Source organism: Molossus molossus, unplaced genomic scaffold (assembly GCF_014108415.1).
Source record: "Molossus molossus isolate mMolMol1 unplaced genomic scaffold, mMolMol1.p scaffold_m16_p_8, whole genome shotgun sequence".
NCBI classification, from domain to species: Eukaryota; Metazoa; Chordata; class Mammalia; order Chiroptera; family Molossidae; genus Molossus; species Molossus molossus.
In genome coordinates, this window is record NW_023425402.1 from 20,154,638 (window position 1) to 20,280,703 (window position 126,066).

At 36.6% G+C, this 126,066-nt stretch overlaps 1 protein-coding gene and 1 pseudogene across 1 annotated transcript; one reads left to right on the top strand and one right to left on the bottom strand.

The window, feature by feature from the left end:
- Positions 1–1,479: 1,479 nt before the first annotated feature.
- LOC118621396 (cysteine-rich secretory protein 1-like) lies at positions 1,480–75,638 on the bottom strand. The gene is made up of 8 exons (XM_036248708.1): positions 75,571–75,638; positions 75,340–75,472; positions 28,504–28,632; positions 26,422–26,512; positions 21,503–21,651; positions 7,734–7,831; positions 5,141–5,229; positions 1,480–1,607 (listed from the first exon to the last, which is right to left on the bottom strand). Exons 1-8 carry the CDS (start codon positions 75,636–75,638, stop codon positions 1,480–1,482), a joined length of 885 nt encoding a protein of 294 aa, XP_036104601.1.
- An 11,588-nt stretch (positions 75,639–87,226) lies between these two features.
- Positions 87,227–87,932, top strand: LOC118621397 (annotated as a pseudogene).
- Positions 87,933–126,066: the final 38,134 nt, after the last annotated feature.

Consider the following 126,066-nt stretch of genomic DNA (forward strand, 5'->3'; position numbering starts at 1 on the left):
ATGCTGTCCCAACTGCTTAAGCCTTGAGCACATTTGAAACTCCATAGTGACCCCAAATGTAGGCTAGTTGTCAGTCTGCACATCTTGGATCATTCTCCATAAATTTTCATAGAACCTGGGTTTTACAGTAGAGCTCTTTTAAATGAAAATTGGGGGTGGCATCAATCCTAAGTCATTCAGTTTCCCTTCCCTCAAGTTTCCCTATAATTGGATCCATTTTTGTGCCTATTTACTCTCTACTAGGAAGCCAACAACCTAATCAGATTTCTGTCCTCAGTGATGCTCTGTACTATCTTTGCTTCACAGGTCTTCTAGACACCCATTAGTATATGTACACACACACACACGTACACACACACACACACACACACACACCTGTTTTCAATGCAACAGTGCTTTAGGGCCCCTTCCCCCTGACAATGACCCTGGAACATACCATGACATTTTATTCTATAATTAGTGTGCTGTTGTGATCACAAACATTCCTGATAAACTGTGGTCATGGGGCTGATGCTGGGAAGCATGCAAAAAGATGTGCTATCATTTGTGTCACGTTTCCTTGGAGATATTTAGCATATGAAGCTTACTTGGGGTCCCACAAACAATTCTCATTCTTAAAGTAAAACTTGGGTTCTACTTCCTCTTTCTTATATGTGTTATGAAAAAAAATCTAGGGAATTTTCTTTTATGTAAACTTTCAGAAAGGAAGAGCACATGTATGGGGGGAAAATCTTGAAACTGAAAACAAAATACCAGGTACTGGGCTCTCTAGGTAGCCAAACCCTTCACCTATTTGATGTTCAGATTCACTAATATTTACATCTTTATTTGAAATGAGGGAGACAATATCCTCTATACTTCATGCATTATGCCTTGTATGTAATCAGTGGTGAATCCACGTTTTGTTAAATTAAGGACTCCCAGGTTTTTTTCCTGATGTACATATGTGTATAGTTACATCAATGAAACATTAAGACACTTAAACCACATGCAAATAAGCAATAATTACCTTGCCGTTAATGAGACTGGATTCTTTGTTTGCTTTGCGTATTGTTTTAATAATTGATTGAAATAGAAGTAAAGTGAAGAAGTGAAGAATTAGTAGCTCATGTTTAGTTTTGCGGGGAAGACACCCACCAGGCTGGCTGGAGACGTAAGAAAGCAGGGAAAGGAGTTAAACAGAGAACGAGGGACCCGGTTATGCCATCCAGCTGAATTTTGTCAACCTAAGAACTCTAAGTCATGTGATTTGAATATGGGGCAGGTGTTCAACTGGACCTTGCACTTCAGGAGCAAGGAGGTTAAAACAATGTTACTTCAAGAGGTAGCAGATGCTCGTGTATGATTATTAAAATTAGGATCTCAAGTATAGTTAAAACCAAATGAAATTCAGAAAAAGTCACTGAAGCAAAGTAAGGTAAAAGATACCATGCAGCAGATATTTTCCCAAGAGCATATGATGATTGTAAATAACAAAGGTTATAGTATCTCAGTCTTACAAAAACAACTGGCTTTGCATTGCAGTTGAACTGATAATTGGCTGCATCCAGGAACTTTCGTTTGTATCTTACAGTCAGTGTATTCATCATAGAAGAGGCAGGGGTTAGCTGAAAAGAAAAAAGCATGTTTACTCATCAGCTCAAAAACTTATAGTCAGTGAGGAAAGATATCACCTTCTTAAAGACATAGACATACGATTTATTAACAAAAGGCAATTAATTATGATTATCATGATTAGAATGAAAAACAGGTAATTAGTTAAATGAGGTAAGTTATTAAAGAAAAAAGGTGAAAGTCTGGTATGATATTAAACAAGTTTCTTTAATCACATTTTTTTTTTCTGGTAAGACATATCTAAGCAGATTGGAAATGAATCATCTTTATCAATTAGAATGTCATTTTGAAATCATCATCATAAAGTATACATAATGACGTGATAAATGTTTTCTTTATTCATTGTAGTCTGCTTATAAAATGCTCTACCATTTAACAGGTTAGACATTGCTTTGGATTATTAAAATTAATGTACAGCTTTATATGCTAGGGTTTATTTCGGGGCTCTCAATTCTATTCCATTGGCTCATGTCTGTCTTTACACTGATTACTATAGCTTTGTAGTAAGCTTTGAAATCAGAAAGTGTAAGTTATCTAGCATTTTTTAAAGAAAAAAATTGATACATAGCCAATGTAAGAATTGTATAAAATCCACACATATAATAGCAAAATTTCTCAAATAATCTCTTTACCGAGAGGTTTTCTTAAATAACAATACCTCGGTCTCTATCCTATGAACAGGCACATACATACATCAGTATTACTTTGAGTAAGTTATCCATCATCATCCCACTATCTTTCGCTATGCAGTATTTTAGAGAAATATGATGTGATGCATTTCTTTTCTTTTTATGTAACATGTGTTTTTCTTTGACTTCTCTAAATTATTTTCATTATACTTTTTTCTCTTATTCTTTACTCTCCCTAGTTTTACTGAGGTATGATTGATATATAACATTGCATTAGTTTCAGGTGTGCTATACAATAATATGATGTATATATATACTTTGAAATGACTACCAATTAGTTTAGTTAACATTCATAACCTTACATAGTTATACTTTTTTTCTTTTGATGAGAACTTTTAGGATGTACTCCTTCAACAACTTTCAAATATACAATACAATATTTTTAACTACAGACAAAATGCTATACATTATATCACCAGAACTTATTCTTCCTGTAAGTGGAAATTTGTACCTTTTGATCACCTTAACTCATTCTTCACCCAACCTCATAGCCTCTGAAAACCACATACAAATGAGGTAGTATAGTATTTATGTTTCTCTGTCTGACTCATGCCACTTAACATGTTCATACAAATGGCAGGTTTACTATTTTTGTGGCCAATTAGTATATCACATTTTCTTTATCCATTTTTCTGTCAATAGACAGGTTGTTTCCACAACCTAGCTATTGATAATAACAATGAACATGAGGGTGTAGATATCTTTTTGAATTGTTGCTTGCAGTTTCTTTGGATAAATAACTAGAAGCAGAATTGTTAAGACATATGATAGTTTCATTTTCAAATTTTTTAAAATATTTTTTCTTTATTGATTTTAGAGAGAAGAAGTGAGAGGGAGAGAGAGAGAGAAACTTCGATGAGAGAGATTGATGGGCTGCCTCCTGCATGCCCCCCACGGGGGATCTGGCACACAACTTGGGCATGTGCCCTGACCGGGAATTGAACTGGTCACTTCTTGGTGCATGAGTTGATGCTCAACCACTGAGCCACACCAGCCAGACTCATTTTTGATTTTAATACTTTTAAGAATGCCCATACCATTTGCCATAATGACTGCACCAATTTACGTCCCCTTTTACAGTGTACAAAGGTTCCCTTTTCCCCACATCCTCTCCAACACTTGTTATCTCTTGTCTTTTTTTGTAATAACCATTCTAACAGGCATGAGGTAACAATTCATGGTGGTTTTGATTTGCATTTCTGTGATGATCAGTGATGTTCAGTGTCTTTCTATGCGCCTAATAGGAGAGAATGTCCGAGGGTCAAGGGCAGTCATTTTCTTTGGAAAATGTTCTAGTTCCTCTGCTCATATTTAAATAATTTTTTTTCTATTGAGTTGCATGAATTCTTTATATATTTTGAATATTTGGATAATAATCCCAAATCAGATACATGATTTGTAAAGCTGCCTTTTCATTTCATTGACGGCTTTCTTGGCGGTGCAGAGCTCTTAGTTTGATGTGGTCCCACTTGTTTATTTTTGCTTCTGTTGCCTTTGCTTTTGGTATCAAATTTAGAAAGTCATTGCCAAGGCCACTCTCAAAGATATTGCCTTCATGACGTCTTCTAGGAGTTTTATGGTTTCATGTTTCATATTCAAGTCTTTAATCTATACTGAGTTAATTTTGTAGATGGTATAAGATAGTGGTCCTGTTCCATTCTTTGGCAGGTGACTGTCTAGTTTTTCCAACACCATTTATTGAAGAGACTATCCTTTCCCCTTGTAAATATACTTGGCTCCTTTGATGTAAATTAATTGACTACTTATGCATTGGTTTATTTCTGGGCTCTCTCTTCTGTCCCATTGACCTATGTGTCAGTTTTTATGAAAATTCCTTACTGTTTTGATGACTAAATTTTGCAATATAGTTTGAAATCAGGAGTGTGATACTTTCAGCTTTATTTTTTCCCCTCAAGATTGCTTTGACTATTTGAGGTCTTTTGTGGTTTCATACAAATTTTAAGATAGATAGTTCTTTTTCTGTGAAAAATGCCAATGGAATTTTGATAGGGATAGCATTAAGTCTATAGATAGCTTTGGGTAATGTGTACATTTTAATAATATTAATTCTTACAACTCGTGAGTATATATTTTCATTTACTTGAGTCTTCTTCAATTTTTTTCATCAATGTATTATAATTTTCAATATATAGATCTACTTTCTTGCTTAAATTTATTCTTAGGTATTTTATTCTTTTTGAGGTAATGGTGACTGTGATTGTTTTTAATTTTTTTCGATAGTTTTTTTCTGGTTTGTGTATATAAATGCAACTGAATTTTATACATTGATTTTGTATCCTGAAGCTTTACTGAATTTAATAATGAATTCCAGCAGATTTTGGTAGAGTTGTTAAAATTTTCTACATACAATATCATCTCATCTGCAACTAAAAATGTTTTACTTCTTTATGCCATTGTAAGGTCAGACAGGTTGGGAAATTATGGAGCATTAACAAATCTGAGAATACTGGTAATCTGAAAACAATATGTATAATTTAAGGGCTGTAATAAGAGAGCCCCAAATTTTTTTATAGAGCCTAGAAAATTTTATACTCATGTTAATATTTTATTTAGGGTGTCCCTCTTAGAGTCTTTAAATTTTAAGACAGATACTTGACTTTATATCTAGACATTCTAAGGTCCATTCCAATATATTTAATCAATGGTCTTGATCACTCTGGGGAGAAGAAAGAAAAATCAAATAATGTCGATCTTTCCTGTTAAAAGATTGAGATGAAAGTTACAGAAAAGTGCTATAGTATCACATGCCTGACTTAAAAGACACATGGCTCCCAAATCAACAGTCAACATTAAACAAATTGAGATGTAAAACTTACTACAAAGTTTATTGTCACAGTTTTGTGGACATTCTTTACATGGATTTCCTAGCCTATAAGGTTTATTCCTCAATTCAGGATCATTTCCCCTAAAAAAAAAAGAAAGAAAGAAAGAAAGAAAGAAAAAGAAAGAAGTTGTTTAATAAAATTGATGTTTAGAAAATACATATTAAATAGACTCACTATTTACAATCAACTGTAAAAACAATTTTTTTTAGAGAGAGGGAGAGAGAGAGACAGAAACATTGAAGAGAGAGAACATTTATTGGCTGACCCCTGCATGCCCCCCACTGGGGATCAGGCTCACATCCTGGGCTTGTGCTCTGACCAGGAATCGAACTGGCAACCTCTTGGTGTATTGGTTGATGCTCAACACTGAGCCACACCGGCCGGGCTTTAAAAACAATTTTTGAAAACCACTAGGAAATAACAAGGGTAATCTTTAAGATGAGTTTAATATTTCTAGACTTAAAATGATGATCATTTATCTTTTTAAATGTACAGCAGTGAACTCTGGTGTCCTACGAATATTTTGAAGCAGTTTGCACCCTTTGGACAATCCAGTCCTATGTGGCAGAATGGCTTTAGAGCCATTTACAATAAGACATTTTTTTTATACCCATAAGAACTTGATAAACAGTCACGTAAATACATGGTTTTTAATAATGGTAAGATAAATTTTAAGTGAGTGGAGATGTTCTAATTTTATCTTGCACTATGTCATAAGAAACTTGATACATGTTAGTGTCATTTATAGAAACACATGAAGTATACAAAATAAAAGTACACCAGCATGGCTCAGTCTAAAGACCTGGAGGAGAGTGAGTAGGTAAGGACTTTCCAGTTCTGAGATAGTTGGAAATTTCAGAGCAGACATGCTTACTTGCAGATATCTAAGAAAACAATGTGGATTATAGTTGATTCGTACTTGATATCACTTAACAACTAAAGTTCTTTCTGGCTGAAAGGACATTCTATCTAATATTTTTTTTTCTCTGTGGTATTTGAATTTTGAAAATGCTTACCTTATAAAAATTTATTTCTTAGTTCTGTAAGGGATTCTGTCAGATACATGGCAAAATCTTTTGCCTAGAAAATTATTTTACCACAACTCCATACATTGCTTTTTTTTTTTTAATTTTCAGAAATTCACCACGGACCACCAACCTCTCAAGGATTTAGCACAATTCATGTCATAAATGCAAGCAGATATGACTTTTTTCATCATTAATTACATAGATAAAATCACAACAAATATTAACTGCTAAAATTAAGACATAATAAGACTAGAAATAACTCATATGGTGCTAGTATGTGAATATGTTATATAAATGGAATCTACAGTGACTTTAGAAACCACATGTAAAGTGTAAAGGTGTAGCATATGATCAGATAAATCTCTTTTCATTGATTCACATTGAATATCTTGCACTGTGTTACACACATGGGAGACCACGGTAAAAAAACCATGAGGACAAAGGGGCATACCTCTCCTTCACTGAAGCAATCAGATTATTTCTTCCAGGAATTGGTACTCTAATTGTTGATAATATGTACATCTTATTTCTAAAGAAAATACATATACCAATAGTTACACTAAAAAGCTAAATACAAGACCATTTGGCTATTTCTGTTTATTGTTTTGTTATCGTTAATCCTTTCCCGAGGATATTTTTCCACTGATTTTTCATCATTGATGTACAAGAATGCCGTCGATTTCTTGACGTTAATTTTGTATCCTGCTACTTTGCCAAATTCATTTATTAAGTCTAATAGATTTTTGATGGAGTCTTTAGGGTTTTCTATGTACAATATCATGTCATCTGCAAATAATGACAGTTTCACTTCCTCCTTTCCAATTTGGATCCCTTTTATTTTTTCTTCATGTCTGATTGCTGTGGCTAAGACTGCCAGTACAATGTTAAATAAGAGTGGTGAAAGTGGACATCCCTGTCTTGTTCCTGTTCTTAATGAAAATGTTTTTAGTTTCTGTCCATTGAGTATGATGTTGGCTGTAGGTCTTTCATATATGGGCTTTATTATGTCGTCCACTGATTTTTATAGAGAGTGGAGGGAGGGAGGGGAAAAGAGAGAGAAAGAAACATTGATGTGAGAGAGACAAATCAATTGGTGGCCTCTTGCACAAACAGAGATCGAAACTGCAACCCAGGTACGTGTCCTTGACCAGAAATTTAACATGCTCCAACTTCTGAGTCAAACTGGCCAGGGATTTTCTGTTTATTCTTGATACTCCACTGCATTTCTTCCCTTGCATTATAGAAGTACTCTACATTGCTGAAGAAAATTTTCCTGTTTTTTGCTTAAGCTAGCTCAATAACACATAGCAAGACTGGTTGTAACATTTCTGAATTTAAATATTCTGTTAGTGATATATAGATTTATTTAGAAAAATATGTAAAAAAGAGTGTGTGTGTATTGTTTTAGGTAATGGCTACATGACCTTTTATCTCTAAAATTCTGCTTAACTGAAATTCAATATTTATTTAGTTTTTATTTTATGTTTGAGAAAATAGAATAGGGGAAGGAGTTATATTTCTAAAATCTATGTGAACCCAAGCTGTATAATACATACTCATGACAATAGTGACAAACATAGAAATATTGAGGTAACTTTCTTTTGCAGCATGGTGATGCACCACAGCCAATGAGGTAAGAAGTAGCCCAAACAACCTGTAAATTTAAAGAGATTATTTTGTTAATAATTTGATATTTTGATAAATGATTATTATATGATTATTATTATTTATGATTGAAAATAAACACCTCTGCTAAATGGATACTTTGAGCATAGCTTATTAGGAAGTCATAAAAACAGAAAGATCCCATGTGTCTAGTTAACACACATATATGCACACTCAGTGGCCATCATTGACCCTGGTTCATTCTCTTCTTCTTCCCAAATCTACATGGAAAATCAGATAACATGATGAAGGTGGCTTGGTGATTATATAAAAATCAATGTATGGAAGAAACTTTACTTAAGCATCAGAGAACAGGCACAGTGGAGTGTAATGAGTTGGCAAAATGGCTCAGGTTGAAATTCTATTTCTAACACTTCCTGGTGGGATGGTATCTACCATATTATAGTTTTGTAGGACAATGTAAAAAATATATCTTTTTCTATAGAGATAAACAAATTTGACAAAATGTGAAAAATTTATGAGTCTAAGTAGGAAGAGTATTTATTATGTCTTTAATGAAACCCTTTTGTGGGGTTAAGTGCTTTTAAATAAAAAGCTGGTCAAGAGGGTGATGGCAGAAAGATGTTGTATTAGGAAGTTCCAAGCCCTTATTTTCTTATGGATATATTAAAAATAACTACTAGCTCATGGCTAAAATAACTTTATAGAAGCTGTAGAAAGCTATCAAAGATTTGTGGCAACCAAATGAACACCTAGTCAAGAAAAAGCCACAATCATTAAGGTAAAAAATTAAAATGAGTTTTTACTCTCCCTTGACATATTGCCTCTCTGAACAGCATGGTTGGAAAAAAATGGTTTAGATTTTTTTCCTCACTTGGACTGGAGGAAGTAATAAAGGAGCTTATTTGTAGCGTTCCAACCTCCTCTATGCTTCCCCAAAAGATATTCTTTATTTTATTTATTTTTTTCATTATTTAGAGCTCAGATGGTAAACAGTGGCATACTTCAGATCTCAGGCTAGGAAAAGCCACAGGAAACAGTATGCCTAGCCCATTACAGCTAAAAAGGGACTGCAAACCCCTTGATACCTGGGACAAGGGACCATGCATAATGAAATATATAGAACATTTAAAGTGCCAAGAAGAAGGTAGGATGAGAAATTGTGGGAAATTAAGACATTTAAAAACAACTATGCATTTGGGGGAATTAAAAAAAATAAATAATCAAAGATATAGTCTCAGGCATGATACATGCTCAGAAAAATAACATAAGATGACTTCTAAGTTTTACCCTGATCTGATCTTCAGTCTCTGCTAATCAATTTAATCAAGGTCTTTCCTACCAGTCAGCAAAGACTGGGAGAAGTTGCTCTTTTGGTTCAAATGTCCTGTTGTCAACAACAACAAAAAAGCACAAAGTATATAAAGAAACAGAAAAATGTGCCCCATTAAAAGAAACACCAGAAATCATCCCTGAGTATATACAACATTAGACATACTTTACATAGATTTTGAAACAACTATCTTAAATATGCTTAAAGAGCTAAAAAAGAAGAAAAAAAAACACAAAACAAAACAACAACAACAAAACACACACACACATACAAGAAACTAAAGTAAATCAGGGAAACAATATCAAAATAAGACTGTCAACAAAAAATGCAAAGTTTTTTTTTTTAAAGAATTGAAGAAATTCTAGAGTTACAAATACAATAAATTCAAAAATTTAGTAGAGGTGATCAGTAATAGATTTGAACAGGTGGAAGAAAGCATCAACCAACTATAAAACAGCTCATTTGAAATGATCATATCTGACTAGCAAAAAGAAAAAAGAATAAGAAAACTCAACAGAGTCTAGGGAATTTGTGCAACATCATAAAGTAAACAAATATGTACATTTTGGGAGTGCAACAAGAAGAATATAGAATAAAAGGAATAGAGAGATTATTTAAAGAAATTATTGTTTAAGATTTTCCAAATTTGAGGAAAGAAATGGATGTACAAATCCCAGAAGCTCAATGATCTCCAAGTAGAATACAACCAATACTAAGATATATTATATTCAAACTGTCAAAAACTAAAGACTAAGAGAGAATCTTGGAAGCAGAAAAAATTATAGTGATTCATCATGTACAAGAATCTCCAATAAGATAACTAGAGGGTTTCTCAGCAGAAAACTAGCAATATAGAAGACAGTGGTATATTTAAAGTTCTAAAAAAAAAAAAAAGTGAACCAAAAAATTATATGTTTTGCAAAAACTGTCAGTCAATATGAGGGAGATATTAAGATATTCTGAGCAAAATAAAATCTGATGGAGTTCCTTGCCACTGGATCTGCCTCACAAAAAATTCTGAAGGGAATCCTTCAAGTGAATAAATAAAAAGTAACTAGACAGTAACTTGAAGACAAATGGAAATATAATGATCTACAGTAAGGTAGATACATGGTCAAATATAAAAACCAAGATCATCAAAATATTATTTTGTAGTGCAATTTTATAGAATTTAAAAGATAAATGCATACAAATAATAATAAATTTATCTTAATAGCTGTGCAGTTACATAATGGGGTGCTGAAGCTGTATTTGAGTAGTTTTCGTATGCAACTGCTTACTAGTTTAAAACAGATTATTATAATTTTAGAATATTGCATATAATTCACATTGTAATCAAATAGAAAATATATATATGTGTGTGTGTATATATCATATAACAAAAGGGAATCAATATGTGCCACTATAAAAAGTCCATTAAAAAAACAACAAAAAAGGTGGTAATGGAGAAAATGAGGGACAAAAAAGCAGAAAACAGTTTCCAAAATGATAAAAGTAAGAAATAAACAAAACAGTCCAGCCAATAACTATAGAATCTACTTTTTGTCAAGTATACATGGGAAAAATCTCCAGGATAGACTATATGTTAGGCTACAAAACGAGTCTTAATACATTTAAAGTTTGAAGTTTAACGAAGTATCTTTTCTTATCATAAAGGAATGAAACTAAAAATCAAAAGCTGAAAGAAAACTAGAAAATTTGCAAATACGTAAATATTAAAAGAGCACATTTTATTTATTTATTTATTTATAATGAAACATCTTTTTATTTATTTTTTATTTAATTAACTTATTTGTTTTTGTTACAGATGTTTCTCCTTTCCCCCCCCACTGATTACCCCCTCCCCCCCCCCCCCCCCGTCCCCAGCTTTATTGTCCATATCCATTGTAAAAGAACACATCTTTAAAATGGGTAAGAAATGACATGGAGAATTAGAAAATGTCTTAAGAAAAGAATTAAAATTCAACATACTAAAATTTAAGATTAAAGCAGCCAAAATAGTCCTAAGGGAGATTCATAGCTATACATGATTATATTAGAAATAAAATGTCAAATCAATCATCTACAATTTTACTTTAAGAAACTACAAAAACCCCCACAAAGCTAGTAGAAGGAAATATGAGTATAGAGTAAAATAAAGAATAGAAAAACAAATAAATAAAACAAAAAGTAGGTTCTTCAAAGAGATCAATATCATTGATAAATTATCTAAATTAACTATGAAAAAAGAGAATAATCAAATAAATTATATAATAAATATCAGAGTAAAGATAAAATAAAAACGAGAAAAACAATAGAGAAAATTAATGTAACTAAAAGGTGATTCTTCAAAAAGAGCAACTGCAATGAAAAAAATTTTGGACAAAAAAAAGAAAAGCTCTGCTTCTGATGGTTTCACTGGTGAATTATACCAAATATTTAAAGAATAACTAATACCAATAATTTTTTTTAATCCTCACCCAAGAATATTTTTTTATTTATCTTCAGGTAGAGTGGGAGGGAGGGGGAGTGGGAAAAAGAGGGAGAAAGGAAGAACCATCGACATGAGAGAGACACATCAACTATTTGCCTCCTGCATGACCCCAACCAAGGCTGGGGATGAACCACAACCGAGTTGCATGCCCCTGACCAGAACTGAACCCAGGACTCATTGGTTTGCAGGCCAACACTCAAACCACTGAGCCAAACTGGCCAGGGCAATACCAATAATTGTTAAAAGTCATCTAAAGTTTTCAAGATGAGAAAGAACTTTTTAACAACTATTATGAGGCCAGCATTATTTGAATGCTGGAGACAGACACAGACACTACAAAATCAATCAATCAATCAATCAGTAAATAGATAATTAAAAAAAAAACTAGAGACCAATATTTCATATGAACAGGGATGTAAAACTCCTCAACAAATTAAATTCATAAGCACATAAGCAGTATACACTATGAGCAAATAGGATTTATTCCTGCAAAGAATGGTTTAACACATCAAAATCAATCAATGCAGACCACCACATTAACATAATGATGAAAAAAAAAATTACATCAATTGAAACAAATAAAAAGCAATTTATGAAATTCAACAGCCTCTCATGATAAAATAATGTTCAACAAACTAGTGATGAAAAACTATTACAACACAGTAAAAACCCTATATGTACATCTCTGTTAACATCATAATAATAAAGAAGGAATTATTTTTCTAAGATCAACAAATTCTATGAAACATAGTGCTGAAAATTCTAGCCAGAGCTACTAGATAAGAAAAATAATATATATCATTCATTATAGAAATAAAACAGTGAAGTGATCTCTGTTCATAGATGACATAATCTTAGGTAGAAAACTCTAAGAATACCACAGAAATATTTTAGAATTTATAAACAAATTCAGCAAATCTGCAGAGTACAAAATTAGCACACGGAAATCAATTGTGTTTCTACCACTTGTAGTCAACAATTCGAAAAAAAATTAAGAAAACAATTTTATTTAAAATAGCATCAAAACAAGATCAATGGACCTTTAGCCAGACTCATCAAGGAACAAAAAGAGAGGTCCCAAATAAACAAAATCAGAAATTAAAGAGGATAATTAACAGCTGGCACCACAGAAATATAAAGGGTCATTGAAACATAACATGAACAATTATACACCAACAAATAGGACAATCTAGGCAAAATGGACAAATTTCTAGAAACACACAGTCTCCTAAAACTGAACCAGGAAGAGATAGAAAACTTGAACAGACCAATAACAACAAAGGAAATTGAAGATGTAATTAAGAAACTCCCAGCAAATGAAAGCCCAGGCCCATATGGCTTCACAGGACACTTTTACTAAACATTCAAAGAATATCTAATACCCATTATTCTGAAACTATTCCAGGAAATCCAAGAAGACAGGAGACTTCTAATCTCATTTTATGAGGCCGGCATACTGCTAATTTCAAAACTGGATACAGACAGTACAAAGGAAGATAACTACAGACCAATATCACTGATGAATACAGATGTCAAAATTCTTAACAAAATATTAGCAAATCGGATCCAGCAATACATAAAAAAAAATTATCCGCCATGACCAAGTAGGATTCATTCCAGGGATGCAACGATGGTATGATATTCACAAATCAATAAATGTGATACACCACATAAGCAAAAGGAAAGATAAAAACCATATAATCATATCAATAGATGCTGAAAATACATTTGACATGATCCAGCACCCATTTCTGATAAAAATGCTCAGCAATGTGGGAATAGAGGGATGATATCTCAACATAATAAAGTCCATATATGAAAAACCTACAGCCAACATCATACACATTGGGCAAAAACTATAAACATTTTCCTTAAGAACAGGAACAAGATAGGGGTGCCCACTTTCACCACTTTTATTTAACATAGTACTGGAAGTCTCTGCCACAGCAATCAGACATGAAGAAAAAATAAAAAGGGATCCAAATTGGAAAGAAGGAAGTGAAACTGTCATCATTTGCGGATGACATGATATTGTACATAGAAAACCCTAAACACTCCATCAAAAATCTGCTAGACTTAGTAAATGAATTTGGCAAAGTAGCAGGGTACAAAATTAACATCAAGAAATCAATGGTATTATACACCAACAATGAACTCACAGAAAGAGAAACAAACAAACAAACAAACAAAAAAAACAATCCCATTTACCACTGCAGCAAAAAAAAATTAAGATACCTAGGAATAAACTTCACCAAAAAGTAAAGTATCTCTTCATGGAAAACTACTAGCCGGTTTGGTTCAGTGGTTAGAGTGTCGGCCTATGGTCCAGAGAGACCTGGGTTTGGTTTCTGCTAAGGGCGCATACCTCGGTTGCAGTCTGTCTCTGGCCCTGGTTGGATCATGCAGGTGGCAGCCATTCATTGTGTCCCTTTCACGTCAATGTTTCTCTCTTTCTCTCTCCCTCCCACTCTATCTGAACAGAAAAATGGAAACATGTCTTCGGGTGAGGATAAAACAAACAAACAAAAAAAACACCAACAATATACTTCACAGAACTAGAACAAATACTCCAAAAGTTTATATGGAACCAAAAGGCCCCAAATAGCCACAGCAATCTTGAAAAAGAAGAACAAAGTTAGAGAGATCACATTATTAGATATCAGGTTATACTAAAAAGATACTGTAATCAAAACAGCCTGGTACTGGCACAAGAATAGGGACATAGATCAATGGAACAAAATAGAAAATCCAGAGATTAACCCAAGACAATATGCTCAATTAATATTTGACAAAGGTGGCAAGAGCATACAGTGGAGTCAAGACAGCCTCTTTAATAAATGGTGTTGGGAAAATTGGACAACTACATGCAAAAAAATGAAGCTAGACCTTCAACTTACACAATATATAAGCATAAACTCAAAATAGATAAAAGACTTAAATGTGACTCATGATTCCATAAAAATCTTAGAAGGAAATCGGCCGACAAAATTTTAGACATCATACGCTGCAGAATTTTTATTGATACATTACCTAAGGAAACAGAAACAAAGGAAAAAATGAACTCATGGGACTACATCAAACTAAAAAGCTTCTGCACAGAAAAAGAAACAACCATCAACATGGAAAAGGAACACACTTTATGCGAGAGCATAATTACCAATGATACATCAGATAAAGGGTTAATTTCCAAAATATATAGAGTACTCACACAACTCAACACAAGAAAGACAAAGAACTCGGGCAGAGGACCTAAAGAGATACCTCTCCAAACAGGACATACAAATGGCCAAGAAACATATGAAAAAATGCTCAATATTACTAATCATCAGAGAAATGCAAATTAGAACAATTATGAGGTATCACTTCACAACTGTCAGAATGGCCACCATCAACAAATCATCAAACAACAAGTGCTTGTGGAGAGTGTTGAGAAAAGGGGACCCTAGTACACTGCTGATGAGAATGCAGACTGGTGCAGCCACTATGGAAAACACTATGTTGTTACATCAAAAAATTAAGAATTGAACTGCCATTTGACCCAGTGATCCCACGTCTAGGAATATATCCTAAGAAGCTTGAAACACCAGTCATAAAGAATATATGTACCCCTATGTTCATAGCAGTACTATTTACAATAGCTAACATCTAGAAAGAGCCCAAGTGTCCATCAGTAGATGAGTGGATAAAAAAGCCGTGGTACATGTACACAATGGAGTACTATGCAGCTGTAAGAAAGAAAGATCTTTTATGCTTTGAGACAACATGGAGGGACCTGGAAAGTATTATCCTGAGCAAAACAAGCCAAGCAGAGAGAGACAAACATTACATGATCTCACTTATTTCTGAAATATAATGAACCAAACAAATTGATAAACAAAATAGACCCAGAGTCATAGAAGTGGGGTACAAACGGACATTCCTCAGAAGAGGGCGGGGAAAGGATAAACCACAGAAATTATATGCATGACCAACGGACATAGACAAGAAAGCTGGGGATGGGGTGGGAGGGGATAAGGAGGAGGAAGTCAATGGGGGTGGGGGGGTGGAGAAACATCTATAACAAAAATAAATAAATAAATAAAATGGCATCAAAAATATAAAATGCTTACAGGGGTGTGCAAAAGTAGGTTAATAATAATAAATAATACAACGATTAATAAAGAATACAAAAATAAACTGTGCTTTGTGTATTCACAACTGTAGACTTCCTTTTGCCAACCCCAGCAGAAATAAACCTAAGTAAGTGAAAAGTTTGTACACTGAGAACTAGAAAACATAGCTGGTAGCTATTAAAGAAAACCCAAATAATGGGAAAGCTATCCAATGTTCATGGGCTGGTGGACCTCATATTTTTAACAGACATTGAGGATATTAATCTAAGCATTCTACAGATTAAATGCAATGCCTAACAGAATCTCAGTACATTTTTTTCCACAAATAAAACAATTTTAAAATTTGTGTGGAACCTCAAGGGACCCCAAATAGGCAAAAAATCTTCAAAAAGCAGAACAAAGTTGGAGATCATACACTTTCTGATTCCAAACCTTACTGCAAAGCTACAGTAATAAAACTATGGTTCTGACATAATCATAGACATATAAATCTGTGAAATAGGATAGAGAGCCTAGAAATAAACCCTTACATACATGGTTGAATGATTTTCAACAAGGGTGATAAGACCATTCAATGGGGAAAGAAAAGCCTTACTACAAATAATGGTGGGGATACAAATATCCACATGGAAACAGATAAAGTTAGACCCTACCTTACACCATATAAAAATGAACTCAAAATGGATCAAATACCTAAATATAAGAGTGGAAACCATAAAGGTCTTAGAAGATAACATAAAGGAAACACTTCATGATATGGAATTTGGCAATAATATCTCAATATGGCACCAAAAGCACAGGGAAGACGAGAGAGAGAGAGAGAGAGAGAGAGAGAGAGAGAGAGAGAGAGAGAGAGAGAGATTGGACTTCATTAAAATTCAAAACTTTTGTGCATAAATAGGACACTATCATTAGAGTAAAAAGACAATTCATGCAATAGAAATTTATATTTGCAAATCATATACCTGATAAAGTGTAGATGTCTAACAACTAGACAACAAACAAAAACAACTTGATAAATAATAAACAAAGAACTTGAATAGATATTCCCCCAAAGAAGATATACAAATGGGTGATAAACACATGAAAAAGTGCTCAACATCACTAAACATTAGATAAATGCAAAGTAATACCACAACAAAATACCACTTCACACTTAATGTATTTTGTATAATATATAAAACAAATAAAAAGTAGCACTAACAAAAACAAAACATAAAATATATTAAAAATGTGTTATGTTACATATTAAATGTGTCCTCTCAAAATTTGTATTCTGAAGATTAGAGATCGCGGTGGGCAGGACCAGAGGGAGGGTGAGTGTGTGAGAGAGTGTGAGTAGATGCGAAGCTGGACGACCAAACCCCTGCAGTGCAGACTCAGAGCAGAAGGTTCCTGTGCTGTGGACAGGAGCCGCGGCTACCACAGTAAGCAGCCCTTCGGGCTCTTCTCCCTGCCCCATGGGGAAGTCCCACCATTTTGGAAGATCCTGGATCTTCCCTGGGAGGAGGCAGTAGGAGCTGCTGGGCCCCAGCAACCTGAGCCCACCAGCACACCTGGTACCATCGGACCAGTGGACACTCTGTGTCAACACAGACCAGTGCACAGTAGTAGAGATCCCAAGGTGCCAGGAGCAGAAGCCTTGGACAGCCCGAGCCCAACACCATCCACCATAGTAGCAGCCCAATCAGAGTCCAGATATACCCCCAGCAACAGAGGCTGGGGAGCAGAAATCCATTCCCAGGCAACAGAAGCACAGACCAGCAGCAGAGACCCATGCCCAAAATAACAGCAAAAGCTGAGCAGGAGTTGAGCCCCACAAGGCAGCAGCACTCCCCAGCCACTAGCAGCGGGACCTGGGGCTCCACAGAGGCCTGTGCTGTCCAGTAGCTCACAAGTATAGTGGGAAGCCCAAGCCCAAGAGAGACTGGTGCGATCCAGCTGCCCGCCCGCGGGAACTGCAGAGAGCTGGGGCACCAGAGAGGCCTGTGAAACCCAGCAGGGACTGTGATATCCAGTTACCCTCGGGACCTGTGCTGTGCTGAAGCACCAGAGAGTCCTGTGCCACCCAGCAGGGACTGCCAGATCTAGTTACCCATGGGACCTGTGGGGTGCTGAGGCCTGTGCGACACAGCAGTGCACAAGACAGGCATAGAGGATGTGAAAAAGGAGGAGGAGTGAATAGAAACCATACAGACAATCTCCCAGGACCAAATGGGAATTACAACTAAAATAAAGACAAATCTTAAAAAAAAAAGCAACTGAAAAGCAGCAGGACAGGACCATATAACCAGGGATACTGGTAGGATCTGTGGAGGCACAAGAGGGTGGTGGGCTGGGAGCCCACTGACAGCAGCAGTCTTAGCTGTGAGCAGTGCTCTTGGGGAATAAAGACCAAGCCCGCTCCACTGTCCAGAGAACCAGGACAGAGCACTAAAATAGCCACCACCACTCACCTGGGGGCTACAGCAGAGGGAGGGCAGACTGGGCTGGAACTCTGTGGGGAAACCCAGTATTTGGAGGGCACTGAAAGTTTTTGCTGAGTTTCAGCCATAAAGGACAGTGGACAGTGTACCCCTTTCCTGAGCTGTGGGGAAGAGTAGCAGCTCCCCCTCCCTCAGAGATTTAGCCATTCCAAGGTGAAGCAAAGAAATGAAAATTGAGGCCTATTAACAACCAGCATCTATCCCACCCTCTGGAAATCCTCTTAGGCAGAGCACCAGGGTTACATTCGAAGGCACTGAGTAACTGAGACTACTAGCCAACAGGAAAAAGCGAGAGAATAACTGAACCTTTACTGGGCTTGCAAATCTACCCAGGAAGGTAAGAATTGACAGTGGTGTTTAACATGGGCCCATCCAGGACCACCCAAACCCAGTAGAGGGAGCCACAAACAGCAGAACACCAACACCCACAGGGAAAATTTGCCAGGCTCCAAAACCCACTGAGATAGCCAAAATGGTGAGACAAAGAAACAAATCCCAAATAAAAGAGCAAGAGAACTTTATCAAAGATAAGATCAGGGGAATGCAGCTAAGCAAATTATCAGAGGTAGAGTTCAGAGCCATGATCCTAAGAAAGCTCATCAGCATGAGAAAGGACATCAGCACCATGAGTAAAGATATAGAAACACTGAAAACCAACCAAGTGGAAATGAAGAATGACATAGCAGAAATTAAGACCACATTGGAAGGAATAAACAGCAGAGTAGAGGAAGCTGAGGACCAGATCAGTGAATTAGAAGACATGGTAGAAAAAATGAACTAATCAGAAAAACAAAAGGAAAAATAATTAAAAAACAGAAAGATAGCTTGAGAGAACTGTTGGACAACTGGAAACTTAATAACATTTGCATCATAGGAGTCCCCAAAGAGGAAAAAAATGGGCAATGTTTAGAGAATATATTTGAAGAAATAATGACAGAAAACTTTCCTAACTTGGTGAAGGAAGAAGGCATTCAAGTTCAAGAAGCACAGAGAGCCCCAAGTAAGAAGAACCCAAACAGGCCCACACCAAGACACATAGTAATTAAAAAAGTGGATAAATATAAAAGTGGATAAAAAAGTTGTGGTACATATACACAATGGAGTACTATGCAGCTGTAAGAAAGAAAGATCTCTTATCCTTTGAGACAACATGGAGGGACCTGGAAAGTATTATCCTAAGCAAAACAAGCCAAGCAGAGAAAGACAAATATCACATGATCTCACTTATTTGTGGAATATAATGAACATAACAGTCTGAGTAATGGGGTAGTCCCAGAGACGTGGAAGTGGGGTACAGACTGACAATCTTCTGAAGAGGGGGTAGGGGGAGAGATAAACCACAGAACTTATATGCATGTATGTATGAAGAATGGACATGGACAACAAAGGTGGGGACAGGGTGTGTAGAGAGGGGGAGGGGGAATCAGTGGGAGAAAAAGGAGAAATATCTGTAACAAAGTAAATAAATTGTATTCTGAAGCTATAAATCAGAAGTGTATGTCTATTTGGAAAAGTTTCTAAGGGATTAATTTAGGTTAAATAAAGGTCATAAAGTTAGGGCCATGATATAATAGGATTAGTGACCTGAAAACGGCACCAGGGTGCACCTTTCCCCCTCCAGGTGTGCACAAAAGAAAACCATGGTGCAACACAGCGAGAAGATGGCTGTATATAAGCCATGGAGAGAGCTCTCACAGAAACTGACTATTCTGCAGGTGTTCCCAGACTTGTAGCCTCTAGAACTGTGAGAAAATAAATTTATGTTGTTTAATCCACCCAGCCTGTGATATGGTGTAATGGTAGCCCAAGCAGACCAACACAGTGTGGATGTGAACAAATTTGAAATTTCATTGCTGTTGGGAATATAAGAATTGTACAGATGCTGTGGAAGACCGTATGCCAGTTCTCCAACTAATTAAACATAGAATTACCATATGATTCAACAATTCTACATGTGGGTATATACCCAAAATAATTGAAAGCAAGATATGAACTGATATTTGTGCACCGATGTTTATAGCAACATCATTCTCAATAGCCAAAAATGGGAAACAACCTAATTATATATTAATGGATGAATGGATAAACAACAGGTGGTATATACAAACAATAAAATATTGTTTTAGCCTTAAAAAGGAGTAACATTTCAACACATGCTACAATATGAACATGGATTGAGGATATTATGCTAAGTGAAATAAAGCAGACATAAAAAAGATATGTATTGTATGATTTCAACTATATCAGTCATCGAAAGTAGTCAAATTCAAAGAGACAGAAAGTAGACTGGTGGTTGCCAGAGAATGGGGAAAGGGAGAAAGAGAAAGTTTTTGTATTATGGGTACTAAGTTTTCGTTTGGGAAGATGAAAAGTGCTGGAGATGGATGGTGGTGATATTTGTACAACAATGTGAATATAGTTAATGTCAGTAAACATTAATGGCACACAATTTAAAAATGGTAAAAAAATACAATTTTTATAATACATATGCATATTACAGTGATACCTCGGTTCTCGAACATAATTCGTTCCAGGAGGACGGTCAAGAACCAAATTGTCCGAGAACCGAAGCAATGAAACCCAATAGGAAATAATGGAAACTGGATTAATTCGTTCCAAGCCCCAGAAAATGCCTATTTACTGGCCTAATTTGTATATAATATGTAGAAAAACATAAGTCTCAACAAGAAATAAAAGTGTACAGTATGTCTAAGGGTTAAATTCAGTGTAAAGCGTGACTCTCTCCACAAAGCGTGACTCTCTCCACAAAGCGTGACTCTCTCTCTGCACTCACACTGATGACGCAAGCAAGGCACACTGGGCCGAATGAACGCCATTCGGCTCAACTCGGCTCATCTCGGAAGTTCGAGTTCCAAATATTTGTTCGGATTCCAAGACAAAAGTTTCTCGAATCTCCTGGTCGAATACCGATTTGGTCGAAAGTCAAGGCGTTCGAGAACTGAGGTATCACTGTATTTTACCACAGTAAAAATAAATTATATTATGGTACAATTATTTTCATTTTTTGCAAATATAATCTATAAATTACATCGATATATTATGATTTTTTTACTTCCCAGAAAATCAAATATGTAAAGAAGGAAACATCCTCTCTCAGCCAACTATTAAGGGAATTATATTTCCTTGTGTTGAAAATGATAAGAGGAACTCAGTGACTTGAGTATAAGTTTTCAAAAAGTGGGTAGAATGATTTCTCTTGGTTCTCAGTCACCTATTTTTCTCACATGGTCCTGGTTGCTTAAGCAATGTGTATATTTCTCATTTCACAAGTTACCTGAGTGTAATTCCTAACTCTTCTTTCTTGATGTGCTGGTGCCCACTTGCCATACTTAAAATGTTTAGACTCATTGTACCAGGATCCAATTACTTGTGACCATGAGATAGGGTAAGGTGTCAAATATGTATTTTCTCCACAAAAAGTATCTGAAAGGAGGAAAAAGGGCTGAGTCATATTCTAAAATTTTGAAAATGCTTTATAAGAATGGTGTTCTTGTTTTTACTTTATAAATGATTTACTGGCCATCCAAGCAATGTCTTTTTTGTTTGTTTGTTTATGAATTTTTATTTATTTTTTTGTTACAGATATTTTACCTTTTTACCCCATTGGCACCCCCCACCCCACCCCACCTCCGCCCCGTCCCCGGCTTAGTTGTCCATGTCCATTGGTCATGCATACATGCATATAAGTTCTGTGGTTTATCTCTTCCCACACCCCACCCCCCATCCCCTCTTCTGAGGGATGTCAGTCTGTGCCCTACTTCCATGTATCTGGGTCTACTGTATTCCTCAGACTGTTATGTTCATTATATTCCGTATATAAGTGAGATCATGTGGTATTTGTCTTTTTCTGCTTGGCTTCTTTCACTTAGGATAATACTTTCCAGGTTCCTCCATGTCGTCTCAAAGGATAAGAGATCTTTCTTTCTTACTGCTGCATAGTACTCCATTGTGTATATGTACCACAGCTTTTTGATCCATTCGTCTACTGGTGGACACTTGGGCTGTTTCCAGATCTTAGCTATTGTAAATAGTGTTGCTATGAACATGGGGGTACATATATTCTTCCTGATTGGTGTTTCAGGCTTCTTAGGGTATATTCCCAGCAGTGGAATCACTGGGTCAAATGGAAGTTCAATTTTTAATTTTTTGAGGTAGCACCATATTGTTTTCCATAGCGGCTGCACCAGTCTGCATTTCCACCAGCAGTGCACTAGAGTCCTCTTTTCTCCACACCCTCGCCAACACTTGTTGTTTGATGATTTGTTGATGGCGGCCATTCTGACAGGTGTGAGGTGATACCTCATTGTTGTTTTAATTTGCATCTCTCTGATGATCAGTGATGTTGAGCATTTCTTCATATGTCTTTTGGCCATTTGTATGTCCTGTTTGGAGAGGTGTCTATTCAGCTCCTCTGCCCATTTTTTTAATTGGGTTCTTTGTCTTCCTTTTATGGGGTTGTATGAGCACTCTATATATATTGGAAATTAACCCCTTATCTGATACATCATTGGCAATGATGTTCTCCCATACAGTGGGTTGCCTTTCCATTTTGATGATTGTTTCTTTTGCTGTGCAGAAGCTTTTTAGTTTAATGTAGTCCCATGTGTTCATTTTCTCCTTTATTTCTGTTGCCTTAGGTGATGTATCAGTGAAAATTCTGCTCCGTATGATATCTGAAATTTTGTTGCCTACATTTTCTTCTAGAATTTTTATGGATTCACGGGTCACATTTAAGTCTTTTATTCATTTTGAGTTTATTTTTGTGTATGGTGTAAGTTGATGGTCTAGTTTCATTTTTTTTGCATGTAGCTGTCCAATTTTCCCAACACCATTTATTAAAGAGGCTGTCTTTACTCCACTGTATGCTCTTGCCACCTTTGTCAAATATTAATTGAGCGTATTGCCTTGGGTCCATTTCTGGGTTTTCAGTTCTGTTCCACTGGTCTATATGCCTGTTCTTGTGCCAATACCAGGCTGTTTTGGTTACGGTCGCTTTGTAGTATAACCTGATATCTGGTATTGTGATCCCACCTACTTTGTTGGTCTTTTTCAAGATTGCTGTGGCTATTTGGGGTCTTTTTTGGTTCCATATGAACTTTTGAAGTATTTGTTCTAGTTCTATGAAATATGTCGTTGGTATTTTGATAGGGATTGCATTGAATCTATAGATTGCTTTGGGTAGTATGGACATTTTAATTATGTTAATTCTTCCAATCCATGAACAGGGTATGTGCTTCCACTTTTTTATATCTTCCTCTATTTCTTTTTTCAATGACCTGTAGTTTTCTGCAAATAGGTCCTTTACTTCTTTGGTTAAGTTTATTCCTAGGTATCGTAATTTTTTTGGCGCGATGGTAAATGGGATTGTTTTTTCAGTTTCTCTTTCTGTGAGTTCATCATTGGTGTACAAGAATGCCGTCGATTTCTTGACGTTAATTTTGTATCCTGCTACTTTGCCAAATTCATTTATTAAGTCTAATAGATTTTTGATGGAGTCTTTAGGGTTTTCTATGTACAATATCATGTCATCTGCAAATAATGACAGTTTCACTTCCTCCTTTCCAATTTGGATCCCTTTTATTTTTTCTTCATGTCTGATTGCTGTGGCTAAGACTTCCAGTACAATGTTAAATAAGAGTGGCGAAAGTGGACATCCCTGTCTTGTTCCTGTTCTTAATGGAAATGTTTTTAGTTTCTGTCCATTGAGTATGATGTTGGCTGTAGGTCTTTCATATATGGCCTTTATTATGTCGAGATATAATCCCTCTATTCCTACATTGCTGAGCATTTTTATCAGAAATGGATGCTGGATTTTGTCAAATGCTTTTTCAGTATCTATTGATATGATCATGTGGTTTTTATTCTTCATTTTGTTTATGTGGTGTATCACGTTTATTGATTTGCGAATATTGTACCAGCCTTGCATCCCTGGAATGGATCCCACTTGGTCATGGTGAATAATTTTTTTGGATCCTATTTGCTAATATTTTGTTCAGGATTTTGGCGTCTATGTTCATCAGGGATATTGGCCTGTAGTTTTCTTTCTTCGTAGTGTCTTTTTCTGGTTTTGGACTTAGAATGATGCTGGCCTCATAGAACGTGTTTGGAAGTCTTCCTTCTTCTTGAATTTTTTGAAATAGTTTGAGGAGAATGGGTGTTAGTTCTTTTTTGAATGTTCGGTAAAACTTCCCCGTGAAGCCATCTGGGCCTGGGCTTTTGTTTGCTGGGAGAGTCTTGATTACCTCTTCAATTTCCTTAGTTGTTATTGGTCTGTTCAAGTTTTCTATCTCTTCTGGGAATAGTTTTGGGAGACCCTGTGTTTCTAGAAATTTGTCTATTTCGCTTAGATTGTCGAATTTATTGCCATATAGTTGTTCGTAGTAGTTGTTAGCGATCTTTTGTATTTCCGTGGTGTTGGTTGTTACTTCTCCTCTTTCATTTCTGATTTTGTGTATTTGGATTCTCTCTCTTTGTTTCTTGTTGAGTCTAGCTAAGGGTCCATCAATCTTGTTTATCTTTTCGAAAAACCAGCTCTTTGTTTCATTGATCCTTTGAATTGTTTTTTTGGTCTCTATTTCATTTATTTCTGCTCTGATCTTTACTATTTCCTTCCTTCTACTTGCTCTGGGGTTTTCTTTTTGTTTGCTTTCTAATTCTTTAAGTTGTGAGGTTAGACAGTCAATTAGAAATTTTTCTTGTTTTTTGAGGTAGGCCTGGAGTGCTATGAACTTCCCTCTCAGAACTGCTTTCGCTGCATCCCATAGATTTTGTGGTGTTGTGTGTTCATTTTCATTGGTTTCCAGGAAGTTTTTAATTTCTTCCTTGATCTCCTCGGTGACCCATTCATTGTTTAATAACATGCTATTTAGCCTCCATGTGTTGAAATGTCTTTGCATGTTCTTGTTGCAATTGATTTCTAGTTTCATGCCATTGTGATCTGAGAAGATGCTTGATATGATTTCAATCTTCTTGAACTTGTAGAGATTTAGTTTGTGTCCTATCATGTGGTCTATCTTTGAGAATGTCCCATGTGCACTTGAGAAGAATGTGTATTCTGTAGTTTTGGGGTGTAATTCTTTGTAGATATCTATTAAATCCATTTGGTCTAGTGCTTCATTTAGAGTCTCTGTTTCCTTGCTAATTTTTTGTCTAGAGGATCTATCCAGTGCTGTCGATGGGTGTTGAAGTCCCCTGCTATGATTGTACCAAGCAATGTCTTATCAGAGGAAGCAAACGCAATTGCATCTCTACCAGCAATTTTTTTCTCTTTGATGAATAAACTTCTGGTGCTCAGGTTTGGTGAGTTGACAGTCCGAGATGATGTGCATAGCTTGGAAATCAAATCAAACAACATTTCATTCTCTGTCACCTCCAATCTGATGGAGAAGGGTGAAATCAGTCAGACCAGACTGTGAGTTGTAACAGGGACCATGGTTTGAAAACAGCCACATGGAGGTATTACTTGTGTAGGGTCTTTAAAATAAACATTTATTCATTCAATCATCCCACTTGTGATGTGAGCTCTTAATAAAGCATAGTATTCAGGAGTGATCTGCATTTCTCTAGGAAAAGGAAGACTCACATTGCACATTTACTGCTCAACAACATTTGGCAAAGATGCCCAATAATCTATAAATATGGAGGTTTTATTAGTATTTTTGAAATATTTCATAATAAACAAATATCTCATAAATATTATTAATTTCTACTTTAGTAGAGAGTAGTATTGGATTTCCTGGAAACTAACAATGATCCACCTATTATATATGCCATGAGATGGAGTAATTTTTGAGCATCTACAATTGTTCTTCTGGGAAGCTCAGTAGAGTTGCATATAGCTTCTCAACTGTTCTAATGTTCCAAAGTTAAGGTATGGTGATACTGTAGGTAGCTGAAATAATTACATAGAGTGGAAATCTTCTAGCTATCCAGTTGTCCATACAATCATCACTGTATTACTCAACTATTCTGTAACACTGAGAGTTTTGATTCTTTCCTTCTAATAATTAGAATCTGGAATTTGAAACATTGAATATCCAAATTAAAAAATAATAATAATAACAATGAAACAGTATAGTGGGCCACAATTCACTGTCATTTATGATAGAATGACTTAAATTACCTTTTCCAGGTTACTTAACAATCTTTGAGAACTTATGAGCACAGAGATGAGTCATATAGTCATATACCTACTTTTAATTCGCCTCTGAAATGCATTGCTCTCGCCTTCCTCACAGAACTTGGACAATTCTCTGGCATTTGCTGCAGCATCTTCTTCCCAACTCTACAGTGGAAGAGTAAAATCCAAACACATGACCTCAGACTCTCCGTAATAAGTCTCCAGTTTAATGTTTTAAGAATTCAAGGCTAGAAATATCCCAAATTTAAGTAATTTAAGATAATTTAAATAATTTTATCATTTAAAATAATCTAGTTGAAGGAGGAAGACAAAACTTGTAAGACATTGTTTTGGCCTTTATACTAACAAAATAGAAATTTGGCAAGAAACTTCAGGTGTAGCTTCTCTCTCAGAAGTAATAAAGAGGTTAAGTAAATACTTCCAGTAAAACATAGCAGGGTTAGTAATCCCTCAATCACTTATTAGTACATATTATTTAATCTTTTGGAATCTCAGTTTCTTTTTTTCCCTTTATTGATTTTAGAGAGAGAGGAAAGGAGAGGGACAGGGAGAGAGATAGAAACATCAATGAGAGAGAATATCTATTGGCTGCCTCCTGCGTGCCCCCCAGTGAGGTTTGGGCCCACAACCTGGGCATGTGCCGGGAATTGAACCGGCGACCTCTTTATGCATGGGTCAACGCTCAACTCCTGAGCCACATTGGCCAGGCTCAGTTTCTTCCTCTGTAAAATGTAACCCATAATTCATACTCAATAGTTTGTTCAAAAATTTTAATTTAATTCATGCAACACGATTGTGATAAGATAAATCTTATGCTACATGTTCAATAAATAAATGATGGCTGTGATTACATCTCCATATAAAATCATGAACAATATAAAAAATTATAGCGAATACTATACGCCAGGATCTGTTACCAATTTCTGTATGTATATTCTCTGGTTGTTTATATACATATTGTCATGCACTCCCCAAGTCCCTTTCTGAACTGAAGCACTTATTTCCCCTTAAACTGGGAGTCCTGCCCACAGACATCTCTACAACTGCCTGTCTTCTCTACAGTTGTTCTTATCCATGAGCATAATCCCTTCCTTGGGAAGCCCACATCCAATAGTTAGTGCATGTGGGAACTGTAGATGCCAGGCCACCTCCCTGTACCTCAGGACAACTCAGAAGGGTTGTCCTAGTTGTAAAGTTTCCCATGTGATTAGCTGAGGCCACTGATGGGACTGCATCACAATCCGACTCCTCCATACACCCAATGCTGCTTCTCTATCTCCCTCCATAGGTAGGTGCAAATCTGGAGATTGTTCCCCAGTAAACACCCTGCATGCTATTTCTATCTCAGAGTCAGTTTATCTTATTTTGTAAAGTACCTATAATATTCATTACATAGAGTCTGTTGTGCAGACCTCTTTAAGGAAGCCCTATAGGACCTTACCTCTGATTTATGTTGATAAGACACTCGGTTTCTGTGATACATCCCTGATTAAAGTCACAAGTGAGTATATGTGGTTATTGAACCAAAGCTATGAATTCTGGCTTTAACAAATGGTTCTATTTAACCAGCTCCTAACACAATATACAAACAGAAAATAGATTTGTCAATATTTGTTTTCTTGGCTTAGAATCTGGACTTCTTGATTCTTAGTAGAGTGCCTTCAGCTCTGGGTTGCTGCCCAGGGAAGACAGCTAGGAAAGGCTTCAGTGAGTTCTTAAGTGAAGTTAGCTATACTGATGACACTGGCAGCATCTGCGTCAGCTGGGAACTTGGGTGGTCTCCAGCCCAGACCTCCCAGCAGGGTCTTGGAGAGTGGGGCCCAGGAACCTGAGCTGTGCCGAGTTCTTCGGGTGAATCTTCAGCACACTCAGGTTTGAGGAGCACTGTCCTAGGGTGCATTATGGGTGAAGCCAGGCTGCCTGAGTCTGAATTGCTGCCCTGTCATTTATCAACTGTATGATTTGGGGAAATTTACCTACCTCCTCTGGGCCTCTGTTTCTTTTTCTGCTAGGCCGTAGGTTTGCTTGTGAAGACCAATTTTTAGCATATTGAAAGTAAATAGAACGTAATGAAAATTAAATAAACGCCATTGCTATTCTTGTCATCATTGTTATTGCTGTTTAATTAATCTTACCATTTTCAGCATGTTGCCGGCTGTTGGTTGTACTTTTCTCCTGAGGGCGTTGTGTAAATTAACAATTTCACTTTGGACAGTTAAATGATCAGTACGGACAGATTCATATGAAACTCTATCTAGAGGTTCCTGTTACCAGAAAAGTATTAATTAGTCTTATTTCATTTAAGTGGAATCTATGCACAATATACAGACCTATACACAATTTTAATTTATAGTTTATATTGAATAAATAATGATAAACAGCATTTTAAAATTTGTTGTCACAATGTATTAGTTTCCGTTTCTACAGGGCTGGTTGTCTACAGAATAGTACAATCATCTGCGATGGGGTTTTTTGAAATTTATATTTGGTACTTTGGACCACGTTGAAGCAGTTGTTATTGGGCAATATGAACCTCAATAGGATATGTCTTGGTAGTATTCCTTAACTGACTGACTTGACTTCCTTGGCTCATTCCCCACCACACCTCCAAGCAATCTCTTTACTTCCCAGATAAAACATTTACTCTTGATTCTTCTTTAAATGTATGTGTCTGGGACAACCTCGTGTAAGAGATTCACTATTGAATGTAAAGACTCAAGTGTCTTTAACTCAGATTTTATATATGTGTCTTATTCATATGAGAAAACATTAGTATTTTCATCTGTAAGTATAAAATATGATTCAAATCAGCTACAATCTAGAACTTGTGACTTTTTATAAATCTATTTACCTTTTATCTAAAACTCACTAAGAAGAAAAATAAATGTCCTTAATATTTTAGGTTATCATTAATTGCAATAAAGAGCAGCTTCTTTTCTGGATTTGTAATATATCACACATACTTCATATCCTTAAAAAAGTGGCTAAATATATCACATGTACTTCATATCCTTAAAAAAAATAAAAGGTATGATTTGAGCGATATCTATTTATTCCTCAACTACCACAGGACTATCAATATATTTTTTTTAATTTTTTTTATTAATTTATTTTTGTTACAGATGTTTCTCCTCCCCCTCCATTGACACCCTTCTCCCGATCCCCGCCTTCCCTGTCCACAGTATTGTTGTCTATGTCCGTTGGTTATGCACACATGCTTATAAGTTCTGTGGTTTATCTCTTCCCTCCCTCTAACCCCTCTTCTGAAGTTTGTTAGTTTGTACCCTACTTCTATGTCTCTGGGTCTATTTTATTTAACAGTGTGTGTTGTTCATTATATTCCACAAATAAGTGAGATCATGTGATATTTGTCTTTCTCTGATCCGATTGTTTCACTTAGCACAATACTCTCCTTTTCATCTCAAAGGATAAGGAATCTTTCTTTCTTACAGCTGCATAGTTTTCCATTGTGTATATGTACCACAGCTTTTTTATCCACTCTTCTATTGATGGACACTTGTGCTGTTTCCAGATCTTAGCTATTGTAAATAGTGCTGCTATGAACTTAGAGGTACATAGAGTCTTTCTGATTGGTGTTTCAGGCTTCTTAGGGTATATTCCCAGAAGAGGGTCAAATGGAAGTTCAATTTTTAACTTATTGAGGTAATACCATAGGGTTTTCCATAGTGGCTGCATCATTCTGCATTCCCACCAGCAGTGTACCAGAGCCCCTTTTCTCCACACCCTCCGCCAGCACTTGTTGTTTGATGATTTTTTTGATGGCAGCCATTCTGACAGGTGTGGGGTGATACCTCATTGTTGTTTTAATTTGCAGCTCTCTGATAATTAGTGATGGTGAACATTTTTTCAAATGTCTCTTAGCCATTTGTATGTCCTGTTTGGAGAGGTGTCTCTTTAGGACTTCTGCCCATTTTTTAATTGTGTTCTATGCTCTTGCCACCTTTGTCAAATGTTAATTGAGCGTATTATCTTGAGTCAATCTCTGGGTTCTCTGTTCTGTTCTATTATTCTATATGCCTTTTCTTGTGCCAGTAGCAGGCTGTTTTGATTACAGTGTCTTTGTAGTATAACCTGATATCAGGTATTGTGATCCCTCCTACTTTGTTTTTCTTTTTCAAGATTGCTATGACTATTCAGGGTCTTTTTAGTTTCATATAAACTTTTGGATTATTTGTTCTAGTTCTGTAAAATATGTTGTTGGTATTTTGGTGAGTATTGCATTGAATCTATAGATTGCTTTGGGTAATATGGACATTTTAATGATTTTAATTCTTCTAATCCATGAACAAGGTATATGCTTCCACTTTTTTTATATATTTCTCTATTTCTTTTTTTCAATGTCCTGTAGTTTTCTGTGAAGAGGTCCTTTACTTCATTGGTTAAGTTTATTCCTAGATATCTTAATTTTTATGCCACAATAATAAATGGGATTTTTTTTTATTTTCTCTTCCTGTGAGTTCATAATTGGTGTATAAGAATACCATCAATTTCTTTCTTTTTTTATTTCTTTAGTTTTTATGTTTTCTTATTTTTAATTATTTACTTACTTTTGTTATAGATGTTTCTCCTTTTCCCCCCACTAATGCCCCACTCCCCCTCCCTACACTGTCCCCAGCTTTGTTGTCCACATTCATTGTTCATGCATACATGCATATAAGTTCTGTGGTTTATCTCTCCCCTACCACCTCCTCTTCTGGGGATTGTCAGTCTGTAGATTAGTAAACATTCATGAAATCATCACCACCCTCAAGACCATAAACATATCCACTACCTCTTAAAGTTTTTTTCCACTCCCTTTATTATAATTCTTGTTATTATTTTGTGTATGTTGTAGAAACCCTGAACATAAGATCTGTCCTCTTGGTAAATTTTAAACCAGATATCCACATGTGAAAGTAGTAAACCAGACCTTTAGTTTGCACCACACATAAATAACAACTCAAAGTGGATTAAAGGCTTAAATGTAAGACCTAAAATCATAAAAGTCCTGGACAAAAATACAGGTAAAAAGTTTCTATTGGTCTTAGCAAGCACAGAAAATAAAAGCAAAAACAGACAAATGGGATTAAGTAAAACTAAAAAAGCTTCTGCACAGCAAAGGTAACATTATAATGAAAAGGCAATTTACAGAATGGGAGAAAATATTTCAAACCATATATTTCATAAGAGGTTAATTTCTAAAAATATCAGAGACTCATACAATCCAATAGTAAAAACAAAGCAAATAACTCCATTAAAAACTACTTCATTAAAAATCTTCAAACATTTTTTTTGTCTTAATTTTTTCCATTGACATTTCTTCTTGATGATGTTGCCTGATGTTATCTCGGAATAAATAAATAAAACTCTTGATTTATCTCACTTCCCCATTCAATCGTTGTTCTTGCTTTCTACCTACCTTTTTATCAAAGTTCCTGGAAAGATCACCAGCACTGGTTGTCTATAATTTCCTCCTCTCTAAGTAATATAGTATTACATTTACCCTCTCCTCATTTATTCTATTTAGCCAGTGGGTTTATACTAAGGGTGATATACCCTTTCCCCAACTTCCCTCTTTTCCCATCAGGCATTGGACAATGTCTATAGAAATTTTTGGTTGTTTTGACTGGATGAGGGAGAGCACTCTGCCATGTGGTGGATGGAGGTTAGTGATTATGCTAAACATTCTACAAGGCCCCAAACAGCCCCAAGTCACTAACAAACTCAAATTATAAATTCAATATATTCTTTAAATATCTTCATCCTATTTCATCTATTGGCAGCTAACTCCTTTGATCTGTCACTGTTTGAAACAGTTTTTTCATAGAGTAAGGGGGGACACGTTCTCTTCACCTTTCTCCTACCTATCATACTTCTCTTCCTTCACTTGGACTGACTGTGGCTACAGCCTGACCTTCTGCTGGCCTGGGAATTAGCACCTGCCCTATAGCTCTACTTTCTCCCTCTCATTCCCCTATCAGTCTTTCAGAGCTTATTCTCCAGTGATCGACCACAGTAAACATTTTAAAATACAGACACAATGAAGTTACTTTCCTGTTAAAAGTCTTCAACAATTTATGTCTTAGAAAGAACTAGCCTATGAAGACCTTGATGACTTCTCCACCTCTTTTTAAGACATGCTCCCCTCCTTTACTCTGCTTTAGTCTCAGTGATTTTATTTTAGTTATTCCAATGTGCTTGTTTCCATACTGCATCAGAATATTTGCCTAAACCTGTCCCTTTGTTAGTATGCCCTTTCAGTTGCTCTACTAAGTCCCGTTAATTTACCCTTTAGAGCTGAGGCCTTCCATGTCCTAATCACCAGAGAAGTCACTAATTACCTCCAACAAGTTCAAATCTAATTACTTGAATGCAACTTCCTATACTTTTTATTCAAAGTCCTTATTCTGTAACATTTACCAGAATAAGTAACTTTATATTGCAGTAAAACTTTAAATTGCAGTAAAAAAAAAAAAAGTATTTCTGTCCAATTAGACGTCTAGTATCCCAGTGAACTCAAACATTGAAGTTTAAAATACATTCGAGCCTGATGATCAGTTTATTTGCTTTCTGTCTGGAGTTTAAAAAATGAAGGTATCAAACACTGGTTCTGTTTGTTTGTTTTGGAGACAGATAGAAACAGCTTATTGTTTACTTTAACTGGGATTTGTGTGTTTGGAGCTCAATTTGTCTTATATTCATATTTTCATTTAAATTCCTAAATCCTTAATTTTCTAAGCAAACTGTCTATAAAATTGCATGCAAATGTTTCAATGATTATCATCCACCTGTGGACTGGAGACATGATGTTTCATCAGTCCTTCAACCCTTTGATATTTTACCTTTGTATTCTTGGTCAGTATTGGATCAGGCTCTTGTTCTACCTACCTCCTTTTTGACCTGGACTTTTATCTGTGATACTGATTCTTTCATTCACATGGCAACCTGGGCCAGGCTGTCTTGCAGAACTTAAGTGGCCTAGACCAGCTTAGTATTAACTAGGTCTTAAAGGCAAATGTAGCTTTCTCACTGTGTGCTTCAGCTTAGCTTTTCCTTACTGTGATGTGTGAATACCCTCCCTCCACATTGGGGGAGTGAAAATGGGCAGAAGATCAGAGGGAAGGAAGGAGAAGTCTTTGAGACTCTAATTCCAGCTTACTGGAGGATTCTTGGGTTTTGGAAACAGCTCCCCCTGGTTTCTCTTTGGGGAAAGTGTGTGAGTTACATGATCTAAGCCAACACCTCAATAGTCTAATGCATATGGGTTTTCTTTTGTCTATAATATTAAGTGTCTTACTTATCTGACTTATCTAGCATATGAAAATATAAAAATCATTTTTCTATACCAAAACCACTTGACTTTAGCTCACAATAAAAATATCTTGGGTAACATTAAAAAATGAAATATTTTCTTTATATCATTGAAATATTTAGAGGTACATATTAGTGGGTGAACACAACATGTTTAGGACTTCTTCATTATTATACAATAGAGTTTTTTGTTCCTGTTTCTGATTGTTGAGGTTCTTGTTTTTAGTAAGTAGTGAGATTCAGGCCTTATATATTCACTCCATTGCTAATAGCTCCTTACACCTCTCCTTGTTGTTGACGCGATCATTTTATATTTAATTTTGATGTGTTAAAATTTTGTTACAGTTACAAATCAGATAGCTCAGTTGGATATTGATGGAATACTTACCTTTTCTGAGTAAACAGAACTGTATTTTTTTTCCCATTTAGTCATGAAAATTACATGGATAAATTATAAATAAGTAATTCTTGCCCTCCATTCTCAGCTTTTTAAAAATTATCCAGAGGGACTATAATAAAATAGGCACAGGACCATGGAACTAAACTACTTAGATTTAATTTTAGGCTTTTACACATCATAGTTGTTTGACCTTGCCTACATGACTTAACCTTTCTCTGTAATATAGGATTAAGAGTAGTACTCACCTAATAGGGTTATGATGAGAAGCAGGTGAGTAATAGGCATAGCATAGTGCCTGTAACAAAGGGGGTCTGCTACAGAGTTAGCTCTTATTTTTTCCAGAAAATAATTATGAAATATACAAACCTGACATAATACTTTTACAATCAAAACAGGCAGAAAGCCAGTAGCAGCAGCCAACAACAAGAAGGGTTTCATTGTTATCCCTGGAAAGAAAAGTAACATAATTTTAGATTGTTGTCAACTCCTGAGATAAAGTTTTGTAATAAGAAATTTTTTAAACCACTTCACAGATATTTGCATATTCTGCAAAAAGAAACCAGCAAGATATGTTAGTCATTAGGATCGAGGGAGAAAGGCAGAACTGTGATTGGAAGAAAAATAAATTTACTGTCTTAATACCTGGAACTGTTGAATATGTTGCATTATGTAACAAAAGAGAATTAAGATAGCAGATGGAATTCTAATTGTTGATCAGCTGACTTTAAAATAGGAAGATTATCCTGGATTATCTATGTGAGTTCAATGTAATCACAAAGGTACGTAAAGGTGGAAGAAGGAGGCAATGTCAGCAACGAATCATGAGGAAGACTTGATCAGCCAATGCTGACTTTGAAAACGAGGAAGGGACCAACACCAAAGAATAAGGGCCACCTCTAGAAGCAGGTAAAGGAATAGGCATGGATTCTCCCCTGGACTCTCCCTGTTGAATCTTGTTTTTAGCCCAGTGAGACCCTTTGGATCTCTGACCCCCAGAACTGTATGATAATACATTTGTGTTGTTTTATGACACTAAGTTTATAGTGATTTGTTATTGTAGTGACAGGAAACTAATATAAAAAACACAAAAGGATTAGATTTGAATTCTCTATTGCCTTTAGAAAAGAGGTATGATCTCAGTACTGTTATGCACATGATTTAGAAATATTCTGTAACATCTGATTATTTGGCTAAGAATGGTTGTCACTGGGAGTCAGGAAAATCAGAGTGAATATGCCCTCTCCTTTACTTCTATTCGATAGAGGTTGCCTTAGGATATTAACACATATAGCGTATTAAATTTGGTTGGCACCTTTTCTTCACAATCTGCCAAGTTTATTTCTGAATCAATCCTGCTAAGTGATAAGCAAAAAAGGCTAATGGTTTGGCTCTCATTTTAAAGAAAACTTTGGAAGAACAGATTAAGTGATTTATGCAGAATAGTGTGCATGATGTGATTTGTCATTGATCTCAAATTCCCCTTCCCATGGCCCAACACATTTGCTGTCAGGGGAGTTCTGTAAATTAAACCAGGGAGTGTGCACATGAAAACAATCTCCCCTTTAATGCTCTTCAGTGACCTTTTCCTCCCCTCCCCTTCCCTCCCCTCCCCTCCCCTCCCCTCCCCTTCCCTTCCTCCTCCAAAATGTCACATGCCCTCAAACCCCAAGATTTATAGTAATATAGTGACATAGGTGATGAAATAGCCATTTGTTCTATTACTTAACCCTCAAGAAAACCAATAAACCACATAATTATTTCCCTGAGTTAATTGAAGAAAAAAATAAAATAAAAAAATACCAACTTAAATATAGTAGCTTGATGTACATATATACACACATTAGTATTTGTTATCTCATTATTTTTAATTATATAAAATTACAAATACATATATACACACTTATATATGGATTCGCTGAAGTATTATTATTTAGGTTGGGCCCCATTTTGAGGCTGTCTATAACTTCTGTTCTATTTTCTGAGGGAAAATTTGGGGGGATGGTGTGTACGCTCATTATCTTAATTGTGATGATGTTTTTATGGGGTTATACTAACATGTAGCTTAATTATATCTCAAAAAGGCTGTTGCAAAAGATTTAAGATATGCCAACAAAATTACTTGTTTCACATCAATTAAACCATTGGCATTGACAATTTAGAATTTGTCTTAAATCCTTTTTCTCTTATGTAAAAATTCAGTACTTAGAGTGATGCATAAACCCATAATTTCTATAAAATATAATTTGCTATTTTCCCCAGAATTTCTGTCATGCTTATATATTTATTATGAGCATTATTTTAATCATTTGAATGACTTATAACTTACTTAAAATATTTTGCCTAAAGTTTGACTTTAGGTTATTAATAATTTTCTCTATAAGAAATGTTATGAATACATTGTTCACGTAAGGTTCAAATATCTACCTGGAGCAACTGGGTCAAAAAAAGAAAATAAATGTTACTACTTGGGCATCAGTAGCACATTCAGCATTTTAGAATAAGGATTGAATTAGGTAGTTATGAAAGTACCACCATTGGCTCAGAACTATGATGAAAGCACAGGTGTTGGCTTTTGTGAGAATCCTCAGACAGATTTGGAAGGTGGGGCTGGCTGGTGGAGAACGGCAGACCATAGGCAGAGATTTGGGCAAACAGCAAATCCTGCGAAAGTAACGAATGTGCGAACATAGAGATCAGAATTGGAGAGCATGATCTAGAGGTTGAATAGAGGTTGTGGGGGTGGAAAAATAAGTGGACCCAAGGTAGAGATTCTGGGGACCCAGTCAGAGGCTTATTTACCAGACAATTAGGACAGGATTTATTCCAGGGCCTGGACCAGGGCCACGCCTCCAGAACAGTCTACATGACTCTCCATTACCTGGAAGACTGCAAATCTAGGGACTAGGTAGGTCATTTTAACCTAAAAATTATAGGTTTTGAGGTAGAGGAGGCAGCTTTTCTTTGTTTCTTTTCTTTAACTTTTATTTCTTGACTTGAGAGAGAGGGGAAAGGAAGGTGGGGAGAGAGAAAGAGAAAGAGAAACATCAATCTGCTGCTCCACTTACCTGTGCATTCATAGGCTGACCCTTGCATGTGCCCTGACTGGAGATGGAGGCCACAACCTTGGAGCATCAAGACGATGTTCTGACCAAGTGAGCTACTCGGCCAGGGTCAAAGGCAGCTTTTCTGAACTGAAGTATTACAGAAGCAGCAGAGGTATCACCTCATTGACTTTAGCATCAATCCCTACTTACACTTATTTTATAGCCAAAACTCAAAGTATTTTCAGATAACAATACCAGAAACTTGACGCATTATTTAAATTTATTTTCCTTCCATGTCTGTTTCAGATATTTATTTATTTATTTATTTATCTATCTATTTTTTGTATATGCCCCTAGTGGGAACCGAACCCAGGACTCTCTAGTCCGCAGGCCGACACTCCAACCGCTGAGCCAAATGGTCAGGGTTCAGATTGCATTTTTATTAATATACAAACAGAACATGGATATTTGCAAGTTATATTTAGTAGAAGAAAAGATCAAAAAGGAGAGAATAAAACTGAGGACAACTGAGTACTGCCCTCTGGCATGCCCATAGTTATGCATTTTGATCTATTCAAGGGTTCGATCATGAATGTTTCAGAAAGCACATACAGAAAGAACAGTCCCTTCCTTGTCTTAGCCAAATAATTCATAAAAATGGACACTACAAGGAATATTCCGTCAATCGTTTTATCTTCTTTGCCTCAATGAATTTGTCAATTTAAAAAGTTACTAAGGTCTAATTTACATTTAGTAAAGTACATAAATATTAAGTGTACAGATTGATAACTTTGTAAAGATGTATATACCTGTGTAACTACCACCAAAAACAATATATGTAGTAGTTTCAGCAGCTAAGAAGATCCCTGTTTGCCCTTTCCAGTCAGTAACTCTCAAGAGTAAACACCATTTCGATTTCTATAACCATGGGTTAGTTTTACTTCATATAAATAAAAAAATCTGTTTTTAGTATTTAATCTCCTTCACTTGATACTAGACCTATAATACTCATCCACGTTGCATGTAAAGTTTATTTTTGTTATACATACAATATAACTTACTTACCCATTCTATTATTGAATATTTTCTTTTCAGTTTAGAATTATTGTGAATAAACTTTTATGGACATTTTATGCATATGTTTTTTTGCACATATTATTATTCACCTGTAAAATTTTTTTTTTTTTGCCTTTATTGATTTTAGAGAGAAAGGAAAGGAGAGGGAGAGAGAGATAGAAACATCAATGAGAGAGAAAATCGATTGGCCACCTCCTGCATGTCCCATAACCTAGGCATGTGCCCTGATCGGGAATTAAATGGGATTTGGTCCATAACCTAGACATGTGCCCTGATCAGGAATTAAATGGTGACCTCATGGTACATGGGTCAACACTCAACCACTGAGCCATACCGGCTGAGCTATTATTCACCTTTTAAAAATATATATCCAGAATAGAGAAAAAAATGGCGGTGGAGTGAATGGAAGCTACACAGATCATCTCCCAGGACCAAACTGGAATTACAGCAAAAATAAAGACAAATCATCAGGAAGGAGCAACCTAAAGGCAGCTTGGAGGATCACATAACCAGGGACACTGACTCAATCCTGGTAGGCTTGCGAGGACGCGAGAGGGGGCTGGGAGCCCACGGTCAGCAGCGGCCTGGGCTGGGGCCAGCGGACTCTGCTGGAAGCTGCGTCCTATGCTGGGTCCTGTGGCCTTGGCTGAGACCAGCGGCTGCCTCCGTTGGGTCCTGAGACCTTGGCTGGATGCTACACCCTCAGATGGGTGCAGCGGCATCGGCTGGGTGCTACACCCTCGGCAGGTGCTGCAGCAGCCTCCAGCGCCCTTAGCTGGGAGCAGCACGCTCAGGTTAAAGTCCCAGGTGGCTTCACAATGCAGAGCCCGGATAGAGGCTAAATTGGCAGCAGCCACACATCTTGGGCTCCGGTAAAGGGAAGGCAGACTGGACTGGAACTGTGTGGGGACACTCGGGATTCTGAGGGTGCTCAGAGATTGTACTAAGTGCAGCCACGCAGGACTGTGGTCATCTTACTCCTTCCCAGGGCCCTGGGGAGAGGCTGCAGCCCCTGCCTTGGAGATTCAACCCCACCCGGTGGACATTGACATGCTAATTGAGGCCCATTAACAACCAGAATCTGCCCCACCCTCGGGAAATCCTCTTACAATGAGCACCTGAGGGAGTTTTTCATGCAACTCACAAACCAAGCTTCTTCAGGGACCACTACCAATAGCCTCCAGGCAAAAAAAGCTAGAGGATATCTACCATTCCCTGGGTTAGCAACTCTAACCAGGAAAGTTAAGACTTGACAGTGGGGTTTAAAGTGGGTCCTCCCTGCCTCATCCAAACACAGGAGAGAGAGCCACAAACAGCAGAACACCAACACCCACAGGGAAAATTTGGCAGACTCCAAAGCCCACTGTGATAGCCAAAATGGTGAAGAACAGAAACAAAAGCCAAATGAAAGAACAAGAGACCTCTACTGAAGATGAGATAAATGAGGTGCAGTTAAGCAAGTTAACAGAACTAGAATTCAGAGCCATGATCTTGAAGAAGCTCAACAGCATGTGCAAGGACATGGAGATGCTGAAAATGAGCCAATTGGAAATTAAAAACCACCAAGAAGAGATAAAAAATGATATATCAGAAATGAAAATCACATTGGAAGGTCTAAAAAGCAGAGTAAAGGAAGCTGAGGACCGGATCAGTGATTTAGAAGACAGGGTAGAAAAAAATCAACCAATCAGAAAACCAAAAGGAAAAATGGATCAAAAAACAGGAAGACAGCTTAAGAGAACTGTGGGACAACTGGAAACGTAATAATATTCGCATCATAGGAGTCCCCAAAGAAGAAGATGAGCAAGGGTTAGAGAATATATTCAAAGAAATGGTGACAGAAAATTTTCCTAAGTTGGTGAAGGAAGAAGGCATTCAAGTTCAAGAAGCACAGAGAGTCCTAAGTAAGAAGAACCCAAACAGGCCCACACCAAGACACATAGTAATCAAACTGCCAAAAATTAAAGACAAAGAGAGAATCCTAAAAGCAGCAAGAGATAAGCAACAGGTTACCTACAAAGGAAACCCCTTAAGGCTCTCAGCTGACTTCTCACAAGAAACACTACAGGCCAGAAGGGAATGGCATGAAGTAATCAAGGTCATGAAAAACAAGGATCTGAATCCAAGACTACTTTACCCAGCAAGGCTATCATTCAAAATAGAAGGTAAAATAAAGAGCTTCCCAGGAAAAAAAAAAAAAGGCTAAGGGAATACATTAGCACCAAACCAGCCCTCCAAGAAATGTTAAAAGGACTGCTATAATTAGCAGGAGAAATGGGAAGAAAAATAGAACCACACTAAACAAAAATGGCAATAAATAAGTACATATCAATAATCACCTTAAAGATAAATGGATTGAATGCTCCCATAAAAAGACACAGAGTAGTTGATTGGATAAGAAAGCATGACTCATCTATATGTTGTTTATAAGAGACCCACCTCACAACAAAAGACTCACATAGGTTGTAAGAGAAGGGATTAAAAAAATCTTCCAAGCAAACAGAAAGGAAAAAAAAGCTGGGGTAGCAATACTCATATCTGATAAAATATATTTCAAAATGTAGGCCATAACTAGAGACAAAGAAAACCACTACATAATATTGAAATGATCTATCCAACAGAAAGATAGAACCTTGATAAACATATATGCACCCAATATAGGAGCACCAAAATATATTAAAAATCTTCTGGAGGACTTCAAAGGAGAAATCAATAGCAATACAATCATAGCAGGGGATTTCAACACCATGCTGACATCACTGGATAGATCTTCGAGACAAAAAATTAGCAAGGAAACAGACTTTAATTGAAGCACTAGACCAAATGGATTTAATAGTTATCTACAGAGAAGTACACCACAAAACTACAGAATTCACATTCTTCTGAAGAGTACATGGGACATTCTAAAAGATAGACCACATGTTAGGGTACAAACTAAGTCTCTACAGGTTCAGGAAGACTGAAATCATATCAAGCATCTTCTCAGATCACAATGGCATGAAACTAGAAATCAATTGCAAGAAAAACATAAAAAGACAGTTGAACACATGAACGCTAAATAGCATGTTATTAAACAATGAATAGGTTACCAAGGAGATCAAGGAAGAAATTCAAAACTTCTTGGAAACCATTGAAAATGAACACACAACAACACAAAATCTATGGGATGCAGCGAAAGCAGTTCTGAGAGGGAAGTTCATAGCACTACAGGCCTACCTCAAGAAGCAAGAAAAATTTCTAACAGAATATGTAACCTCACAACTTAAAAACCTAGAAAGCAAACAAAAAGAACCCCAGAGAAAATAGAAGGAAGAAAATACTAAAGATCAGAGCAGAAATAAATGACATAGAGACCAAAAAAACAATTCAAAGGATCAGTGAAACAAAGAGCTGGTTCTTTGAAAAGATAAACAAGATTGATGGACCCTTAGCTAGAGTCACCATGAAACAAAGAGAGAGAACCCAAATACACAAAATCAGAAATGAAAGAGGAGATATAATAACTGACACCACAGAAATACAACAGATTGTTCACAAATATTATGAACAATTATATGGCAACAAATTCAACAATCTAAGCAAAATGGACAAATTTCTAGAAACACATAGTCTCCCAAAACTGGACCGGGAAGAGATAGAAAACTTGAACAGACCAATATCAACAGAAGAAATTGAAGATGTAATCAAGACTCTCCCAGCAAACAAAAGCCCAGGCCCGGATGGCTTCACGGGGGAGTTTTACCGAACATTCAAAGAAGAACTAACACCCATTCTCCAAAACTATTTCAAAAAATTCAAGAAGAAGGAAGACTTCCAAACTCATGTGATGAAGCCAGCATAATTCTAATTCCAAAACCAGAAATAGACACTAAAAAGAAAGAAAACTACAGGCCCATATCCCTGATGAACATAGATGCTAGAATCCTGAACAAAATACTAGCAAATCAGATTTAGCAATACACCAAAAAAATTATCCACCATGACCAAGTCGTCTTCATCCCAGGGATACAAGGCTCGTACAATATTCGCACATCAATAAAGTGATACAACACATAAATAAAATGAAGAATAAAAACCACATGATCATATCAATAGATGCCAAATAAGCCTTTCAGAAAATCCTACATCCATTTCTGATAAAAACGCTCAGCAATGTGGGAAATGAAGGATCATATCTAGACATAATAAAGACCATATATGAAAGACCTACAGCCAACATCATACTCAATGGGCAAAAACTAAAAGCATTCCCCTTAAGAACAGGAACAAGGAAAGGATACCCACTTTCACCACTCTTATTTAACATAGAACTGGAAGTCTTAGCCACAGCAATCAGACAGGAAGAAAAAACAAAAGGAATCCAAATTGTAAAGGAGGAAGTGAAACTGTCATTATTTGCAGATGACATGATCCTATATGTAGAAAACCCCAAAGACTCCATCAAAAATTTACTAGACTTAATAAATTAATTTGTAAAAGTAGCAGGATACAAAATTAACATCACAAAATCGATGGCATTTTTATACACCAATGATGAACTCACAGAAAGAGAAACTAAGAAAACAATCCCATTTAGCATTGTGGCAAAAAAATTAAGATACCTAGGAATAAACTTAACCAAAGAAATAAAGGACCTATTCGCAGGAAACTACAGGTCATTGAAAAAAGATATAAAAAAGTAAAGCACATACCCTGTTCATGGATTGGAAGAATTAATATCATTAAAATGTCCATACTACCCAAAGCAATTTATACATTCAATACAATCCCCATCAAAATACCAAGGGCATACTTCACAGAATTAGAACAGTACTTCAAAAGTTCAGATGGAACCATGAATAGCCACAGCAATCTTGAAAAAGAAGAACAAAGTTGGAGGGATCACATTACAAGATTTCAGGTTATACTACAAAGCCACTGTAATCAAAGCAGCCTGGCATGAGAACAGGCATATATACCAGTGGAACAGAACAGAGAACCCACAAATGGACCCAAGGCAATATGTCAATTCATATTTGACAAAGGTGGCAAGAGCATACAGTGGAGTAAGTACAGCCTCTTTAATAAATGGTGCTGGGAAAATTGGACAGCTACATACAAAAAAATGAAACCAGACCATCAAATTATACCCTACACAAGAATAAACTCAAAATGGATAAAAGACTTCAATGTGACTCATGAATCCATAAAAATCCTAGAAGAAACTATAGGCAACAAAATTTCAGATATCATACACAGCAGAATTTTCACTGATACATCACCTAAGGCAATAGAAACAAAGGAGAAAATGAACACATGGGACTACATCAAACTCAAAAGCTTCTGCACAGCGAAAGATACAATCACCAAAACGGAAAGGCTACCCACTGTATGGGAGAGCATAATTGCCAATGATAGATCAGATAAGGGGTTAATTTCCAATATATAGAGAGTGCTCATACAGCTCAACAAAAGGAAGACAAAGAACCCAATTAAAAAATGGGCAGAGGAACTAAATAGACACCTCTCCAAACATGACATACAAATGGCTAAACGACATATGAAGAAATGCTCAACATCACTAATCATCAGAGAGATGGAAATTAAAACAACAATGACGTATCACCTCACACCTGTCAGAATGGCTGCCATCAACATATCATCAAACAACAAGTGTTGGCGAGGTTGTGGAGAAAAGAGGACTCTAGTACACTGCTGGTGGGAATGCAGACTGGTGCAGCCACTGTGGAAAACAATATGGTGTTACCTCAAAAAATTAACAGTTTTACTGCCATTCGACCCAGTGATCCCACTTCTAGGAATATACCCTAAGAAGCCTGAAACACCAATCAGAAACAATATATGTACCCCCATGTTTGTAGCGGCACTATTTACAATAGCTAAGATCTGGAAACAGCCCAAGTGTCCTTCAGTGGATGAATGGATAAAAAAGCGGTGGTACATATACACAATGGAGAACTTTGCAGCTGTAAGAAAGAAAGAGCTCTTATCCTTTGAGACTACATGTAGGGACCTGGAAAGTATCATCCTAAGTGAAACCAGCCAAACAGAGGAAGACAAGTATCCTATGATCTCACTTATTTGTGGAATATAATGAACATAACAGTCTGAGGAATGGGGTAGTCCCAGAGACGTGGAAGTGGCGTACAGACTGACAATCCCCAGAAGAGGGGGTGGTGGGGGAGAGATAAACCACAGACCTTATATGCATGTATGCATGAATAATGGGCATGGACAACAAAGCTGGGGACAGGGCAGGGAGTGGGGGCGAGGGGGGAATCAGTGAGGGGAAAGGAGAAACATCTGTAACAAAAATTAATTAATAAAATTAAATAAATAAAAATAAATAAAATCCAGAATATAAAAAAATAAAATAAAATAAAATATGCACATTTATTTTTTCTTATTAAACATATCATACATGTACACACATGTATACGTATGTAGACATATGTGCATATATATTCAAGTCCAATCTTATGAAATTGCTTATTGTAGGCCATACTGGCACTAAAAATTTGGCAATTTTATGTACTTGAACTTACAAATAAATGAGAGATAATAGAAAAAAAAAAAAATATATATATATATATATATATATTTCCAAGAGTAAAATCATTGGGTCATATGATATACATATCATATACAGTAGGTAATGTCCAATATTTTTCCAAATTAGTTATAAAATTTTATCTATTTTTTTACTAGTTTCATATCCTCACCCATATGTAGTATTTTCAGTCTTTTAAAAAAGTTTTATACATTATGTTTGTGTAAAAGTATATATCACAGCTTTTAATTTATATTTGTATAATGACTAATGATATTGAATATATTTCTGTATGTTTAGCAGCTACTCTGTTACCATCTTTGGTGAAGTCTGTCAAATCTTTTGCTCACTGTTGTAATTAGGTTGACTGCTTTTTATTGGTTTGTAGGAATTCTCTATATGTCCTTGATATGAAGGATTTATCACCCTGGCCGGTTTGGCTCAGCGGTTAGAGCATTGGCCTGCGGTCCTGAGAGACCCGGGTTCGGTTCCCACTAAGGGCGCGTACCTCGGTTGCAGTTTGTCCCCGGACCTGGTCGGTCGTGCGGGTGGCAGCCACTCGATGTGTTCCTTTCACATTGATGTTTCTCTCTCTGTTCCTCTCTCTCCCCCCCCACTCTACCTGAACAAAAAATGGAAAAAAAAAAAAAAAAAGATATGAAGGATTTATCGAATGTATATACTGCAAATATCTTCTCTTAGTCTGTGGCTTATTTTTTTAACTCTCTTAATTGTACTTTTGTTAAACAGAAGTTTTTAATGTCAATGGGTCTAGTTTAACTTTATGGTTAATGCTTATGGTGTGTGTGTGTGTGAGCGCCTGTGTGTCCCTCCCATTTAAGAATTTCCAGTCATCCAAAGTCATGACTCAAGAAGTTATTTTCTCCTAGAAACTTGATTCGACACTGATGAAATATTGAAAATGAACAAAGCTGGATGACTTATACTATCAGTTATCAAGACTTATTACAACGCTGTAGAAATTAAGACAGAGTAGTTGTGGTACAAGTATAGATAAACTAACAAATGTGAAACAATGGAATACAGAAATAGATCCCATATACAGCTACTTGGTTTATGACGATCCATGAAGTGCTGGCAATTCCTCCAGGTAAAATGTGAAAATAATCTGCCTTCAGTTATAAAAAAGACAGGGCCACTGCTTGTTTGAGTATGAGTCTGGTTGTTTTGTCATATAGTGAATGAAATAAAAGATACCTACCTTGTTATTTCGAGATCTGTATAACTACATGTTAAACTGCCAAGCTACAAGAAATTTATGAGAATGAGCTGAATAAGTAATATTACTTTATATTCATATTGTATGTCTAAGTTTATAAATACCTTTATTAAAAGCATGGAAAAGCTAACATTTATATTATAATCGATAGTGTTAAGAGAAGACTTCACAGATCTCTAATTTAACACTATAATGATGCTGTTCGTCGTGTCTCATTAATCTCATTTTTAAAATAAGTACATTCACACTCAAAGACATGATATAACTTACCCAGGCTGAGAACCAGCTATATGGTATACAGTATGCTCTTCCTTTGAAACACTCCACGGGAAAGATTTGCTCTGTGGGGAAGGCAATGCAGAGAAAGTGCTTCTAAGAGATGCAGGAATTTATAGCAAAGGACATGAAAGCAGAATAATCAGAACAAATCCAGATCTTGTGGAGATTACAAATCATGATTGTGGGTGCATTGACATTTTGTAATCCAGGCAACATCTTCAAAGGACCTCACTGTCTTAAATGTCCACAATGCCCACATTTGGAACAAGCTGTGAAGGTCAGCTGCATGATTCAGTGGAGCGACCATCAAATAGCAAAAACTCTGAAAGGGAAAGTGACCCCCATGGCCCCGAGGAGAGAGGCAACTTACCAGCTTTATTACATGCAGGCAGGCATTCATTCAATAACTATCTATTACAGTGTTAATATGAAACATGCTTTCTTCTAGAGATATACTAAATGCTAAATAGTAAACTACTAAATACTACTGATGCCATTTATGATTTTAAAAAAATAGGACTTTAGGATTTTTAAAGTAAAGAAGGACATTGTCACCCAGACAGAAATCATACGTGAGAGTAGAAAAATCACTTCAGAACCAGGTATATTCAATTGTTTTTTACCTATTTTATTATTCTGAAAACTTGGCAAATATCTGTATATAAGTGCATTGCTATTCATATTGAAGTTTCTATCTACTTGGCTGGTTTGTATCTTTTCCTTTTTCTTTTTTTCCATTATGAGTAATGCTTTTGCTCTTTGGAAAAAAGAAGGCATTATTATTTACTGAAAAATTTTTTTCTTCAGATCTTTCCTGAATATCTACAAGGAAACAAAACAAAACGAGGTAAAAAGTGTGTAGCCATGAGTTATTTTGTGTTGTGTGTTGAAGTGGGGGGGTATAAAATAAAAAATAACAGAAAGATTGGAAGCTCTTGAGATGAAGTATTCTAGTCTTGCCAAGGGATTCTTAATGAATGCCTGGGGAAAAGCCTGGGAGATAGGAGTACTCCATGTCATTGGAAAATTGCTCACCGATAGCTGTAAGAATTTTGTTATTGTTGGAGGAAGAAGGTATTCAGCTGGAAGCATGCCAAAACTTATTTATAAACTATTTAAAATTTTGCACAAAGAGAATTTTGCATGATCTCTGAAGGAAAACTCACAAATTACTGAGAAACTTATTTTTCCTTCCATACTGTAAAAAGAAAGCTGGAACAGAATTCTGTTACTTCATCAAACCAACACAGTTTATATATTGGAAATGTATGATTTGTCAGTTATGCCACACTGCTGTTTATCAAGAAGAGTGTTGATTCAACACCAAGTCAAGTGTTTGTAGAAACTTAATTGCTTTGGTTTTATCTGTTGGTCCTGTCAATTCCTGGCATTGCTCTACCCAACACAATTCTGTCTGTATTTATATCATTGATGTCTTCTTATAGAGTTGCTATCCAGCCTCAAATATGTTTTTTTTTTTTTTAAATTGGGAAGTGTTAGAAAGCAAAGAATAACTTGATTTGCATGTGAGCCCCAAGCATGAATGCCAGTTGGCTGCTTCTGCTCACCTCTCTCTTATTTTCATACATTGTTCTTTTTATGTTTAACCTTCTTAGCATAGTAAGAAATTATCTGCAATGGCTTTTTTTTCTTTCTCCTTCTAAAACCAAAAACCAAGACACATTGGTCTAACATATGATATAACAACATGATAGAATATTTTTGATTGGAACTATCCCAGAAAACCCTTGGGTGATAGCTGAAGAATAATATGCTCATAAGCATATCATATTTGCTAAAATATATGCATGCAAAATAAAACTGAAGCAGGAGAGTAAGAAGCCAGGAAAATTCCTTGGCTAGTGAAACAGATAGTTGATTCAGACTAGCCTCATCCAGCACCCTGACTCACCTGCCTTCTTCTCCCCTACAAGACCACTCCCTTAAGCATTAAATCCTCAGGATAATGAGGTTCTGAGCAGCATCAAATAATCTTAGGAACAAAGCCTAGGGGTTCATTATTCACAGAGACAGTTTTGGTCAAACTAGAGATAACATCTAGGCCTCAGTTGTGTTTTAGCTCTAGGCCCAGAAAAGCAGCAAAACCAGGTGAAATGATGCCGTGGCTGACCTCAGGACCAGATGCAATGACCCTCCCTACCCTAACACCAATCAATCAGGAGAGACCAGAACGCTCATTTGGATGAATCAACATATTAAAGGACACACCTGCAAAACTGATGAATATTCTATTGAGATCCTCCCCTGAGACCTCCTCTAAAATGCTTGCTTTTAGAGAACAGATAATAGTCCTTAAGACAAAGGACCCAGTGCACCCTCTTTCTCTCTAGAGCATGCCCGAAACTTCTGTCTTCAGGTGTGTATCATTGCTTTCTTTCTCCTAAACTCTAAGGGTCCCCATGAGACTTGCAACTAGGGGAGCAGAAGGCAATGGTAGCTCATCCTGGGCTAACCCCATGAAGCTGTCACCAAGAGCCCCCCCATCCTTTTTTTTTGGTCTCTGTAACTTGTTTCCTGAGGCCTCACAGTCTAGCTGGCTCTCTTTGTCTACTTGTGACTTTCTTAATCTAAAGCCAAGGCAGCTCTCCCAGCAGCCTGCTCAGATATGCCCTTCGAGTGTACTTTTATTTTGCATGCTAAGTAAACTTCTTGTGCTAGAGTTCTTGGCTCTGTGTTCTTTCTTTGCCAAACTCAAGAACTGAGAGCCGACATTGCCTCTAACAAGACCTTAAAAAAATAAATTATTTTACTAGAGGTTGGCTACCAAAAGTTTTACAAAACACAAATACACAAACACCATAAAAGAAGAAACCAGCCCTGGCCAGTATGGGTCAGCAGTTAGAGTATTGGCCCTCAGTCCGAAGGATCACGGGTTTGATTCTGGGTCAAGGGCATGTACCTGGGTTGCAGGTTCTATTCCCAGCCCATGTTGGGGTCCTTTGGGAGGCGGCAAATCAATGTGTCTTTCTCACATCCATGTATTTCTCTCTCTCTCTCTCTCTCCTCTCTCCTTTCCACTCTATCTGAAGAAAGAAGAGGAAGACAACATCTCTGTGTTGCAAGGCCTGGGAAGGAGGCGGCAAATCCATGTGCCTTTCTCACATCCATGTATTTCTCTCTCTCTCTCTCTCTCTCTCTCTCTCTCTCTCTCTCTCTCTCTCTCCTTTCCACTCTATCTGAAGAAAGAAGAGGAAGACAACGTCTCTGTGTTGCAAGGCCTGGGAAACTCTGAACATGCCTGAAAGCTGGGGCCTACCCACCTAAAAATTCTCTAGACTCTCTGAAATTCAAACATCTGTCACGCACAGAATAAAGTCCAAGTAACTTTTTGCACTTGAATTCTAAGAAACCCGAACATCACAGCCCTTTGAACATTTTTCTCTTCTTGTCTTATAATTTATAGCTTTTCCTTTCTCCCCCTTTAGGTTGTTCATTGGTTTAATAATTAAATTGGGATAAGTCACATTCAACGGAGAAAAATAAAATTCACACCTATAGGAGCCTGATAAAAATCTGAGACTCATAGGTAGTCAGGTAGTGTGGCTTTTATATCATCCAGAGCTGAAGAGAAGGAATAGGGATCTGGGCCTTCAAATGAGGGAAAGGTGATTCACAGGAGGATGAGAAGAGCAGATATTAGTAAAGAGATGTTTGTCCTGCCATGCAGATTAGTCTTTCTGGTATAAAAATGATCTCTGGCATTAGTTTTCTTTCTGGTACAGGCTCCCCCATCTAAACTTTTTTAGGCAGTTAAGGGAAAAGCACAAATCTTTCCCTGAGTCTGCTGGGTCTTAATTGCCTTCTGCTCAAAACAATCCACATGCCAAATTGGCACATTTGGGGGAGTATATCCTGCTCCCCCTTACTTCCATAATCTGGAAACAATGTCATTGCACACTCTTATATTTAATTTTGTTTTAGTCTTTACTTCTTGTAATAAATTATACCAAAGCTTGCTGGGTTAAAACAATAAATATGACCTCACAATTTCTGTGGGTTGGGAATTTGAGATGGTTTAGACTGAGCGGCTTTGGCTTATAATTTCTAATGGATTGTCACTGAAGGCAATGATCCTAGCTATAGGCCCTTATCTCTCTAATTGGCTTAACTGCTTCCAAATCAACTCATTCTTAGGACTGCAAATTGGTTCTGTTTGCTGGTTGGGACCCACAGGAATGCTTGAAAGTTCTTACAACAGAGCCGTTATTTACCAACCCATGAGTGATATACTAGAAATTACAGGACTTTGCTTGGCCGGTGTGGATCAGTGGTTGAGCATCCACCCATTCACTAAGAGGTGGCTGGTTCTATTCCGGGTCAGGGCACATGCCCAGGTTGTGGGTCTAATCCCCAGTTGGGGCATGCAGGAGGTTGGCCAATCGAAGTTCTCTCTCATCAATGTTTCTATCTCTCTCTTCCTCTCACTTTCTCTCTCTCTAAAACAAATATAGAATTTTTTTTAAATTTTTCAATATATTAAAAAAAAGGAATTATAGGACCTTTTATCTCAAAAATTGGGAAGTCACACACAATAGTATTCTGTTGGTCAAGAGACTAGCCATGATAAAATTAAGAAGGCAGTTAGACAAGGGCATACATAACAAGAGACGAGGATTGTTGGAGCCACCATGAAGGTCACTGTCATAACCTTCTAACCCCAATTTCCTTTTAACTCTATATCTACTTTTTTCTAAATCTAACTTAAAGATTTGTCATTTCTGTTTTTAGGAAGATATTCATAGGAAGCTGAAAATACAAAAATAGTATGCCCCTTCTTCTCAAAAGTTAAAGCACTTAAACATCAAGCCTAAAATATAAATGGAAAAGGAAGAACAGATAAATAAAGTGTACCTATATCTATCCCCCCCAAAGTTCCTAACCAATGTCAAGTGCCATAATCATATGAATCTTTCTAAAATATTTCTGTACAGATTTAGATTAGTTAATTTGGAGTTTGTATCAGTCAGGGGCCAACAGGAAACAGATGGCACCTCAAGTTGAGTAAAAAAGACAGTTTAATAAAGAGAGTTTCCAAAGGTGTAGATAGGATGTGACAAGAAAAAAAAAAATCTGAGCTGTCTAAATTAAATTGTAGCTGGCCAGAGAGTGACAGAAAGATGACACCGTTGTAAGTAACTAGTTATTAATAATAAGAAAGAAGCAAGGGAAAGCCAGACATTATAGGCATGTTCCCTGCAGGACACTGGGGGAAGGAGAATGGACAAAAGAAAGATAGATGCATACCCAGTAAAATTGGCACAACTAGGAAATATGCTTGCCCATCAATCACACCTAGGGACAGAGAATGGTTGGCCACAGTGGGCGTGGCCACTGCAAGAGCTCAAAGACTTGGAATACACAATCCCCTGAACAAAGGAGCTCCCTCTCTTACCCATTTGCTTCTCTTGAATTCTTGTTGCTTGGGGCACGATCTCTTGGTTCTCTTGCATTTGTCCTACACACAAAGGCTAATGGACTGCAGCTAGCCTGATGCTCAGTTGGACCATGCACCATATGGAAAAAAAAAAAAAAAAACTCTGGACACTGGCTCTGACTTTAGCTCTGCTGAAGCCCCAGCTGCACTTCTTCTATGACTGGACTCAGGAAATGAGACTTTGGAAACACAGGTGTGTAATTCCATGAACATAAAGCTTTCTCCCATTCTACCATATCTCATCCTCCCAAGAAGGCCTCAGGAAATGCTTACTCCAGTGGTACCCCAAAACTCAACTCCCATTAGCAATGAGGGGGGAATAAGGCATGCTCTCCTCCATTAACAAAGAGACAAGAGTAATTAACCAGTTAATAACTGTGATCCAACTAAGATGATTACTCACATTTTGTAATGTATGTTGGAACTTTGAATCAACTTCCAGGCAGCTATCTAAAAAGAAGCAGTGTAACACCAGATACCACCCATCCTGCCTATGCATAATTACCAGTCTGTGCCTATAGTCAATCAAAAGTAGCAAAGATTTCATCCTTATGGATTGTGCACCTGTCCTAGAACTATCCCTGCTTCACCTTTTCCCACCCATGCCCCTATCTGTAGCCAATGTACATTTTTTTAAACAACTTACATCTTTCTTCCTCAAAACGTAATGTATAAGAGAGCCAATCAACTCCAGGAGGGTAGACATGTCTTCCCCATCCAGTCCTGCTGAGGATGGCTCAGACTGCTTCTAGGATCTGGTCCCAGCATGTGGATGAATAAACCCATTCTTTCAGAAAAGTTTTCCCCAAGGAAAGCTTTTGCTTAACATGTTTAAAGAAACCACTATGGACAATGTAGTAAGCAGTAATAATAAGTAAATTGATCACACCCAACCTGAATGAATGAGGGGAGGGGAAGTTTTTAGAAGCTGGACCATGAGAGAGAGCTGTGTGGGACAAGCTGCTTCATGTGAGTCGTAGCTTAGGGTATAGGAACACAGGCAGCTCATGGAACTGTTTCAGAGAGAGAAGAGGAAATAAATACCCCTGACCTTGGCCAAACCCAACCTGAAGCCAAGATCAAGAAAAGCTATTGATAAAGACAATTATGCATATACATGTGTTTGAATTTATCAGCTTCTGTTCCTTTGAATCTGGCAATACTTCCTGGCCTTCAGTTATAAATGGAATTGTTTTCTGCTTCCAATCAATTCCCCAATTTCCCAGTTGTTCAGAGTGTTTCCAGTTATCTGAAATCAACTGAGTTCATTAAAAAAAAAAAAAAAAAAAAAAAAAAGATTTCTAACATTGAACATTGGCATTTGCCTTAAGAAACTATATAAATTTTAGCTCTAGCATTATTCAGAATTGCCATGTTCATTGTTCAATAACTACTAGAAGTGTTGTGTCAGAAAAGTTCAAACCGTACACAACCTAAAAAACAGTAATAACATTTGATTTTAAATATAAATGTCAGAATATAAACTTCCAGATTTTTGTTTTTGTTTTCCTTGCACTTTATTTTATTTATTTATTTGTAGTTTTGCACATTTTTTACTAATTAATTAATCTATTTTTCTTACAGATGTTTCTCCATTTTCCCCCACTAATTCCCCCCTCCCTCTTCCACCCCGCCCTGTCCCAAGCTTTGTTATCCATGACCTTTGTACATGCACACATGCATATAAGTTCTGTGGTTTATGTCTCCTCCACCACCCCCTATTCTGGGGATTGCCAGTCTGTACCCCACTTCCACATCTCTGGTGCTACCCCACTCCTCAGACTGTTATATTCATTATATTTCACTAATAAGTGAGGTCATATGATACTTGTCTTTTTCTGTTTGGCTTGTTTCGCTTAGGATAATGCTTTCCAGGTCCCTACATGTCATCTCACATGTCATTTCTGAAAGATCAGAAATCTTTCTTTCTTACAGCTGTGAAGTTCTCCATTGTGTATATGTACCACTGCTTTTTTATCCATTCGTCTACTGATGGACACTTGAGCTGTTTCCAGATCTTAGCTATTGTAAATAGTGCTGCTATGAACATGGGGGTACATATATTCTTCCTGATTGGTGTTTCAGGCTTCTTAGGGTATATTCCCAGCAGTGGGATCACTGGGTCAAATGGAAGTTCAATTTTTAATTTTTTGAGGTAGCACCATATTGTTTTCCATAGCGGCTGCACCAGTCTGCATTTCCACCAGCAGTGTATTAGAGTCCCCTTTTCTCCACACCCTCGCCATCACTTGTTGTTTGATGATTTGTTGATGGCGGCCATTCTGACAGGTGTGAGGTGATACCTCATTGTTGTTTTAATTTGCATCTCTCTGATGATTAGTGATGTTGAGCATTTCTTCATATGGCTTTTGGCCATTTGTATGTCCTGTTTGGAGAGGTGTCTATTCAGCTCCTCTGCCCATTTTTTAATTGGGTTCTTTGTCTTCCTTTTGTTGAGTTGTAGGAGTACTCTATATATATTGGAAATTAACCCCTTATCTGATACATCATTGGCAATGATGTTCTTTCATACAGTGGGTTGCCTTTCCATTTTGATGATTGTTTCTTTTGCTGTGCAGAAGCTTTTTAGTTTAATGTAGTCCCATGTGTTCATTTTCTCCTTTATTTCTGTTGCCTTAGGTGATGTATCAGTGAAAATTCTGCTCCATATGATGTCCGAAATTTTGTTGCCTACATTTTCTTCTAGAATTTTTAAGGATTCACGGGTCACATTTAAGTCTTTTATCCATTTCAAGTTTATTTTTGTGTATGGTGTAAGTTGATAGTCTAGTTTCATTTTTTTGCATGTAGCTGTCCAATTTTCCCAACACCATTTATTAAAGAGGCTGTCTTTACTCCACTGTATGCTCTTGCCACCTTTGTCAAATATTAATTGAGCGTATTGCTTTGGGTCCCTTTCTGGGTTTTCAGTTCTGTTCCACTGGTCTATATGCCTGTTCTTGTGCCAGTACCAGGCTGTTTTAATTACAGTCGCTTTGTAGTATAACCTGATATCTGGTATTGTGATCCCACCTACTTTGTTCTTCTTTTTCAAGATTGCTGTGGCTATTCGGGGTCTCTTTTGGTTCCATATGAACTTTTGAAGTATTTGTTCTAATTCTATGAAGTATGCCCTTGGTATTTTGATGGGGATTGCATTGAATCTATAGATTGCTTTGGGTAGTATGGACATTTTAATGATGTTAATTCTTCCAATCCATGAACAGGGTATGTGCTTCCACTTTTTTATATCTTCCTCTATTTCTTTTTTCAATGACCTGTAGTTTTCTGCAAATAGGTCCTTTACTTCTTTGGTTAAGTTTATTCCTAGGTATCATAATTTTTTTGGCGCGATGGTAAATGGGATTGTTTTCTTAGTTTCTCTTTCTGTGAGTTCATCATTGGTGTACAAGAATGCCGTCGATTTTGTGACGTTAATTTTGTATGCTGCTACTTTGCCAAATTTATTTATTAAGTCTAATAGATTTTTGATGGAGTCTTTAGGGTTTTCTATGTACAATATCATGTCATCTGCAAATAATGACAGTTTCACTTCCTCCTTTCCAATTTGGATCCCTTTTATTTTTTCTTCATGTCTGATTGCTGTGGCTAAGACTTCCAGTACAATGTTAAATAAGAGTGGCGAAAGTGGACATCCCTGTCTTGTTCCTGTTCTTAATGGAAATGTTTTTAGTTTCTGTCCATTGAGTATGATGTTGGCTGTAGGTCTTTCATATATGACCTTTATTATGTCGAGATATGATCCCTCTATTCCTACATTCCTGAGCATTTTTATCAGAAATGGATGCTGGATTTTGTCGAATGCTTTTTCAGCATCTATTGATATGATCATGTGGTTTTTATTCTTCATTTTGTTTATGTGGTATATCACGTTTATTGATTTGCGAATATTGTACCAGCCTTGCATCCCTGGAATGGATCCCACTTGGTCATGGTGAATAATATTTTTGATGTATTTCTGGATCCGATTTGCTAATATTTTGTTCAGGATTTTGGCGTCTATGTTCATCAGGGATATTGGCCTGTAGTTTTCTTTCTTCGTAGTGTCTTTTTCTGGTTTTGGACTTAGAATGATTCTGGCCTCATAGAACGTGTTTGGAAGTCTTCCTTCTTCTTGAATTTTTTTAAATAGTTTGAGGAGAATGGGTGTTAGTTCTTTTTTGAATGTTCGGTAAAACTTCCCCGTGAAGCCATCTGGGCCGGGCTTTTGTTTGCTGGGAGAGTCTTGATTACCTCTTCAATTTCCTTAGTTGTTATTGGTCTGTTCAAGTTTTCTATCTCTTCTGGGAATAGTTTTGGGAGATCCTGTGTTTCTAGAAATTTGTCCATTTCGCTTAGATTGTCAAATTTGTGGCCATATAGTTGTTCGTAGTAGTTGTTAACGATCTTTTGTATTTCCGTGGTGTTGGTTGTTAATTCACCTCTTTCATTTCTGATTTTGTGTATTTTGGTTCTCTCACTTTGTTTCTTGGTGAGTCTAGCTAAGGGTCCATCAATCTTGTTTATCTTTTCGAAAAACCAGCTCTTTGTTTCATTGATCCTTTGAATTGTTTTTTTGGTCTCTATGTCATTTATCTCTGCTCTGATCTTTACTATTTCCTTCCTTCTACTTGCTCTGGGGTTTTCTTTTTGTTTGCTTTCTAATTCTTTAAGTTGTGAGGTTAGATAGTCAATTAGAAATTTTTCTTGTTTTTTGAGGTAGGCCTGTAGTGCTATGAACTTCCCTCTCAGAACTGCTTTCGCTGCATCCCATAGATTTTGTGTTGTTGTGTGTTCATTTTCATTGGTTTCCAGGAAGTTTTTGATTTCTTCCTTGATCTCCTCGGTGACCCATTCATTGTTTAATAACATGCTATTTAGCCTCCATGTGTTGAAATGTCTTTGCATGTTCTTGTTGCATTGATTTCTAGTTTCATGCCATTGTGATCTGAGAAGATGCTTGATATGATTTCAATCTTCGTGAACTTGTAGAGATTTAGTTTGTGTCCTATCATGTGGTCTATCTTTGAGAATGTCCCATGTGCACTTGAGAAGAAAGTATATTCTGTAGTTTTGGGGTGTAATGGTATGTAGATATCTATTAAATCCATTTGGTCTAGTGCTTCATTTAGAGTCTCTGTTTCCTTGCTAATTTTTTGCCTAGAGGATCTATCCAGTGCTGTCAACGGGGTGTTGAAGTCCCCTGCTATGATTGTATTGTTGTCGATTTCTCCTTGGAAGTCCTCCAGAAGATTTTTAATATATTTTGGTGCTCCTATATTGGGTGCATATATGTTTATCAAGGTTATATCTTCCTGTTGGATAGATCCTTTCAATATTATGTAGTGGCCGTCTTTGTCTCTAGTTATGGTCTTCATTTTGAAATCTATTTTGTCAGATATGAGAATAGCTACCCCAGCTTTTTTTTGCTTTCTATTTGCTTGGAAAAATTTTTTCCATCCCTTCACTTTCAACCTATGTGAGTCTTTTGTTGAGAGGTGGGTCTCTTGTAAACAACATATAGATGAGTCATGCTTTCTTATCCAATCAGCTACTCTGTGTCTTTTTATGGGCGCATTCAATCCATTTACGTTTAAGGTGATTATTGATATGTACTTATTTATTGCCATTTTTGTTTAGTGTGGTTCTATTTTTCTTCCCATTTCTACTGCTAATTACAGCAGTCCTTTTAACATTTCTTGCAGTGCTGGTTTGGTGCTAATGTATTTCCTTAGCCTTTTTTTGTCTGATCTTCTATTTTGAATGATAGCCTTGCTGGGTAGAGTAGTCTTGGATTCAGATTCTTGTTTTTCATGACTGATTACTTCATGCCATTCTCTTGTGGCCTGTAGTGTTTCTTGTGAGAAATCAGCTGAGAGCCTTATGGGGTTCCCTTTGTAGGTAACCTGTTGCTTATCTCTTGCTGCTTTTAGGATTCTCTCTTTGTCTTTAATTTGTGGCATTTTAATTACTATGTGTCTTGGTGTTGGCCTGTTTGGGTTCTTCTTACTTGGGACTCTCTGTGCTTCTTGAACTTGAATGCCTTCTTCCTTCACCAAATTAGGGAAGTTTTCTCTCACTATTTTTTGAATATATTCTCTATCCCTTGCTCATTTTCTTCTTCTTCGGGGACTCCTATGATGCGAATATTATTACGTTTTCAGTTGTCCCATAGTTCTCTTAAGGTGTCTTCCTGTTTTTTAATAGTTCTTTCCTTTTGTTTTTCTGATTGGTTGATTTTTTCTACCCTGTCTTCTAATTCACTGATCCGGTCCTCAGCTTCCTCTATTCTGCTTTTTAAACCTTCCAGTGTGTTTTTCATTTCTGATATATCATTTTTTATCTCTTCTTGTTGGTTTTTAATTTCCAACTGGCTTATTTTCAGTGTCTCTATGTGCTTACTCATGCTGTTTAGCTTCCTCAAGATCATGGCTCTGAATTGTAGCTCTGTTAACATGCCTAATTGCTCCACATTGATCTCATCTTCGGTGGAGGTGTCTTGCTCTTTCATTTGGCTTCTGTTTCTGTGTTTCACCATTTTGGCTATCACTGTGGGCTTTGGAGCCTGTCAAGTTTTCCCTGTGGGTGTTGGTGTTCTACTGTTTGTGGCTCCCTCTCCTGGGTTTAGATGAGCGAGGGAGGACCCACGTTAAACACCACTGTCAAGTCTTACTTTCCTGGTTAAAGTTGCCAGCCCAGGAAAGGTACTGTTATCCTCTAGGTTTTTGCCTGGAGGCTAGCAGTCTAGGTTACTTGATGAGTTTTGGGTTGTCAGGTGATTGAAAAGCTCCCTCAGGTGCTTAGCACAAGGGGATTTCCTGAGGGTGGGGCAGATTCTGGTTGTTAATGAGCCTCAATTATCACTTCAATGGCCCACAGGGTGGGGTTGGATCTCCGAGGGAGGGGCTGCTGCCTCTCCCCAGAGCCCTTGGATGGAGCAATGTGGCCACCGTCCTGTGTGGCTGCACTCAGCCAAAGCTCTGAGCACCCTCCAGATCCCGAGTGTCCCCACACAGTTCCAGTCCAGTCTGCCCTCCCTCTGCCGGAGCCCAAGGTGAGTGGCTGTGGCTGTTTCAGCCTCTGTCCCGCTCTGCGCTGTGGAGCCGCCTGGGGGTGTGACCCGTGGGAGCTGCTCCCAGCTAAGGCGGCTGCCGAGCTGCCAACCGTGGGCTCCCAGCCCCAGTCTCGCGCATTCGCAAGCTTACCCGGATGGAGTCAGTGTCCCTCGTTATATGGTCCTCCAAGCTGTTTTTCTGCTGCTTTTTCCAGTCGATTTGTCTGTGTTCTAGTTGTAATTCCAGTTTGGTTCCGGGAGATGGTCTGTGTAGCTCCGTTCACTCCGCAGCCATTTTTTCCTCTCCATATTGTTTTCTATAGGGTCTGCACCAGTCTGCATTCCCACCAGCAGTGTATTAGAGTTCCCTTTTCTCCACACCCTCGGCAGCACTTTTTGTTTGATGATTTGTTGATAGTGGCTATTCTGACAGGTGTGAGGTGATACCTCATTATTGTTTTAATTTGCATCTCTCTGATGATTAGTGATGATGAGCATTTCTTCATATGTCGTTTACCCATTTGTATGTCATGTTTGGAGAGGTGTCTATTTAGTTCCTCTGCCCATTTTTTAATTGGGTTCTTTGTCTTCCTTTTGTTGAGTTGTATGAACACTCTCTATATATTGGAAATTAACCCCTTATCTGATCTATCATTGCAAATTATGCTCTCCCATACAGTGGGTTGCCTTTCCATTTTGATGATTGTATATTTTGCTGTGCAGAAGTTTTGAGTTTGATGTAGTCTCATGTGTTCATTTTTCCCTTTGTTTCTGTTGCCTTAGATGACATATCAGTGAAAATTCTGCTACTTATGATGTCCGAAATTTTGTTGCCTACAGTTTCTTCTAGGATTTTTATGCATTCATGAGTCACATTCAAGTCTTTTATCCATTTTGAGTTTATTCTTGTGTAGGGTGTAAGTTGATGGTCTAGTTTCATTTTTCTGCATGTAGCTGTCCAATTTTCCCAACACCATTTTTTAAGGACGCTGTCTTTACTCCACTGTATGCTCTTGCCACCTTTGTCAAATATTAATTGAACATATTGCCGTGGGTCCATTTCTGGGTTCTCTGTTCTGTTCCACTGGTCTATATTCCTGTTCTTGTGCCATTACCAGGCTGTTTTGATTACAGTGGCTTTGTAGTATAACCTGAAATCTGGTAATGTGATCCCTCCAACTTTGTTCTTCTTTTTCAAGATTGCTGTGGCTTTTCAAGGTCTTTTTTGGTTCCATATGTACTTTTGAAGTATTTGTTCTAGTTCTATGAAGTATGTCGTTTGTATTTTGATGGGGATTGCATTGAATCTATAGATTGCTTTGGGTAATATGAACATTTTAATGATGTTAATTTTTCCAATCCATGAACAGGGTATGTTCTTCCTCTTTTTTATATCTTCCTCTCTTTGTTTTTTCAATGCCCTGTAGTTTTCTGCATATAGGTTCTTTATTTCTTTGGTTAAGTTGATTCCTAGGTATCTTATTTTTTTTTCCCCGATGGTAAATGGGATTGTTTTTTTTAGTTTCTCTTTCTGTGAGTTCATCATTGGTGTATAAGGATGACATCGATTTCTCAATGTTAATTTTGTATCCTGCTACTATGCCCAATTCATTTATTAAGTTTAATAAATTTTTGATGGAGTATTTGGGGTTTTCTATATATAGTATCATGTCATCTGTGAATAATGACAGTGTCACTTTCTCCTTTCCAATTTGGATCTCTTTTATTTTTTCTTCATGTCTGATTGCTGTGGCTAAGACTTCCAATACTATGTTAAATAAGAGTAATGAAAGTGGGCATCCTTGTCTTGTTTCTATTCTTAATGGAAATGCTTTTAATTTTTCCCATTGAGTATGATGTTGGCTGTATGTGTTTGCACTTTAACTTAAATCTGAGCCCTTTCTGAACTTAACTCTTGCCTTTTTGGTCTTCACAGAATTATTTAGGACAAAATCAGTCTAGTCTTATTGTCAAGTTTTTGGCCCAGTAGCCTCTGATAGGCAATATGTCTAGTGATTCTTCCTGATCCTGAAATTCCAAGCAGGTAGGAGGCAGAGATGCCAAATGAACAAGAGAGAGTCCTATGATACTGAATTTGTAACAATCTCACAATTATTCTCTCCAGAGTGGAATGTTTATCGACAATACCAGTGAAGAATCGTTACCTTGGATAAATTTGAGAGCCATTTTCATACAGACCACAATCGGAAAGACAGTGTTTTCATGCTTTCACTTCAAAATCATTCTCATCATAATGGCCTGGACAAAAACTTCAATCAATAATCAAAATCAATAATAAGACCACGGATTCCTACTAATCTGGTTATACAAATAATGATGCCCTGGTCGGTTTGGCTCAGAGATTAGAGTGTCGGCCTGCGGTCCAGAGAGACCCGGGTTCTGTTCCCGCTAAGGGCACGTACCTCGGTTGTTGTTTGTCCCCAGCCCTGGTTGGTTGGTCATGCGGGTGGCAGCTACTCTATGTCTCCCTTTCATGTCGATGTTTCTCTCTCTCTCTCTCTTACTCTCCTTCCTACTCTATCTGAACAAATAATGGAAAAATATCCTCCGGTGAGGATAAGAAAACAAAACAAAACAAAACAAATAATGAGAAGTGTGCCTGTATCTGCCAGGGTATGCTACATATTATGGAAACACATTTTTTAAAACCAACATAATTAAGGAGGAAATCTAGAATGCTGCCTTAGCCTCTCACAAAGAGCACATTTTAATTTTACCTATTCTGGATCATGGTGTTTGCCCACCTTCTTGTCTGCTAAGGTAAAGTTTTTCTCTTCTAATATCAGAGGTGAAAAAAAATTTCTTTAAATTTACTTTTAAATCTTTCTTAACTCGCTTAGAAAAAAATGGCAATATTCTTGGGAAGTAGGTGCTCTTATTATATCTATTCTACAGACCATAGGCTGTGGCTCTGAGAAGTAATTTAAATAAAAATCTCAGAGTTAGGAAGTGGCAGAACCAGAACCCAGACCCTTAAGCTTCAGAGTCTAGGTTTTTAAACACCACTCTCTAGCACTCCATATGGTTGTAAAACAGATAAATACAGTAAACAAAAACAAAACACCATTTTTTTCTTACATATTTTCAGTAAATGTGTCACTTCTAGTTAATTTGTAAATTGGTCACCAAGACCATGCAATGGTCTCAATCACAACATGAGCAGACAAGGGAGGCCTTTTGCATAGAGGGATGAGTCTGTGGTAAAAGCCAGGTGAAGTAAAGTGGGGCATTGGTATCGCAACTCGATATTGCTCGTTGTGTTAGATGTGCCTACGTTAATGAGATGTATAGGAAAACAAGCCACTGAAGTGTTTAGTATAATTTATGGTCAGGAAAACATAGCAAGCAACTTCCACTCGTCACATATTTGGATTAGGTTAACGATTAAGGTTCTCTGCAGCAGGGAGCCTCCTGCTCTCAGTTCTTTGTTGGATACCCCTATATCATCTTGATATTCTCATAACTGTGCTTATACCTGCCCTCACATAAAGCAAGAAACGTCACTGTTTTGAATTGTGTGTTTGGAGAGGCAAGGTTGATGCATCTATTTTGAGCTAAGAATATTAAAATAACCCTGTCAAAATGTACAGAAAATATTTTTGAAAGTGTCTATAACTCTTATTATGATTAGTATGGGACTTCTTATTTATCTTATTTTTTTATCCTCACCCAAGGACATTTTTCCATTTTTTTGTTCAGGTAGTGTGGGAGGGAGAGAGAGAGAGAGAGAAACATCAACGTGAAAGGGACACATCGAGTGGTTGCCACCCACATGACCAACCAGGGCCAGGGACAAACTGTAACCGAGGTACACGCCCTTAGCAGGAACCGAACCCGGGTCTCTCTGGACCGCAGGCCGACGCTCTAACCACTGAGCCAAACTGGCCAGGGCAGGGACTTCTTATTTTTCTTGTTGATTTCTGCAGTTAATTTGACTGAGCCTGTTTTATTTAAATTGTTTCTTTTATGCATAATGTGTGTATATATTGTATGTTATAAATTTAGTTGTGATTTTTCAGTGCAATCTATGACTAAAAAAATGCGAATCATAAGGAGACCTCATTATAATGTCCATTATATGCTGACTTTAACAAGATTTACATACCTGGAAAGCTTATAAAAAGCAGAGGTATTAATCTATCATTATTTTTTTAATATTTTTTCTTTATTGATTTTAGAGAGAGGAAAGGTAAGAGAGGGAGAGATAGAAACATCGGTGAAAGAGAACATCGATTGGCTGCCTCTTGCATGCCCCCCACTGGGGATCAGGCCCACAACCTGGACATGTGCCCTGACCGGGAATTGAACTGGTGACCTCTTGGTGCATGGGTCAATGCTCAGCCACGGAGCCACATTGGCCGGGCAATCCATCATTATTTTTTAATGGAGTACAATGCCTTAAAACAAGAATATAAATCATAAGTATATAGTTTAGCTAGTTACCAAATTAATGGGTTGAATGGTAGCCTCAGAAAGGTGTGTCCACATTCTAATCCCTGGAACTGCGACTGTCACCTTATTTAGAAAAAAGGCTCTTTGTAAATGGAATTAAGTTAATAATTCAAAATTATCATCCTAAAGTATCCAGGTGGGCCTTAAATCCAGTGACAGTTTCTTACAAGAGATAGAGGAGGAGAGGACATAGACAGAGACAAGGCCATGTAAAGTCACAGAAAGAGATTGGAGTCATGCAGCCACATGCCAGGAACACAAGATCCAGGTGGAACAGCGGAGGAAGGATTCTCTCCTAGAGCCTCCAGAGAACAGGTGGCCCTGCTGACACCTTGATTTCAGATTCCGGCCACTAGAACTTGGAGGGAAAAACTCTCTGTTGTTGTAAGCTACCCACTTTATGGTAATTTGTTATGGAAGACCTAGAAATCACAATGCCACATAACCATCCAGGTCAAGAAGTAGAATATTACCAGCACATAAGAAGCCCTTGTTGTGCTTCCTCAAGTCTTACCTCCTCCCTGAAGGTAACTGTTTCCCTAACAGCATAGATTATTTGTGAATGCTTTTGAGTTCTATATAAAGTCATTCAATATTTATTTTTATGCCTGATTTGTTTTGGCTCATTGTTATTTTCATCACATTTTTTTTTTATATACTGCTATGTATACTTGTATGCTATTAATTTTCATTTTTGAGTAGTAACCCATTTTCTACACAGTTTACCTATTTAACTGTGGATGATAATTTTTATTAGTTTTTGGATACATCTTAGGATACATATGCATATTTTCCTTATGGGTATAGAAATTATGTCTGCTGGGTCACATTCAACTTCAGTTTAATTTCAGCTTCTAGAACTCACGCCTACTATACATATTTTTCACTGCTGCCGCCCACCTGCAGGCAACCTAGAAGGATCTTCAAACTAGACTGTTATAGTAAGGAGTTTCTCTTTTGTTCCAAAGACAATGTATCTATTTGTTTATGACTGTCAAGTTGAGAAATAAATCTCCACAGTACCTACTGCTTAACCTGAGAAGAGGCCAAGAAGATCTGACTGCCATTCTCAAAGGTGACATTGTGGTCACCCCCATCTAATACCCCTGAGGGCTAGACTTGGGCATGCAAGCAGAGCTCCTCATGACCTCCTTCCATCTAGTCCAAATTCTGTTTCAGCCCCTCTCCCTTCTTTTGGAAATAATTTGGTAAGATTTTTTCACAGTATAGACTCTATAGCAGTGGTTCTCAATCTTCCTAATGCCGCGACCCTTTAATACAGTTCCTCATGTTGTGGTGACCTCCCAACCATAAAATTATTTTTGTTGCTATTTCATAAACGTAATTTTGCTACGGTCATGTCTTGGGCGACCCCTGTGAAAGGGTTGTTTGACCCCCAAAGGGGTCGCGACCCACAGGTTGAGAACCGCTGCTCTACAGGGTTAGAGTTAGAAATTGTTATATTTTTTAGAAAAGCTAAAGGACTGCGTTCATCACATTGGCTCAGAGGTTAGAGTGTTAAACCTCAGACCAAAGGGTCTCAGGTGTGATTCCCAGTTAAGGGCACATACCTGGATTGCAGGTTCAGTCCTCTGCTCCATGTGGAGGAGGGGCAAGCAATTAATGTTTCTCTCTCTCTATCTCTCTCTCGCCCCCTCTTTTTCTGTCTTCTACTCTATTTAAAAATCAATGGAAAAATATCCTCGGGTGAGGATTAACACAACTAAAGAACTTATTAATATGAATAACATCTAATTATCATGTTTTAGAAGATATCCCTTTATTAAATAAAATATTGATAATCTGAGAAGGACTCTACTATTGGGCACAGGCTTTTAACATAATTTGATTGTGTTATGCATTCATATTCCAAATTTTTTATAAACTTAAATACATGTGTTTCTTAGAATACTCTGTATGCTACTGACCTGGATGGCCTTACAGTTCGACAAAATTTTAGAAAGACAGATTCCTGACAACAGGCCCTGGCCTCACTTTTAGTAGAACATTTGCTTTAGAAAACTTGCAATTGTAAATTCTTTCTCTGCCTCCTTGAAATGTAGACTTTCTGTAACCTAGGAATGTCTTGTTTAATAACTTTGAAACTATCCTTTGTACTGTAACCATCGAGAAAAATAGAGCTCTTGTTTCCCCAGTGCTGTGGGAGGACCGGAGCCTAATTTCAACCAACAACAGTTAGTGAAAACAGATGTGCCACTCACATTGACAACCTACCTCGCATTCTCCAGTATTTTTCCATTCACTCACTTCCCAGCATTTAAAAATTCTTCTGCTTTTTATTTCAAGAGTTGAGTTCAACATCTCTTCCCTCCTGCAATAGAGTTTTGACCCTTGTTGCCATAGCCTAAGTTTTCCCACCTAGTTTTTAGCAAGTACTAGACAAAATTTTTCTTTTACCTTGCTCCCATTACTGTTTCTTTACCTCATTGGTTCCCTTTCATCCTCTATATTCCAGATCAGATGTTGTGAGCATCCATTTGAGGAGACGGAGGGATGGATTAAGGTGAACTCCAGAATGCCCCTGTTCACCCTCAGCACTGGGCTACCTCCGAATGCAAAGTGCCACCATCTTCCTAGGGAGTAGAGCCCGCCCCCCCAACTTCAGACTCAGCTGCAATCTGGGTAGAGAAATAAATCTATTACATTCAGCATTCAGAGGAGGCTTGAATTGTCAGAGTAAGAAAAAAAAAACAAGAAGGATAAAGGCTACAACTCTATGTTCAGGGTGTAATAGAGAGCAAGTAGAAGAAATCCTTAAAATGGTGACCGGAAAAGGATGCAGGTCACTTAGATAATCAGGAAAAAGAAAGAGAGACAGAAATTAGGAAACGTTGAACAACTTAAAAAATGCAAAAAGAAACAAACAAAAATTATTAAGTCTCCACTGAGTATCCTGTGAGCTTTGTACATTCTTGGTTCACGACACATTTATTTGGATGAGAATGTGGGCTCTCTGGTGTCTGTCAGTGAATCTTTTCCTCTGGATGTATAATCAGAGAAATTAACTCACCAAACTGGAGGCACTATAAAAACATAATCCCTTGTACTTCCCAAATCAGCCTTCATCAACTGTGAAAAATGGAGAGGCTGTCCTATATGGACTATTAGCATTGGTTTGGTACTTCAAGATCTTAAAATCTAGAACCTAAATGAAAGTATGGCCTTTAACTTGCAGAAAAGAGTGAGTTAGAAGCAAAGAGCTAGTGACTTATTTTAAGTATTTGGTTTCCTTCCTTTAGGAAGAACATTAGAAAATCCTGAAATAAATCTCTTAAGTGTTGTATCAATAGTAGCAATATTTGTGAGAATACTTGATACATTGCCATTTCCTACACACTTACTAAAATTAAAAATAAATAGATAAAATAAGTGTATTGTATTCTCATTACTATAATTTCTCCTATATATTGTTATTATCATCTGAACACCACGTACCCTTATAATTGCATTTGTGAAGCTCTGTTTTCTGCTGTGGCAAATAAGACTGAGTTCCCTTTGAATTTAAGAAATCATTAATCGCATGAAATTTTTAAGTGTGAGACAAAGGGGATTTTTAAAGCAAGTCCTGTAGATGTTCCACAAAGGGCTTCCCTCACTCAGAAAGGAGTGACCCAGGAATTCCTCTGTTCAGGAGCAGAGTAGCACGTGCTGTAACTTCAGCAGTGCCGAGCAGTACAGATGGCAGACCGAGACTGCCAGGCAGAGGGTGCCGATGCCAGAACAGCAGCTGCTGGGAGTCATGGCCCAGCAGATGGTGCAACGTCATAGGTCATGGCAGCCATCAGCAGTGAGAAGTGTAAGTTCACCTTAGGAGACTCCGGACCAGCTGTCCTGAACCTGGTACAAAATGAAACATTACTTGCAATGATCATTTGGTGTGCACTGGTGTTGAGTGTGAGATAATGATAACCACTGATTATTGATCAGAAGTATGCCTCTATAAAAATACAGTCATGGATATCATATTTTCAGTAATCTGATTAAGTAAAGCAAATATTACTAGCTGCATGTATACTTACAGGCATAAGAAGGAGACCTAATATTTGCACTGGGAATTATTGATGTTTTTCAAGTACTAACTAAATTACATAATTTATTAATCCTTATAGCTAGTTTTCCTTAAGCTTTGAAAATGTCAGATGTATAAGAAACACATAGGATGATGGCTGTAAAGTACATATTCTTGGGGGGAGGGGGGTTCTTTCCTAAAATGCTTAACTCATAAATTCTAAGAGTAAAGCCCTAAATCTGTAACTAACAGGCTTCTTCAGGGACGTGCATGCACTCTAAAATTAGAGTCCTTACCTTAAGGACATTTGGAGAAATTTTTTAAAAAAGTAAAGTCTGTGTGAATAAGTATCATCGCAAAGGGAAGAAATGACATACTGGTCATCTGTATATGGGAATTCAAGTGGGATACTTATGACTTCATATAAGGCTAGATCCAGACGCTCAGATACTTTTGCAGGTCTGCTTGTCTCTGCTGGGCTTCTCCCTGCAGAGTATGGAGTTTGACTTTCTAAACAACCTCTTTACTCACTCCTGAAAATGACTCTATTCTTGCTTGGGTGGATTCTCATCCTGGAAAACAACAGTCCCCAGGTCTGCCATGGGAATTAGCTGCAAGTGTAATGACTGGGGAGATAAGTAAAGATGGATCATGTGAGAACTGAATACAGCTTGATTTAACTCTAGCTAGAATAAAATGAGGAGTAGGCAGAAAAAAATCAACAGAGATTGTTACTCAGACCCCCGTTTTTTATTTTTGTGAGTCTGGTTGCCTAGGTGCACTGGCTCAAAGAAATGCATGAGCAAGGATTTGGCAGTACTAGAGAGAAAAATAGTGCAATGCCAAATTGGCCCACACGGAGGCCAATATAGAAGCTAAGGCTCAAGACCTGACTTCCTGATGGAGTGTAGGTTACAGATTACATAGAGCAAATCTCAAGACACCCTGGGTTCGTGTGTTGAGTCCTGCTGGGAGCTGACTAGTTGGAGGTGCAGTAAAGGTAATAATAAGTCATTTCTCAGGTCTTGGGGATAGTTCTGAGGTGTGGTCTAATGGAAAGTATCCAGGAGGTTGTTTCACCTTAAAGCTCAGGAGTTGAAACATAATTTAAATCAAGATGATATCTTTAGCCTGCCAGAGGCAAGGACCTTGTGACAGGTCCCGGCTACTGATTTCTGCTGCCTCTGAGGAGTTGCAGGATATCTGGGGAAAAGGTTAGGTCTCTGAGGGAGAGAGAGAAAAATTTTAGATGAATTTACAACTAAATTGAATCAAAATCATAGGGGCCCTCTGTTTCAAGAATAAGTCAAAATATTCATTGCTAAAAAAAATTGAACCTTAATCTCGAGGAAATAAAAATAAATGGAAAGATTTACTTAAGCAATTGGCAGTCTTAGATTGTCATTTTAGAAAGATCACCTTTATCCACCCTCTTATTCTTAGGTACAAATATTGTTCAAAGGGCCCCTGACATCTTAACGATGAAATCTTAACAATAAAACTCCTGTCACACCTCCATCTTTCTTCCTAAAAAATTATTATTTTTTTCTTTATTGTTGTTAGAAAGAGAGAGGAAGGGAGAGAGAGATAGAGATAGAAACATTGATGAGAGAGAAAATTAATTGGCCGCCTCCTGCATGCCCCCCCAGAGGGGATCAAGCCCCAAACCAGATCATGTACCCTGACTGGGAATTGAACCAGTGACCTCTTGGTCATGGGTTGACATTCAGCCACTGAGCCACACCAGCCACCGGGCAAAATACATTTATTTATTTATTTTAATTGACAAAGGGATAAAAAAATAAGTGTTTTCTAAGAAAAATTATTATAGAACCCAAAATCTATAATTTTGTAATGTTTTATTTTTGGACAAAAATATACAACTAAACCGTCCACATTTAGAAAGAAGAACCAAGGAAAGAATGCTGTTAGTGTAAGGACGTCTATCTGTGTGCCATGCTGGGTGACTTGATTATACCTGATTCTCGGTAACATGAACATGCCCCACCTTAAAACTGATTTCCCCTGTGTCCTGACCAAACTAACAGGAGGTCAAAGATGAAAAGATGTGAAACAATCTGTGGGTTTGTAATGATATAAGAAAAACAGCTCTCTATTATTGAGTGTTTATAATATTTTAAGAGCTTAGCATGTAATATATCACTTCACTCCTACTATAATCCTACAGAGAGGTACTAAGTCATTCTCCTTTTTCAGATGAAGGTATCTGAGATGGTAAGATATTAGACAACCTGGCCAAGGTCATATAAGAAGTAAGTTGTAAAGACAGGACTTGAATGTTTTTCTGTATGATCTCAAGACATATTATTCTAATCACTATGTCCATCATGCCAGTAACAAAAAAATGCATCCTCAATTTCTTAATTTAGAAAATGGATATAATACTATTTCATAGGATGGCTGAGAATATTAAATGAAACACAAACAGCCCTGGCTGGTTTGACCAGTGGTTAGAGCATTGGCCTGCGGTCCAGAGAGACCTGGGTTCGGTTTTCGCTAAGTGCACGTACCTCGGTTACAGTTTGTCCCCGGCCCTGGTTGGGTCGTGAGGATGGCAACCACTCGATGTGTCCTTTTCATGTCAATGTTTCTCTCTCTCTCCCTCTCACTCTATCTGAACAAAGGATGGAAAAATGTCCTCAGGTGAGGATTAAAAAAAGAGAAAAAAACACAAACATAAAATGACTAAGGCAATATTTAAGCTCCTCACCTGCAACATGTGAGTTCTTGAATCACTGTGGCTTTGGAAGAAACAACTGAAGCTTGCTCATTAGTTTGTTCATAGTCTTAGGCCAAAAAATTAATCATGTCATGTTTGTTCACAGTTTAATGGTTGAAGATGTTTATATCCCCACTAACTTCAGTGGGGACAGAGAAGTATGGGAGAGCAGCTGGAATATTTGGTGAGCACTATTGTTATGCAATTATTTATAACCAACAAAATCATGTTTTCATTTCAAAAAAGGATTGTCATGATATAAATCTTAATTTTGCCTCAAATATAATTATATCAATATTTAAGTTGAGGGGGGAAATTCATCCTAATTTTCAGAAACTTTAAGCTATATACAATCACTCAGCTGGTGTGTCTCAGTGGTTGAGCATTGACCCATGCACTAAGAGATCTACAGTTCAATTCCCAGTCAGGACACAGGCCCAGTCAGGACACAGGCCCAGGTTGGGGGCAAGCAGGAGGCGGCTGATCGATGTTCTCTCTCATTGATGTTTCTATCTCTCTTTCCCTTCCTCTCTTTCTAAAATCAATAAAGAAAACAAACATTTAAGCGATATACAATCTACTTTAGTTTTTATAAAATTTTCACTTCTAAATGGTCCTCAAATCACAAATTTTAAAGAGGTAATTCTGACATGTTTATGTCTTTATGTTTACAGTAGTTGTAAATTACTCAGCTTTACACATAACAAAGGAGATTTTATATTCACGGCTGTAAATCTGAAAAACTGAACTGGTCAAATTACAGTGGGAAATGTTATGCTTTCTTTTCTCTTTATGAAACAGGTTTTAGGCATATTATGACTCATAATTAGCAAAATGCCACCAGAATCTTCTTTAAAAAAGGTGGCGGGGATCTAAATGAAGAATAGCAAAGGAGTCACTTTTTATTTGTAATATTAACTATGAACTTTCTACATAACACAGTCATACCTGAGAACATTTTTCTCTTGCCTCTTATTAGTGTTGTAACTCTGATCTTTTCTTTTATTTTGATTTCTATGAGCGCATTATAAAATCATGGTTAAGCCTGGCTGGTGTGGCTCAGTGGATTGAGCGATAGCTCAGGGACTGAGAGGTCCTGGTTCGATTCCCAGTCATGGCACATGCCTGGTTGCAGGCTTGATCCACAGTAGGGGGCATGCAGGAGGCAGCCGATCAATGTATTTTTTTCACATCAATGTTTCTCTCTCTCTCTCTCTAAAACAAACAAACAAAAATAAAAAAAATATATATTAAAAATCCTTTTAAATAAAATAAAATCATGGTTAATAGTTTACAAATATGTTATCAACATGTTTAAGAATTCATTTTGCCAACAAATTTTCTTGCTTCATTACTTTATATATAATAACTGTAACTAAGGAAACCATTTTAATTAAAAATTCTTATAGGAAGAAACTTATTTTTCTGGCAGTGTCCATGAATCCCTTGCAGATACGCCAAATATAAATCACAAGAGTGTGCTATTTGTCATGATATTAGCCCAGAATGGGTTATTGTCAGGATCTAGCAAATGTGAGGTGATGATACAGTGGCAGATTATGTTCCCAACGAGACTTGGCAGTCCTTTGAGTAATAGAAGCCAAGGCATGTTAACTTTGACTTAGGCTAGACTAGCATCCTAAATTTTTTTCCCCTCATTTGCACATAAGCAGTAAAGGCTTCTGTTGTCTTTTAAGCCAATGACTGTATAATGCTAAAGGTAAATAACCAAAGTAGTAGGTGATGTTTAACATCTGTGTTATGTGTAACTGCCTCTTCAGGGAATTTATAGACACAGAGGAGATTTGATGAGGTGTTTATTTTAGCCAGACTGACATTCAACTCGAGATTTTAATAATCCCTTTGTTATAAGAGGTATGAGTAGGTCAGATTCTTGGCACTGGGAGTCAGGGAACAATATCTTTAGACAATGAATTTTCTAAGACTGGCATGGGAGAATGAATGGTCTTTACCGGCATGGAATTATATTCTTGGGGTTGTAATGTCTCAGTTCCTTTAACCCAGTCCTGGAAGACATGCAGCTGTGGGTTCAGTAGAACTAGAACAGAGGCAGCGTCCACAATGTCCGTTCCATGATGAAACCAGGTCCAGATCAGCATCTGTCTAGATTCAGTCCATTAATCCATTGTGTGGAGTCCACACGACTGTGAACCACATAGGCGAATGCAGGAGAACACTCCCTCAGCAATAGGAATCCCAAGAGGGCAGGAGGGCAGAGAGAGAGAGAGAGAGAGAGAGAAAACACTTTCGTTTGTCTGGGAGATTAAATATTCAGGTTTCTCAAGCTTGCAGTGGCCATGCCTATCTGGCCACTGACTTGCTTCCAGGTGTGACAGACAGGTAGTCACCTACCCACATCATTCAAACCTTACTGAACATGCGTCTAAACTGCCTTTGTCCAGTCCCTTCCCCCATCCGTTAGTGGGGAACAGACCTGGAGTATTAACTGTTGTCTTTCTGACAAAAGCTGTACAAATCGCATGCCTATTTTATCTAGTCTTCCTTTTACTTCTTTCCTGTTGAGTAATAACCAGATTATTGCAACGGCATCACCCTTATTCCTAGATGATCTGTATTACTATCATGACCAGTTGACCTAGAATTTGTTTGTACTTATTTTCTGCTTATAGACATATTAATATGCCCATTTACTGTAAGGGAACTAATTCTAAAATACCTTTTTTAAAATATATATTTTTCTATTCATGCAAAATGAATTCGATTCACCATTTAAATAATTCATTAATTTGCTCTTAATCTACTAATATTTAATGAGTTGACACTCCCAAAATGACATTATAGATTTATTTTAAAGAAAGCTACAAAGCAAAAACAACAACAACAAAAAAAAAAACTTACGTGACTTTTGTTCTTTTGGTAATCAACCAAGCTTTTTCTATTTCAAGGAGTTTTCTCAGCTACCAGCTTTCTAACATGCTTTTTACTTTATAGGTAACTCAAAATATATGTTTACCATGTATAAACTTAGCTGGTAAGATGGAGAGACTCATTATTTCCCCTTTTGTGATAAGGGCCTGTCTGTATGAGTATACCTACAAAATAAAGACTTTATTCTACAGACTTAAGTATGTAACAGTTTTGCAAAATATTTTGTGAGCAAAGTATATATTCAGAATACCTCAATGCCTGAACTTTGAAGGGAATAGAGAACTAGCTTGTACTTTTAGAGTCATTTTTTATAATGATGATGTATAAGACATAATTTATCATTTTGTATCTTGAGTGCTAGATACTCAGCTAGCTATTTTATTTCTAACTCTTACAACAACCCTTCAGGGAGCTTGCTTTAAAGAAGAAAGAGGTTAAGTAGTTACCTAAGGTCACACAGCTATGAAATTCTTGAGATAGGATTGTATTCCCCTGTTTTGTACTTTTCTGCTCATAATCTTTCAATGCATGGTATTTATCTTATCCTCTGGACATTTTTCCTCAGTATTATACTTTTTAGTCTAGACACCATCATCCTGATGGAAGTCAAAGAGCCATGCTTTCAGTTAATAAATTAGGGATTGACATATAACCCAAAATATATGCCGTCGGAGATGCATAGTTAATTCTGTTCATTGAAAGCACATTGGATCATTGGATTTTTTCCCACCTAATACAATTTCTTCTTTTATTTTAAAGAAAGTTTATAAAACACCTTAATATTTAAAATATTTCATCTCTAAGTAGTGTGACATTGGTTATTAAGAGTGTCCAGACTAACTATGTGAGCACCAATTTTTTTTTAAGAGAAAGAAAGAAATGGAGAGAGAGAGAGAGAGAGAGAGAGAGAGAGAGAGAGAGAGACATCAATAGAGAGAGAGAGAGAGAGAGAGAGAGAGAAAGAGAGAGAGATCAATTTGCTGTTCCACTTATATATGCATTCATTGTTTGATTCTTGTATGTGCCCTGACCAGATATTGAACACGCAACCTTGGCATATTGGGATGATACTGTAACCAACTGAACTACTGGCCAGGGCCAGCGCCCCAACTTTTGACATCTTTTTGTGAATCTAATTTTACAGAAAGTTCTTATTATTCCTTGATTTGTGTTTTTCTTACCAGTGTATTCATCACCTTACATTATTTCCCACCAGAGTATTTTAAAGTTGGTTACTGTAGTAACATATTTACATGCAATTTTTAAATATTTCTTTCATCATGGCAACTAAACCGGAAAGAAAAGGCAGTACGATAAATTAGTAAGAGTTAAGGGATAGAAGGTATTTATTATGAGTGCTGTTCAAATAATATGGATAACTAAAAAAAAAAAAAAAATGTAACTTTGTAATGAAATAAATTCAATTTGATGGTCTAATCTTCCTCTTTCTCCTTTGGAATGTCCCCTCAAAATAATGGAGTCTTCAGTAGCCAACAAGGGGCTATTGCCAAATTAATGATCTCTTTTATTTCTTACCATCCCACCTTTACCCTTCAAGTTAGATGAGAACTAGCCTGCTAATGTGTAAAAGTTTTGGATGCTGAAAACAAGAAAGTAAAACTGAATGTGGATATTATTAAAAAAATAAGCAAAGGGCCCAAAATTTTGGCCTCACTTATGCCAGAAGCTTATGATGTAAAACCTGGATTTAATATCTAGCCTAGTTGCAATTTCAACCTTCTCCAGAAATATAATTTTAATCAACCAGTCTGGAATTTTCTTGTCAACACCAATGAGGTCATTTGTCATATGGGCTCCATCTATTCCCCAGTAGGAAGAAGAGGCAATATGCATGAAAACAACTATGCTAGTCCCTTCACCACAAAAAGATTTCCTGGCTTGAATGCAATTCTTTCTTTTCCTTTGCTAGTGGTTCCCTTGCCCCACCCTTCATCCTGAAGAAGTATTCTGTTCTGTGCAATCCTTTCAGTGTCCTTAGAGTTCCTGGATAAAATACTGCACTCTTCATGAATCTTTTAGTAAAGCCAATTAGATATTCAAGTTTATTTGGCTGAATGTCGTTTTTAACAATATGTAAACCATGGTATTTAGAATAAAAGAGCCGACTTCTAAGAAAAATAAGGTTGGGAACCTCAACATAATTCCTTTATAAAAACGTGTTTCATTTTTGAATACATAGATAATGAAATGGATAAAACTGGGGCCAACTAGGAAAAATATTGACACATAAAATTCCTGTGACATTTTCTGTCTGAGGCAACCTGGGAAGGACATGTGGAGTGATGGCAGATGCTATGTAATCAAAATGAAAAAAAACAAAACAAAACAAAACACAAAAAACAAAGTTTGTATCTATATGTTCCAAAGACATCATTGTTAAGACTTACACTGGCCATATAATTCCTAACGGCCATTTTGCCAGCTTCACCGTCATAGGAGAAATGCAACCAAATGCCAGGAACCAATAAAGCACCCAATTCCATATCTCCATTCCTGTTAGACCCAACCCCCTGCCCAAACCTATCAACAAAGACCCAAAACCCACTGAGTAACAAAAGCTTCCTGCCAGTGGATACATATAAGGACAAAACTCCAGCTCCCGGGGACTGCCATCATACCTCATCTCGCCAGTACCCCATGGCTTGGTGATGTGTAGCCCTTCCCTTTGGATATCTCCGTCCACCATCCCCTATTCTTGAAATAAACACATTTTTTTCTTTATTTCCCAACTGAAATTGTTATTTAGCATGCCCTCGCACCTCAAACTATCAACTTTCACCTTTCAGTTAATGATTGAACACCTACTTTAGGGAGAGACAATAGAGAGGAGAAGTGAGAACCTGATGGCTGAGAATCCCCCAAATGTAATATCTCAGAATGGTAGTCACTTAAATTCAACAAGAATTTATTGGATTCTGGACAAATTCGCACTATTGACTCATACATACAGAAACAACTTCTTTCTTGTAGTTCCTATGAGCCAGAAAATAATTTTTTTTTAAATATCAGATATAATGTAATAATTCCCATGACTTTTTTATTTGCTTAAAATCATAGTCTCTTTCTTACACTCTTAAGTTTTTCTTTACATTTGTTATCTATTTCAAATTATAAAAATAAATCTTAATAATTTAATTTAATAACTATTAATAGAGCCCTTACTCTTTCAAAGTTGATATACCAGGTTCAAGTGCTCTATGAGATAGAAAATTCCTCGATGAAAAGGATGCGGTATAGACAAAAATAACAGGTGGTCACCATAGCAAAAAGTGTGAGTTAGTTTGTGTTTTACCTAAAACTTAGCTATGCTCTATACAGAATAGATGCTCCAAAATACTTGGTGACTGAGTGAATGATTGGTTCAAATTTATTTCTATACATATTGTTACATTCTCATTAAAAAACTAGCATGCAGAATTTTGAGTTTGGCTACAGTAAAATTTTGATTTGTAGTTTTATTAACATTAATATGATCAATGCATACATATTTGAAAGAAATTGATTCTTTTTCATGGAGAAAAAATTATTCTACCTGTTTTGGTTTCTGCAATTTTAAATTGAATAAACCAACAAGAAGTTTGATTCATACTGTTGGCCCCAAAAACACCACCAGGATGTTAATGGTGACTGGACCTCGGTTCAATAGCCTTGGTACTTGAGTTCTGGCTAAGAAAAAATTCAGAGCCAAGACTCAAATATGAGCAAAAGTTGATTTAGAAAGTCACAGAGATAGAAGAAGCGAGGCATGGAAGAAGTGAACCAGCCAAGCTGGGTGGGCACAGGGAGCAAATTACAGAGGCAAAAGGAAGACCCTTAGAGCTTTGGAGAAAGGGAGGCAAGGAAAATGCCCTGGGGAAGGGGTGGGGAAAGAAGCAGGTATGCTCCATGTGGTCCACAAACAGAGCCACACTGGGTGCTTCATCTTAAGGGTATTTATCTGGAGGTCTCAGAGGAGGATCCCAATAGAATATTCATGAGTTTTTCATATGTGTCCTTTCAGAGCTGTGGTCTCTACTGATTGGTTGCACCAGGGCAGGTCATTAGTCAGTGAAGCTGGTCCTGAGGTCAGCCATGGCATTGCTTGTCTGATTTTACTGCTTTTCTGGGCCTGGAGCTGAAACACAATGAGGCCTAGATGTATTTGATGCAAGTCAGAACCTCATTGTCCTTTAAAGTTTAAAGGCTATTCTCTGGCCCCCTTGTTGGTTTCCCCTCCAAAGGGGACTAACCTTCATGACTAGTGGCATGCCAGGGGAAGAAAAGGTCTGGGGAGGGTTCAAACTACATGACCAGCAACATGAAAGGTCAGGGGGTCATGACTAGGGCTATGCTAGGGGAGGAAGGGGGTGGGGTCCTTGTTTTTCCAGTTTTTCCCATTGCTAGGCACCTGGGGCTTTCCACACTGGTGCCCTTCTGTACATGGCCCATCGTCTTTGCTCTGCTAATGTCCAACTGCCTACCACAATATTATGTCTTATTCTGAATATTTATATTACCGATTTAAGCCTTTTTTCCTGCACTAAAGCAATAAAGTGATTTAATGTGATATTAGACTTTTTAAAACCAATATTTTGCATAAAAAATAATTGATGATACTTTAAAATAGTTTTATATAGTAAGATGAGGTTTTTTATAGAGTAAAATATTTTACAAAAAAGCCAATTGTACTTTATTAATAGCTTTCTGAGCACATCTTTTGTTGAAGAGTTATGCATCCAAGAATCACATATTCAGTTCTCAGAATTACTTAAACAATGCTCATTGTCTATCAATCAATCAACTGCTTAATTGATTGATAGATTGATCCCAATGAGTATGTTTTTATATTTAAAATTTGGTATCCATGGGCTAAATATCTTGAAACTGTAAAATATTCTGTGTAGCAACCTTACCAATTATTTTCCGTCTCTCCACACTTGTATCTAGAAATCTCATGTTCAAATAAATAATCTTTTATCATATTTCTTCTGATCTTTGGATTTTGTAGTAGACATGCATTATTGTAATATTGCCCAAAGTGAAATAAAAATATATTTAAAATATACTTTTTTTCTGATAAATATGTTAGAGATAATATACACTGAATCCTCATACTCCCAACACGCATGACAGACAAAACATTATTAGTACATATTTAAAAAGACATGCTTGTGTCACAAGCAGAATATCTTTATCTGGGGAGCAGAAATGAAATGGAAACGCAAAGAATAGCAACTCAAAGAAGAAGCTTATATGGATGCACTACTGGAAATGAATCATAACATCTTTGTATTTGATTGCCATGGGAAGCAGTTCTAACAATATCTTACCATCTGAGTCAACAGAGCACTGAGTCTGCAACTGGAGGTTGGAAATAGCTTTGTCACTGGTTGGAATCTGGAGCCTCTAATGAACAGTATCTCTGGAGGATCAAGGAAGAGCCATGAAGATTCCTCTACCAAGAACTGGGCCAAATGACATACTGACTCTGAAAATGGTTTGGTTATATCTTCTTCTTTTTTCATCCTCACCCAAGAACACGTTCATTGATTTTAGAGAGAGAGGAAGGGAGAAAGAGATAGAGAGAAACATCAATGTGAGAAAAAAACATTGATTGGTTGCCTCCCATACACACGCCAACTAGGAATCGAATCTCAACCTAGCTATGTGCCCTGATTGGAAGTCAAACCCAGAACCATTTTGGTTTACAGGACAGCGCTCCAACATACTGAGCCACTGGCCAAGGCTGGATATATTTTCTTAAGACAACAATATAGAATCATAAATATAAAAGCTGGTTCTCATTTGAGAACCCTGGGGTGCAGAGCAAACAAACGAAGAGGAGTATGCATGGAGAGAAAACCACCAACTAGCCAAGAAATTCCTTCTCCAAATAAGGCTGCCATAAGGAAAATGAATTTAATGAAAGGATCTCAGTAAGAGATCACTCCTGCCCAGCTGATGTGGCGCAGTGGTTGAGCGTCAACCCATGCACCATGAGGCTGCCAGTTCAATTTCTGGTCAGGGCACCTGCACAGGTTGTGGGCCAAATCCCCAGTGGGGGGCATACAGGAGGCGATCAATCAATGTTCTCTCACATCGATGTTTCCACCTTTCCTATCTCTTCCTCTCTCTCTAAAATCAATAATAATAATAATAATAATAATAATAGGTCATTTCTGAGGTTACATAAATAAAAGTGTAAGCTAAGAAGAAATTAAAATTGAATAGGCTTCTGAAAAAATAACTAACATTCTAAAAATAAACACTAAAGTTGGATATGTATCAAGAATTGTTGTATATGGAAAAGGAACACATTAATAATCTCAGAAACAAGAAAATACAGTTACTCAAATACAGATCTCTCACTTGCAGAAGGAATCTCTGGCTACTTCGAGATTGAATAGATGGAGGTGATTATGTCCTGAAAGAGTCTGGGATTTCACAGGGTTATTACCTACTAATTGATCTCTGACTAAGATCACCCTCAATAAACCCTTGAATCTGCCTGGTAGGAAAAAAAAAAAAAAAAAGCCTTAAAACTAGATGTCAAAATTTCCTGAGTAAATGATGTATCTTCCCCCTAATCCAGACTAACAGCCCTGAACCTATAAATGTTTGGAAAAGCCTAAATTGGCATGAGTTGCCCTGTAAAGAACAGCTAGGAGAAAAAAAGAGCAGCATGTATCTCAAGCATTTAAGTCAAAGTCAAGTAAAATGCCCACACATCTAGAATCCTTACTATCTAGGATCCCAACTGTCATCTCCTTGAAATAGCCATGAATCTTAGCCTTCTGCCCAACTCTGACCATCTATTATTACCTGCAGGGTTCTCCAGGCTAACTGGGCCACTACTATTCCATCTAGGAAAACAGAAAAAGTCAGCTCTCAGCTGACTATTGAAGTTCTAATTTTACATTAAAGAATGTATTTTATTGCAATGGCCTAAATGGTTACAGGACATTTGTTAAAGCATTTTATGCATCCATGACTCTACTTAGTGCTAAGTAAGAAGAAAACGGAGGTGCAGCCCATTTGGGCCCTCGGGGCATGGTTTGTGTGCCATGTTGGAAATAGTCGGTGAGCCAAGAAGCTGTCAGCACCGCGCTTGCTGGTGCCAAGAGAGGCCTGAGCAGACTGCTCAGCATTGGCACTCTTCCTTCCCTGACAGTGCTACTGATGATGAGATGGACGGCACTGCTGTCGTGCCGGTCCTTGTCAGAACAAGAATCACACGGAGCTGTGCTTGAAACAGCCTCTCAGGATCTTCTAGGAATCACACACTAAACACTATTAATTTGTGTGAGATAGAGGGGGATCCAAGGCAGGCTGAAGACTACAGCTAAGAATATTAGATGCATTGCTTTATCTTCCATAGATACTATTCTTTCTAATAACAGATAAAATTAATAAATCCCAGATTTCTATTTCTATTTCTGCCACTAATTTATTTCCATAGCTACCCAGAGCAAATATGTGGTCTGATAACTTTGGGATTTAAGCAAGTAGTCAGGGTGTGGAGCCAATGAAGTAGAAAAAAAAAAAAAAAATCCCAAACATGTAAGTAAAGAATAATTAGGACACCAATAAAATCTTACCCAATCTGTTATATTAGAATTGACAACATGCTGTCAAGACTGACGTTCAGCAACAGAAACATCATACATAATTATTTCATTATCAATCAGTTACAAAATTATTACTGAATGTAATTTATATTATTAGTTTTAATATGATTTGGTTTGTACAGTATTATGAGGATATGTTTTGCAATTTGTTTTGCTTATTAAGATTGTATATTAGATAATATTATTTGTTTTCTTGCATATTAACAACAAAATAAAACTCTATTATAGGGAACATGAATCATGATATTAATAAGGTTCTGAAAAAAATGTTTTCTTAATCAAAGCAATTTCTGTACTATTGCAATACCTGTGTGACCTTCTAATATGAACCAGGGGTGTGTGTGTGTGTGTGTGTGTGTGTGTGTGTGTGTGTGTATGTATATATATATATATATATATTTTTTTTTTTTATATTTGTACAGAATAACAACTCTACCTTCTGCAAAAGTATGAATTAATGGTTGTGCCAACCATTTGTGTTACTAAGAGGAGTGTTTGGCATAGTGAGAGGAATAACTGGCAATGTGGCATACCCACAGTGCAGTTTTTTAAAATTAATTTCAAGGAATATTAAGACTATCCAGTTGAAATAGAAATTATTTTCTAGATGAGATATTTTTAATCCTCTGGCATTCTGATGAGCTTAATCACATATTAATAATGATTGAAAAATTCCTGTGTTCTGGAGATACTTTGAAGAACATAAAATAGGTATCTTTGTTGCTAAGGATTTTACAATCCAGCTTGATCAACAGATTTTTCATGAAAATACACTATAAGTGCTCATGATTCATTATTTTACTCTTCGAATTCACAATTCATAACACTCTCACCTTGCTCCTGCTGATCATATCATTTTTCAGTTACTACCTGTCCAAAATTCAACTCAATTTATCTCTGACATAAAGGATTTAAATAAAACTGTCGATAACTTTTTTAGAGAACTCTTAGCATTTTCTAAATATTCACTTGTCACATAGACTATTCAGTTTTGTATTATTCGTACATAGCCTTATGTCTTATCTCTGTGCCCCATTGAGTTTCAAATTTCCTTCATTTGTTTAGTCAGTAATTGATTTCCAATAATGCAAGTTTGCACCTATTCTGGAAAGCTTAGTATCTGTATCTGTTGGCAGAACCCATCCAGAAGCTGTGGAGGTCACCCGAGCTTGTCAAGTAACAAACCGGGGATCAGAAATATATGCATTATAGCACATAGATATGGGGTTTGGAATCAGACTATTAGAGTTCTAACCCTGGCTCTACCCATAATACAACCTCACTGACCACTGTCAAGATCTTTACCTTTGCTCCAGTTTCTTCATTTATAAACTGGGAGAGTATTGTCTAACTCATAAACTGCTGTGATGCTTCATAAGAAAATACATGTAAACTCTTTAGGACAGCTTGTGACACATAAATATTTAAACATTTGCTTTATATTTTTGTATGTATTTTCACTTCATCTCTATTATAGGATATAACTAGAGTTCTCTGTTAATAAAATAAAGTCACCAATATAAATGTATTTATTTAACTACATATTTTACTATTTAGTGATATCTTTGGCTCATATATTTACTTTGTACAAAATATGAATTTGTTGAGATGTAGCTGGACACTGAAGATTTCTTTTTAAATATGTGTGAGGTGTAAATATCAACATTATAGATCCCAAAGGCTAAATTTCATTGCGATAACCAGCAATTACATTTCCAACCGAATGCGTATATATATATATATTTTTTTTCTTTTCACACAAACACATATATTCATTATATGTATACATTAAAGAAAAAATAGACTTACATGAGATGTTAGTTAATGGATTCTGATATCAAAAAAACTAAATGAGAGCTTCTATAAAGAGCAGCTCCTGGTGAATACCATTTTCAACAATTTGAATTTTTTTTTAAATTTCAAACTATTTGGCTTTAACTTTAGATGCCTTTTTGAGTACATGACTAAAAACAACAAAAAGATGACTCATCATCATATTCGTTTTCATGGGGCTAAATGAATCACTTCTCTGTAAAAGAATAGGAGAAACATTCAAAACACAGGAAGAAAGGTATAATGTGCTGGCAGGTGCTTAGCAGGGTAGGCTTAAGGTCCATGAGGAAGCATAAGGAAGGTGTGCAGATTGTGAAGGTGTGCAGGTTGTGAAGGTGTGCAGATTGTGAAGGTGTGCATATTGTGAAGGTGTGCATATTGTGAAGGTGTGCATTGTTGTCATGTGTAATCACTGATCTTAAGTTATAGAACATTGCAGCTCGAAGTGGTCCACGGACTAGTGATGTTAGTATTGCCTGATGCAGAACCTCAGCCCATTTGGATACTTAACATGTAGATTGTTGAGAAATTTTTCCTTCTTCTATTCAGGAAAGGAAGGCTTATATTTACTATTTATTTCTTGTATTTCTGTGCATATCACAGGTGGTAAGATATATGTATAGAAGAAATGCACTGGTTCTTCCTGCAATATCTTTAAGTGACTGAGATGTTGTGTGAAGCTCTGTGAGTCCAAATGTTATCAGTTTTTATCATGTACTGTAAGAGTAAGCCTCAAAAAAATTTTTTTTGAGCTTATTATTAAATTTAGTACTTAGGTGACTAAATATTCATAAAACATAGCAAGAAGTGAAAAGAAGGAGGAAAAAATGGTTTATAAAATTATTTGAGAAGCTGCCTGGCTGGTGTTGCTCAGTGGTTGGGCATCGACCCATGTACTAGGAGGTCACCAGTTCGATTCCCGGTCAGGGCACATGCTCAGGTTATGGGCCCGATTCCCAGTGGGTGCATGCAGGAGGCGGACAGTCGATATTGTCTCTCTCACCGATGTTTCTATCTCCCTCTCCCTTCCTTTCTCTCTAAAATCAATAAAGAAAAAAATAATTAAACTATTTGAGAACTTGTATTTACATTTATCTACCTTTAGACAAATTTGGCTGAGAAATTGACAGCTTGATACCTGTTCTTCTCTAGAAGAAGCTGCCCCTAAAGAAAAGGGCGCTTCATTTCAGGTGGACCTTGAATGACCAATAATGAATGACAGATCAAACTTGACCCTGACCTTACCAGGTAAAGATTGAGAAGAAAATAGGATTAGCAAGTTCCCTACAATTTGTATTCAAAAACAAAAAAAACAAACGACCCTCTAAGAATAAAAATTCCCATTTAAATAATATCCAGAAACTGACAATACCTCTCAATTCACTAAGAAAAACGCGTCACTCACTCTGAATTCTGATGGTCTAGAAGTATCTGTGCAGGGTGTGTGTGTCTGTTGGGTCTGTGTATGTATGAGGTGGGTGCATAAAACTGTTACAAATACTCTCATTAAACATTAGAATTCTATGACCAGTGACTTTTGATCATATGCTATTTTCTCCAGCACCTCACATGTTTTGATAAAATATATAATATTTTAATTTGAAAGTAATCAAAAGAATTCTGAATTAAATGTAAAGACTCAGGTTTAAGTCCTGGATTTGCCATCTACCACCTGTGTGATCTGTCACCTTTCTTTGAAACTTGTTTTCCCCTTTACAAAATGATGTCACACTGTAACAGATGATCAAACTATCCTTTCAAACTGAAATCCACCATTCTGTGATTCTTATTCTCCTAGTTTTGTTGTGACTTGGTCGCTTTCTGCAATCAACAGGTACATTCATGTATCTGTAAGACCAGCTGAATGATTCTTTAGGATAAAATTAATCTCAACTAATTTACAGAGGACAGAAGTATGTTTATTCTACCACTCTGAGTACCCACTCTTTGTAAGGTATTGTGGGTCTTGATGGGGTTTAAGCTTCTGAGTTGAGAATCCTTACAAGGAGGTAAAGACACATAGGGAAACAACTAAAAACCGATTTAAAATGTAAACATGATAAATTCTCTTGGAGTTCAGAGTAAATAAAATTGCCTTAAATAGTGGCTGGGGCAGAAGGAGAAACAGCACCTGCTTCATGCTGTAGGTTTAAAGAAAAGAGGATTTCAACAAGTGGGACATTTGGGATAAGGATGCTTTTAAGTGCAGTGAAAATACTGACAGTATGGCATGGTTTATAAAACACAGAACATTTTAGGGAGAAATTTCTGTTTTCCTAGAAATGTAGAGTTTGTGAGGAGTGTGTTTTAAAAGTTTAGTTAAGTAGAGAAAGCTTTTTTGTTTATTTAGGAAAATTATCATTTATTTTTAGGGGAACAGGTTGTTGACAGAGGGAAAAAAAATGGTGAAACAGAAAGCCGCAATCTTTATTTCTGTATTCTTAAGCGATTCAAATAATTATCTTACAGAAAATAATAAACAATGTTATCTTCTGTGTACAATACTTTTTATGCGGAATTAGTGTTTTTGTTCTTTCTCTGTTGAGAAGATGTTCAGGCTTGAAATTTGTAATCAAGCAATTGGTATTAATATAAAATATATCAGAATGTGTAAACTAATGTGGAATAGTCATGGAATAAAGTGAGAAGTCATCATCATCTTATGAATTTGTTATTTAAGATAGTACAAAGAAAAATCTAAAAGCAAAGATTCCTTGTTTACAGTTTTTCTGTGGCTGAAAAGATTATATAGAATTCCTAGAGTGATTTTAATGGATTTTATGATTAATTCATTCTTTTTTGTTAAAAGATAATTTGGAAGTTGGAAATTTAATTTGTCCCTTTTTGTTTCTTTGTTTCTCTCTCTCTCTCTCTTTTTCTCTCTCTTTTCTTTTTTGTCATCTGTGAGGTTTAGATTGTGTCACAAAGCTATCTTTTGGAGAATTTCCGTGTTGCCTCTTTGGGGATTTAATATTTTATCACCTTTAAATCATTACACAGATTAACCACAAAACAATCTCTTTCTCTGGGTTACCCTTGCAATTGTAAGTGGTATCATTGCCTTAGTGGCTTCACAAGTCATTAGTCAGGGACGTTTTAATTAAATGTAATGTGATAATTGCCTTTCATAGCAAATTTAGTGTGTGGGACCTAACAGACAAACCGAAAAATTGAACTCTTGGATTTTTCATTGGGGTTTGGTAGTATAGAAGTCTTAAATGATTGCTCAGATCGTCCAAGGAGCTAGAAAGAGTAGGAAAAGGTAATACACATTGCATGTTATACACACACACACACACACACACACACACCCTTAAACAGCATTATTAGGAAAGAACATGCTTCCCTTCTTAATGTGAGCCTCATGCTGGTGAAAGGTGACAAATTGACAACTTTGGGAAAAGGAGTCTCCCAGCCATAGAGGGGGTAGCAGATTGACAGCGACAGAGCTAAATCCTTCCACGTCACCTCCACCAGCTGGTCTCCTGGCCTCTCTGCAGAGACCACCAGCCGCAGGGAGCTAATTACTGCCAGTCTGTACCTTGGACCTCCCCACCAGGAGTAGCTGAACTGGGTCACTTCTTTCACAGCTATCTCAGGTCCCAGCTGTGAACAGCTATTAACCAGTGCAGACTGGTTGCTGCAATGATCAGGTGGGAGTATGCATTGGAGACCAAAAGTAAAGGCTTCCTAATGAATTCCTGGAGTCATCCAAGTCCTCACTCGTCTTGCTAGAGTTCCAAAATGAGGTTGTAAAAATCCCTGCAAATTCTTATTTCCTTTACCGGCTGTCTATTTTTACCCTCTGTCTGGCCTCCCTTTCTCTCTGCATAAGCAGTTTTAGGCTTTATTTAAGTGTTGCATTTCCGAGTGCTCTTGACTTTGTGCAGGGCTCGCCACACATCACTCCTGCCTTATTTTACAGGGTGAGTGGGTGATTTGCATCTTTTACAATTAGCTGGGATTTGCTCTGCTAATTTTATTCCCCGATGAAGGTGCTAACTTGGCGTGAAACTGTAATATGTTGGGTGATTTATTAAGTCTCCACTGATGGGTGGAAATCACATGTCATGCCTTTGCTGTTGAGAAAGTGAACAGCATCCATTTGTAAGAGATAGTATTTGAAAAGTGATGTTGGTGTGATTGAATGTGTGAATGTGTAATGAAGTCAACCCAGATAGACCCTTTCTGATTAAATTCTATTAAAATGATGCGGCAGCTCTTGAAAAGAGGTTCTTAAGAAAGAACTATGTGCACATCTTCTAAGAGTAGCTGTCAGTCACAGTGTCACTGAGGGCTAAAGGGGAAAGAGTCATACCTGTGTTTTAAGCCACAAATAGAAAAAGACACCATACTGAAATGAAGGCCCTTTGCCTAAACAAGCTGTAACATAGAAGTTTTAACAACACAGGGAGCAAACTTCTTCAGGAAATTTTAAAATTTAGCAATTTGGTACATATAGTGTAAGATTTACTTACTGATTCCTGTAACTTAATTATACTCCAAACATAAGTCCTTAATATTTAGTATGAGAATTTGTAATCAATCAAGAAATACTGTCTCTACTGAAAGTTAGGGTTCTGACAGCCCTGAGTTCTACCTGTTGCCTTGCCTTACATCCTGAGTTTCCAAAAGAAGATGTATTTTTTAAAAGGTTTTGTTTTATCCATGAGAAATCTGGAAGACATTTCCCTAACCAAATAATTAAATATAACACCTTCGATGATGGGAAAACTGATTATCATGTGCCTCTTGATAAGATACTTTTGAGAAAACATTTTGAGTATTATTCTTGGACAAAATTAAAGAATCAAATATCAGATACTCATCAGGAATGTGTGGAGGAGGAAAAGGTGAAGCAGTGTTTATTGGTACAGAAGGAAGCTTTATTGTTGATAGAGTGGTACACCTTGCCAGTGCTTACATTCATTCAGCACCTTCAGTTTATACCATGAACACATATGAGGGAGGTGCGTCCAAAGGCTTTGGAGAATTTTACTCTCAAAATATTATTTTCCATGTTTATTATTTTCATTGTTGTGACTACACAGATCTAGTGGCACAAGTTTATCTTCTTCCAGACTTCCTGTCAAAATACTCAACGGTTCAATTAGTGATAGTGGATGGTATTGTTTTTCCTTTTCACCATGATCTTGATGACCTATCCCTTAGTATTCACCAAATGGCCTAGCCCAGTAAATGATAAACCTTGCAAATAATTGCAGATTAGCTGTAATTTTAACCAATCGGATGACAACAAAGATTGATAAAGATCAGGCCTTGCTGGTACCAGCAGTGGGGGAAAGTTGGGGACATGCTGGTATAGTATGGCTAATCTTTTGGTGAGACCAAAAGTAAGGTTGGCAACATTGTACAAATCATCAAGCCAAAAGAAACCTACACTACTCTTTCCGATCTCACCACATCAGGGATTTAGAGATGATGTTGTTGCTACTGCATGTTCTTTGCAAACAGAAGGTTCATGGACTTCCTGGAAACAAGTTCCAGAATCAGAGGAAGAACAGGAATTTAAAGACTAGCCTCAAAACAAATTATATATATATATATATATATATATATATATATATATATATATATACTGTGAGATGCAATGTATACAGATAGTAGACTCATTACTTTAAAATATAAGCACATAGTATGGCATAAATAAGTCAGGAATATATTAAGTGAAATATATATATATATATGTGGGAGGGTGTATATATATATATATATACTATGATTCTCTGAGAGTTTTTCTAAAGCAGTGTTCTACAATTATATTGTGCTCTGTTTTCATTTTTAGTAACATTCAATAAGGGTGATATGGGTATTGTGTTTTGCAAATGTGCAAAATTGATCTCATGTGGCCAATCTGAATTTATCATTCAGGCTGTTTTTTCCTTCTTTCTTTGCTAATTGCCTAAAACATTTTGGGAAGAATAGATAGATAGATAGATAGATAGATAGATAGATAGATAGATAGATAGATAGATGATAGATAGATAGATAGATAGATAGAGATAGAGATATATAATTTTGTGTTCTCCTGCTTAAATGTAGCTTTGGTATTTCTTAAAATTACCTGTGTCATTATTATAAAGGAAACCCAGCACACTGTATCAGCACATCATTATATTCAGTGTTATGAGTAAGATACACATTTTAGAAGACCAATCAGATTTTAATAACCTCAATCCTAAAATCTAAGCTACTTGTTTATTTATTTTTTATTATTTTATAATGTTAAAGAAAGGACTTTGGAACTGTGATTCCATTTACTCTTTCAGGAAGCTAATGGAGGGCATAACCAACCATTAAAAAATAATAACACACAAATATGAAAGAGAAGGAAATGAGTGAGACCAAGAATCACAAAATGTAGATGCCACAGGACCCCTATTTATTGTCATGAATGTGTTACTTAGAAATGTGGGAGAGTGAATACATGATAGGCAAAGCCTTTGACCAATATGAGAAGGGTGCTGATGAATAAACCCATTGCTCACTCTTTCCTGTGAAGCACAGTCCTGAGACACAGTTAGTATGGCTGCTCAAAGGCTGGTCTCATGAGATAGAGAAGCAAGTCTACTCAGCGATATCTTGCTCAGTAATGAACTCTTACATTGTCTCTTAAGGATCTATAACAAAATGTTTATAAATAATCAATTTTAGTAACATGTGAAGGAAGAAAATCCAGCAAAGGAATCAACAAAGTCTGCATCAGGTAGAGAACCAGGAGACAACAGCACCTGGAAAGGAATCTAAGTGAAAGTTAAGGAAGTGACCTCCTATCTGGATAAAATACAAATTTGCTCCATCAGGATGAAGAAGAGGAGTTGGATAAAAACAAAATCAAGGGAGAGTTTTTAGAAAACAAGGACATTTTTGGGGTTCATTTAATAAAGGGAGGAAATCAAAGTAGAGAGAAAGGGAAATGATCGTTGAGGTTTCAGTGGAACTTGAGGATGGACTTTCTTAGAGGTTGGTTAGCTCCAGAAAGAAGGACGCCATTCATTGAAACCAGAAGGAAGAAGATGCTAAGAAGGTGGAGATAGACATGGAGCAGTGCCGTTAGATCGGTTCATGCTTGGCAGACATTTTATTTTTTCTTGCCAAGTGGTAGATGAGCAGAGGTGGTGGTGGAAGGGGTTTGAGACCGTGAGAAGTGTGGGGGAAAGTACCAGGTCCCATTTTGGACAGTGAGGAAAGGAGTGACTATTTGAATGATGGCTAGAGGATAATCAGGGACCATACATTTTCTGCAGTAGCATGTAGCAATAGAGTACAGAAGACAAGGTTGAATCAATTCAAGGTGAGAGTTTTTCAGGGTCAGTTGAGCAAAGGAGTTAAAATGCTGATAAAAAAAGAATAGTTGAAATGTATTATCAGTGGTATTAGGGTTGCAGTGAAAATGAATTGGGGTAGAATATTTATAGTATATCTTCCCTGTGTTAAAAGAGGCAATTTGGGTCTATTATAAATGCAGATATATTTGACATTGTTTGATGTGATGCCTAGAAGTTATATGTCATCATAGACTATAAACAAAAAGGGGAAATCAAAACCATTGCTTTCTCTATAATATATGACCTTTTATAGGAAATTATTTTGAAGCAAGATGTAATAAGAATCATCTGGGACATTTTCTACTTTTTAAAAATGTGTTTTCATATAATTTTATCTATACAAATGAATACATTTTTTTTTCTTGCAGCATTTTTGATGGTAGTGAGAGAGAGAGAGTGTGTGTGTGTGTGTATACACATCCATGTGTAGATACTATTATTGTTAAATGAAGGCCAGCTATGACTTACTCGTGAGCCACACACAGGTTCCCAGCCTGCTGGACTGGGAAAGGCAAGCTGCTGTGAGCTGTCCCCACACCACCAGACAGAGCTCTGCTGACATCTCTGCCAGACCGATAGCAGCTGAGAGGTAAGAGGAGCTGCTCATTCAAATGCTTCACAGCTGGACTCTTGACACGTCAGCCTACACCTCTGGACTCTAATCTTTGAGACTGGACTCTAGGAACTTGCCTCTTCAGTTTTGTAGGCCATTTAATTAGTTGCTGAGTTGAACATAAAAGAGAATCTTCTATCGTTGGAAATAATACAGAATTATTTCTTCTTTGGTAATTTGTCTTGAATTCAATTTTCTGATCTACTAAAACATGTATAATAAAAAAAGAAAGTCTTATAAATGACTTATTATATACATCAGAGAGAAACATGTTTGTTTTCATCTTGTTGAAGTAATGAAAATAATTTCAGTAAAATCTGTTTAAAACTTAAGTGACTAAAAAGCTGGAGAAAATTGTAGAATAGAAATTTATCAGTTTTTTTTTTTTTTTTTTTAAATACAAAGAATTACTAAAACCTGTTGCTTGTTCTTCTAACTTATAGGTTCTTTGTACTAAAATGGCTTAGGTTTTATAACATTTAATTTTAGGAGCAATAGTGTAAATAATATCTACAAACTTAAGAGTAAAGAAAAAAAACAAACCATTTTTCTTCTTAATTTATTTTTATAATTTTATCTTCAAAATAATTGCTGCTTTGCATCTAACATATCAAAGAAATTGCAAAAAGGGTTGACTTCCATATCTATGAAGTTTTTCTCAGTAAATTACAGATCAGAAAAAATATTTTTAATGCTCTGTATGACCTGCTTTTTTTGTTTGTTTCAGAAAAACAAAAAAACAGAAGCATCCTTGTCTTGGTTTCAGCTCTGGTTTCGACCCTCAGTTGTCCCACTAACTGTATGTCTTGAATAAATCATTTAATATATTCAGAGCTCAGTTACTCCACCTGAAAAGTGACTAGTTTAATTCTTTCTTACAAAGCGCCAATTACTGCTTCTGTATAAGTTCAGTGTTCTCTTCTCAGTTATCATCATATCAACGTCTGTTAACAATGTGATGCATTTAATCCTTGAAACTCCCTGCCCGGGCTGCTGCTCTCATATACAGTACTTCTTGAAAGTTAACTGCATCGGGCCCATTAGTGCACTCATCTGGTCCTCTTTTCCTTTTCTTGACTCCTCGTTTTTCCTTTGCCCGCTTCTGAGTGTCCCCATGACACTGTCCTTGCACAGCTGATGGGTTCTCCATGTCCTTCTCCTTCACATTTCTCTTTTTGTCTAACTTTGTGTTTGTTCTTTTCCTCACTGTCTTTAAAATTAATGCTTTTGATGATATTTCAGGGTATAGAACATTGTCCAATGGAACATAACAGAAACAATAAATTAAGTTGTATCTCAGGATAAGAGGAATCTGGATGATTTAGATTTTTAAGGAGATATCTGTAATTTTCTGAGTATTCTAAACTGAGCCAGAAGAACTAATGAGCTACTCATTCATTCTGATATCATTTTATTCTATGCCAACCAGAGTAGATTTTAGAAAGAAAATATTATGTCCAGCTGGTTTGATTCCCAACCAGGGTGCATGCCCAGGTTGTAGGCCAAATCCCCAGTGGGGGCCACGCAGGAGGCAGATAATCAATGCTCTCCTTCATCAATGTTTCTATCTCTCTTTCCCTTCCTTTCTCCCTATAATCACTAAAGGGGAAAAAATTAGAAAAATATATTAGATTATTTGTCCCAGAGAAATTAAGCAGAAAACAAAAAAGTAAGATTGGGTTGAGAAAAATAGAATTAATACCAATTTTATTGTCAGTTTTCCATTCTCCAACCACAAAGATCATAGTGAAGCTATCTGTTTCCTTAATGCAGCGCTACTCTTAAAAAAAAAAAAAAAATTAAATCAACAACATACTGATTAGGGAGGGGCACATAATAGAAATAGAATCACACATTTTTAAGGATTATTTATCTTACTAACTATAGATAAAAGGTTTTCCTACAGATCATGGGAAACTGGAGGATGTACTGCAAGAAGGAAAACAGGGCTGTTTAAAGCTCAGAAAAGAAACATATTTTGAGAATAGACCAAGGACAGGACTTGCTTTGATTTGGTTGTTGTGCCTGGACACTGATCCCCTCTGGGAGTTTGCCTTGGGGATGTTGACCATTGTTGGTCCCAAGAATGGGCTGAGCTGTTTGTAACATGATAGAAGATTAGCCACCTTGTCATCAGACCTCGAACTCCTGAAGGCCAGGCTGCAGACCCTACCCTCCTTTTTCCCTGTTATACTTGCACCTAGTTATTTTTTCCTCATCCATATATAATTAGCCAATTGGCAGGGATGAGTGGAGTGAGAGCAGAATTTATAGGGCGACCAGCTGCCCTCCCCATACTGCTGATACTATTGGAATAAATGCTCATGTATGACTTAACCCTATCTACTTAATTTGGCTCAAGTAGTGATAGGCAGCCTTGGATCCATTGTGCCTGGTATCAATACCATTCACTGTACTCAGAATTTTTAAAAATACATAATTTTGATTGCCAGTTACCAATTTTGTCACCCTCTGACTAAAGTAGTTGTATTTCCTAGCTTCTTGAATAAGACACACATCTGGGAACATCTAGCTTCACACCAAATGGTTTGTCTTCTTATTATTAAATATCTACAATTTCCATTTCTAATGCCTTTTTCTCCATATCATTATTACTCTTTTTTAATTAATGAATTTTCTGTTATAGATGTCTTCATTAATTCTTTACAGAGGATTTCCACATTTTATTCTCATTTGGAACTTCTTCCCTAATATACACATAACATAAAAAACTACTCAAGGACTTGACTGTCTCACATTTTTAATGTAAGAATCTATGAATCTGAATAATTTATCTAAAACTGATACCATTACATTCCCTTAAATAAGATTCTCCTTTAAATGTTCTACAGTACTGTACTTAGTCCCAATGCTTATTCAACCTCTCATGCTGGAAACCTTGGAGCTAATTTTGATTCTTCTTTTTCTTTCTCCTCTTTTATCTAGTCTGATCCCAAGTCATAATGCATTCCCCCCCAATATCCCATGAAAAATAGATCTAGAACTTCAAAATGATTACAAATCCATAGTTAAAGGAGAGAATAAAGATAAATAACTGGGTGCTGAACACACACAATTCTAAAGTTCACAAATGTCCTTGGAATAGGTCAAGGGACCATAGGATATATCAGTGAAAGTGAATAATAGTATGTAGCCTTAAGAATTTTAGGGACTACCTCGTTGGAGTCGACAAAATAATTTTAACTTAATAAATGTATGAATGCAATTATTATTATTATTTTTATTTTTTATTTTGTTCAGATAGAGTGGGAGGGGGAGAGAAAGAAAGAGAGAAACATCGATGTGAAGGGGACACATCGAATGGCTGCCACCCACACAACCAACCAGGGCCGGGGACAAACTGCAACCGAGGTATGTGCCCTTAGCGGGAACCGAACCTGGATCTCTCTGCACCGCAGGCCGACACTCTAACCGTTGAACCAAACCGGCCAGGGCAGCAATTATTATTTTGCAAAGCCATTAATAGTTCAGAAGAATGAGTAGTTTATTACTAAAAAAAAAAAAAAAATTTGTTCATATTATATGCATAAACAATAAGAGTGCTTGCAATACAAATCTTAATCCTATACTGAGGTTTGACTCCTAAGTGATAAAATAAGGTGTTTTGTGAAGCTTTATTTCAATGTTTTCATTTAAATTTTGGTCATCTATTTCTGGTATAGTTCTTCAAAATATAAAGTATATTTTGGGATAGAACAGTAATTAAAGTCATATCTTGGCAAGAATAGATCCATTGTCAGAGAGACCAAATCAAATAGTATAGCCTATACCTTTTTTACTTAAAGACATTTAGATAAAATATTATGATGAAATACGTGTAAGGTTTTGGCAAATGAACTAATGAAAGTACAGAAATTAAAGCAAAGAAATAATTTTTAACTTTTATGATAGCTTGTTTTTAAAATAATTTAAATAACAAAAAACTTACCATATACTGGTGATAGTATGGAAGGTAATACCACTACCATATAACAACCACTAGGATATTCTTGGATAGCGTTTATTATTTTTTTTAATGCTTACACAAGATTTATTTGAAATCTAAGACACACTTATAATAATGACTTCCCCAGAGTACAGCTGGGTACTATTGGCAGTTGGGTTGCCAGTAAAGTAATCTGCATTACTGTCATTTTCCCAGAACAGATAAGGTTACAGGAATGGCACTGTCCCTAAAATGTGTGCCAATATTTGACAGAGTACACACATACGTAGGATTTTTCAAAACACTGTTGAAACCCAGGTCTCCCCAAACCTTTGTTCACTTCTTATGGCTATAAGTGAGATGAGAGGAAGGCCAAAGGCAGGAGGAAATTCAATTTAATTTTCCTAATATTATTTCTTTTTCCCTACAAAACAATTCAATGGAGAATGTGAGTTTTCTACAGGCGAACTTACATTCAGCACAGGGACCAGTATTTAGAGCTAACTCAAGGTAGGCATCCATAGAAACACATATCTCAGTATCTTCAGAGAGCAAAAATGCCTTAAGTCAGAATTGTTACAGAATTATGTTCTATAATGACTTTCTTAGAAATATCGATTTTAGAATGAGAAAACAACTATCCAAACTCACTCATTTTTAACTCTTTGTCTCATAGATGGAGTAACTGAGAACCAGAATTGCTAAATGGCTAGTCCCTTGTCTGTGATCAGCCACATGGTTTGTGAGAGAAAAATTCCTTAAAGGCCAGGTCCTGACTTAATGAACTTAATTTATTTATTTTATTTTTTGCTTCATATCCCTTCTCTGAAGAGTTGAAAATTCACAGGAAGTTACCTAAAATGAACCCTAAAGCTTAAGCAACCTTTTCTCTTACAAACGCATGAGATTTTCCCATTAGTATATGAGCTGTTCTACTTCTCCCTTTTATTCTTTCTGCGGTTCCTTACACCAGATGCTGTTTTATTTATATATTTTTTTCTGAAATTACACTACAGTCCAATTAAGTCTCAGTGTGATGTTGAAGCTATGACAAATTTGTTTCTTCAGAGAGCTAGGGAAATACAACACTGGTGGGCATGGAGAATAATATAAAGAGATAAAGATAACTTCCAGAGGTTGCATCCCTAAATTGTTCAGGTACAAAAATTTTTAAAAAGTGAAGACTTTTAAAATCATTAAAAAATGTATGATTTCATGGCCACTGTGGAAAACACTATGGTGTTACTTCAAAAAGTTAAAAGTTGAACTGCCATTTGACCCAGTGATCCCACTTCTAGAATATACCCTAAGAAGCCTGAAACACCAATCAAAAAGGATATATGTAGCCTTATGTTCATAGCAGCACTATTTACAATAGCTAAGATCTGGAAACAGCCCGAGTGTCCATCAGTAGATGAGTGGATTAAAAAGCTGTGGTACATGTACACAATTAAATACTATGCAGCTTTAAGAAAGAAAGATCTCTTATCCTTTGAGATGGCATGGAAGGACCTGGACAGTATTATGCTAAGCGAAACAAGCCAAGCAGAGAAAGACAAATATCACATGATCTCACTTATTTGTGGAATATAATGAACTGAGCAAACTGCTGAACAAAATTACCCAGAGACATACAGGTGGGGTTCAGACTGACAAGTCTCACAGGAGGAGAGGTTTGTGGGTAGAGATAAACCACAGAACTTATATGCATGTATGCATGAACAATGAACATAGACAACAAAGCTGTGAATGGGAAGGGGGGAAGAAGAGGAGGGTGTCAATGGGGGAAAAATGAGAAACATCTGTAATAAACCAAATTAATAAATAAAAAATAAATAAATAAATAAATAAATAAATAAATAAATAAATAAATAAACAAACAAACAATGCAATATAGAAGCACAGTTAAGAGAGAAAAAAATGATGGCGGAGTGAATGGAGCTACACAGACCATCTCCCAGGACCAAACTGGATTTACAACGAAAATAAAGACATCGGCAGGAAGGAGCAACCGAAAGGCAGCCTGGAGGACCACATAACCAGGGACACTGATTCAATCTAGGTAGGCTTGCTAGTACATGAGAGGGGGCCGGAGGCCCACGGTTCGCAGCAGACTGGGCTGGGACCAGAAAACTCGGCTGGGACCAAGGGACACAGCTGGAAGCTGCTGCCGCCTCAGCTGCAACCACGGCTAAGTCCTGCGAACTCCGCCGAGTACTATGCCCTTGGCTGGTGCCACAGACTCAGCAGCCCTTAGCTGGGAGCAGCGCCATCGGGTTAAAATTCCCAGGTGGCTCCATGACGCAGAGTTTGGACAGAGGCTAAATTGGCAGCAGCCACTCACCTTGGGCTTCAGCAGAGGGAAGGCAGACAGGACTGGAACTGTGTGGGGACACTCGGGATTTGGAGGGTGCTCTATGCTTTTGCTGAGTGCAACCACACAGGACTGTGGTCATTTTACTCCTTCCCAGGGCCCTGGGGAGAGGCAGTGGCCCCTCCCTTGGAGATTCAACCCAACCTGGCAGCCATTGAAATGCTAATTGAGGACCATTAGCATCTACCCCACCCTCCGGAAATCATCTTACACTGAGCATCTGAGGGAGTTTTTCAGTCTACACAGAAACCAAGGTTCTTCAGGTGACCTCTACTAATAGCCTTCAGGCAAAAAAAAGCTAGAGGAAAGTTAAGACTTGACAGTGGTGGTTAAAGTGGGTCCTCCCTGCTTCATCCAAACCCAGGAGAGGGAGCCACAAACAGCAGAACACCAACACCCACAGGGAAAATTTGGCAGACTCCAAAGCCCACTGTGATAGCCAAAATGGTGAAAAACAGAAACAAAAGCCAAATGAAAGAACAAGAGACCTCAACCAAAGATGAGATAAATAACGTGCAGTTAACCAAGTTAACAGAACTAGAATTCAGAGCCAAGATCTTGAGGAAGCTCAACAGCATGTGTAAGGACATGAGCACCACGAGTAAAGACATAGAAATGTTGAAAGTCAATCAGTTGGAAATTAAAAACGACATATCAGAAATGAAAAACACATTAGAAGGTCTAAAAAGAAGAGTAGAGGAAGCTGAGAACCGGATCAGTAAATTAGAAGACAGGGTATAAAAAAATCGACCAATCAGAAAATCAAAAGGAAAAAAACGATTAAAAATCAGGAAGACAGCTTAAGAGAACTGTGGTACAATTGGAAACGTAATAACATACGCATCATAGGAGTCCTCGAAGAAGAAGAAAATGAGCAAGGGTTAGAGAATATATTCAAAGAAATAGTGAGAGAATACTTTCCTAATTTGGTGAGGGAAGAAGGCACTCAAGTTCAAGAAGCACAGAGAGCCCCAAGTAAGAAGAACCCAAACAGGCCCACAGCAAGACACATAGTAATCAAACTGCCAAAAATTAAAGACAAAGAGAGAATCCTAAAAGAAGCAAGAGATCAGCAACAGGTTGACTACAAAGAAAACCCCATAAGACTCTCAGCTGACTTCTCACAAGAAACACTACAGGCCAGAAGGGAATGGCATGAAGTAATCAAGGTCATGAAAAACAAGGATCTGAATCCAAGACTACTCTACCCAGCAAGGCTATCATTCAAAATGGAAGGTCAAATAAAGAGCTTCCCAGACAAAAAATGGCTAAGGGGATACATTAGCACGAAACCAGCCCTGCAAGAAATGTTAAAAGGACTGCTGTCATTAGCAGGAGAAATGGGAAGAAAAATAAAACCACACTACACAAAAATGGCAATAAATAAGTACATATCAATAATCACCTTAAATGTAAATGAATTGAATGCTCCCATAAAAAGACACAGAGTAGCTGATTGGATAAGAGAGCATGACTCATCTATATGTTGTTTACAAGAGACCCATCTCACAACAAAAGACTCACATAGATTGAAAGTGAAGGGATTAAAAAAAATCTTCCAAGCAAATGAAAAGGAAAAAAAAGCTGGGGTAGCAATACTCATATCTGATAAAATAGACTTCAAAATGAAGGCCATAAGTAGAGAAAAAGAAGGCCATTACATAATATTGAAAGGATCTATCCAACAGGAAGATATAACCTTGATAAACATATATGCACCCAATATAGAAGCACCAAAATATATTAAAAATCTTCTGGAGAACTTCAAAGGAGAAATCGATAGCAATACAATCATAGCAGGGGACTTCAACACCCCGCTGACAGCACTGCATAGATCCTCTAGACAAAAAATTAGCAAGGAAATAGAGACTCTAAATGAAGCACTGGACCAAATGGATTTAATAGCTATCTACAGAGAATTACATCCAAAAACTACAGAATTGACATTCTTCTCAAGCGCACATGGGACATTTTCAAAGATGGACCACATGTTAGGGCACACACTAAGTCTCTACAAGTTCAAGAAGACTGAAATCATATCAAACATCTTTTCAGATCACAATAACATGGAACTAGAAATCAATTGCAAGAAGAACATACAAAGACAGTTGAACACATGAACGCTAAATAGCATGTTATTAAACAATGAATGGGTCACCAAGGAGATCAAGGAAGAAATCAAAAACTTCATGGAAAACAATGAAAATGAAGACACAACAACACAAAATCTATGGGGTGCAGCAAAAGCAGTTCTGAGAGGGAAATTCATAGCACTACAAGTCTACCTCAAAAAACAAGAAAAATCTCAAATAGACTATCTAACCTCACAACTTAAAGAACTAGAGAGCAAACAAAAAGAAAACCCCAGAGTAAGTAGAAGGTAGGAAATAGTAAAGATCAGAGCAGAAATAAACAACATAGAGATCAAATAAACAACATAGAGATAAAAAAAAACAATTCAAAGGATCAATTAAACAAACAGATGGTTTTTCAAAACGATAAACAAGATTGATGAACCCTTAGCTAGACTCACCAAGAAACAAAGACAGAGAACCCAAATACACAAAATCAGAAATGAAGGAGGAGAAGTAACAACTGAAACCACAGAAATACAAAAGATCGTTAACAACTACTATGAACAATTATAATGCAACAAATTCGACAATCTAAGCAAAATGGACAAATTTCTAGAAACACATAGTCTCCCAAAACTGGACCAGGAAGAGATAGAAAACTTGAACAGACCAATATCATCAGAAGAAATTGAAGATGTATTCCAGACTCTCCCAGCAAACAAAAACCGAGGCCCAGATGGCTTCATGGGGGTGTTTTACCGAACATTCAAAGAAGAACTAACACCCATTTTCCTCAAACGATTTAAAAAAATTCAAGAAGAAGGAAGACTTCCAAACTTGTTTTATGAATCCAGCATAATTCTTATTCCAAAATCAGATAAAGACACTACAAAGAAAGAAAACTACAGGCCCATATCCCTTATGAACATAGATGCCCAAATCCTAAATAAAATACTAGCAAATAGGCTCGAGCAATACACCAAAAAAATTATCCACCATGACCAAGTGAGATTCATCCCAGGGATGCAAGGCTGGTACAATATTCACAAATCAATAAACGTGATACACCACATAAATAAAATGAAGAATAAAGACCACATGATCATATCAATAGATGCCAAAAAAAAGCCTTCGACAAAATCTAGCATCCATTTCTGATAAAAACGCTCACCAATGTGGGAATAAAAGGATCATATCTAGACATAATAAAGGCCATATATGAAAGACCTACAGCCAACATCATGCTCAATGGGCAAAAACTAAAAGCATTTCCCTTAGGAACAGGAACGAGGCAAGCATGCCCCCTTTCGCCACTCTTATTTAACATAGTACTGGAAGTCTTAGCCACAGCAATCAGACAGGAAGAAAAAATAAAAGAGATCCAAATTGGAAAGGAGGAAGTGAAACTGTCATTATTTGCAGATGACATGATCCTATATGTAGAAAACCCCAAAGACTCCATCAAAAATTTACTAGACTTAATAAATTAATTTGTAAAAGTAGCAGGATACAAAATTAACATCAACAAATCGATGGCATTTTTATACACCAATGATGAACTCACAGAGAAACTAAGAAAACAATCCCATTTAGCATTGTGCCAAAAAAATTAAGATACCTAGGAATAAACTTAACCAAAGAAATAAAGGACCTATTCGCAGGAAACTACAGGTCATTGAAAAAAGAAATAGAATAAGATATAAAAAAGTAAAGCACATACCCTGTTCATGGATTGGAAGAATTAATATCATTAAAATGTCCATACTACCCAAAGCAATTTATAGATTCAATGCAATCCCCATCAAAATACCAAGAGCATACTTCACAGAATTAGAACAGTACTTCAAAAGTTCATATGGAACCAAAAAAGACCTCGAATAGCCACAGCAATCTTGAAAAAGAAGAACAAAGTTGAAGGGATCACATTACCAGATTTCAGGTTATACTACAAAGCCACTGTAATCAAAACAGCCTGGTACTGGCACGAGAACAGGCATATACACCAGTGGAACAGAACAGAGAACCCAGAAATGGACCCAAGGCAATATGCTCAATTAATATTTGACAAAGGTGGCAAGAGCATACAGTGGAATAAGGACAGCCTCTTTAATAAATGGTGCTGGGAAAATTGGACAGCTACATGCAAAAAAAATGAAACTAGACCATCAAATTATACCCTACACAAGAATAAACTCAAAATGGATAAAAGACTTAAATGTGACTCATGAATGCATAAAAATCCTAGAAGAAACTATAGGCAACAAAATTTCAGATATCATACACAGCAGAATTTTCAGTGATATATCACCTAAGGCAATAGAAACAAAGGAGAAAATGAACACATGGACTACATCAAACTCAAAGCTTCTGCACAGCAAAAGATACAATCATCAAAACGGAAAGGCTATCCACTGTATGGGAGACCATAATTGCCAATGATATATCAGATAAGGGGTTAATTTCTAATATATAGAGAGTGCTCATACAACTTCACAAAAGGAAGACAAAAAACCCAATTAAAAAATGGGCAGAGGAACTAAATAGACAACTCTTCAAACAGGACTTACAAATGGCTAAGAGACATATAAAGAAATGCTCATCATCACTAATCATCAGAGAGATGCAAATAAAAACAACAATGAGGTATCACCTCACACCTGTCAGAATGGCCGCCATCAACAAATCATCAAACAACAAGTGTTGGCAAGGGTGTGGAGAAAGGAGACTCTAGTACACTGCTGGTGCGAATGCAGACTGGTGCAGCCACTATGGAAAACAATATGGTGTTACCTCAAAAATTTAAAAATTGAACTTTCATTTGACCCAGTGATCCCACTTCTAGGAATATACCCTAAGAAGGTTGAAACATCAAACAGAAAGAATATATGTACCCCCATGTTTGTAGCAGCTCTATTTACAATATCTAAGATCTGGAAACAGCCCAAGTGTCCATCAGTAGACGAATGGATAAAAAAGCGGTGGTATATGTACACAATGGAGTACTACGCAGCTGTAAGAAAGAAAGATCTCTTGTCCTTTGAGACTACATGCAGGGACCTGGAGAGTATCATCCTGAGTGAGGCAAGCCAAACAGAGAAGGACAAGTGTCATATGATCTCACTTATTTGTGGAATATAATGAATATAACAGTCTGAGGAATGAGGTAGTCCCAGAGACGTGGAGGTGGGGTACAGACTGACAATCCCCAGAAGAGAGGATGGTGGGGGAGAACATAAACCACAGAACTTACATGCATGTATGCATGAATAGTGGACCTGGACAACAAACTGGGGACAGTTCGGGGAGGGAGAAGGAGGGGGGAATCTGTGGGGGGAGAAGGCGAAACATCTGTAACAAAAATTAATTAATAAAAAAGAAAATAAATAAATAAAATATACTTTTATAAAATTAAAAATAAATAAGTAAATAAGCACAGTTAAGCCTCTTATGTCTATTAAGGATGACTCATTCCAGTTGGTCACCAAGTCCAACCCAAGAGAGGTGAGTTGCCCTCTAGCCTTCCCTGAAGTAAATCGGATATATACAAAAAGTACCTCTGCTCCGTGGCAGCTTCACTTTTTTCTCTCTTGAGTAATATTGATAGCTATCATCAAAACAGAAAGAGGAAGCCTGGGGATTGATTAAGAGAGGAAGCTTGATACAGTAAAAGTAAGAGAACCTAGTAATGTAACCTTGGCCAAAGCATCATTAAATGTAAAGGACTCATGTCAGTAAAGAGCAGGGAACTTTGAACTTCTTAGAATGTTGCAAGGACCAGTTAGTGGTAGGCCGCCAGGATCTGTTAAAAGGCTTTTACACTGTATTTATACATAAAACATGTTATATATATGTATATAATATATATTACATATATGTAATTTCAGAAAAATCATTTATAAAATATAGGTGAGCAAAATGTTTTTTCTGATATGGATGCAATTTTGAGAAAAGGTGCTCTCAGTTTGCTTTAGTTCTCTGATCTGTATGTTAAATGTTGTCTGGGAGAAAAATGAGAAAGATGCTAGCTTTGCTAACCTAGTGAATGAGGAGTTAGGTATCCCTAGCTAGAGACATGCTTTTGACAGTAATATTTACATCAGACTTCATGAGTAGATAAAAAAAAGTACCAAACAGGGGGGTTATTTTGTCACTAGTCAAATACTACCTAGAATCTTGTATTTGATTTTAATAAAGAGAATGGAATACAAGTAGAAATCCTGGAGCAGTTTCTAGACAGTAGTTCTAGAATTGTGTGAGGATGTGAAACCCTATTACATGAGAAAGAAAAAGTAATGTTTAGCAAAAGAAATGTAAAATATAAAGAGAGAATGTCAAGATATTTGGACATGGAAAGTGATTAAATTTATTAACTATTAACCTCAAAATATAGAACCAAGATATCAATGTTATAGGGAAAGTGATTGAACCCCATCATGGGGAAGGTGATTTTTAGGTATTTTCATCCGTCAACTAAAAATGGAATCAGTGACTCCGGGAAATTGTAAATTTACTGTTATTGGGGTTATTCAAAAACCAGTTGGGGAACTACTTGGTGGGAACATGTTAGAAGGAATTTAAATATCAAATGGGGCAAGAGCTAAAAACACTGGTGATATCTTTCGATTTTAGGTACTGCTTGGAAAATGAATGGGCATAAAACCTGGACCATTACCATCCACAAAGAACTCTTTGTGCCTGATTAGTCTATCTGTATACCAAAGTCTAAACAACATGCAAGATGCATTTTGTGCAATTATTGAACTAAGCGTAGTGGAACTCTTGGATCTCTAAAATAAATTATACAGTTAGTATTAGAGTCATTATAATGAGTACATTTTAATTATATTTGGCCTTTCTTTCTGAGCTAGTGTGCACATGTGCATGTGTATGTGTGTGTGTGTTGTGCATGTGTAACAGCTAATCAACAACTATTTTCTGAGTGCCTAACCTACAGCCTATTTTACTGGTTATTATGGGTATACAGAGATTTATAGATACAGTTTCTTAATGCAAAAGCTTTGCTTTGTTTATTCTTTTTTCTTTTTCTCTCTCTCTATATTTCTATACTCCACACATCTTGGGTTTTTACTTCACACTAAACATAGATTTCATTCTGAGCTTTGTCAGTTATTAGCTGTATGATTAACTTGCTGATCTCTTAAAGTTTTAGTTTCCATATTCGTAGAAGATAATAGAACCAACTTCATGGTGAAGACTAAGTGAGATATGAACATAACTCACAGTATATAGTAAGTGTTCATCAATTCATTACTAGTTTTAAATTATTGTTCAAACTCACTATCACATCTACCCTTATAACCTCTCATTCATCTCTTCTTACTCTGGGTCCATTAGAACCCCTATCAAACTGCTACTCCACCACACTGCCACTGCCCATTCTGGTTTTTGGTTATGCTACCTTGTTTTGGAAAAGGATGTTTCCCATTTCTGTTTAAATCTCTGCACATTCATCCCTCTACTCTCACCTTTGCCCTTATGTGGGAAGATAGGCAAATCTATAAAATCATAGAATTTTAGGTCTAGTAAGAACTAGAGTTTGCCCAGTGAACCCACTTGTTTTCGAGAGGAGAAGCCTGGGATACCAAAGCCAGGCTCTGACAGACTTTATTTATTTATTTATTTATTTATTTATTTATTAATCCTCACTAAAGGATTTTTTTCCACTGATTTTTTTTTTCAATCCTCACCTGAAGATATCTTTTCATTGCGTTTTCAATAGAGTAGAAGGGAGGGTGGGAGAGAGAGAGAACTATCAGTGTGAGAGACACATTGACTGGTTGCCACCCGCACACATCCTGAGGACAGTGGGTTAAAAGGATCGCACTGCAACCCAGCCCTTGACCAGGAATTAAACTTGCAGCCCTTTGGTCCAGTGGGTCAATGCTCTAACCACTGAGAAAACCAGCCATGGCAGGTCTGACCTTTTTAAGATAATGGAACAATTAATTAATAGAAGCAGGTTAATAGCAGACTATTGTGCTCCTCCACTATAGAGCCTCCCAAATCCTTAGCTCCAAACTGTTGTGAGTGAAATTGGGAGTATGGAGAAAAAAAGGGAAAGGTTAGATAGAGATTGACCTATTATCCTCAGTGGAGTATATGACAATGTTCTGGTGATAAAGAAGGGGTAAATTAAGAAAGAAACTAACATATTTTCATTACTTAAAATGTTTCAAGCATTAAGATAGTTTCTTTATATATAGCAGGCTATTGAAATTAACTGTGTAGTCTGTTGCCTCTTGTGATTCCTGAGTACTAAGAAGTCTAATTTAAGTAACTCTCACCCAGGACGCTTACCCTGAGATTATTCTATGAGAAAGTTGGATCTCATATAAAGAAATAGTGGTAAAATTCCCAAACCCCAAAATATAGAGAAACTTTTTATATCAGGGAGGGCAAGAAAATGAGCAAATATTTTTTTTTCTATAACTATAGAGAATTGTTTGAATCTCAGATTTTCATTGTCAACTTTGGATAAAAGTTCTCAAGATATTAGAGTAATATATTCAATCAGTATGTTACTTATGTTTAATACACCATCCTTTGTAAAGAAAAAATTAAATTTATCATCCAGCTTTCAAAACAAACAAACAAATTTTGGTTTGTAGCATCTGCCAGTTTCTGTGGTATAAATATTTTCCATGGCCAATTTCAATCTACCAGCATGAATTTGTTGACTGTGAAGTTGAAAGAGATATACAAATTTGTCTTCTGGAAACCTAGTATAAGTTTTCATTGTACTTGATGTGGGTATATGGGTATTTGATATAGGTGCATGCATATTGTATGTATATACATATAAAAAGAAGGCCCAAAGAAATATGCAAAAAAATACTTTATTGATTTGCTTGTGGAGAAGAATGGATTTAAGATAAGTCTGAACAAAGTAGGCACTTCCATTTTATTCTGTATTTTTTACATCTCAAAAAATATTTTGTTGAAGTATAATACATACATATAGAGTACATGGTAAATGAGAGCTCAGTTTTCACAAAATGAAAACCCCTATATGACACTATCCAGATCCAGAAACAGAGTATTATCATTACCATTCTTATCTCTGCTAGTCATTATTTCCCAACAACAAGGAATAAACATTAGTCTGATTTATAACAGCACAGATCACTTTGCTTGCTTATGTAATTTATGTTCATGATACAGTATATATTATACTAATTACTTAACACAAATATTCAATGATATAGACATTGATTTAAATTAATGATAATAATTAAAGTAATCATTATTGATGTAAAACTTTTTGTATCAAACTTCTCTCTATATAATGTTTTTGTGAGATTCATCTTTAACTATATCAATATTGACAATAAAACAAAAACAATATTTTTATGTGGAGTTGAAGATCATTCATTCTCACTGCTGTATAGAATTCTATTGTGTGAATATAATTCAATTTATTAATTAGTCCACTGTGGATAGATTCAAGTTATTCCCTAAATGGAGTCTGGTAGTATCTACATCAATTAATCTCCTCCTAATTTTGCCTCACCACTACCTTGGCAACTGTAATTGAGTACCAGCCTATGTACCCCTGTGTAGTTCCATTGACTCCCTGCATTCTTTGGAGTAGAGACTGTTTCTCTCAGATTCTCTGGTGAATATTAGACATCACCACTTCAGAGACATTAGATTAAAACTTTTTAACCCTGGGTCCACAGAATGTATAGAATTCAAAGGGAGCTAGTATTTCAGTGGAGAAAAAAGAACAATCTTAAAAAATGTAGATGCCACTTTATTTCCCGAGAATTATTAAAGAAGGACATCACAACTAGGTGAAAATGCACATTTGACTTTAGCCAATTAACAAATAAACATTAATTTTGGTGGCTATATCTCTTTAGATAAATTATATACACAGGAGCTTCACATTTATTTATTTATTCTAGCTTCAGATTCATTTCTTTTTTCTTTTTTTTTTTTTATTGTTAAATGTATTACACATGTCCTCCTCTTCTTCCCCCATTAACCCCTTCCTCCTCACTCCCACCCCACTCATGCTTTCCCCAAACTAATGTCTGTGTCCATTGGTTGTACATATGTGCATATAAGTTCTTTGGTTTATCTCTTCCTACCCCTCCCATCCCACATTCCTTTGAGGTTTGTTAGTCTGTTCCCTACTTCCATGTCTCTGAATCACTTTTGATCATCCGCTTATTTTGTTCATGATGTTCCATAAATAAGTGAGATCATGTGGCACATGTCTTTCTCTGACTAGCTTATTTCACTCAGCATAATATTCTCCAGGTCCTTCCATGTTGTCTGAAGGGGGAAGAAATATTTTTTTCTTACAGCTGCATAGTATTCCATTGTGTAAATGTACCACAGCTTTTTTATTCACTCATCTACTGATGAACACTTGGTCTGTTTCCAGATCTTAACTATTGTAAATAGTGCTGCTATGAACATAGGGTGCATATATTCTTTCTGATTGGTGTTTCAGGCTTCTTAAGGTATATTCCTGGAAGTAGAAACAATGGGTCAAATGGCAGTTTCATTTTTAATTTTTTGAGGAAGCACCATATTGTTTTCCATAGTGGCTGCACCACATAGTCTGCATTTCCACCAGCAGTGTGATAGAATTCCCTTTTCTCCACACTCTTGCCAGCATTTGTTGTTTGAGGATTTGCTGATGGAAGACATTATGGCAGGTGTTAGGTGATATCTCATAGTCATCTTAATATGCATCTCCCTGATGATTAGTGATGTGGAGCATTTTTTTTTTTTTTTCATGTAGCTCCTGGTCATTTGTATGGCTTGTTTGAAGAAGTGTCTATTCAGGTCCTCTGTCCATTTTTAAGTTGGATTGTTTGTCTTCCTTTTGTTGAGTTGTGTGAGTACTCCATATATTTTAGATATTAATCTCTTATTAGATATATCATTGGCAAATATGTTCTCCCAGAGAGTGGGTTCCCTTTTCATTTTTTTTTTTAATCCTCACCCGAGGACACTTTACCATTTTTTGTACAGATAGAGTGGGAGGGAGAGGGAGAGAGAGAGAGAGAAACATCGACGTGAAAGGGACACATCGAGTGGCTGCCACCCGCACGACCAACCAGGGCCGGGGACAAACTGCAACCGAGGTACATGCCCTTAGCGGGAACCGAACCCGGGTCTCTCAGGACCGCAGGCTGATGCTCTAACTGCTGAGCCAAACCGGCCAGGGCTCCCTTTTCATTTTGATGCTGGTTTCTCTTGCTGTGAAGAAGCTTTTTAGTTTGATGTCGACCCATTTATTAATGTTTTCCTTATTTTTCTTGCAGGAACTTTGTATTTAGACTTAAGTCAGAATACAGCTATGTCACTAAGGAAGAATAGGTTGGTGACTTTAATCTTCAATTTGTATAATGGACTGTTTAGAAGACATTATGAGAAAAGTAGGGAATGTAGCTATGGAAATATATTGATTGTAGACCAATGGTCATTTATGGTCCCTGAATTAGCATGGCTTGAGGTCAATGCACAGGAAAGGAAATAGGAGCAAGAGAGTGAGTGAGAGATTCCAGTTACTTTGCTATGAGGACAGATGTCAAGTGTAGTTCCCGAGGGCCTACGGAAACCTCTAGGAGGTGATGGCTATGCCTGGTCATCAGCATGGTTAGAAAGCACTTAGAAAGTGTAGAGATGTAAAGAGGAACACTGATGGCCTGACTTGGAAGAAGAATAGACGAGCTCTGTTTCCATGGGTAAGCCTTATATCATTCTGAGATTCCTATATATTTCTGTGGAGCCTTGACTGTGACTACTAAAGTTCTACTCTAAAGCCAGTGAGAGACATGATCCAATGATATTCATCCACTACGTTAATATGTTCATAAACATACTCATAATCTGGTAAAGTTCTAATTATTTTTATTGAATCTCTATCTCACTTATAATAAAAAGTGTATAAATAAAAGAATTGGAAATACAAAAGTGGAGGTATTGGAATTCTTGGAATCTCAATGAGAATGTACATAATGAGGTGAAATCATAATATTTTAATTGTGTCATCATAATTTTTCTCAACTTTTGTTTAGACTGGAAATTCCAATGACTCTTCATGGACTTAACCACAATCCATGAATGACGATGGGGTATGAGAAACCTGGTAACTATACCTTCTTTCTATTTGACCCATGCATGATGGGTTGTAAATGATGTCCTTTCTGTCAAAATGGATAACATCTGTTGGTTGAAAAAATATATATGATCCAAAGATATTATCTTTTTTTTTCTACAACCCTCCTTTCCAATCCAGCTATGGAAGGATTATATTTCTCTATATATCAATACTAGCCACTTGAACAAACAATTTTTCAAAATATATATAAATATACAGCCTACTATATATAAGCATAGTCACTAGAAGTATCCCAACCAAAAAGATTTTATAAACCAAAGATATAGGTATACAGTGCTAATTTTATTTGAATATAGTCTTATGATAAATGCTGCAATGGGGTTATTAAGTTATTCAACTAACTACTTAATAACCAAATATGGTGCAATAGTAAAATTATTTGGACATCATCTCTATCCAAAAGGAGCTTTTAGTCTTGTGCCAGAGAAAAACATGTAAGGAAATAACTCTGAAAATATATATATTTTTAAACAGAAAAGCTGTACATACGTGTTAAGGTAGCACATAAAAAGCAATGTGTAACTCAGCTACAAAATAAATATACATGTATATACATTTCTAAGGTTTTGGATAATGGAGTTCTAGTTCATCAAGATTTTGTGAGGGCCCCATAAACAGAATTTTAAACCATTGAATGTTTTTTAAAAAGATTTCTCATATGGCTGTACTATTTTTAACACCACAACTAGAAACTTAATTTTAGGATGCAAGACATATGAGAAGTATTTTTTCATGACATAGTAGTATGGATCTTACACCAACATTATTTTACCCAGAAAAGCAAGAGAATAAAACAAAACAAAACAAAAAAAACTGGTTTAAAGTATTGCTTAGCCTAATGATGAAGAAGTAGGAAAAGTATCACAGGAGATATAACAATCATCATGTGTTTTGAAGAATGAGGAATTTAATATACTGAAAGTAGGGAAGAGTATTTTTTAAAATGCAATTCAACAGCCCTGGCCGGTTTGGCTCAGCGGTTAGAGCGTCGGCCTGCGGTCTGGAGAGACCCGGGTTCGGTTCCCGGGAACGTACCTCCGTTGCAGTTTGTCCCCGGCCCTGGTTGGTCGTGTGGGTGGCAGCCACTCGATGTGTCCATTCACATCGATGTTTCTCTCCTCTCTCTCTGTTCCTCTCTCTCCCTCCCACTCTATTTTGAACAAAAAATGGAAAAATGTCCTCGGGTGAGGATAAAAAAAAAAAAATGCAATTCAACAAATACAATCTTGGAACTGTGAATGTCACTATATGTGAGGAGTTGCCAATATGGTTAGGAAGAATAGGTTATTGTGACACTGAGTATTCTATAGAAATGAGGAATCATTAGTATGCCTAAGAATGAGAGTGACTTTAGAAATTTTATTTTCTAAAAATTAGCCTGGTGGAACTGTGAAGTGACAATATTGTAGGAAACTATTAGAACAAGAAGCAGAAATAACAGGCAATTACAATATAGCCAATCAAGATGAGAAATGTCATCAATTCTTTACTGCTGCTCAAATGACAGGAAGAGAAATGGGGGCTGCAGATAATTCACCTTGGCATTTAGAACATATGACCTCCATGGTCCAAACAAATCTAAGGAGTATGATAAATCAGTCCATCTGGTTTTCTAAATCAGGGGCCAAAGTTGACATGAAGGAAAGGAACATTGTTCTAAAATTCCATGACACGAAAACTACTATTCAGCAGTCATTTTAGGAAACAGGTGAGGGTTGGTTATAATTGCCGAGGTTCATGTAATGATTTTAGAAATAGTAAAAGGAAAGCCCAAAACTGAATTCATAGCCCTGGCAGAAATTATGTGAGAGAAGTAGCCTGAGGCTGTGATTAGAAATTATCCCTTGGGATTCGGGTTAAAACTAACATTCATTGAGTTCATTATAAAGTCACTTTAAGTGAACTTTCCACACAAAATTGAATTGGATAGTCGACCTCCAATCTGATGCTGACATCGGTTTCTAGAATTGTAAATAGACCCCCTGAGCAACACTAGAGACCTGATGTGAGCAAGCTAGGCCACTGCACTACCCATGAGTACCTCCTGGACCATTTGCTCATTTCCGCATAACATCAATCCCCAACTCCGGTAGATTCTACCACGCAAGTATGGCTAACATTCATTCAGTTCTTCTCTCCAGGGGTGGAATTCTCTCTGGGTCATCATTGTCCCTCATTTGTATTGTTCCAATTGCCTCTTGGTTTATCTAGAAATACATACTCTTAACCTTCCATTTTCCATACAGTAGCCAGAGAAATATCTTTTAACTTTCCATTTTTTCCTTAGAGTAAATTTCCATACACTATATTATTTATGATCATTCATAACATTGGCTCACTCACATTTCCACCTTCTGTGTCATTCTTCCTTTCCTCTTCAATCACATTGAGTTTCCTCTGTTCCTTGTAATAAGACTTTACTTTCTTCTGCCTCAGAAATTTACACAATTACCAGAAACATGCATAGTTAGCCTCCCCAACCGACTTCCCTTCCCAACATACAGTAACATCTTACCTATATTTTCCTCATTCTTCAGATTCTAGTTTAAATGACATTTTGTTAGTGCGCTCTTTCCAGAATGCCTCACTTTCAGCTAAGTTTAGAACCTAGATTTCTACTATTTTAGCATATATCATACTAATAAATATATGTTTAAAATTTACAATCCTCACGAAATCTATATTCCCTTCCATTGGACACTATACTCTTAGTGCCTAGCACACTGTGACTGATTTGACTCTTATTGGCCCTTTCTGTAAATTAAGTAGAGACTAGCCTGAAAGGCAAACAACATTGTAGGCATGTGCCATGGCCGGGGGGCAGCCTGGCTAATAGTGGAGTTTGACCACGTCTGTGTCTGCGAGAATTAAAAGAACATTTTCAAGAAGTGTTTATGAACTGAAATAAATGTACTTACAGAGGAAGAATATGAGAAAGTAGGCCTGTTCTTTAGAAGGACTGCGATGCTCACAAGGATCAGAAGTAATATAGTCGAAGAGGACAAGAAAGAGAGAAGAGGGAATTAGGCTGACAATGTTGAGTCCAAGGCAACTACAGAATTTTCTTAAGAGATATTCAATAGACACACTTGAATTCTGAGCTAAAGAAAGAAGGGTGAAGGTTAGAGATGTAGATTGGGGATTCATTTCTTGTGTTTGAAATAGTAGTTATAGGTCGCTCAGGAGATTAGAAAAAGTGGACTGAGCATGTACTCCTGGGAGTCTTGGCTGTGTTTAATCTTATGTTGTGGCACATCGGGCCTACAGAGTTTCATTATGTTTGAAAATGAAATAGATAAAAAACAAGAAAGGACTTAGTTTTGAAACTTTTTAATAATTTTCATCATTGTTGTTATATTTACCTAAAGCTTTAGCTTTGCAAAATACATTTTGAATTTGGGGATTTGAAAATATATACACAACCACTTTTTGGCATGCTATTCTTTTATCATCCTCCAAGAAGTGACAGATAATAACTCTGGAAACACTTGATACCTTGTAGTAAAGCTTTAAATTGTGTGTCTTATCACTAAGTTATCCTGGTATTGCTATAGACACATACAATTTTTATCACTAAGTCATGTTGTTCAATACTTCTGGGTCATAGAAACATTTTGTACTCATCCTAATTTCCCTCTTACTCAGGGAACAGACAAGAAACAAGGCAGAAACCAAAACATTGAATCATCCCTGTGCTGTCTCCTTGCCTTTGGAATTCTTTCAAACCCACCCACATTTGAAGATATTTTAGTCTCTTTCATCTTTGTTACACATGGACAGGTTTCTGATGATTGCAATGTCATCTCTAAACATATGTACACCATTTATGCAAAAGCAGATTTGAAACATTAAACAATTATAAAAGTATTGATGTGACTATAATAATAATGATTGTTATTTTTAGCATATTAATCATGTGTTTATCATACACCAGACACTTCATATGTGTCAAATGGATTATCTCATTTAAACTTCATGTCAAACTATTCAGTGAGAGCTATTACTAATCTTATTTTATAGATAAGGATATTGAGACATAGACAGCTAGTAATATTTTTGGTTAAAATCACATACCTAAAAATAGAGAGAAAGTGGGATTCAAACCCACACAATCTAACTTCAAACCCTGAAGACTTTATCACTATGATATTTTATTTCCTCAGCTTCCAGACTCACATAAATTTCTTACTGCTAGAAAGAATTTTAGATTCTTAATCACTACATTCTACCATTTTGGAAACAAAATGAAAATATTTGTTTCTCATTCAATCCTTAAGTCATCAATAAATATGCACAGGGACAGCTAAATTTCACTCATAGTTTCATTTTTTTGTTTGTTTGTTTTTAAGAAAGAGGGAGAGAGAAATATCAATGTGAGAAACTACCAACTAGTTGCCTTCTGCACGAGCCCCACCTGGCTGGCTGGGGATCCACCTGCAACCCAGGTACTTGCCCTTACCAGGAATTAAACCCATAGCCTCTGTTGCATGGGATCATGCTCTAACCACTAAACAACACCGGTGGGACACTCATGGCTCAATTTTATTCATGAAGATGCTAAGAATGTGCATAAACTAGGAACAAATGAATCCTAAAATGAGCCATGTCTTATCAGCAGGTTAATTTTTTTTCTTCTACCTGTCATAATAGGTATGTTCATATCCAGATATGGTTGCACTCTGAATGTAGAACAGGTATGCCAGGGGATAAGAAAATAATAATCTGTAACTTAATTAGACACCTCAGTCTGTCCATATCCTGGCTAAGAAAGCAACTATTTTCTTTGCGGATAACAACTAGTTAAAAAACAGAGTTGAATCATTGCTAGTGAGTTTGGGCCTAGAGATTTATTTGGCCTTTGGAGTCTGGAGCAAATACTACTTTTATCTTTTTTTCATACTTTCTTCCTCTCTCCCTATACTCCTCTCTCTCTTTCTTTCCTTCATTTACTTACCCCATAAGTTTTAATGAGAGATCATTATAGAAGAGACACTGCCTTGGGTCCTGAGAAGACCACAGTAGATAAGAAAAACTCAGTCTTCACTTCTTGAAGTTTATAGCCTAGGGAGAAACATAGTGCCACAAACACCTGAATGGGCAACTATAGCTCTGAGTGATAAGGTACTATTACAGAATAAATGATGTGCCTAGGGAGAGGAAGCAGATTCATAAAATTTTCTGATAGGGCCCTGGCCGGTTTGGCTCAGCGGTTGGAGTGTTGGCCTGCGGACCAGAGAGTCCCGGGTTCGGTTCCCACTAGGGGCACATACCAAAAATAAAATAAAAATAATAATAATAAAAATTTTTCTGATAGGGAATGGGTTCTAAGATCAGATTTAAAAGATTAGTTATCCAGATGAAGAAAGTAGATCTACTGAGTAAGAGCTGTATGTGCAAAAGGTTGGAATAGGTGGGAACATAATCCTTTGAAAGAAGTTGTATTATGAAATTTATAGAGTAAGGTGAAGAGTAGATATTTTAAGCCTGATTAACTGGGCTGGACTTTATCTTGAGAGTGACTGTGGGAAATTTTAAGGGAGATTTTAGAGCTTGTCCTATATCCCATTAGTTCTCTGTGGCCAAGTCCACGTAAAAAGCAGTCTGTGGCTATAGTCTTGCAAGGTGGAAAGTATTAATAAATGGAAGCAGAACAGTAAGTTTTCTCTATATATAAAGAGAATATTTACTTATGTAATACTTCTAGTTAACACTTAAAGGCACAAACATAATCTAGTAATATAACATGAGTTTCTCTTGAAGTCTTACTAGTATTTGTTTTATTTAATATCTAGAGAATAATTTGAGAATAACAAACACATTTGCTAGTAAAATGTCTCAAATCTGGTCTATTCTTTCTGTTAGATCAGACTTTTATCTCTGTACACGTAGATTATTTCAATAGTCTCCAGTTGGCTCTCCCTGAGTTTATGTCTTCTAAGCATTCTCCATCCCACGCTGTGGTACGTGACTGATGTATCTATCTGCCACTCTTCCTCATTATCATGTGGGCAATAGGGAGCCAATTAAAACTTTGTTCTCAATTTATTTCGTAAGCTGAGAGACTCATATATTTGCTATTTAAGATATATAATTTTCAGATTCAATAACAGCTAAGATTGGGCTGCTGAAATAATCTCAAGAATTATCAAGGAGAAGGTCCCAGTTGTCCATGTTCACTTTTTTTTTTTTTTTATCCTCACCTGAGGATATTTTTCCATTTTTTGTACAGATAGAGTAGGAGGGAGAGAAAGGAAGGGAGAGAGAGAGAGAAACATCGACGTGAAGGGACACATCGAGTGGCTGCCACCCGCACGACCAACCAGGGCCGGGGACAAACTGCAACCGAAGTACGTGCCCTTAGTGGGAACCGAACCCGGGTCTCTCTGGACCGCAGGCCGACGCTCTAACCGCTGAGCCAAACTGGCCAGGGCTGTCCATGTTCACTTTAAGTTCAAGTATGAAAGCTGGAGTATATCTGGCCCATGTGTCATATTTAATACTAAGCAAGATTCCTCTTCTACCTTATCCTCCTCCATCTCTCTTGTACAAAGGAGCCAATAGGAAAAACATTCAAATTGAGCTCTTCATGACTAAGATATTATCAGATAGAAAAATCTCCCCTGGGGCAGAGAAGATAAGAACAGCTAAATGAGACTCCAAGTAAATTTTGTTTGTTTGTTCCCATAGCCTGTGGAATGAGACCTGGCTGTATATCTTGAAAAAGTCTCTGATTCATTATTATACCCAACTTTCAAAATAAAAATTGTGCAGAATGCTGTTTAAATCTGTAGTAGTTACCCAACTTTTCAACTTCTCACTTTATAAAGTTGAGTGTAAGTTACAATGATCAGAAATATTATGTTTTGTTTTTTTTCTCTAAAGTTAGAAAATACGAGCTATACAATCATTTATCCTTTTTGACTTGACTGGAAGAAATTTTAATATTACATTCTGATGCTCAATTGCAGTTTTATATTTTTTTGGTGAAAGTTAATATGTGATTAAATTAAAATTTTTAAAAAGTGAAAAAAAATAGGGTTTATATGCCTACTTTCCAGAAGTCATTAAAAGTAAGTAATTAGTGAATTAGTATTTACATAAAAAACCTCAGCTAACTGTTGGCTCCTCCTTCCTCTAAATATGGTGAATAACTTTTGTATATTTCAGTCCTCTCAAATGCTAAGAAAACTAGTTGTTGATCTATAAGGTTTCTGTTTTCTCAACTTCTTACTTGCTAGTTCTGTCATTTTATAAGTTACCCAATGGAAGGTCTGGCAAGCAATGTATGTTGGTCTTTTTTATTTATTTGTCTTATGTCCACAATTGTTGCCCATGAATGAGCTTCTAGGTGATATGACAACTTTTTTGTTTTGCTTTTCCTTTTTCTTTTGTTTATTTGTCTAAGATAAGTTATCTAGCATTTTTCTGCCTATTAATAGAGAACTTATATCCAAAATGATGGCATGTTCCACAATAACCACCCTGTATATTGGATATCTTCAGCTATTGTCAGATCCTTAAAGAACCTAGTTCCTCAATGATGCTATGGACCAGGAAAGCAACATATACTGTGTTAAGAACAGATAATAATTCAGTTCTTTTTATTATTAATCCTCATACTCATTGTGCTTTATTTTTCAAGGAGGCTGATTTTTATTTTAGACTTCTATACAACACGTAGCTTTTACTTTTGAGCAGAGACCAATTTTTCTTTCAGTAGAATGGCAATAAAATTTACATTGGCCTCTCCTGACAAAGCAATTAAAGGTGTCTCTCATGGCACATTTCACTGCAAAAAAGAAAGAAAAGCATATAAATCATTGAGTTACTCTATGTGCCTTTGGGTCCCAAACTTGTTGACATGATAATTAATAATTAATAATAATAAATTAATTATTAATCAATCATTGACATGAAAATTATTACAGCATCTGCATATACTAAGTTTTCTCCTCTGAAGTAAAGATTTAAGAAGTCATTTATTTTTCTGGCAATGAACGTTTTGTGATATTTTCTGCTTCATTGTTAGTTTTTTCCTCCAGCTTTTAGCTGGGCCAACTAGTAGCTAATGCTTAGTTTTCCATGAGGATTTCTAAATAGATATTGTTAAAGTGGAGTGGCTTTGGAACAGACATCATACATCTATCTGGCTTCCTACTAACCTAATTGTTTTCTCTTCTAATTCAAAACAAATCAAACAAATCAATCAAATTAAATTGCTATCTTGTTTTATCTTTCTTATGGGAAGGATGAAGAGAATCCCAGCAGACAATGGGATAGGAGGGATTTTCTGAACAAACACAATGTTCCAAGGCTAGTCAGGGAAGAAGGGGTATCTGGGAGTACTAGCTATGCCACTCATGATCAGCCTTAGACACACAGTGAAGAAGGGTGAACTTGGTCAGCATCTCCTCATGTTTTTTGAGTTCTCTCCCCTATAAAGTACTCAAGTCTGCATTATCACAAAATATACCAACTAATGAACCCATCCATATCATGGGTAGAAGACAGTGTTTCACCTTTTCAAGAATTGTTTTCATTTTAAATGGATCACTCAGGGAGGGAAACTCTCAAAGTATAAGCACTAAACATAATGGTAAATTATTAGGCACCAGCAGAGAATCATTTTCCTAGAATCTTAACATATAGGACAAGACTGTGATAGTACTGATAACCCTATATTTCTCCCCGCTGATTTCAGTGAAGTTATGTTACCATACAATCTCTTTAGTTTGGGTAACTAGACTTTCTAAAAATTTTTTTTTTAAACCTATATAATATGAACTTTCTTGCCAAACAATTTAGGCCATGTGATATCGCTGTTTTAGAGAGAGTTTTTTTTTGTTTGTTTTTTTTTTAATTGCCTTTGATGCCAGAAGGAAAAGACATTATCTCACCAGCTTAAAAATGCATCCTCAAATTACACTGTCCTGCACCAGGGGTGTGAAGCTTGCATGTCAACTTATTAGAATTTACAAATAACAGAAAATGACAGCTGTCAAGCACCAATATGAGAAAAACAACAGCATTATTTAAGTGGGAATTCTAAATTAGCATGTTTCCACTAGTAACAAAAACAACAAATAGCTTCTCTCTAGAGAACAGCTATTGCAACATATAAAAATTCATATTTATGCATAAGAAGGGACTGCGAATTTTTCAACTTTTAAATGAGACCATGCATACATACAAGTCTTTTAGGTTTCTGAAGATACTGAAAATGTCATGAAGGTTTTCACAATTTTTTTTTTCCCCAAACCAAGGGACATGAGGGACATATGTAAATCATAATATAACTGGAATTGATATTTAAATATCCAAATGTGGTTGCCTTATACACTAATCTTCTCTATCTTAAGAAAAAAAAAACTCGTGTTTGGGGTTAGTAAAAACAAAACCTGGTTTTAATTTAATTTGTCCTGAATTTAGAAGGATGTGTATAGTAATAATCCTCATACTTTACATGAGGCAATTTATTTTAATTATAAAATAATATAAACCATTTGAATCTTTTATCCAAAATACTCAAATGTTTGATTTTTTAAAATGTACTCAAAGCTAGACTTATTTTTAGAGCACCTGTGCTGCTAAGACATAGAATTGGTGTTCAATGAGTGAAGTGTTGAATTCTAGGCCACTCCTAAATTGGATGTCTCGAGAGTTTTTGTTTTGTTTTTAAGGTTAGTGAAATTACTTATTTCCTTATGTATATGGTTTTACAGTGTTTTTGCTTACACAAGAAAAATACTTTTTCTATTTCAAGTAGCTTGAAATGTGTCAAAACAGCTCTTTTAATGACCTCCGTCAAAAAACACTCTTTTGCCTCTGAATCCAGCCTAAGAGCCATGAATACAAATAGCTTACAAAGGAGGGCAGGCGACCCAAAAACATGAAATTCAACAGGAAAAATATTCCCTGCACTATCTCCTATAATAGTTGTCAAAGGAGAGTTTCTTCCTTTAAAATGAGGCAATAAGTAGTTACTTTAATTTCTAAGATATTTCAACACAATGTGAAAGTAATTAAAACATTTAGGAAGAACTTCATATATCCCATAGTCTATATTAGACACTCTGCATATTTACATATTATTGATCCTCATAATAATTCTGTGATGTAGACTTAATCACTATACTTAATTCACATATATGGAAACTGATGTGGAAGGAGTTTAAATAAGCTGGTAGATTTATTTACACAGCCATTAGGAAGTAAAAACCAATCAGAATCCACATATCAGTAACTCCAATGGCCATGTTCATTTTATTATCTGATTAATTTTAAATGCTATGTAATTAGACCAGAGGTAATAGAGCCATTAACATGTTTTTAGACTCTAAATCAGTTGAAAACTCAAAGCTTTTAAAAATGAGGATTCTCCAAGTACATCATGCAACAGAATATAGCCAACTCTCATTCTTGTTAGTGAAAATCCATTGCTACCAACCGCACACAGTCCCCCATTATTTCCCAAGAATCCAATGACTATACTTTAATATCCTATCTAACTTGTCTTGCTGGCCAGCCAGTACCAAGATCAAAGCATTTGAACAAGTCCTCAAACTGCCATCCACAATGATAGGACTAACCAGGAACCTTACTTTTTAGTAAGATCACAGGACCCTTTTTTGGGATTCACTCCTGGGACCATCCCAAACCACTCCCTTGGTGATTCAGCCGCTCCTTCATCTCCAGTTAACATCAACCAAGACTTCTCTCTCCAGAGAGATATTGAACTACTCAAAGAACATATCCATTTTACCTGGTGGAAATGGGGCCAGAAAGAAACAGAAAACAAAGAGAACAACCAGAATCTTCATGATTGAAGAGAGGTAGTCAAATCCGCAGCTCTGGAGTCTTTTAGTAAGAAGAAGGCAGAAAGTCTATCTTTTTATCTTTCTTTCCCTGCAGTGGTATGAATTTGGTGATTCATGTTTACCAAAAGTTAACATTCCTGGGGCAAAAGTGCTTTTCTTTGATCGCGGGAACATGAAGGATTTAGGACACCCCCAGCGGGTTATTATGATGTTTAATAACTAGTTGATTTATATCTTCCATAGTACTGGGAATTTCTACAGGAGGTCTGAGAAGTATAAATATGAGAATTTAATTTTTTTTTTCCTATTTTTAAGCTATAAATAGTAAATAAACTTCTGTGTTCTAGTTTTTTTTTTTTTTTTTTTAATCCTAACCAGAGGATATTTTTCCATTCATTTTTTTTTTTTTTTTTTTTCCCCTAGGTAAAGTGGGAGGAAGGGAGGGAGGGAGAAAGAGAGAGAGAAAATGAGATACATCCACGTAAGAGAGCTACATCAATTGGTTGCCTCCCACACAAGCCCCAAACCTGGAACCCAGAGATGTAGGTATGTGCCTTTGACTGGGAAGCGAACCTGTCCAAGGCCTACGCTCTAACTGATGAGCCAAACCAACCAGAGCTACTTTGGGTGTTTTTTTAAAATAAGATTATTGGAAATGGTGGTTGCCATGGTCCATTAAAGGGAAGTAATAATGAAATGCCTATTTTAAAAGCATTAGATTTCTTTGCTCTTAGAGAACAAGGAAAAGTTTCTCTATAAAAATAAAAATATGTAGCCCTGGCCAGTTTGGCTCAGCAGTTGAGCGTCAGCCTGTGGACCAGAGAGTCCCGGGTTCGATTTCCGCTAGGGGCACCTACCACAAAAAAAAAAAAAAAAAAAAAAAAGGTGATAAATCTTGTTGTGTTTAATTGTTGAACCAAGGAGCCTGGAACTATGCTAGATTATTCGGTGGCTGTTACACAGAAAAACGTTGACCAGTCTCTGTCTGCAATAAATGTGCAAAAACAAAATTGGGTCCTGTGAACTGTTCTGCCTCTTGGAGTAGGTTCAAAGCCTTGGTAATTATTCAGGGTGTAGCTACTGTAGACAGTTTAAAATTGAAAGAGTGATATTAAAATTGTGGTGCTCAGCCAAGGCTAGTATTTTGGAGACGTATTTCTTATTCTTCACCTGTTTGTCACGTTGCAAAGGCTGCCCATATTGCTCTGGGGATTACAGAAACAGATTAAAAGGGAAACTAACAAGAAAATAAAGCCTTGTCCTTTTAGACATCGCCCCCTACTGTCAGCTCCTTTCATGGAATGTAGCCTCTCAGGTATCTGGGAAGAGGGCTATTGTAGGAGACATGGTACCTGATATCTTTTCTGTAAGCTACTGACTTGCAAAGAAACATTTTGGTCAATTCATCTATCTGGGCTTTACATCCCATATTGTTGAATAATAAGAGCCAACGTTTGTTGATCATTCACTATGTAGGTACTATTTTGAAAACAATATACAAAAACTCATTTAATTCTTACAACATCCTATAAGAAAGGTAAAATTAGTATTTCCCACTTAGAGATTTGGAAACAGAGATGTAAAGAGATCAAGTAATTTGCCTGGTTTGGTATAGTTAATAAATTGTAATTGAACCCAGTGTCTCATGTCTTGACCACCTGATACACTATGTAATGAGGGTCTGATTAAATTCTCTTGAAATCTCCTCTGGGTTAACATTCTTTTGCTCTGATTTCTTTCGTTGCTTATAATATAAGACATAGCTGAAAATATTAGTAAATGTAAAATTCTAGAAAATTATGTGATATTATTATTATTACTAAATCATTGTGATGGTTCTGCTAATATGGTTTTCAAAAAAATAATTTTTAATTTCTATAACAAATTTGTTGAGCTTGTTAAATATTTTCAGTAATATTTATCAAATATCACCTAAGCTGCTTTCATAAGGTAAACATTGCACACAATTACAATAACAAAAAAAACTTCTTCAAAAAAATAAACTTCTTTAAGAACCCAGGGAAGTGAGCCTGGGTGATATCAGAATTGTAGCATTGATTTCTGATAGTAGAACAGGTAGAATTGAGGGCATCTTAAAAAGATCAACCTCAAATACAGTATAAAGAAGGATGTATTTAACTAGGTATCATAAATTCTTACAAAGTTATAGAAATAAATATAAAATGGTATTTTTAGAAAATATAAGTAAATTGATCAACAGGCTCATATGTATATTCATAAATATAGTTTTTCATGAATATAGCATCTCAAATCAATGTGGAAAATATTGCATATCCACAAATGATGTTGGGATTTGCAAACTATCAGAAAAAAATGTCTCAAAACCCATATCTCAACACACATAATTTCAGATATATCACATTATATACTTTAGAGTTAAAAAAATCAAATGTAAAAATATGTGTTCCTGTGTGTTTATATATGTATTTATACACATGTATATGTATATAAAATGTATCAAAAGTATGTGCATATAAAATGTATCTAAAATACACAAAAACATTTTATAATCTTATCATAGGAAGGACCTTTAAAAACAAAACAAAAAATCCTTAAAAGCTTTACAATTTAACTGTATGTTAATTTATAATTTATTTATAAATGAAAAACAAGTAAAGTTTGAATAAAAGACTTGCAACATATAACAGCCACAGGTTAATAAAAATATGGGCATAAATATATACATAAAGAACAAGTCCAAAATTATTTTAAAAATACAGAGTCCTAAAGAAAAATAAGATATGGTAATAAAAAAGGAAGTCACAAGAGAAGAAATACAAAAATCTGATATACTTATAAAAATATTTAATTCACTGAGAATTAGAAAAATAAAAATGAATACAATTATGAGTTTTTTCATAATCACGTTACATGTTTTTGCTCTTTAAAGAGTAATACAAGGCACTCTCTTACCACCTCTGTACTTTGGAGTACTTTCCTAGAACTTTTCTGAGTCCCTTGGACCATTGGAACTGAAAGACTGATCAAAGTAGGTCCTGGTACTTACTGTTTCTTTTCCTTCATGCAGTCCTTAGATGCTCCAGTCTGCCCCAATAATGCCTAGTGCTGACCAGATGTCTTAGGAAACTCTGGGTTTCATGCCTAAAGGTCATCCTAGGGACCACACAGTGGAGCTCTGGTTGCATAGGAGGACTGGCGGAGGGATTGATCTTGCTGGTGGGCACAGGGTTTCACTTATAGCATAAGGAGAGATTGGACTGCCAAAATGGTGTTGACACCCAAATATTGGGCAATTCTCACTCAGATGGGACATTGAAAAAATTCAGAGCTTAGAGCTACCACTGGTTCTTTGCTGCCCTTGGCAGTGACCTGCGTGTTTAGGTTTATGGGGTAGGAGCTTCTTTCCCTTTTGTATTTTGGTAGCAGTGCCATCCCTGGTCTACAGCACTCAAAGGCAACAAAAATGGTGGTCAACTTGCTTTACTTTGTGTACCACCACCCCACCCTTGTCCTCTATCTGCTGGTACTGAGGGTGGTCATTCTACTCCTCATCTCCTTCTGCAGTGGTACGAGTTATCAGGAGGTCCTGAGGACGTGTGAGCCTATCTTCTGAGACTTTTCCAGATATTTGCTCTTTATTTTGAAATGCTAATGGGCCCCCTGGATCTGATGGATGTGGTAGTTCTGTACTCTCCCTGGTTGGTCTGAAGCTTTGCTGAAGGAGAGATAACATTCCTAGTTCAACTATTGTTCTGACAAAAAGATCTTTTTCCATCTTCCAATGTGACAGTGATGTGTGTAAAGCAGAGGAATGATCAACATTAAAATGAGTCACATTCACCCTGCTCAGTTTTGTTCAGCAGTAGAGTGTTGTCCATGGACCAATGAGTCCCAGGTTTGATTCCAGTCAAGGGCACGAACCTCAGTTGCAGTTTGTCCCCGGCCCTGGTCGGAGTTGTGCGGGAGACAACCAGTCAATGTGTCCCTCTTACATGGACCTTCTTTTTTCCCTCTCTCTCCCTCCCAGTCTATCTGAAGATAAATGAAAAAATATCTTCAGGCAATGATTTTTTTAAAAAGTCAATAAAATAAATAAAGTAAAATGGGTCACATTCTAGGAAAGTGATGATTGAGGCCTAAACTATTCAATTAATGATGAGATTGTTGTGCGACCTATAGGCTATAAGATTCCTAACAATAAATTTAGCATGACCAGAAAACCAATTATCATTAACATTTTTCTCCATGTTCTGGGTAAAACCTGCACTTGCGGTAATCACTAAAATCTCACAATAAAATTTGGAAGAGGCATTGGAAGACAGCATTCAATGGCAGCAAACTGGGTGGCACAGCACCATGAAAAGATTCATTATTTCAACAAAAGTTTCTGAAGAATCATGACACTTGCATTCCTGTCTCTTGTATGTGTGGGGGAGACATGACGTTCATGAGGGATGAGCACTTGACAATAAAGGATATGAAACGATGTCACCTGAACACTATAAATCTTCATTGATACTCAACTGTATTTTACATGAACACCTGGCTTTTTTGATACATTTTTATATCAAATAATTATGTAAATTGGCATGAAAGAAATACTTCCTGGAATCCCATACATTGTAGAGGCAGCTCTGCTAGAATGCTTTTTTCTGTGCTTGAGATACTTCTCAAATTAGATGCCAAGAATTGCCATGTATGAAAAAAAATATTTTCAAGAACTAGCATCAAATGCATGCATTTTTTCTTATAAAATTTTAGTGTCCCTGCCCTGGCCAGTTTGGCTTAGCAGTTAGAGCATTGGCTGGCAGACCAGAGAGGCCCAGGTTTGGTTTCTGCTAAGGGCACGTACCTTAGTTGCAGTTTGTCCTCGGCCCTGGTTGGGGTCGTGTGGGTGGCAACCAGTCGATGTGTCTCTCTCACATTGATGTTTCTCTCTCTCTCTCTGCCTCCCTCTCTCGCTCGCTTGCTCTGTCTGAAGATAAATGCAAAAATGTCCTCGAGTGAGGATAAAAAAATATATATTCTAGTGTCCTTAATTTAGAGATCACATTCTCTCATTTTTGTTGGTTTTGAGCGATATTAGAAATTTTTCTTTCTTAAACATTTTGTAGATCTCACCAGCAAAGCTATCTAGTCATAGGGTTTCCTTTTGAAAAGAATTTTAACTATGAACCTATTTACTTAAAATTATTTAAAAAACTATTTTATCTTTACCCTCAGCTATATACTGTATTTTAAAATAAATATACTACTTTTATACACTTTCAAATATATCAGCATGTAGTTATTATATTATTTTAAACATCTGCCAAAATAGTATTAATTCCACAGTTAAAAAAAAAAAAAATTCTCACCTGAGGATATGTTTAACAGAGAGGAAGAGAGAGAGAGAGAGAGAGAAACATTGATGTGTTTGGAGAAGATCTCTCTGAGCTGAATTTGCTTGAGTATCTATGAGCTTCATAAATTTGGATATCCAAATCTCTCCCCAGATTTGGGAAATTCTCAACAATTATGTTTTAAATAAGCTCTCTGTTCCCTACTTCTTCTCTTCTGCTTCTGGGATTCCTATGATTTATAGATGGTTTCCTTTGATGCCATTCTATAATTCACAAAGGCTTTCTTTACTCATTTTTATTCTTTTTTTATTCTTCTCTGACTAAATAATTTTAAAGGTCCTGTTTTCCTACGTCATAGAACCTTTATTCTATTTGATTCATTATGTTATTGATGCTCTTTATTGAAATTTCATTTAAGTCTTTGTATTCTTCAGCTCCAAAATTGTGTGGTTCTTTTTTATTATTTCTCTTTAATAAACCGTTCATGTATTACTTTCTAATTTTGTTGAATTGCCTTTCTGTGTTTTTGTTTGTTTGTTTTGTTTCTTGGAGTCAATCGAGTGTTTTTAAAACAGTAATTAGAAATTCTTTATCAGGTAAATAATAGGTCTTCATGTCTTTGGAATAAGGTACTAAAAAATTTTTGTGCCCCTTCAGTGGTGTCATGTTTTCTTGATAATTTAAGTTCTCTTTTCATAGCTTCACAATGAAACATAATGGTACTTATTTCCACCTTCTTCCATTCTTCAATAATTTAAAAAAACACAATGAAGATATTTTATTACCAATATGAAGCTATGAGAATGGACTGTGCAGTAATTCTATGTAATTTTTCTGATCTCTCTTGCAAATATGCATCTGTTCATGATTATTGCAGTTGCTTTGTCAGCTTGGCCTGATCCATCTGGGTGGATTCTTTCTTTTTAATGTACCTTCTTATTTCTTCAGAAAGGTAAAGCTGGGACCAAAGCAAAGCAGAGGAGAATGGTGCCAGATCCTTGGTTCTTTACCAAA

Coding starts and splice junctions, on each gene's coding strand:
- LOC118621396 (XM_036248708.1), bottom strand. CDS start 75,638: ATGGTGGACGGAGATATCCAAAGGGAAGGGCTACACATCACCAAGCCA. Junction 28,633..75,339: donor TTAGGAATTATATGGCCAGT/GTAAGTCTTAAC, acceptor TTCTGGTAACAG/GAACCTCTAGATAGAGTTTC. Junction 1,608..5,140: donor CTGTGACAATAAACTTTGTA/GTAAGTTTTACA, acceptor TTTTCTTTTCAG/CTAACCCCTGCCTCTTCTAT.